Source organism: Chrysemys picta, chromosome 12 (genome assembly GCF_011386835.1).
Source record: "Chrysemys picta bellii isolate R12L10 chromosome 12, ASM1138683v2, whole genome shotgun sequence".
NCBI classification, from domain to species: domain Eukaryota; kingdom Metazoa; phylum Chordata; order Testudines; family Emydidae; genus Chrysemys; species Chrysemys picta.
Window position 1 is genome coordinate 42,162,497 of NC_088802.1, and position 107,507 is coordinate 42,270,003.

Genomic DNA, 107,507 nt, shown 5'->3' on the forward strand with positions numbered 1-107,507 from the left:
GGGGCCATGGGGCTCCAGGTGCTACCTCCACCCCAAGCACTGGCTCCGCACTCCCATTGGCCCAGAACTGCAGCCAAGGGGAGCTGGGGTGGGGGCAGTGCCTGCAGGCAAGTGCAGTGCACAGAGCCTCTTGCCTAGGAGCCAGACCTACTGGCTGCGTCCGGGGTGCAGTGTAGTGCCAGGATAGGCAGGGATCCTGCCTTAGCCCTGCTGCTCAGGAGCTGCCCGAGATAAGCCCACGCTCCAACCTGAGCCCCTGTCCTGAGCTCACCCCCCAAAAAACCCTTCCTGCATCCCAAACCCCTCATCCCCAGCCCCACCCCAGAGCCTACAACCCCAGCCGGAGCTCTCAAACCCCCCCCCCCCCCGGCATCCCACTCCCCCAGCCCAGAGTCCCCTCCCACACCCTGAACCCCTTATCCCCGGTTCCACCCTAGAGCCTGTACCCCCTGCCCAGAGCCTGCACCCCCTGCTCCAACCCAACCCCCTGCCCCAGACCATGGGAAGGAGGGAGGGAGAATGTAGTGAGTGGGGTGTGGGGTCTCGGGGACTGGGCAAAGCTAGGGCTAGGGTGTTCGGTTTTGTGCGATTAGAAAGTTGGCAACCCTAGTTATTAGTCCTAGGAGCGGGGGCAATTCCCAGCCTGAGCATGCTTGAACCTTGCAGCACTAGGGACTCCCAATACTCATTGCTGGCCCTAGGCAGCCGGAGACTCTGCAGTTAGGTGCTTCTCTCTCTTCCAGGCCATGGCTTTAAGTACCTGAGAGGCCCACCCCCTGCAGCAGGGACCCCCAGTTCCCATGCACCTCTCAGCTAGCACGTATTCGCGGAGAAGGTGCAGCCTGGATGATTTCGGAGGCTGGGCAGCAGCTCACCGCGCCGCCCACCGGGACTGGGGTCTCATCAGCCCGGACAGCTTCTCTACTCCCTCCCCCTCCCTTTCCTGTTGATAGCCACCAAGGGAATGCTGGGAGATGTAGTTCCTTTCCTGCTCCAGAGCCGGCTCTCCAAGAAAGAAACTGGCTAAGGAACTACAACTCCCGGAGTCCCTTGGGATCTCGGCTCCCGGTGTCCGGGCAGGATCCCTGCGGCCAGAGGGTGAGAGCTGGAGTGTGTTGCCTGTCTCCGGGCGCTGGGGGGTGTGGCGGTCTGCCCGCCCCCGGGGGTGGGGGGTGTTCTCGGGCTGGAGGCTGGGCGCTATGGTAACCAGGGTGCTCCCCCGCCGCGCTTCGGGCGCTATCCGGGGCGGGCCGGTGCCCGGCCATGGAGCCTGAGCCGCGGGGGTGCAGGGAAGCGGGGCAGAGACCCCCTGCTAGCCAGGGGCAGGGCTGGGGGCGCTCTAACGCCATCAGCTCAGCTGCTTGGGGGCGTCACTTTCTGTACCAGCCCCTGGCTAGTCGGTCGGTGTCTGAGCCCCTTGAAACCAACCAGCCCGTCCTGCTGTTGGAAAGGGCTTTTCCCTCTGTTCCTCTCCTCCCACCTGCTGCTCTTCCCTCTCCATCCCCCAGCGCCTCTTCCTCTGCTGCTGCTCAGAGCTTTCCCCAGGAGCAGCAGAGTGAGTGACCCCCATGCCAGTGATCCCAGCTTCATTGCTGCCCAGGGGGTTCTGAAAAGCCCGGGTGGAAATGGAGGCGACTGGAACATGGACGGCCCTGAGCAGTAACTGGGGCAATGGAACTGTCTGTCTGCAGACTCAGGAAGAGATCACTGATCTGGCGGCTAGAAACGCTCCTGAAAGTTTGCACAAGCTGCTAAACCAGATTCCTCCATTCGTGAGAGAAAGTTGCTACTTGCCACTGGCAAGTGGACAGTGGGTTTTAACTCCTGTAGGAGGCACTTGCCTCCAATCAGGATGGCAGCGATAATGATTTGAATGAAGTGTGATCTAAATGCTGTCTGCAGGGCCTGTGTTTACTAAAGAGGACACAGGTCACAGACAAGACCAAGTCCAAGGCCCACCCTGAGCCAAGCTGTATGTGGACATATCAGGTCCCAACATGCAGTGCTCCATCTTGATCCAAGCAGTAGATGCATGTTGTGCTTGGGAACTTGAAGCCCACATCCCTGCTTCAGGGTTACATGAAGCAAGATGGAGCTGAGCAGGGCCTGCTGTTGCTGCAGGCTGTATTCTGTGTGTTAAAGGGCTGCTTGGCTCGAGGAGCATTACATGCTGGGACCTGCAGTCTTTTCAGTCCACATCTGTGTATTACTAGACCGATCAGATCAAGAAGCAGCATTGCATGCTGGGATCTGGAGTTTCTGTGGGCTATACCTCTTTAAATCAAATCAAGGATGATTATAATCTGCTCCATTTTATACAAATTGAATGTGACCTTCCCGATCCTGGCAAGGTGCCCATGGGGCTCACAGCTGAGTGAAGTTTGGGTATGTCTACTTTATAGGCAATCAAAAAAATGCTTAATTTAGTGTGAGAGGAAGGATACTCTGGGGTTTGGGGCACAGCAGACGATGTGGATTATATTCCTAGCCCTGCCCCTGGTTTGCCATTTGACTGGATTTACTTAGCCCCCAAATATTAGTTTGGTGAGTATTTGACAAGCAATCCCGAAAGATAAGCAGACAGGCAAATCACTGACACACTCTCTGTGCCTAAATGTACATGTATGAAACAGGAATAATCACATTTACCCATCACACAGGAGTATTTCAAGGCTTAATTAACTTGTTAATGGCTTTGAAGCATTTTATGGTTTTCCTAAGGAAATCACTTTATTCTAATGAGTGAGTCTGAGAAAGCAGGGGGTCGAAAACTTGACGTCTCGACTGCAAAAGGAATTCCATTTCACAAAGCTCCTGTTGAACATGAAAGTGAATCAGGAAGTTTTAACTCTCCCTTTCCCTAGGTGAGGATCAAGTATATATGAGCGCTGTACTAAAGGATTCTACAGTATGTGAAGGTGAAGACTGAAGGGCTGTATAAACTGAATCACCGGTGAGGGAGAACTGTTAGAAGCCATGAGATGGTAAGGATAAAGTAAACACTATTGGATAGCAGTCTCATGTCCTCTAGAACAGAATCACTTTGATTTCATTCTGTGACATGTACTGGCTCAGGTGTGCTGGCAGGTTTTGATGGCAAATCCCGTTTGCTCAGAAGGAACTATGGTGGTTGCAGTCTCCTATAGTAATCTTTGTTCATTACCTGGTGCAGACTCCATTGAGGAGGATTTCTAGTGTTGCTTGGGGTTGCGTGGAGGAGTCTGACTTCCTAGATGGATGATCCAGAGTTCACTGTGGTGATCTACAAAAACAACAAGGAGTCTGGTGGCACCTTAAAGACTAACAGATTTATTTGGGCATAAGCTTTCGTGAGTAAAAACCTCACTTCTTCGGATGCATAGAGTGAAAGTTACAGATGCAGGCATTATATACTGACACATGGAGAGCAGGGAGTTACTTCACAAGTGGAGAACCAGTGTTGACAGGGCCAATTCAATCAGGGTGGATGTAGTCCACTCCCAATAATAGATGAGGAGGTGTCAATTCCAGGAGAGGAAAAGCTGCTTCTGTAGTGAGCCAGCCACTCCCAGTCCCTATTCAAGCCCATACTGTGGTGATCGTGACATGTCAGATGTGGGATGAATCTGGCCCATGAATTATCTGAACGGCAGTTCTGTGATGCAGAGAATTAACAGCTTGCATGAAAAGTCCAAGTTAGACGACAAGTCTTGCTTTCAGTGCTTTTATTCTTGTAACAAGGGAACTTTTCTTTTTCTGTTAGGCTGCAAAACCCAAGAAAGGTTTAAAAGGTATGTACACATGTGTGTTTCTCACTACACCACCCTTTGGGCTGTTTGAGAAGAGGTGGGGTAAAGGTACACCAACGCTGAGGGGTCACTGACACCCCCACAGGTACAAGGGGGAATCCTGGCTACTGGCTTCAGGTTCCTTGTCTCCAAGATATGAACATGCGAAGTGTTAGTATTGCTTGTATTAAGGCATTGCTGAATCAGGGGTGGAATTCAGCTGCCTCTTAAATCAGGCAACCTTGCACATAGGGGCATGTTTCCCTCCCATGGGGAATTATGCAGATCCAGTGGAGACTATACCTTGATCAACCTCAACTTGTTCTTCCCCCCATCAGCCTCAATTCCCTGTTGATATGACAGAGGCTGTCTCCCTCCATTATACGCTGCCACAGTACAGAACAGCTTCTGGCTTTCTAAGCCTTTGTGGGTCCTTCACATATTAGAACGAGAGCCTCATTAGATTACTTTAATCTCTACGTGTGCCCAGCGACTGAGTGATGGGGGGTGGGCATCTTGCAAATCTAATAAATAAAGAAATCCCCTACTTTGGCCAGGTGAGGGCAAACTTCTCTATCGAGAGCCCCATCTGGGCCACACTTTCTTATGTTCACAAGATATGGGCTGGAAACTTGGCCCCATTGAAGTCAGTGGAAGTTTTGCCGTCAACTTCAGTCGGGCCAGGATTTCATCCATCATCTTTAGGCTGACCAGGAGGAACCCCAGACCTTATGCTGATGATGCATATGTGCTTGAGATTGGAGGCTTTCGATTAGACCAAGTGCTCTCTGAATGTCTGAAAAACTGCTTTTATTCCACGTGTTGCCCAGCTCCCCTCATGGGATGACCTTGCTCTGTTTCATTCTAGGTTCCATCCAGGACATGCTCAGTGACCTCCTGGGAGATGATGGTAAATGCTCTTTCACTGACATTGAAAAGGTGCTTTCCTCCCTCCCCCCCCATGTGGATGTAGAGCTGGTGAGACGTGCTGGCTTGGCAACCTTGGAGAATGAAGCCTTCTATTTCTTCATAGAGCAGCTACAGCACTGGCTGTGGAAGCACAAACTTCCCCTGCCACGGTGCATCAACCCTGTCCTCTAGGGACCCCCCCTCGGTAAAAGGGATGTTTAATTTCCATGCAGTCCATTCAGTCCTTGGCTCCTCAGCTGACATCAGTGTGGGAGGGGGGTTAGTAGTGAAGGTGGTACTTGATATGCAGCTTTCGGAGCAAAGGTCTGGAGCAAGTTCCATATTCTCCATGATTTGTTTCTAGACGAAACCCCCATTAAATCCAACAAGCCTTCCCAGCACCTTGGGGGCAGTGGAAGGAGAACCAGGGACATCATCTCCAAAGCCAGCAAAAAGTGAGTACGTCTGAATCACGCTATTAAATAAGAGATCGAAGAGGGAGACTTATAGAATGTCAGGATTGGAAAGGACCTCAGGAGGTCATCTAGTCCAACCCCCTGCTCAAAGCAGGACCAATCCCCAGACAGATTTTTGCCCCAGATCCCTAAATGGCCCCCTCAAGGATTGAACTCACAACCCTGGGTTCAGCAGGCCAATGCTCAAACCACGCTGCTTGCTGGTGTCCCTGCACCCCATGAGCTCCTCATCCATGTCCTGTGTTTCACTTCTTGCTACTAGTCATTTATTTTGGGACTTGACAGTTGTTGCTTTGGGGGGAGATTTTTTCAAAGGCACAACGAGGAGTTTGGTGCCCAGATCCCACTGGCTCTCAAATCTCCATCCCTCTGACGGGTGTATTCTTCCCTCAGCTGCACCAGCCTACTGCAATAATAGGACCCCATTTAATAAAGTTATGCAGGTGACGCTGAGGGCAGTGTTTAGCTCTGTCTGAAGAAATAGCATCCTAGCACTAGCATAACTCCACCTACACTCCTCTTGTAAAGATCAGAATAACTCCTGCCCTGCAGGGACATCTCCCAGTCTTCTCTCCCTGTGAGTGAGACATGTCCCTCCTTCAGACTGCAGATGGCTTCTGCACAGGGCCGGCTCCAGGCACCAGCTTGGCAAGCAGGTGCTTGGGGCGGCCACTCCGGAGAGGGGCGGCAGGTCCAGCGATTCGGCGGCAATTCGGCGGACGATCCCTCACTCCCACTGGGAGCTAAGGACCTTCCGCCGAATTGCTGCCACAGATTGTGATCGTGGCTTTTTTTTTTTTTTTTGGCTGCTTGGGGCGGCCAAAACCCTGGAGCTGGCCCTGCTTCTGCAGTAACCTCCTGCCTGGCCTCCTTTCTTGGGATTGTGTGCTGCAAGTAGCAGGGCGGTTCCTAATCCTCCTGCATGTGTTGCAGGTCCATTTTGGAGGATGGTGTCTTCAGCAAGATGGCTGCGGAGGAAGGTGCAGGAGCAGAGGTGAACTAAGGCCTGGGGGGGGCTGGTAAGGAGGAGAGAGAGTTTGAGTGAGGGGAGGTTCCTAATGAACACACAGAACCAAATTCAGCCCTGCTGTAATGTCACTGAAGTCCGCCGAGTTCCCATAGGGATTCATTTAATTCTAGGAGTCCCATTGACTGCAGATCTTATTTGGATGTCCCTCTAGTTGTTGTAAAATGGGGATGGATGGTGGGAGAATGAAAAGCAAACATCCTAGTTGGTGCTGAGCCCTGGTGGATGACTTACATTGGAATACAGTTAATGCCCATCAGACAAAGTATCACAAAGCACTGTTTGGTGATAAGCAAAGCAAAAATCCAGGTTTTCTTCCTGGTGTAGTGTCACTTCCACCAATCACAGTCCGATTTCAGCAAGGAAACAAAGTTCCTTGGCTCAAGGGTTTCCCAAACACCCATGTTCTCCTAAGGAACTGAAAAATTCCCAAGCCTCAGAAGACACATAATGAAAGGATCTCAAAGCACTTTACAAACAGGACTGAAATAGGCCTTATAGTGCTCCTGGGAGTTGGGTGTGTATTATTACCCCTGTATTACACATGAGGAAAGCTGAGATGCAGAGAGTTGAAGTGACTTTCCCAGGATCACAGTGAATCAGTGGTAGAGCCAGGAACAGAACCCAGAAGTCGTGACTCCTAAGCTCCTTGTGTAACTGCTGTAGACACGCTACCTCCACTGTAACCTGGTCAGTCCGAGTCCCTGGTGCTTTATTTTAAACGCAGACAGGACAGCCTGTCTGATTTACTTCCTGGCTCATTTCCACTTTGGACTAGATATAGAATAGATGGCATTTAACATGGCATTTAACAACGAATGCAGAGCGTGCCAAGGCAAGTGAAAATACTTAAGCAAAATAAAAACATGCCTTTTGTGTGCATTGGGCTTTCTTGAGCCTCCTCTGGTGCTACATGTGTGTTAGTGTGATCTCATCTCTCCTGACTTTGCACTCAGGAATCCGACCTCTCAGATGTAGACCCACAAGCTTTGCTGGAGACCCTGAAGGTAAGTGAATAAAACATCACTAGTCTTCGAACTGCACTGACCGTGGCTGTGACATGCTAGAACTAACTTCTGACTTCTTCCTCTTGGGGTATGTCTATACTGCAGTCAGGGGATGACTGCAGCACATGTAGACGTACTCAGGCTACCTTTGATCTAGCTAGCTTGAATAATGATAGCAGTGAAGCCGCGGCAAGGCGGGCTAATGGCTTGAGTACATACACAGGAACCCAGGCAGGCTTGTACAATCCCTGTTGCCACCTGTGTCCCCTCTTCACTGCTGTTCTTACTCGATCTAGCTAGGTCAAAGCTAGCTTGGGTGTATCTGTCTATGTTGCAGCCACACCTCTCATTGCTGTATAGACATGCCCTTGGTCTGCAGCCCTGTTTCTCTTAATCAGTGTTTAATTGTAACCTCTTCCTCCAAGAGGTTTTCTTCATAGAGACCCATGTTGTGTCCTTGGTTTCTGGGACCTCTTTAGATCAGCGCTTTGAGACCTGGCAATGAACTTTATGTGTATGCAGAAGGCTCGCAGCATCAGGCCTCGGTTTATTTTTCCTCCTTAAATATTTCCCAGCCACATCCAGTTAAAAACCTCCCCACTGGTGAGTATTGAAAAATAGGGAGGCTAGTACATTTGCTGGCGTTGCCATGTGCTTTTTGTGGCACAGTCTTTGCCACACCCTGTGGCCACCCAAGGTGAAGAATGCAGGCTGGGCAGATCTGCTGCCCTTGCTTCTCTGGGGAGTGATTTGGACTAGAGCTGGACTGGGAACCAGGTTTGGGATGAAGGTCCACTGGCCACCCTGTGGATAAATCCTTCCAGAGCAGACACGATCCCTGGCCAGCAGATAAGAAAGGCGGCACATCCTGCAGCCCAGTTTTAGTTTAAATGTCCATATTCACTTGTTCAAGTATATCATGTCAAAACAAGGCGGTGTCCACATGCTCTACTACCTGAGCACCGGGGCATCAGCTCAGTTCTTCATGCTCCCATGTATGTTCTTTTTATTCCCAGGAGATGGATGACATGGAAGCTGATCTCCTAGGCATAAAGAAGTCTAGTTCTGGGGCTGGGAGGACAATGGCAAAGGGTTCCGAGAAACTTGAATCCTCAGGTGATCTGGCAAAAACTTCAGGGAAGCTAACGACTGTTGAGAAAGGTGAGTGCGATGAGCTGACCCTCTGCTAGCGCTTCCTTTATATCCGGCCTGGCTGATTGCAAAAGGGCTTTGAATGAAGCTGTTGCCCTCTGGGGCTTTGAATATTTGATTCTAGAATATCCTCCAGGACAGGGACTGTCCCATGACCAAAGCTGGATTTGATCTGTTTTACACCTGAACCACGGCCTAAAAATATGTTCAGTGGCTTGCATTTGTGAACATTAAAAACACAGAGTTTTGTGTGCATTTGTACAGCGCCTAGCACAATGGAGTCCTGGGTCATGTCTGGGGCTGCTCGGCACTACAATATTATAATAAAATAGTGACTGTTCCCTACTTAGAACCAGCCCTTGCTGCTCACTTACATGCAGTGATAAACCTAGGGGCACCCAGACTTTGCCCAGCCAAGGGCCACACAGGCTACTTTTCCAGAGTCTGTGGGTTGCACCTTATTCTCATAACATGAAGCAGACTATAGCTATCAGAGAGGTAGCCGTGTTAGTCTGAATCTGTAGAAAGCAACAGAGGGTCCTGTGGCACCTTTAAGACTAACAGAAGTATTGGGAGCATAAGCTTTCGTGGGTAAGAACCTCACTTCTTCAGATGCAAGACTATAGCTGTCATCCTCTTCAGACACAGGTGCTGCCCCAGGAATCTACAGGTCCCAGTGATCTCTGCCTGGATCCAATCAGACAGGCTGCCCAGACGGAGACGGATCATGGCTCACTGAGACCTGTAGACTGTGTGGCACTGCACACCTGCGTTAAAGATGAGTGTGGCTCTGGACCACATTGTAGCACTCTAGGTGGCATACGACCTGCCTGCATGCATTAGCTGTGCCTGGAAACACTTCTAATAAAGCTCCATGGACACTGATATCCAGCCTCTTAGGGTGGGGCTGCTCCCAAACAGATCGTGTTCGAGGGGGACTTGACATGGGTCCTTTTTGAGCAGTATGGCTGCAACCTACTGTAGAAGACAGTTGGAGGCACAGATTCTAGTGAGAGAGGAACCGGAGCTGCAGCGTTCAGACCCACAGCAGAACGTTACCCAAGTTGGCGGCCAGGTTTTTGGCCTCACTGGTTATAAAGGATCCATCTACAAACTAAGGATCAGGATCAGAACATTACCAGAGGGGAGATGGTTTTATAGATTCATAGATTCATAGATTATAGGACTGGAAGGGACCTCGAGAGGTCATCGAGTCCAGTCCCCTGCCCGCATGGCAGGACCAAATACTGTCTAGACCATCCCTGATAGACATTTATCTAACCTACTCTTAAATATCTCCAGAGACGGAGATTCCACATGAGGAGCCCTTGCACCAAAGATATTCCAACCCTTGAATCCCTCGGGGGAATTGTATCTTGTTGTATGCGTGCTCAGGTTACTGCAGAGAGTAAAATAAGCTCCTAGCTGGAAATGTTAACCCTGTATTTACTCTGAATAGCTTATTTCCATACGTGGGGGGGGAGCATGGACAGTGAAGAGGCTCTGCCTGTCTGTCTGCAAACCCCCCTATCTGATGGTTTTTGTAGGAGAGTCTGCCACTGGAATTGAAAAGAAACCCCTCTCCACTCCCACCACCCCCCAGAGGCAGTACAAGAAGTTTTCCTTTGAAGGTAGGATTTGGGCGGGTACAGTTGTGCTCTCGCAGCTTGACTCTCGCCTTTAATTTACTGGGAAACTAGTAGATCTTCATCTCCTTTAAGGATAAGTTTGCTGCAAGAGTCAATGGGTAACAGGGCACAGACAGAGTCTTTCTCCTCTAGGTCACCAGTTTAAACCTCCTCCAGCTCAAAGTACCACGAGGGTGACCAGTGGGAAATGAGTTGCTGATCTCCTACTGCGGTTCCCAATGTGTCCATAGCACACAAATCATCACTAGGATTGGTAGAGGCGCCAAGGACTACATGGGCCATGAACACCGAGTACCTTCTCATGCTCAACGGTGCCCTCTACAGGTCGGAGTTGAGGCAAACTGGGGTCATGGGGCAATGTGAGAATCCCATACAAGTTCTCTAGGCACCACTCTCAGCACTAAATTCACGTAAATCTCACTGCCAAATGTATATGAGGGGAACATAAGATAGGAAAAACTCTACAGCAGCTTGTCATGGTAACACGAGAAAACCATGCCATACAGATAAAGGAGTGTGGGGGTGTGAATTTGACTTCAGTTCATTACTCTGCCTTGCATCTTCTCTCTCCCATTTCTCTTTACTCAACAGACGACGAGGATGAGTCTAAAAATCAACCACGTAAGAGAACAGGGAACCTGGCTTAAAAACTATCCTATAGTGGGGTGTGTGGGTGAGCTCTGGTCTTTGGATGGGATTCCTGGGAGCACTGTATTTAGGGTTATATTGTCACATGTCTTTTGAAATGATGATCTATGTAACACACTGAGATCTTTGTATAGAACGTTTTGTAGAAGTATAATGCTTGACAAGCATTAATAGTTTAAATGCCCCCCACCCCTGTGAGCAAGGTAGGAATTATACCAGCTTTATAGATGGTGAAACTGAGGTGCAGCACCTGGAAATAGAATCCATGTCTCCTTATTTTTCCAGTCCTATGCTTTAACCAGGAGTCTATGCTACCTGTTCTAGGGCCTACTGAAATCAGTGGAAAGAATCCCAGTGACTTCACTGGGCTTTGGATCAGGCCAATAGACAGCTACCTCTGGGGCTAAGATAATGTGAGAACTGGCCTCGTGGCATTTCCATACCTGGACAGGGCAAGTGCAAAGAGAGGGCCTGATCTCAAGTGATTTCAGCCCCATAAATTATCCCTTAAGGGAAGACAATAGGGTAGAAAATCATGAACATACATAGAACTCTTGAGATACTGGAGGTCACCCAAATCCAGAGAGATTCAGGTCTACCGGGTTCCTTACAGAATCTGAATTCACAGCTGTGTTTTATCACCAGTGGAAGCTGCCATCCAAGGAATAGGCATTTTGAGACTGTCCAAATTCACATGACACCGACATTGAGGTCATAGGAGAGATCCAAGACTTTATGGCAAAAATAGGCTAAACTGTCTTTCCCAATGACAATATAGCTCAGCCTGCAACTCCAGGTACCCCTAGGAGGAGTTCGCTCCCAAGCGCTAATACAAACACAAGGACCCATTGAATTTTGCCAGTGACGCCCAACAGGAGCAAGTTCTGGCTCGTGCAGAATCCCCAGTTATAGATGGTGGTCTTGATATTTAGCTCTTTGCAGATAGTCCAGCTCCAAGAAGACAGTTTCCAAATGCCAGTTGTTTTTTCCCCTTTTATTCCCATGGGCTGATTGCTAGATTTAGACAATCCTTTGGCAGGGCTTTTATCGGATGAGGAGGACGATGCTGCTAAGAAGTTACCTCCAACAGGCACCAAAAGCAGCCCTGAAAGACGTACTGGCCCAGCCAAAGGTATGGAGTCGTGCTAGAATTAGTCCGCAGAACTAGTTTGGGCTGCTCCGTAATTTGCTTCAGTAGCATGAACACCCTGCTTTTCCCACCTTTTAAATCATCAACGTGTCCATTTTACGGGGACTCCCTGGGTATCGGACATTCTCACTATCAACAAGTGGGACAGTAGATTAATGAACTGACCTTTCACCTCTGTGGACTGGGGTTCAAATCCTAGCTTTAGTCTCACCCCAATGGATTTTTAATCAAGGCATATTTGGTATCTCTGGGGTGGCCCAGGATTGGGATAGTGAGGGCACTGCGGGTCAAGCTCGGGTTCTGGTGGTAGAGCGGCTGGGAAAGAGGGGAACATCCAGGACTAGTATAGCGGGAGGTGCTGGGAGTGTGGAAGTAAAGTCTGGAATAGCCGGGGCTGCCATAGGTCTGAGATGCGTTGGTAGGGCTGGGGGCAGACTGTGATAGCAGGAATCCTACAAAGCAGGATTGAGAGCCTGTAACATCCCCAGGGCTGGCAAGTGCTAAATAACGTCTCCTTGTTAATGGTCACCAAATTCATCCAAAGATGCATTTTACAAAAGAGCGAGAGAGTGTGCAGCAAAGCAGCGCACTAATGCTCTGTCGCTTCCCAGTGATTTGTTCTTTGGCTGCAAAAGAACCATTTACGGGCGACGGCGTCAAAGATCCCAACAATGGGACGAGCGTCGTGCGTGATTTCAGCTAGTGCTGTAAACCCAGCAGCCTCTGCTAAGAAAGATCTTCCTTCCGTTTAACAGGGATGTCTCTCTCCTTGGCTCCTGGCCACGCTGTTGCTCCCGTGCGGAGGAGGGAGGAGCTGACATTTGAAGATGATGGGGATGACCTGATGGATGCGCTGGGGTTTGGCAAGAGTCCGACGGGAGAGCTGAAGCAGGAGAGGAAAGGAGAAGAGTAAGGAGTTGCCAGGAAATCAAGTACAGAGTGACTCATGAGCTAGTCACACTGAGTTTCAGTCATTAAGTGCCTGGGATTGAAAAAGAGCAGAAGAATATCACAAGTACTTTGTTACCCCAGAGCTACGTGGGCATGTATCACCTACGCCGAATCACTGCTATGACTATTCTGTATCGCTGGAGTGGGTCGAAGGGCAGGTCTGCACTTAAAAATTAGATCAACCTAGCGACGTCCCTCAGGGCTATGAAAAATTCTGCCCCCGAGCACCATAGTTAGATTGACCTAACCCCTACTGTAGGCCCGGCTAGCTCGCCAAAAGACCTAGCTACTGCCTCTCCGAGAGCTGGATTAGCTACATTGACGGAAAACCCCTTCCCTCAATGTAGGAAGTGTCTGTGCTACAACAGCTTCATTGCAGCACTACAGCTGTGCCGTTGTAGCGCTTGTCGTGCAGACAGGACCGAAGCCATGGACACAGGGGGAAGGGAGAAGGAGGGGCATGGTACTGAAGTTCTGATCACATATCCAGCTCTACTGTGGGATTATCGACTGAAATGAGCAACGATGAAATAGTTAACTTTGTTCCCATTTAAACGATTGTGATTATTAATTATTTGTATTGCAGTCGCATCTAGGAACCTCACTCATGGTGGTCCAGGACCCCATTGTGTCAGGCGCTGTACAAACACAGCACAAAAGGACAGTGCCTTCCCCAAAGAACTTCCAGTCTAAGTAACACCCTGTTGAGATGAACAAGAGCAAATCTCACCCTTCAGAGCTATTGTTTCAGGCTAGCTGGCTGCAGACTCATTCAGGCTGTCCTGCAGTGGGTCAGCATTGGAAATATTTCCTTGCAACTAGAAGGGCTAAAAATTTAATTTCATAGATATATAGGTATTAAAAAAATAAAACGAACCAGAAGCAGCTCAGACTGAGAGAGACATGCTAGAAGGTTATGCCAGCCGCTACCACGTCAGCTCCTGAGCGCAGCCTCGTTTGAGGGAGACAGACAGTGCTTCAATGATTTCCACCCCTGCCTAGACACTTGTAACTCTTTTTGCTCTCCGGCAGGGAAGAGCCCCGCCCTGCCCGCTCCAAGCTGGAGGAGTTGTTGGGAAGTGGGACCGCAGCCAAACTCCTGGAGCGACCGATCACAGGAGAACGCAAGGAGTTCAAACTGGATACAAAATACCAACAGCAACCTGGTGAGTAAGACCAGAAACCTGCTGGTTTAGCAACACTGTGAAGGGTGGCAGTTTTTTTGCGACGTTGCTATACTGGTAATAGCCCTAGTGTAGACACAGTTATAGCAGCATGAAAGTACTTTTGCTGACATAGCGTCAGGGCCGGCTCCAGGCACCAGCTTACCAAGCAAGTGCTTGGGGCGGCCACTCCGGAGAGGGGCGGCACGTCCAGCTGTTCAGCGGCAATTCGGCGGACGGTCCCTCACTCCTGCTCGGAGCGAAGGACCTCCCGCTGAATTGCCACCGCAGATCGCAGCTTTTTTTGTTTTGTTTTTGTTTGGCTGCTTGGGGCGGCCAAAACCCTGGAGCCCGCCCTGCATAGCGTATTTTGCTCGGGGAACCAGTATAAGCTATATCAGCAAAAGCACTTTCGTGACTGTATGTCTCCATTCACACTGGGAGGGTGTGACACCTACCAGGGTATAATCGACACTAATGAATAGCTGTGTCACCCCTGCTCTCTTACCTGGCGTGCCCTTCACATTGCTTTGCTGCTGTCGCCTCCAGTCTGGGGTGCTCCCAAACAGCTGCTGGCATGTAGGTTACTCCCAGCTGCGTCTGTCCGTGAGCTGCAGCCAAACAGCCACACGTGGGCTCATACCAGCCTGGGGTATAGTACAGGGTGACCCCAACTCACTCCCAGTCTTTGATTTTTCCCTAGAAATGTATGTCCCATACTGCCCAGCACGCTCCTGGACAATACATGTGTGTTAAGTCCTTTAATATGATGATATGCCAGCTTATTTCAAATAGGATATCTCCATTAAAAAAAACTATCTCCTAGAACTGGAAGGGACCTTGAAAGGTCATTGAGTCCAGCCCCCTGCCTTCACTAGCAGGACCAAGTACTGATTTTGCCCCAGATCCCTAAGTGGCCCCCTCAAGGATTGAACTCACAACCCTGGGTTTAGCAGGCCAATGCTCAAACCACTGAGCTATCCCTCCCCCTTGTTCTTCAGACACTTCTATTTAAACACACTGGATTAGATAAAACAGTAAAACAAATGTATTAACTACAAAGAGATTTTCAGTGAATAAAGTAATGAGGCATAGAAGCCAGAAATGGTTACATGAAAAGTAAAGATAAAACGCAACTAGTGCCTAACCGAACAACCTGTGTTAAATTCAAAGCAAAGTTTTTCTCGCCACATGCGCTCAATAGTCTTACTGGCTAAACTTAGTAGGCCAGGACCCCTTCTTCCGTTTAATGGCTGCTTACTTTGTCCCTTCTTGTGCGGTGAATCGAAGAACAGAGAGGAGAGGGTACCTTGGGCGCTTATTCCTCCTTTTTATAGTGTCAATCCCCCTTTTGGAAAACATTTCCTGCTGAGATTCAGGAGACAGAGTGTCTATATGTAAGGATATTTCCTGCTGGTTTTCCCCACCTGTTTGAACTCCCTTTGTCTTTCTTCCTGCTTGATGACTCTATTTATTGCTTAAATGCAAATTAAGCAGAGCACACATTCCTTTGTTTGAGACAAACCTGTTTGCTAACCTCAGTTGGAACATGTGTTAATAACAGCTTACAGGATGTCAAGTATCAGGGGGTAGCCGTATTAGTCTGTATCTACAAAAACAACAAGGAGTCTGGTGGCACCTTAAAGATTAACAGATTTATTTGGGCATAAGCTTTCGTGGGTAAAAACCTCACTTTGTTGCATCTGAAGAAGTGAGGTTTTTACCCACGAAAGCTTATGCCCAAATAAATCTGTTAATCTTTAAGTTTACAGGGAAATCTGATAACTTCACATACAATGTTGCCACGCATATTTTATCAAGACAGTATTGACCAGCAAATTATGAGCCTTCAAATGATACTTTATAGGACATACCTTGTACAGAGATAGTTGCGGTAGGGTGTGGGCATAGGGTATGTTCTGTACTGGTTTGCCAGCATAGCAATACCAGTATAGCTAGACCAGCCAACTTTTCTAGTGTAGTCAGGGCCTAAGCGAATTACAGTGAAACTCCCAAACAACAGACAAAAGCGAGAGCATGTGAGTGTGTGGTGATGCAGCCTGCTTGCCTCCTGGGGAATGTCTTTAGTGTCCACTTCTCTAAACAGATAAGGAAACCATTTGGGGCAATGAGGATTTCACCTTCGGGGCCTACCAGCCCACCGTGGCCTCCACACCCGAGGGCCTGCAGTCAAGACGACAATCTGTCAGGTATGTGTTTATATATGATGCTTGCCTGTGTCTGCCACACTAATCACTGGGCCATGCTGCCTCCCAGCAGGGAGCTGCCGAAGTCCTAACACTCTCAGCTTTGTGTGTCTGTCTCTCGCTCCCGTTGCAGGTTTTCAGCAGAGAATATCAATGAACTGAAAATGGACCAAAGGTCCAAACCAACCACGCCATCCACCACGAGCCCCATGCGAGGCAGTAAGACTGGCGCTGACTGGCTGGGCTTGAAAGATGAGGACTTTATCGAGTTGGACCCTCCATCTCCAGCCAAGGACGCCGCCAAAGGTAGTCCCGCGGCAGCCCCTTTGAACACGCCATCCAGCACCTCAGCCACCAAGCAGCCCAGCCCAGCCAGCCAGTTCCTTCCTGGGACAAAGTCAGCTGCAGAGGAAGCAGCAGCTAAACCCAGACCACTTGAGGAGGAGGAGGATAGCTGGCTGAATGACGCCTTGTCTCGAAAGAAATCCCAGTTGCAGGGGAAGGTCAAGGAGAAAAGGTCTGGGCCCTCGGGCTTCCTGAGACAGGACGACAAGGTGGACACCATTACTGTTACCAGGTAAAGAGATGCCAGTGGGCTGCTTTTCAGAGGTGTAGAACTCCTGCAGCTCCCACTGGCTTCACTGGGGGTCGCTAGGGTTCAGCACCTCTAAAAATCAGGCCATTTTTAAGGGCCTAACTTTAGGCACCCAAATGTGACTATTTTTGCCTACAGAAATAGAAGTGGGATAAGAGCGTCGGACTTCCTAGTTTCCAGGTCAATGCGGAGTCCAGACCATGCTGCCTTTCATTGCAGCTGCAAGGGACATTATGCAGGCTGCCATTGTAACTGTGTAAAGGCTACAGTGATTTACTCCGGGAAGCCTGGGTCAATGGTCCAGAAACCACCAAAAATTCAAACCAGTTCTGTTTTCTCTTCTGCCTTTTTCTGATTCAATAACTCTTGGCCTTTGCTTGTAACTTACAAGCAAAGTCCCTCCACCCTTTTTCAGTTATATGAGTGTAGTCGCTATGGTAATATAAATAATAAGATTAACAACAAGCATGAAAACATTATAAGAAAACTAAGGAAATTCCCAGGCAAAATCTTCGTGAACGTAGAGTTACGGCTGAGAACAAATTGGCTACGGCTTGTGCTGCCCAAAGCAGGATTGATGGCTATAATTAGGAAGAGCCTGTCGGACAAAAGTGAAGTATCTTGGTAGTGTATAGTCACAGTTTACTGTTGTGTGCATTTGCTCCTTCAGTCTTTGCAATTAAGGACAAGTCTACACTGCAAAATTAAGTTGATTTAATCGACGTCGACGCAGAGCCACCGCAGTAATTAAATCGTTTTTGTACGTCCACACTAGCTCCTTCTGTCGGTGGTGCGTGTCCTCACCAGGAGCGCTTGCTCCGGCTGTCAGTGTGGGGCACAGACAGCCAGAGCCCCGGTGCCCGTGGCTGACAGCCGGAACAGTCTGATGTAAGCAACACAGTGTCTACATTGACACTGCATCGACCTAACTACGTCGACCTAAGCACTACTACTCTCGCGGAGGTGGAGTTATTAAATTGGTGTAGTGGGCAACTGACATCGGCGGGAGCAACATTGTAGTGTAGTGTAATGTTCACCCACGAAAGCTTATGCTCCAATACATTTTTTAGTCTATAAGGTGCCGGAGGACTCTTTTGTTGCTTTTTACAGATCCAGACTAACACGGCTACCCCTCTGATACCTAACTCTGTAGTGTAGATCAGGCCGAAATGTTTCAAACCAAGTGAATGCTGAATACTTCCATAGCTCTGTTGGGAGGAGGAGATTGCTTTTGATGGAAGAGAGACCTTCATTGTCTTTGAGGTTGCAAGATAGAGTTGTAGCTGACACTGGAGGATTGTGGCCCCCCTCACTGTCCATTTATATTAATATTCTTTGCTCTTTCATATAAGTGACTTTTGTTTTCAGCCAACCAGTTCCCTCTGTGAGAGAACCTCAGTGGTCTGCTGTCCCAGAAGATAAGTCCACCAGGATGGAAGACTCAGGGTATGACTTCACTCTAGCTATACCTGCTAATCTGCCTTTTCAACAGGAACTGCTGAAATGAATTAAAATGGTGTCAGACATGAGAGTGTTGGGGGTTGAAATGGGGTAAATAAAAAACAATGATTTAAAAAAAAAATTAGTTTTTTTTTTAAATTTAAATCGGATTTTTAAACTTAAATCAGATGTTTTTGATTTACGTTAAATGCATATTTATTTTTTAAAATAAATCTATTTAAAATTAAATGTGAAACTGATCATTTATGTTAGTGCCTAAACTACTTATAATTTATTAAAATAATTTACATTAACTACAAACATAATTAAGCAGTACATGTTTGTTGTCAAATTTTAAAGAAAGACCACTGAACTGGTGGAAGTCACTGGCTAAGCGTAGGGAACCGGAGTTTGTTGAAATGCTAAACCAGCTCTTGACAGCAGTGTAGCCCAGAGAGAATATTTTCTTCTTTTCAGATTATTCAACTAGTTTAGTTCAATGACTAATTCATTCAAAGTTAATAAACTTTCAACTTTTGGGAGTTGAAAAAACAGAAAACTTGTTTTCCTCTTTTCAATCTAGGAATAAAAGCTAGGTGTTGAGACAATGAGATCTACCAGTTCTAAAATCTTGCAGGACATGGTGACCAGAAACAACCAATTGAATTCACTAAATACAGATAATACTTGCTTTGTTCAATACATTAGTTAGTTTGAAATGCAAAATATGTTGTGATTAAAAAAAAAAAAATTTCTTATGTATCCAGCACATTTAAGGTCATTTTATTAAATTAAAACCAATTAAAATTCTGGTTTTGTACATTTTTAATTAAATTTACATTTCCATCCAAACAGAGCTCGATACAAATCACAAGTAAAAAAATTAATCATCAGCTAATAAATAAGTAATGCATCATTCACCATTTTCTAACATCATAAAGAAATGTAGAAATGAAGACTCTCTGAATAAATGTAAGTTTAAGCTATATAATTGCTTAACTACATGTGTACAGATATAGGGCATCCTCCTGTGTGGCAAAAAGAAGCACCAAATTTAGAGTGAAGCCTATGCAATTCAATATGTTTGAATGGTTACCAACCAAAGAGAATCAGCTTTTCTTTAGGAAAATAACGAAGAAATACAAATGTAAAACTTTGAATTAAAATTAATTAATTAATTCTAAGTTTCCTGATATAAATGGATGATTTTAAATGCTTTGATTTCCTGGTTACTTATCTAAATCATTTTTATTTAAGTCAGTCCACTCTGCATGAGGGTAGGCAGGAAGAGAACTTTGTGGTGGCTTTTGATTGTTATAAATCTGCGATGTGCGTGAACAGTGAGATCGGGTGCATTATGTTTTAAAGAAAAATCACCTTGGATTGACACCTCCAACTTTTGACCTTTGAACACCACCCCTTTGTGACTCCACGTGCAGGAATCCGTAGGCCTGGTGCTGTACAAAACTGCTGATCGGATGTTTTGTGAAACTCTCTTCTTACAAAAGCGATGCATGTTAACTGGAAAATACACCTTTAATCTCTCTTTCACATGCCCTGCTGTGGGGATATAATGGCATTCCTAGTTACTTATCTACTCTATGCATCCCACAGGTATCCCATTCCATTGCTAACCACTCAGAAACAAGCCTCATCTCTTACATCTGAGTCCAGGAAAGGGGCACCTCTGGGAGACGCCAGTAACGCCGGTATGTTTCACATCCCAAATCAGCCCAGCTATTGGGGAGGCAACACACACTGCTGACACACCTAACTGAGTGATCAGGAGCCATAGAGAGACATTATGTAACCTAGAGGATTCCCAAATTCTACTCTCTCTCTCTGGATGGGGAATACAAAGTTGTATCTTTTAAAGTGAAATGATCGTTGCATCATTGCCCTTGAAGGTGAGATGAAAATGAGGAAAAGATGGGCCTAGCAAGGCTTCCGGGTCGTGTATCCAAAAGGTCTCATTACGAAATCCAAATAGCCCTAACATATTTGCTGTGATGTCTGTAGGGACCTTTGAGGCTTGTCCCACAAATGAATGGTAGATGGATGTGTGGCTGATCACATGTTCGTATTCTCTCTCTGTCTCAGTGGGAAGGGGTCAGATCCTGACAGGTCTCCGCCCCCTGACACCCCCACACGCTCTGAGTGTGGACAGAGTCCTCTCCAATTACAGCCCATGGGTGCTAGTTTAGTGTCTGGCATAGGTTCTTTCCATGGCTTCTCTGGTGTTGAGGAAGGGCCAGACCTGTGCAGCCATGCTTTCCTTGACACGCTAGCAGTACGATAACTAGTCCTCAGTCTCCTCTGCTCTTCATCCTCCACTTCCACAGTCCCCTCACCTCCTTGGATTACCCCACCTAAACATTCAACCTCATCCCTTCGCCGCTTTGCATCCTGGTGTTAGCCCCTTCGGGTATGTCTACATAGCAAAGAAAAACCCACGGCGGCCCTGTGCCAGCCGACTCAGGCTCGCAGGGCTTGGGCTGCAGGGCTGTGTCAATGCTGTGTAGACATCTGGGCTCTGGCTGGAGTTCAGGCTCTAGGATCCTGCAATGAAACAGCCACACAGCTTGAGCCAAGGTGGCTGGCACGGGCCAGCCACGGGTGTCTAGGTGCTGTGAAGACATACCCTCATTGTCCTACCCACCCCCTGTCACACAGCATGCAGTGCAAGGACGCGGGGACATGGGTAACCGTCAGCCATCTGCAGCCACGCCGTTATTCCCATCTCCTTGCCAGCTGTTACAGAGCACTGCCCCCTGTTGGCTCATATGTGTAACTTTTCTCCATGAAATCTACAGTAGAACCTCAGAGTTACAAACTCCTCAGGAATGGAGGTTGTTCGTACTCTTGAAATGTTTGTAATTATGAACAAAACATTATGGTTCTTTCAAAAGTTTACAGCTGAGCATTGACTTAACACAGCCTTTAAACTTTACTATGCAGAAGAAAAATGCTGCTTTTAACCATCTTAATTTAAATGAAATAAGCACAAGAAACAGATTCCTTACCTTGTCAAATCTTTTTTTTTTTACTTTCCCTTTATTTTTTTAGTAGTTTACATTTAACACAGTACTGTGCTGTATTTGTGTTTTGTTTTTTTTGTCTCTGCTGCTGCCCAATTATGTACTTCCTATTCCAAATGAAGTGTGTGGTTGACTGGTCAGTTGATAACTCTGGTGTTCATAACGCTGAGTTACTACTGTATTAAAAGAGGTTGGACATTACGCAGTCGGGAAGTAGCAGACAGTGGCCTCAGTTGTGTGTCAAAGGGATGACATCAAAGCCAATGGGGGTGGGAGGTATTTCCCATTTAGGTGGCCAGGTGATGCTGGGTTGGAGCCTGGAAGGAGCACATAACGTGAAGGGTTCAAACCAAATGCGTGTGGTCAGTTGTGTGACTTAAGGGCAGCAGTGCAGGCTGTGGGAGCCAGATGCCCCTTTCTCTCGGTACTGGCGGAGGGCTGGCATGTCACAGAGGAAACGCACTGGGCTTCCGCGTGGTGGGTGATGACAGCTGGTTCAATCTCGCATGAGGTCAATAATCTGCCTCCTGTCTGGAGGGTGAGCACTATGATGAGGTTGGCCAAGCAGGAAGGAGTTCTGGGGGAGGGGGTGGGTGCAGAAATGGTGGCCCTTGGGTCGGAAGGGGAGAGCTTGCTGACCCTGCCAGGACCTGCACTGCTTGCCTGGGTCCTTGGACGCAAGTAGTACAATATAGCCTGATTTCCTAGAGGTGCTGAGCACTTGCGGGTCCTAGTGATTTGGGGGGGTGTGGATGAAAATCAGGCCAGTGCTGCACATCGAGCACCTGCCATGTGTCAGTCCATCCATATGTATGGAGTAGAAATCTGCCCCAGTCAGCTTCTTGGCAGGGATGTAGCAAGGCAGGTGAAGGGACGAATGTGCATAAAGCATTCAAGGAGGCACTTGTGGGGTCCAAGGGTTTCATTAAAGATGCATCTTTCTTTAGTGCCTAGAGGACCTTCCAGCCCCTCCTGGCTCCACTCTGCCCAAGTAGTCTGGAGTATCTGCCCCCCACTGCTTCAGTGGCTGGAGCTCTTATGACATTAGCGTGTCCTCCTCATGCCGAAGCAGCACACGTATGGTTAGATGTGGAAGGGCTTTATGTATTTCTGCCAGGCTTCCAATGCTACTGTCTCACCGCTCTTTACACTGAAAATGCCTAAATCCACTGCCATGTCTGAGTGTTAAATGTGTTGAATTTTCACCACTTGCAGCTTCTCTCCAAGGACATCCAGAGGGTCTGGGGTTCCCCACACTAACTCAGGTAGGTGTGAGATGCTACAACACTGATCACGGAGTATTGGGGATAATACACCCCTACCTGTACAGTCATTTTTCAGTGGCTAAAATGCAGGAGTAGAAGTGGGAATCGGGAGTCTGGGTTCTGCTCCCTGCTGTCTCACTGATTGGCTATGTAATGTCACCTCGGGCAAGTCACTTATATTCTCCATGCCTCCATTTCTTCAGCAGTAGAAGGGGTGAAATAACACACCCTTCCTTCCTTCCTTCCTTCCCAGGAGTCCTGTGAGGTTTTAATTAGTGTTTACAAAATGCTTTGAGGCCCTTGACTGGAAGTGCTCAGAATACACGTGTGAGTGTAGTAATTAATAATGAGACTTGGATTCTAGCTAATTATTGGGTTTTACATTGCCAGGTTTTCTTAGTTGTTGAGGTGAAAGGTGTGTGTGTGTGTGTGTGTGTGTGTGTTTAAAATTTATTTATTTTTTAGCAATTTAAGAGGGGAAATTATGAAAGTTATTAAAAATGAGTGTGTCCCGCAATCCTTACTTAGCTTTTAAGCCTCACTGAGAAGCAAGCTAGCCCTTCTGGGTCCTTTTCATTTCCTGCCCTCCATTGTGGGGGGGTGTGTTTTAATCAAAAGGAATTTATCCTATTACTCCTGAGCCCATCTCAAGCAATAAGACCAAACTAAACACCGAGTCTGTTCCATTGCCTGCTCTGGGGCAGGTTGGAAGTCTCCTGTCCTGTCCATGCTGCCTTCTGGGACAGGACCCTTTGGAGGTTTCATACAGAGGTGTTCTTCTGGGAGAAAGGATCCAGATTTGCAGCGGGGTAAGATCAGAGAAGGATTGGCAAGCCTAGAGGAGGGGCGCAAAGTAGGACCAGAATTAATGGCAGCCATTGTAGGGGTTAAGATGTTCCCCACAGGGGTGGAGGCCTTTAAGAGGAGAAGGTGGCTGAGCTTTTCCTTGTTTCATTGCAGGTTGCCGTGTCTGGGGCTCCTCTCCAGCAGGTTCTACTGCCGCAGCAGGTGAGGACAGGGCGTGGCTTCTGCAGAGGACGACACTGCATCCTGCTGGGCTGACAGGGTGCTTCTGCCACTCTTCATTCTAAAAGGGCTTGGTTTTGTCTCCCCACCCCTCGGTGCTCTCCCCTTGCAGCTCCTGGAGGCCGAGCCCCTGGCCCTGAGCTTGCTGAATGCCAGTGAGTACGAGAAGAGGCTGGTAGCTTTGAGGGCACAGCTGAGGGAGAATGCGGCAGGGCACCAGGCGGAGCTGCTGAGTGCCCAGACTCGCCTCACCGAGCTGGAGAGCCAGGTGAGGGACCCAGCCTGCTGGGCTGAGGACAGAGACAGGACTGGTCTCTCTGTATTCGCACCAGTCTTCCCACTGGGGCCAAGCTAGGAGTGATCATACTGGGCTGTGATAGGAACAGTTAGGAAGGAAATACCTGCGCTCCAAAGGGCAGCAGGATTAGGGGTGCCAGAGACATGGTTCATCCCTGCCCAGAGAGAGGAACTGAGTAGGTAACAGAGGGTCTGTCTGCTGAGGGCCACAGGGAGCGCTCACAGAGATGTTCTAGCCTCACCCCTCGTAGTAAAGCCTCAAGATTCCTGCTTTCTGTGCACACTTGCTGGCTGCCGGCCCGTGAGCTACCCCTGCACTAAGGGTGAATGCTGACATCCTCCATGTGCACTGGTTTGCTCTGCGGGGGCCTGACTGCAAGCCGGCTGACATCCCCGAGGGTACAGTCTGGACTGTTGAACCACTGGGTCCCTTTAACTCTCCAGTCCAGGGTGCCTTTTACGCTGCTTTGCTAGTGACAAGCAGCCGCTCCAGGCTCTGCTCACACGCAGCCATTAGCAGGAATGCTCTCCCAGCCACTCACGAACTACACACAGAGCAAATTCCCCAGCCTTGTGCCCCAGGAATGTGCGTCTGGCACTGCTCAGGACCTCCCACCCCCAAACAGTGCAAGCTCGTGAAAAGTCTGTTATTCCATCAACGGGAATGATTATGCACCAGCCTTTGTTAACCTGAGTAGAGATTCCCCAAACACTTCAATCAAAACACGCTGGTTTAGGTAATAAAATAAATAAAACAAGTGTATTAACTAAAGAGAGAGAGAGATTTTAAGTGAGTATAAGCGGTAAAGGCATAAAAGTCAGAACTGGTTACAAAAGAAATAAAAGAGAAATACACAAGCTATTTCCTGACCTAAATGTTAACAAGTTAAATAAGATTTGAAAGCAAAAGGATTTCTCTGACCCAAAACTTTCAGCAGTCCAGGCTGACTGGGAAGCCTTCTAGTTTGGACCACTCCCCCCAGTTCAGTGATGGTTCTTTGTCTTTCAAATGATCTTGCTACCATGAGTAGAGATGGGGGAGGAGAGGTGGCCAGATGCCTTCCCCCCCCTTCTTATATCCTGACCCTTTTCACTGGAAAAGTCCTTGAGGGTGTAACCCCTGTCGTCGGCGGGCGGGATCGAACCTGGGACCTCTGGAGCTTAGTGCACGAGCCTCTACCGCATGAGCTAAAAGCCAACTGGCTATTATCTAAGGCTCTAGAGCAGACTCATTTTCTCTCCCTCTCTCTCTAAGTGGTCTCGGTGTCACTAGATGGGACAGAACACCACACCCAGGAGGTGTGTGGGTTACACTGGGACATGGAGCCATGCAGTTCTATTGCATATGTGCCCTGCCAGCTGTCCTTCAGACGAACTGTAAAAACTTTGTTTATAACTCCCCTGCTGGTGAATTTCTAATTGAACAAGTAATGGCCCTTTAGCACCTACCTGGCGTGCCAGTGTGCCTTTGTCTTTGAGAAAATGGTCTGTTTAATGAAAGTGATGGTCTCAAGAAGGAACTGTTCCCATTATGTGGCATTAATTCATATGGCATCAAGAACTACAGTACCCAGTTACCCAGAACTACAGTATATTTCAGTAACAATCCTAAGTAAAATCTCATAGCTCCATGTACAATGCTGATACACATATTTTAACGTGACAATGATGTGCAGTAGATTATGCATTTTCAGATGATACCTCACAAGGCCTACTTTGTACAAACTATATCATCATCCTATAGAAGTGGTGAGCATGGGCTCCAGGGTGACCCATGGGGTACAGTGTCTCACCCCAGCCACGCAGGGTTTTCTTTAGCCCATCGTGGTGACTTTCCACATCAGGTGCGGAAGCTGGAGCTGGAGAGGAATCAACAGAAGCTGCTCCTGGAGAGTCTACAGCAGCGTCATCAGGAAGACTTGGAGCTCATTGAAAATGCACACAGGTATCGGGGGCCTACACCCCAGGTACATGCACACCAGTGACATGGACCTTTGCCCCCGCACTCAGGGTCCTGCCTGATGCACAGCATACCTGGGGTGTGTATTGCCCCACTTACAGCACTTGGCCCAGCGTATAGTTGGAGCAGGGGACCGGGCATCAGGGTGCTACTTCCAGATCTCCTGCTGACATGCCATGTGACTGAGCACGACACTTCACAGCTCCGTGCCTCAGTTTCCCAATCTGTAAAAGGGGATTTGATCCCCTTTGTGAAGTGCTTTGAGATCTAGCGATGAAAAGCGCTACATACTATATATACAAAAATATAAAGAGCTGGGTATTATTATTTATTTACTATTCAATCAGCAGCAGGCACCTAAACTGGCACTTAAATTAGGGTCCTGCATTTGAAAATTGGCCCCTAAGCGTCATAGTTCAGATCAGAACCACCCATTAGTGCCCCAGCCCAGCGGGCACCGTGCAAACAGCTCCTCCAGCCTGCGTGTCTCTCCTCAGGAGCCGTGTGAAGGTGATGGAGGAATCTTCCCGTCAGCGCGAGGCGAGGCTGCGGCAGGAGAACGAGGAACTGGCGGCGCAGTCCCTGTCCCACTGCCAAAGCGCAGAGCGGGCCAAGTCGGAGCTGCTGGCACAGCAGCAGCGTAGGCTGGCAGAGCTGGAGCAGGAGAAGGTCCAGGAGGTGGAGAGGCTACGGGAGCTGCAGCGGTAAGGAGGGCTAGGGGAGGGGACAGCCAGCCTGGTGGGAGGCATCTGGGGTCCAACGTTATTCACCTCCCGAAGGGGCTGAAGCTCTTGGAAAGATATTGAATCCGTGTCTGAGCAGACTGGAAAATGGGCCCAGCTGAGATCGTGGTGTCAGGAAAAGTCAGGCTACTGCAACGGTGTGAACTAACCCCAGCCCTGGTGGGAAGTGATTAAAGGTTTGTCCCGATCTCCTGAGTTATGCAGCTTAGCCACGAGCATTTGCATCTGCTTGTGGCAGGCAGCAGGCCTCTGAGCACGGGCTCCACCTGGCCGGTACGCGTGGGACTGTCGCTGTAGGGCACAGGGACTTGCACCTGTGTAGGGTCCTTTGGGGTTCACGGCCATTATTCTCCCCCATCCACCCCTCTGCTCATGCCTGGGCAGGAATCAGCAAATTTCCTCTAGGAATGAGTTGTCTCCACGAGCTTATCCGGTGACCCTCCACCATCGCCCACAGCCAGGGGCCGAGATCAGCCGGCTGCTCCCATTCAGCTCTCGCTGTGTGTTTCTCTGGGCTCTTGCTGTGGCAACGAGGGCCATGTGTCTGAGCGCTGACTGCGGCATAGGCTGCAGGGAATGTAAATAACTAGACCTGGTTAACGGGCTCCTCCCCTCTGGGTCCTACAGAGCGTCCATTCTGGAGATGCGCAAAGACCACGAAGAGCAGCTACAGAGGTTGAAACGACTGAAAGATCAGGAGATTGACGCGGTAACCAGTGCTACCTCCCATACCAGGTACCGGCTGCCACCCAGCACAGCCTCCTTGCCTTCGTCCTTCAGCTCCCCACCCACCCCACGTAGACGGTGATGGAGGTTGGGTTCCTCTTCCGGTTCTGAAGCAGAAGCACAAGCAACTGAGTAGGTTGCTTCTTCCCTTCAGGGCTCGGAGAGTCTCTGAAAAACAGAGCTCGGATGCTCTCTCACAGCAAGCACCATAAACCTGACAGCCCTCCATGGGATGGCTGGGGAATAATCACACGCACCCAGACTAGATGGTCACAGTGGTCCCTTCTGGCCTCGGAATCTATGGGCACAGTCCCCAAGCAGAGAGCTGTCTGCAGGGGAAGGCAGGGCTGGGGTGTTGGGTGGATCCCAACCAAAGGGAGAACACCTAAATTGGTGATGTGTTTGCACAGAAGCCACTGGCTCAGCAAGTAGATTGCCCTCACCACCTCTCAAGCTCTGTCAGTCAATAAATGAGCTTTGTTTACCCCTGAGAAAAAGCAGCTCCTGTCCTTTGCTGCTACCGAGGGGAGGGGTTAACTGAGCAGGAGAGGTTCAGGACAAAGCGATCGTACCCACTCAAGCAAGGCGGTGCATATTTATTGCCCAGGGAACCTGCTGCGGAAGCCACAGGTTGGGCTCAGAATCTAAGGTTTTGTTTTAAAGTAAATCTTTCTAGCCCCTCGTCACATGAGGATAACGTTGAAAACATGAACTCAGTGTGAACCGATGCAGCTACCACGTAACTGTGGCCCCACCCCTTCCTCTTGCAGGTCTCTGAATGGCGTCATTGAGCAGATGGAGAAGTTTTCCAGTAACCTGAGTGACCTCTCTTATAAGGTGGAGGCTACTCACCACAACACGTCGCAGGAGCTCGAGATTGGAGCCCGTCAGCGGGACGAACAGCTCAGGGGTACCTGCTTTTTATTTTTTCTAGCAATCACGGTCATGGTTATTTATTACAGTAGCAGTTAGGGGCCCAACCTCAATCAGAGCTCTATTGTATGCACACACACAGTCACTGCCCCAAAGAATTTACAGTCCAAAAGGAGATGTGTATTGTGGAAGCATCTATGAGCCCTAATCATGGACCAGGCCCCATTGTGCCAGGTGCTGTACAAACAGAGAGCAAGATGATCCCTGTCCCATTTACACAAAGGGAACTGAGGCACAGAGAGAGATTAAGTGACTTGCCTAAAAGCACATATGGAGTCTATGGCAGAGAATTGGACCCAGATCGCTGTTCAGTGTCTTAATCACAAGATCATCCGTCCACTCTAGCAGATGTTCCCATCTGTGGCTCTCCTACGCACTTACCTTTCTGAAAAGAACATTGCCTTGTCCAGGGCTGTACCTGAGCAAGACAACAGCGCCAAAGATCCTCTGTGCTGAAAGCGGCTCCCTGGGAATGTCCTGTAGCCAGACAGCACTCCCAGCGAGAAGCCATCCCAGGTGGCTGGGACTGAGGGTCAGTTCCCAGCTGTTGTAAACCAGCACAGCACCATTGGAGTGACACTGGTTTAAACCAGCTGAGGATCCGGCCTTGCAACTTTTTTGCAAGACGGACACAATGGTGGCTTGCGCTGGACTGTGGGATTAGCCTGTGAATGGCTGCAGTTTGCTGCACGGTGGTTTTTCTCCCCTCAGTGCTGCAGGACAGACTGACGCGACAGCAGAGGGACATGGAGGAGGAGCGGAGCCGGCTGCAGGAGGTCATCGCTAAAATGGAGGCCAGGCTGAGTGAGCAAACTCGTCTCCTGGAGCAGGTGAGGCAAGGCCAACAACCTGGGTCTTCAGCCTCTGTTAACGGCTCTGACGGGGGGGAGAGGGGGCCTGCATGTTCTGTATCCACTATGGGAACTCTCCTCAACCTGCGGAGAGCCATGGTGAGAGGCCAATTTTTTTCCACAGGTGAAAAACTGTCTTCCTGCTTGGTGGGGGAAAACTCAGGGCAGGGCCTGAACCTCCAAGGCTCAGGCCCTGCCCTGAAGTCAAAGAAAACGGAGGTGGTGGTGGAAAAATATCTGCGTTAAATATTCAATTTAAGGCATGATTGTACCATAGGCTCACGTAACCCAGGCATTGCTCTCCCCCATCTGCTGTCGTCTCCGCGCTCTAGGAACGCTGGAGGGTGACAGCAGAACAATCCAAAGTGGAATCTCTACAGCGCTCGCTAGAGGAACAGCGGAGGGTGATGACCCAGCAGCTGACCATGGAGAGGGAAGAGCTGGAGCGGGCAAAGGTCCGGTGTTGTCATGATGTTTAATGAACGTGATGGTCTCAAGGAGGAAGTGTTCCCATTATGTAGCATTCATTCAGATGGCATCAAGGCCAGGAGAAAAATCCTTTTGCTGGAGGACAAAGGGCAGGATGGAAATAAATCGACGTAGAATTCAGCATAGCTCAAGGATATTAACCTAATAGGAGTAGATTTGGGGGCGGGAAGCAGTTCCACTCAGAGATTAACCACTTGGGACTTCAGTGAGGCATCACAATACCCTACGCTTCACTTGGCAATATCTTGCCCTCCTGCTCAATCAGAACCATAAGCCAGCATGTGACTTGACCTATCAGACTTCACTTGTCACTCTTGGGCAAGGCGCACGTGCTCCTGGAGCGCTTCGTGTTTGCTGGGGTAGCACCTGTCTGCTCTTCCCAGAGATGTGGCACAGTGATCGACAGCGTGAGTGACAGAGGCGGCGTTGGGATGGCACTAGTCAGCAGGAAGGTGGTAGGCTTGTCCGGGTTTGGCAGACATTGGTTGTTGTACAGAGTAACAATGACACACACTAGGTCACGTGAGCGAGAAAACCCACCGATTGTGGCTGAAGGCAGGAAAATAATGTCAAGTGGAGGGTGCTAGTCACTCGGTACTTTTAAAACCCATTGCTGTAACGCTCCCCTCCTGAAAAGCACTCCTGTTTCAACCACAGGGTGGTGAGATCTGCTGTCACTGCCTCTGCTTCATTGCCGTGTTGTGGGAACAGTGCAAAACCCCTGCCCCCATAGTACAGAAAGGGGGTTCTGCTGTCTGGGTATGAGAATGATACCCAGTTCCCAGGAGCAGCAGTGGAAATCTTAGTAGCAGGAATCCTTTTCAGTCTGAAGGCAGCATAAGGAGCTCCTTTTCCATTCTTCCTGGTGGAAGGGGTACTCTCTGTGACCTCAAGTCAACCTTCCCTACATCTCTCTGGTTTGGAGGACTTGGTTGCATCTCTCATGCTTTGCTCCCACAGAACGTCTTGCTGGAGGAGCAGAAGTCAGTCATGCAGAAGTGCGCGGAGGAGCGTCGAAAACTCGCCATGGAGTGGTCGGAGTTCCACACCCAGCAGAAGCTGAGCAAGGAGCGGATGGAGCGTGACGTCGACCGTGCCCTGCAGATAGACTCCCAGAGGGAAGGGGCCATCATGACCCTGGCAAAGGTACAGCAGTCTCAGTGCAGCACTTTGCCTGTAGCATGTGTTCCTGCCGTAGGAAGGAGTCTTCTATAGGGGGACATGGAGCCCTGAATAACGTAGGTGAAGGGAAACCTTCCAACCCTTCCTCTGACTGGCCCAGATTCCTGAGCCAGCTGTTCTGTCTGGGCAGGGCGAAGGAAACAACCTGAACGCTAATGCTTGGGGACCTTCCCTGCACAACAAAGCCAGCGCTCTAGTAAATGTACAGCAGGGAACAATCCTCCAGTGGGCCAGGGGTTTGGGGGGGGCTCTTCTATCACGGATCTCTCTGAGCACTTGGGTTGAGTGCTCGGGAGAGGAGCCGATAGAGAGCCACCATTGATGCTCTCTTCCTAGGAACAAGCGGATCTGAAAATCAAGGCCAGTGAGCTGAGGGCTAAGGAGGAGCAGCTGGCTAGAGAAAGGGAATCTGTGGAGCAAGAGAGGCAGGAGCTGAGACTCGAGAAGGAAAGGGTTAATGCGGCCGCTTTGCACGTCAAACAGAGGGCAGAGGAGATTGACGGCATGAGCAAGGTAGGAAGGACGACTCCTCCTCTCTTAACCCCTTGCAGTCAATGCACCCACAGTCCTTCCCCATTAGAATCCAGGAAAGGCCATACAGGAAGTGGAGGCAGCAGTGGTGTAGGGGCTTGAGAATGGGACTTCAGTTCCCCGCTCGTCCAGTGACATCCTGCGGGTGACCTTGGGCACCTCAATTCTCTCTCTCTGCCTTGGTTCTCCATCTGTAAGGGGGGAGAGTGATATTTCCCCCCCCCCTTGATAAAACACATGGGGATCTCTGGCTGAAGAGCTATAGAAGTCAACAGCCAGGAGCGATGGTTCTTTACATGAATGTTTGTTAGTGATTTAGCACTTGAAAATAAAAAAGGGATACAGAGACCTGCGTCGTAATACAAGGATCTGTGTGTCTGATCCATAGTGGGGGAGGGGGAGGAGAGTACCCAGATGGCTCAGGAGGTAGGAGATGGGATACAGAGCCCTCCACCTCTGACACAGATTCAAATCCCAGGCCAAGTCCCTGGCAACCAAGAGCCATTCCTATCGGGTGGCTGTTGGGTGGCCTGCATGAAATGAACTTGGTCTCACTTGAGTTCCCAGTGGACGAGCCTTGGCAGAGAAACCATGGAGATGGAGCAACCCACTCGATCCTTGAGAGATCCCCCAGGTCCTGGTTGAGACCCATGAATGGGGTGGCCTAGGGGAAGCTTGCCCTGCTGCGGCACCTGCCTTACTAGTGTGGTGGGTAAGCAGAGGATGGGAGTGTCCAGGATGTCGTGGTCTACACAAAATGAGCCGGGGTTTCCAGAGACACTTACATGGGTCTTTCTCCTCCCCGCTGGGCGCCGTCACGCCCTTGCTCCCCCGCCCCCCACTCACGCTCTGTGTTGCTGTGTCCCCCAGCTGTCCTCGCAGAAGTACGAGGAGGGGGAGAGAGCCCTGCTAGAGGCGAAGAAGGTGGAGTCAGAACATCAGACGAGGCTGGGTACCGTGCAGCAGCGGCTGGAACGGCTGAGGCAGCAGGAGCAGCACCTGCACCAGGCAATCAGATCCTCGCGCTTCCCCTCTCGTTTTTTTTCTATGTACCGCAACATGCCAGACCCTAGTAAACCAGCCTTTCTCCCTCTCTCCCCTCGGGCCGGGTAGGAGCGCCAGAACCTGGCTCATCAAAGGAGACAGCTTGAACAGCTGCGAGAGGAGCTTCCGAACAGCCCGGTGCAGTTCCTGACCAAGCCCCGGGGGCCACACCCAGGTGCTCAAACCAAGAGCCTCTCCAGCACGCACTGTAAGCTGCTCCTTCACACCTGCCCACAGAACAGCTCTTGAGTGGTTGTTCTCAGTGATTGCTCTGTAAATATATCAGGGGGGAAGCCCAGAAAGGAAGAAGAGCTATTTAACCTAAAGGACAACGTTGGCTCTGGAATAAACTGGCCATGAGGAAAGTTAGGTTGGAAATTTAGAAGCAGGTTTCTAACCACCAGAGGAGAGGGGTTGGGGTACAGTCTCCAATAGGAGGAGTGGAGGCAAGAAACCAAACTGGTTTTCAGGTGGAGTTTGATAAATGTATGACCAGGACAACGTGCCGGGGTTGCCTGTGATAGCAGGCGACTGGACTCAATGACCCAAGAGGCCTCTCCAGTCCCGTGTTCCTGTGAGCAAGGAAATGAGAGGAAAGGCATGTCTACACTACACCTGCTACAGTGGCACAGCTACGGCACTGCAGCTGTGACACTGTAGTGTAGACGCTTCCTATATCGACGGAAAGGGGTTTTCCATCAGCGGAGTTAATCCATCTCTCTAAAAGCGAGTCGCTAAGTCAACAGAAAAATTCTTCTGTCAGCCTAGCCGGGTCTACATCAGGGGTCAGGTCAACCTAACTACAGTGCTCGGGGCACGACATTTTTTGCAGCCCTGAGCGACTTGATCTAATTTTAAGTGTGGACCAGGCCGAAGGGACAGCACCTCCTGTATCTTTGTGTCACAGAGCGGGTGGGGCATCTCTGTGGTTCAGCTCTCTGGCTTTCAAAGGATAAAGACCTGAGTCGAGTTCTGAAGTCACCTCTTCGCAAGAGGGAGCTGGGCTCGTGGTCGGAGCAAGGGATTGGAGTCAGGAGTCCTGGTTTCCATTCCTGCCTCCGCCACTGACTTGCTGCATTGGACAGGGAAAATTGGTTAACTTCTCTCTTTCCCTTCTGTAAAATGGGACTAATGAGTTGCCTACTCCAGAGGGTTAATTAAATGTTTGTAAAGTGCTCTAGGATCCTTGCGTGAAAGAGGCTATAGAAGTGCCACATAATCATTATAATTAATCCCCACAATTTCCTCAGGTCCCAGGAAGAGGGACTGCCATACTCCCCCAGGACATGAAAACACGGGCACAGCAATAATACTAGGAAAGCTTAGTGGGTCCAACTTCCCTGCCTCCTTCTGAGTGTCTCTGTAGAGAATACACGGATGTCCCACGTTGCTCTAACCCTGTGTGTATTCTGCACTATTGTGCTTTCTTTGCAGATTTCCCCCCTCCTGTTATAGACTTACCTTGGCACAACTCTGGCAGGACGGGGGGCACCCAGGGCACAGCAGGAGCGGGACCCGCTGAGTTGTATGCCAGACTAGTGCTGCTGAAGCACACAGCCGAGCGGGTAAGATGAGGTTCTGTAGCATTTGCTCCGATGTAAAAGGGACCCAACATCAGGTCTGCTACTGAGCTGGGCTTTGGCTTTGGCACCATTCGGACTCTCCCAGGAAGAGGGAAAGAGAGGGCTCAGTGCCACCTGCCAATGGGTGGATTTTTCTCTGAAGGTTGTTGCTGGGCAGTAAAGCTGTTTGTTCCGTGATGTGCTGCAAAAGGGTCATTTTAGAGAACAGACACCCTGGTGTTTCCCTGATACACTTAAAGCAGAAGTGGATGAACAACAGAAGCAATGACAGCCATAAATTCTTGGACAACCACATCGTCAAAGCTCCTAGTTGGCTTGCCCCACTTGGGCTGCGAGTTAACAGCCTTATTCACCACTGGAGTGGGGTGTATGTACTGCTCCAGACCCAGTTTTCTGAGATCCTCAGATGGAAGGTGTCTTATCAAGGTGGTTAATCCCTGTTCTTCTGGTGCTTTGACGTTCCCACTCCCTCCAGATTCTCCAGTCACTCGCCTGCTCTTCCCCCAACACCCCTGCAAAATTGGGATTCTGCTTTGATCCCTTAGAATCCTCATGTTCCTATCTAGGAAAGAAAGGTTATTCAAGTTGGCTGTATGGATCCCATTCAAGGTGCACATGTGCCTCATGCATCCTTAACTGGGATCCACACAGACAAGACATTTTGGAGAACCACAGTTACAACAAAGTAAGTAACTGTACTTGCTGGTGCACTCACCTCCCAAAGCCTAGGCTTCGACTGCTTCTGATACTTCCCTTATATGTCAGTTCCTAAGACAGTGATTATCTACCAGGCATGTGGGCATCTGTACTCTACCTTCAGGGAGTCCAGCCACAACCAGTGATGGCCCTTCCCATCTTTCTCTGCAGGACCGGGATTTCTTGGAAGACGAGCAGTTCTTTCTAGAGACCCTGAAGAAAGCTTCCTACAACATGTCGACAGCATGAGTCCAGCCCCATGTGCAGCGCTGGTTGAGCTGGCGTTTTCTACGAAGACGACGGGGGATTTTGTAATTTATAATCTTTTTTAAAAATCCAAAAATGAATGGCTGGAAAAATATAAATTGTCAGATACATTCAGTCAGGCAGCAGCTAGTTTAAAAAACTAAACAAAAAAATGACCCCTTCGCGTGTGAATTTTTAACTATGTCCGACTGAGAGCCCTATAGCCTAAAGTCTTCCATTACTTCAGCTGTGAGCCCTTCAGAGCCTGGACGGTCTTTTCATTATGCCCATCTCTCTCTCTCTCTGGTTTATGCTGTCACCTATCACCATAGTGTTGAAGCACCTTCCGTGTACAACAGCCTGGCAATAGCGAAGTCCTTAGGGATCTCCATGGAGTCACTGGCCCATGTGAGAGCACCTAGCGATCTGTACACACACCACCAAGAACAGGTACACCATGGGCTGAACCAGTGCAAACTTTCCATGTATTGCCCTGCTGGAATGCCTCAGTCATGACCAGCAGGGACTACCTCCTCGGCCTGAGCAGGTAGTTCAGTCGCCGTGGCCCATTTATAATTTATCCTGTCTCTTGGCACCTTTGTTGAAAGCCTCAAGTGTGGTAGGGGGTTATGGTGATGTGCACACTTGTGCACTGGGACATGGCCTAAGACCCACCACACTCATTTCACATTAGCCAGCCAAAGGACGGCTCATCTGCTGTTAGGGTTGCCAACTTTCTAATTGCACAAAACCGAACACCATTCGCTTTTATGGGCCCCTTAATCAGCCAAGCCCCGCCCCCTACACAGGGCTCGGCGTCCTTCCCAGCACCCAGCCCCTGCCGGCCCCTACAAACAAACACACAAGAACACACAAGGACAGATGCAAATACAGGTACCTTCTCCTCCAATGAGAACTCTCTCTCAAACTCCCCTGTTTGCTGCCGCTGCTCGCAGCTGTACCGCTGCCTGGCTGGGCGGCCGCTTTTATGGGCCCCTTAATCAGCCAAGCCCCGCCCCCTACACAGGGCTCGGCGTCCTTCCCAGCACCCAGCCACTTCTTCCCCAAGGCCCTGCCCCTTGCCCTGCCCCCACTTACTCCAGCCACTCTCCCTCTGTCGCTTGCTTGCCCCCACCCTCACTCACTTTCACCGGCAATCCTATCCGCTGTACCATGGCTGTGTCCAAGGCTGGATGTTGAGTGATAAGGGAAGAGTGAAGGAAACAAGAAGGAACCAAGTTTTTGTGATTTAGGAATAGTTCACTTCACTTCCACTGCATCTCAGTGTCTTTAATGCTCTGCTATCTTCCCTCTTCCCTTTCATAGGCTGGGTTAGAGCCTTGCAACCTAACCTGACCTGAACCCAACAATACCTGACTTCAAGAGCTAGTGTGACACTGCCTGAGGGTACCCAGGGGTGTGAGGCACCTTGCTACCCCCTGCCCTTAGCATGAGGAAGCCTGATCTGTGCCAGAGGGTCAGCTCGCCAACCCTGGCCATGGGCAACAAAAACACTTCCCTCCAGGCCTATGCAGGCCCCACTCTCTCTACAGGCTACTGCTAGGCACATTCCAACCCTCACATAACCAGCCCCTGTTCCACTGGGCACTTGCAGAATTCACAGGCATGCTGCTTCCACAGAAAAGTCCTGCCCAGTTACCCATGTCCCTTCAGATCGCTGCTCCGTTTAACACAGCACTGAGATATTTTTGTAGTGAAAATAAGTAACAGTTTATTTAGTGAAATATAGTCATGTAGTAACAAGTAGAAGTTTTGGAAGCAAACGGTTATCTGTAAAACAGGGCTGTCGATTAATCGCAGTTAACTGATGCGATTTACTCACAATTTTTTTTAGTTAAAAAATTAATCGCAGTTTTAATCCACTGTTAAACAATAGAATACCAACTGAAATTTATTCAATATTTTGGATGTTTTTCTACATTTTCAATTATTTGATTTCAATTTATAATACAGAATACAAAGTGTGCGCGGTCACTTTATATTATTTTTATTACAAATATTTGCACTGTAAAAATGATAAACAAAAGATATAGTATTTTCAATTTACCTCATCCAAGAACTTTAGTGCAATCTCTATCGTGAAATTGATGTAATTGAAATCGATATATTTGAAAATGTAGAAAACATCCAAAATATTTAAATAAATGGTACTCTGTTATTGTTTAACAGAGCGATTCATCGCAATTCATTGTTTTAATCGATTGACAGCCCTAATGTCAAATAAAATCATAACCGCATTCTAGAGCCTAGACCGCCATGGCTAGTTACTGTCCTGTCTTATAGCCAACGTTTCTCAGCCAGGTAGGCTGTGTGCCCGTTTTCCTCAAACAAGTCACATGTTCAGCTTGTCTCCTCCGTGAAGGGTGTCTTTCTGCACCCTAAGTTACAGCACCTACAATCTATTGCAGTGGTTCCCAAACTTGGTTCATGGCTCTTTCAGGGACACTTTGTTTACCTGAGCGTCCACAGGTATGGCTGCTCGCAGCTCCCAGTAGCCACGGTTTTACCATTCCCGGCCAATGGGAGCTGTGGGACGCGGTGGCCCGGCCCGTTTCTGATCTATTGGCTTTACTTGTAAACAGGATCCTCCCTGCTGTTTTTCCTGTGTGCTCCTTTCTTGTCGACTTTACAGTCTCTTCAGTAGCATCAACTCAATCAAGCAAATAGACTTACAGTGTTAGACATGCAATACACAATGACCAGCCAGAAAGACAAACATTTACTCCCCTCTGCCGGTCCAAAATCTATTTCTCACCTTCTGGTGACCTGTTTTAACTTACATACCTTAAGAATATAGCTTTCAGTACAAATACCTCTTAACTAGCCTCCGTACGTGCATTTGCAATGATTATGGTTCCCTGTGGGCTACTGGCACTCAGTAGAGACCTTACATGCCATCCTTTGGCAAACAGTTATGCATGTACCTCATGCCGGGGATCCCTGTAAAACTGTAAGTATCCCTTACGCGCTCTGCCAGTTGTCATCAAGAGGTCAGGTTTGGGTTGAGTCTGGAACACAACCCAACACTCTTGGGCTTGGGTCAGGGCGTCTCTGATCTCCTCCTGCCCGTGGGGTCAGTGCACCAGTGGCTATATGACCCGCTGCTGCTGGCCACCACCACCTGGCTGTGGTATGCCTGCAGTGGAGTGTGTTGATGAGTCCCAGCACAGCGAGGTGGCGGTAGCCAGCAGGCATGGCACATACAGCCGCTGCTCCGTTCCCTTCCCCGACAGGAGGCAGTTGGAAACAGATCACTGGCCCCAGGTGTGGGGAGTAGGAAGCCCCACCAGGCTGAGCCCCAAGGGCGAGGCAGCAGCAGTGCTGACGGAAGTTCGAGGGAAGGGTTGGGTTCGAATGACTCAGGGTTGGGTCAGGTTTGGGTGACTGGTCTAGTCTGGTTCATGTCCGGCTTTAGGCCTGAGCAGGCTAGCAGAGATGCTGTGGGGCGCTGGCAGGTTCCGTACCTTTGGAGAAGAAGCTAGTTTGATTGGGAAGGGGAATTACATTCTTGGGGTTGGTAAAGGCGCATAGAGCCTTCCAATGCTGGGTCACTGGTTAAAATCCAGCCTAGGACCCTACTGTCTGCAGAATGTTGTGGATTCTCTCTCGGCCATGCTGGTTCCGCTTAGCCTTGCTCGCTGGCTGCTGATGCAGCGTGGGAGGTTTGTGTCTTTGTTGCTGTTGTGAGTGATTTAGTCAAAGAGCCGTGGTGCAGCTCCCACATTAATACCAGAGCCGTTCTCCCACTCTGCTGTAAGAACACAACGACCTTGGATAAAGAACACGAGCCTCTCAGCTGCTGACGGAGGGGAAGAGTGCTAGCAGTGCCAAATGTTTTCTGCTAGTCTTAAGACAAGCTTCAATTTTCATTACTCTCAAATGCAGCATGTACCCAAAGGGAGAACTGGTCTCTCTGCATCTGCTCCACACCACCCCCAGCATTTGCTTTTATATTTTAAATAATATAGTAAAATCTTGAACGCCTTGTAAGAGGAACAAAAGCCCTCGCCCCTGAACAGAATCTAGCGAAAGAGCAGCACCGTTTCTTTTTCTTGGCTGCCCTATGGAGTAATTTACAGAGGGCTGTGCATTTAACCACCCTTGTCATGCTCCATTATCAGCCATTTGCCAACCCATCAAGGAGAGAAACGCTGTTTATTTGGGCTGCCATTTATGTGGTGAGAGTAGGGTGACCAGAAGTCCCGATTTTATAGGGACAGTCCCAAGTTTTGGGTCTTTTTCTTATATAGGCTCCTATTACCCTCCACCCCCATCCCAATTTTTCACGTTTGCTGTCTGGTCAATCTAGCTGAGAGATTGGAAGGAAAGAGAATCTGAAGATAATGGGGACGGACAGCGTCAAATACCACAGATTGGATTCTTATCTCGTTACACTGGGTAAATCTGGAGTAACTCAAATTGACTTCAGCAGGGTAACTCCAGGTTTACATTGGAGTCCGCTCAGAATCTAGCCCTGTGCTTCTGTCGGGGAGTGAATTAAAGTGCAGCAGGGGACTAATGGGGCTTGGACAGCGCCATGATCCGCTTCTGTGCCTGTGTGTTATTGATCCCAGTCTTCAAGCACGGCGGGGGCGCTGCCATTGTTCTGTTGGAGACAAAGAAGGAGACCTTGGGGGAGAGGAGGAGGACGATTGACCTTTTTGGAGACAAAGCTGGTTTAATTCAGGGTCTAAATTGTTTCTGCGCCTGCTCCTGTAATTGAGCTATTTGTGGCCTTTGTTGCAGAGATGAGCCAGAGAGGATGTCAGGTGCAGCGCTTGGTGACGTCTGCAATGCCACTGAAGACTGGGAGAGGTGGGTGGAGTCCGTGGTGGAGCTGAGAAAAGAACCCAACGGGCTCATCTAAACCCATGTGCACCAACATATTAAAAATTAATCCAGATGCTACTTTTCGCATTCCGCCCCCCGCCCCTTGTGCTCGGGAGCTGCATCTTGCCCACTACTGCATGCTCACAGCTGAAGGAGGATGTGTTGCCTAGGGGTTACAGTACTGGACAGTGAGGGAGGCAGCACTCCTGGGTTCTAGTCCCAGCCCTGCTACTGATTCACAATGTGACTTGGCTCCCCTTACATGCAAGAGAGTCCCAGTCAGGTCAAAGACCCCCCCCAAACCAATGGCACATCGGGCTGATGCGGTTAAGGCACATCAGTTTCAAAGCCACTGCTGCCCAAGGAAGTGATGTGGTCAGCGTCATGCCCGCCCACCTTCGACTGCCCTAACTCAATGAGCTGAGTACCCGTTTTGCAAATGGGTGAACTGGAGGTGGTCTTGCAGCGTGAGCTCAAGTGAGACTCAAACCCATGACCTATAGGCTTTCGGTGAGGCCTAACCCACTCAGTGTTACCTGAGCTTAGATGTGGGTTTTTCTCATTATGTTTCTGCTCTTTACACAGAGCTGAGCTGGCTGTGGGAAAACCCTAATCCCCCGCTCTAGCCCTTCCACGGAAGGAGCTGATCTGATCCCCAGTAACCCCCTATGGGCTATTACATTGAGAATCAATGGCACCTCCTCAAAGCAGACCGCAGGCTGGCCTGAATTCCCCTCCTATTGCTGCCAGGAGACACAACAGCCATCTGAAGCGGTTAGATAGGCTAATGTAATCATACGCCCGCCCAACTGTAAAACAAGAAGGAAACGGGTGCAAAGAAGACACAAGCATCTCAGCTGTTTCAGTGTGTAGCTCTGTATGAAGAACTACGCTGTACCTTGACATTCTAGCCTTAGGAAGATGGGTGTTGACCATGCTGGATACATCTTTCCAATCCTGCTGGCTGGACTGGCCTCGCTTTCTCTTCCCTCACCCAGTGCAGCCTCCCCGGGTTCAGTGCTCATTTTAAAGTGCTGGGGATCCCACCTCTTCCCACGGGAAACTAATCCACCCTCTCGCTGGTAGGCACGACTTGCTGATGGGCCCCCTAGATTTACCCATCACGTTACAAACAATCCATTTTCATAAATTCAAGGGGAAGGTGGCTGGTTTCACCCAATTCCCCCTGTCCAGTGAAGCAACTGTACTTCTGTCTTTTATTAGAAGGTTGGAACGGATAATTAGGGTGGAGTGGAGAACGGCTATAACATAGGTCTCGGACTATAAATGCCGTAGCGTGTCTTCTCGCTCAGTCCTTTGGAATGTTCTGTCTGTCTAATCTATACCTCTCGCTGTTACTGTACTGAGCCTGACCTCCTTTGCAAAGCACTTTGAGATTTACTGATGAAAAGTGCTAGTTCAAAAGCCTTTTCTTCTCTGTGATTCCAGTTTCTCAGCTACCAAAGTTGTGGTTCCATTCCTGCTGTTGCACTGACCTCTGGTGGCTTGGGAAGAATTGGAAAGGACAGCTAGCCCGTGTCCCTTCTTTCAAAATATTCCTCAACTCTGTCTGATTCACACATCAGCTTCTGCCCAGTTCAGGAGCCAGGCTGTGATGATTCCTCTCTGCACCTTGCAGAGATTGATGTTCTTGTGTGAGAGGAAGCTCGCCAGCAGTGGATGTCGTTTTACTAATTCTGGCCCCGATCCATGGGTGTGGACCGCAGCATAGAGCTCCACTATATAATCAAAGGGGCTCTCTGCAGGTGCAATCTGCATGGGTCCCATTTCAGGAGCCTTAGTGCACGGTAGAACTACAAATATAACCACACAGCAGCTAAACTTTGATGCATGGAGAGGACCTGTGCCCCCCTTATTTATTTCTGTAATGGGCCTCAAGGGAGATGGTTTTGCTCTGAGTAGTTCCTCATGCTGCTCCCTTCGTTTCAATTGACCAACTCTTCATTTAATTGCATCCCTTCCTAGCTCTTTTTATTTCTAATTAAGACAATTTGTCAGGTAATTACAATCATGTTTGTCTTTGAAGCACTCATGACCTGGACCCAGGGCATCCAAAAGATCAGAAAGCTCCAGGATTAAGACCATGGTTGTCAATGGCACTCCTCTGGCTCAATGGTTGCACTCACTTCACATTTTCAAGTTTTTCTTTTGAAAAAAAATTACAAGGACTAGAAACTTACTTTTAAAAAAAAATCTCACGTGATCACCTGACTCCAGCAGTTAGAGCTTTACAAAATATATAAAAAATGGTGGGATTGGCGATACAACCATAAGAGCCAGCAATGCTGGAAAAGGCACCATCATCTCTACCAAGCATACTACAGGCAGCAGCTAGTAGCCCTGCTTGTATGTAAGATTGCCCACAGTTCCCTTTATAATATAGCAATGCGAATGGCTCCAGGATCCTGGCGTGGACACCACCAGCAAACTCCTCCTGTGAGTGACACACCAGATGCAGCTGTTAGTCAGGACCCCGTTTTGTAGCTGGCAATCATATTTGCCTTGGTAAAATAAATACATGGCAGCTCTCTGCCTGGGGTTGGCGTCTCTAGTCCTTCACCCCATGATGAGGATGTACCTCTTTTTAGGTATATTTTGTAATATTTTCATTCAGGCACTAGCTAGGACAGCCCTTCCAGGCCCGTCTGGTAAACGCAATGCGGGACATACTGTGCTGTGGGGTGGGGGCTTCCAGTGATTCCTGTCGCAGCGCTGGCAAAATGGCGGCGCCCATACTGAGCGCGGCGCTGTACGGAATACGGACCGGGCGGGCGTTCGGTACCGCTGGTGAGTGACCGCTCTTACCCCCGGAGCCACTCGGCGCTCGGGTCCCTGGGACTGACTCGCCGGGCGGAGCGGGAGCACGGGGGCTGGTGCGCCCGGGGTTGAGCTCTCGGATGCCTGGGTTCCCTGCCTGGGTTCCCAGATACCGGGGGGGGCAGCCGTCTGTCCTGGGATTCCGGGGTGGGTGGGCTCTCGGACACCTGGGTTCCCTTCTCCCTCGCTGTGTGGGACAGCCTTGTGTCCCAGGGTGTCAGAGAGGGGCAGCGTCTCGGACGCCTGGGTTCCCTTCCCAGTTGTCACTCGCTATACAGGGCAACCATCTGTCCCAGGGTTTCAGAGAAAGGGCAGCTTGCTGTGTGGGGCAGTTGCCTATCGTGAGCTGCCCCAGTCCCTACTAATGACAGACATGCAGCTTGCTGGGTGTTCTGGGGCCTGTAACCCCCTTTAGGGCCATGGTGGCATCAGAGTGCTAGTCCAATGTGGTGGTGACATCTCTCTGCCTGCTGCGGTGACTGCAAGTGACAGCAGTTGTGCAGTGGGATGGGGAATAGATGCAGCATCTCAACACATGGTCACCCTGTTGCTGTGCTGGCCGTTGGGGACTCCCTTCCTTCCTTACCTATTTGTAAAACATGCATAACGAACACCGGCCTGTGCTGCTATCAGTAGCGTTCCCACTTGCCCTGAATTTGGGGGATAATACCAAACTTACTGCACTGATCCCCTGGTGTGCTGGATCACCCTAGAACTTACTAGGGGCTGAGAATAAGCAACATTGTATTTTGGTCTTAACATAAATTCAAAGCCCTCCACAGAACTGACTCAGGTTACTGGAGAAACAATCCCTTTCTGTGTGGCCATGACTATCCTCAATAGTTATGTAATGGAAGGGTTCATTTGTAAGCATGAGGAGCGGCACATTCTCAGCTGCTGGCCCGGCATGGTGGAATTCGGTCCTGGACCCATCGGAGTGTTCATATATTTCACTACCTTGAAAACAATTTTTTAAAAGTGTAAAAGGGAAGAGGGGTAATTTAAAAACACACCAAGGAGAAAAACTTAACCTACTCTTCCCCCAAAATTAAACTGCCCAGGTACCATGGTGATGAGCAGAGTATAAAAACCTCAGCAGAGTGTGTTGGAAATGGTAAAAATTTGTCCTTGATATCAAACAGTTTGCTTTTATTAGCACCTTTTCTTTGAGGACGTTAAAGTACTGTACAAAGATTAATGGATTGAGCCTCACATGCACTGCTGTATATCATCATCTTCATCTTATGGATAGGGAAGCTGAGAGAACAGAAGTTAAGTTGCTGGCCTGAGGCTACAGCAGGCTGGGGGTGCAGCTGGGAATAGAACCCAGGTCTCCTAACCTCCAGGCCTATGCTGTAGTCACAAAACCAACCTTATGCTCTTCGTCCAGTCTAAGCCCCCTCTGATCTTGTCTCTCTAGCATGTGATTATCAGTGTCTTTGTAAAATGAAAACCTCCTGTGTTTTCAGCTGCTCTCTGCAAGCGGGCAGCCCCTCTAGGGCCAATGCCTAATGAAGACCTAGATGTCAGCAACTTGGAGGCATTGGAGAAATACCGCAGCTTCACTCGCTATTTCAAAGTGGCTGAAAAGGAGAGTAAGAAGACTCCCTGGTGGCAAACATACAGGAAGCTTGTCACACCAGAGCAAGGTACCCAAGGGGAGGGAGATGAGTTACTTTTAACTTCTGTTGCTGTAGGGAAGGGGGAGCTATTTGTAGGCCAGTAGTTATGCATGTAGCACCAAAATGTGCTCCACAAGGGATTGATCAAATACGTGTGTGGGTAGTAGACCCCTTGCTGCTGTAGAAATTTGCTCCCTTCAGGGAAACTGACTAGAATCTTCCTCTTAAAGGAAAGGGCTTGCCAGATGCAACTAAATCTTTGGCTTCCTTTCACTCAAAGATTAGGGATGAGAGTAAGGAAGCTATTTCCTGGGGCTCCTGTAATACAAAGGAAAATAAACCATAAGGTCTCCAAACTCTCCTTTTGAAGTATGCAGGGTTTTAGTTTCTAATGATGTATTATGTTTATTTTCATTCATAAAATGGCTAGTGAGCACCTACCCTATACTCACAGGCCTAGATCCTCAAAGATAGGAGCCAAAATGCCCTTGGGTCTGAGCGCCTTTCCACCACTTAGTTTTCAGTTAACCAAGCCAGATGAGCTGTGTTTCACACCTAAAAGTAAATAACTACCTACAAGCATTGTAAACTCAAAATTCCCTTCTTGTAAAAGGCATAACAGCTCATAACCTCTCCAACCCATCCCACTCCATCCCTTCCCAAATGCTATAGAGCAAAGTCATCTCAAAAGAGCATCTGGCTTATTATTCTCATTTATCTAAGAATGAAACAAGAACCCCAACAGACAAAGATTGAGGGACCTGGTTTTATATAACGCCATAGTGAGGTGAAAGACACATCCAGCTGTCCTTTGTAAGGAGGCAATATTATAAGCCAGATATTGTTTGAGTGCTGTCTGTGTGCTTGGCATTGTATAAACATAAGGAAGATACAATCCCAAAATTTAGTCTAAATTAGACCCACGATACAGCTTAGGTGATTGTAAAGCAGGGAGTGGAAATCCATGGGTGTATCTGTGGACCTGTTTAACAGGCTTAATACTCAAGCAAAACTCAGCCTCGAATGAGCTTCAGCGAGAGTGTGAAGTACTTTTTATCCTTAGATGTCTCCAAATCTTTTACAAAGCATTGTTAGATACCGGGGTTGTAATGGCTGCATAGACAGAATAGCCAACGTGCATGCACTAGCTCCCCTATAGACTAGAACATCAGAATCAGTTGTACTGAGAAGTTGTGGCTAACGTTCCACTTGAGTTATTCCCTATGCGCTTTCTGGGAAAGTGCCTTGGGATTTTTAACTTGTACGAGAAACTGGCAGAAGGGACTGTGTTCCATGTCCCTCTTGAAGGAGGGCACCTGTAACAGGATTGTGCTGTAGTAGTACCACTGACAACACTAAATGTTTCAGTGGTATCAGAGTCTCTCACTTGCCGGGCAGCTAGATTATATGGTGTGGACAAAATACTGTCCCAGTCTTGTTATGAGTTCCATGCGGGCACAGGGGTCTGTCTGCACCGAGCTCATTGCAGGATCAGGGCTTATGCCTGTAATTCATCTGATTGTTTGTATCCCTCATGCATTTTTGGTTTGTCTGTCACAGTTCCTCATGACTGCTGGACAGAAAGAACAGAATGGGGCTTATTTTAGGTTTCTCACTTACATGTTTTTGACCTTAGATGAAGAGGCAAAGATAGACATTGGCTTGCCTTACTACAGACCACCACGGGCAAAGCAACTGAAGGAGAGAAAAGAGATATTGAAACAGAACCACCAGAGCATGGAAATGGAAAGAGCATCCCGCCTCAGGACGTGTATGTACCCTGCAGTCTTGGTTTCCTCTTCTTCTGTCTCTGTGGTGGCTTAGACAACCCCTCCACGTGTCTCACAACTCCTTCTTTGCAATTGCAGTGGTGATTCCACTTGACGAAGTCAAGGCAGAGTGGGAGAAAACCAATGGCCCGTTGCATAAGCAGCTTGTCGCCGAGCACTACGGGATATACCACGATATGTTTGATGAAGCCACGTTCGTCCCCAGAGTGGTTCTGCGGGTAGAATACAACCTAGATGATGAGCATGTCATGCCAGTATATCATGGGAACTTTGTGACACCCACCGAGGTATCTTATAATTGATCACTAGGAAGAATATTAAAGTGTGCCCAAGTTAATCAGAAGCAACACAAGGTTTAACTGGCCTGACAGCACAGACACTTACTGTAAGAGGAATGTTCTTTTTAAATGGAAAATCATATGCTTTGGAGATGCTTCTAGTTAAGATAAGGAAACAGCATTACAATGAATTCATTTTTAAATGAAATGGTGAACTTGCTTTTGATAAAATACCCCTGCCTTTCCTGATGGTTCGCTCTGTGGCAAAGCCAGATTTGATTTGTTCTGTTGGGGCTGTTTTTATTATACAGCCAGGTTATGTCTGAGTAACTAACTCAGTTTCTCAAAAAATACATCATTTTAATGCAAACAATCCTTGGGAGCTTTTACCGGAGATTCTTACATTCACGACTGTCTCTTTACATTGCGTATTTAGGCATCCAGTCCCCCAGAAGTGATATATGAGGCAGATGAAGGCTCCCTGTGGACTCTGCTGCTCACTAATCTGGGTGTGTATCAAGACTTTCAAGAGCTTCCTTAAACTGGCTATTTCTGCCCTCTTTTGTTTTGAAAATCGTATTACCTTGGGCTGTGTAACCTGATGCAGCGGGGTGGTCATTCCGTAGGGATTGTTCAGCCACGCCTGCAGAATCACTCCAGAAACTGTGCATAGAAGGGCTAGAATGGAAAGATCTGCTTGGCAGAAGGTGGTGGAGCTGAAGGAAGGAATAGCAATACTCTGCTCCCCTGGCCCACCTTTAATCAGAGGGATTAGTCATTTTGCAAAATGCAACGTGAATGCTAAATAGTGTCACAATATTCTTTACATACATTGAAGAGTTCAGCCTTGCAAAATTTCTCTGAGGGTAGCAGTACTATGCTCATTTTGCAGGCAGAGAAATAGAGTGGTGAAATTATTTGCCTAGTGTCTGACACACTGGAAGGGAAGCCAGGAAAAGAGAGCTGGTTTCCTGACTCCCAATCTTGTGCATAACCACAAGACTGTCCTTCTCTGCGCATCTCATACACAAAGCTTTATATTTCCAAAGTATTATTACAAACGTTAACTGATTTCCACAACATCCTTGTGAAGTAGGTAGGTCAGTATCTCTGTCCCCGTTTTGTAGATTAGGGAATCGAGGTGCAGCAAAGTTAAGTGACTCACCCAAGGTCACACAGTGAGTTGGTGTCAACACAGAGGTTGGAACTCGGGGGTTGCTGGCTCACAGCCTTGAACTCCATCCTCTTGGGACTTGTTCCAGTTGTTTTTCTGACACAATAATGAGTTGGTAGAGAGCAGCTGAGAGGTCTGGAGGCATCATCCCCTTTTCCTGTTGGACCTAGGGAATTCTGGCTTTGGAGTAGATGCTATCAATAAGGCAGCAGGCAAACGCATAGTACTTGTCATTAAGATGTGTTTTTCTCTGTGTGTGCACAGATGGACACCTGCGAGATGCTGATTCTGAGTACATCCACTGGCTGGTGTGAGTATTGCAAACCAATACATCTGTGTAATGGATGTGCGTTAGGGACGGCAGCCCCGGCCTCCCAAGCCCTGTGAGAGGAAATATGGTCAAAGAAATGGGGAAAGAGCTTCCCAACAGAGGTTTGAAATGTAGTTGCTACAAAGACAAAATCTGGCAAACATTGACTTGGCTTTTCCCTGATCATCTGGCCTGCGTAGTGCTGGTCAGACATCAGTCCTGGAGCACTGATATCGCTAAAGCTAGAGTAGTTCCAGGAATTGTTACTGTTTTCTGTTTAGCTCTATGGATGTGATTTGCTGCTTCCCCTGACTAGGTCTGTCTCTAGTAGCTGCATGCTTGCTATGGCAGGGAATAGCCCACAGCTACACAAGGGGAAAGCATGCCACAGATCTTCCCCCCCACACAACTTCAATGCTATGATTTTGATCAGAGATGTCAAAAAGAAAATAAAACCAGCCACTTGGATAATGACTGAAAAATGTCTTGCACTTCACAGGACCAACATTCCAGGCAACAACATAGATTCGGGAAAAGAGATTTGCCATTACTTCCCCCCATTCCCTGCCAAGGGAACTGGCTACCACCGCTTTGTCTTCCTCCTCTTCAAGCAGGACCGACCAATCGATTTCACTGAAGATGTTCGGCCGACCCCATGGTAACTTTGAATCTTGAGTCCCTGCCAGGTTCTTGTGCCCTGTATGATCAGAGCGGACAAAGCTGATCTCTCAACTGAAAAAATCCCGCTGCTCTCTGAAAACATTTTACCCACTGAGATTACTTGTAACAATAACTGACCGTAATTGAAAGGTGATTTTTCCCCTGTTGTTTCAGCTTGTTTCCTTTGCACTTTGGACGGCGCTGGGGGCATAGTCACGTTTGCTGTTTCTCTTGCTTATTTGTTTCCACTAACAAAACAAATCCTCTGGAGGTTGTATGCGCGGCTGGTCTGTGAAGACACATGCTGGTATTACTGCTACCACAGCCTGCCCCATTTGTTTCACCCACCTGTTATACCTTTTCTTAAGTGAAGGCCCCAGTCCTGCAATGGGAACAGTATGGAAGACGCTTGCACCTCCATGGCATCTCATTGACTTCGCCAGTAGAACAGGATGTTAAAAGAATGACTTGCCGGATTGACATGACAAGGCCAATTTATGTATGGCTGGCATGCTTCCACCTCAGGCTGCCTAGGGAGTTTGACTTTAAATAGCCATGTAGGTTTCTCTCCTGGGGTCTTTCTTCTCCATCTCTGCAGGATTGTTAGTGGTGGAGGGATAGCTCAGTGGTTTGAGCATTGGCCTGCTAAACCCCAGGGTTGTGAGTTCAATCCTTGAGGGCGCCACATAGGGATCTGGGGCAAAATCAGTACTTGGTCCTGCTAGTGAAGGCAGGGGGCTGGACTCAATGACCTTTTAGGGTCCCTTCCAGTTCTGTTAGATAGGTGTATGTATGTGTATATGTATACATATATTAATTAAAAGAGAGACCTGTCCTTTTATTTCTGTCTTGTTTTCAGCCACAGTCTCAAGATGAGAACCTTCAAGACGTTTGACTTCTACAAGAAGCACCAGAACGATATGACGCCAGCCGGGCTGGCATTTTTCCAGTGCCAATGGGATGATTCTGTTACTCATATCTTTCACAACCATCTCAGTAAGAAACTCACTTTATAGGGGTATGGGGCAGTGGCTGTTGCATGAGGCGGGGGGGTCCCTTTCTCCTCCGACCCCACCATCCAGCAGTCAAGCATAACTAAATGTATCCTGGAGGAGACGAAGTCATTTGGTAGGGCCTGGGTTGGGAAAGGACAAGGGGTTGAAAGCTGTTTGCTCAGATGTCAGACACACCTGACTTAAATCAACTGTGGCCATGCGAGCTCTCTGTGATGGAGCAATGAGGGTTCCTGGAGGCATGGACGTGTCTGAGTGCGGGGTGAATGCAATGGCCGGTTCTGAATGTCCCCCTTTGGGACAGTTGCTCTAACTGGTTCCTAGATAGCTGCATATCACTAGCACATTAGTCTGACACTGGGAACATTTACAGTTGAGAATTAGAAGCAGTCGCCTTCTCTTTTAAAGGCTTCAGTGTGTCCATGGCAGTCTAAGGGAACAGCCTTACTCTGGTGGGCTTTGAATCCCATTTCGCGTGGACGCTTTAAAATAACAATGGGAGAGTACGTGGTGGAGAGAACTACATGTGTGTTCTTGATCTATCATTAATCTCCCATTCTGCCCGAGGAGGGAGACATGGTACCTTTGGAACGACGGAGAGTGGGCGGGGCCTGGTGGGTTGGTGTGCAGGGTTAGGTTTTGAGCTGTCTCGTCTAACGTTCACCATTGTCCCTTTGCAGACATGAAGGAGCCAGTGTTTGACTTTGTGCGGCCTCCTGTGTATCACCCCCCTCAGAAGAAGTTTCCACACCTGCAGCCTCTGAGGTACCTGGATAGGTACAGGGACAGCCACGAGCCCACGTATGGCATTTACTGAGGAGTTTGCCACCTCCCCAGGAGCTCCAGGCCATTGGGGCAGGAATACTCTACCTTCTCGAGATGCGTCACATGACTGCGCTGTCTGGGATGCTCCATGTCTCTGGGAGAAGGGGAGTGTGGACTTTCGGAATCACAGCATGATTTGATCCAAGCTCGGTTTCATTGACAACACCGGAAAGGGTGGAACTGAGGTTAGCAGATATTTCTGCTATTGGCAGTTACCTGGTCAAAAGCCTTGTTCATAGAGGGTATTTATGGCCATGAGAGTGTATCCATCTCCGCTCTGAAGGAGCCAGATGCTAGTGGTAGCTGAATGGCCCAGTGTCCTCCAAAGGCACCATGTCTCACTTCACTGCAGGAGCCAGGGCTCTAATTATAGGTGGGCCAAGGCTGACTTGGTCTGGTTAGCCAGTTCAGATCATGTATCTGTGCAGTGACAGAAAAATACCCTCATCTAAATCCAACCCAGTGATCTGTGCAGCCTGGCAGAGGCAGAACTGTCGGTCCGGTGCGTCGTCTCCTTCCCCTGCCATGAACTTCCCAGTGCTGGGATCCTGAGCGGCATCCTTCATATTTTTGTACAGATAGCTCAAAAATCTGAATAAACATTTTCCAAGCGAAGCTGGTGACTTGATTGGGTGTGAGTCGCTGAGAGCTTTGGGGAACCCACGGGGATCCTGCCAGCAGCTAATGCAGCCGTTCGAAATGTATCGGGCTCTTTGTGCATTTCAGGACTGATGGGATCAATGCTTACCGCTGAAGGGCAGCCTCCTGCTGCTCCCTCACGCCCCCACCCCTGCTGCGCACTGCCATGTGGGTGGAAACGCTGGCACAGCAGGGGTTTGAAATAGAGGTCACGTTAGGCTGACCAGGCTGCCTCGAGTTTGTGAAGGGGTTGGGTCCTACCCCAAAATTAAGAGAACACAAACTCCAGGTATGGTCCAAACTCACCTCCTTCCCCGTAGGCCATGGACAAGGTCTTTAGGTTGTTAGTAGATGTGGGTCAAAACCAGAACTGAAACCTGCCTGGGTCTGGGCTGAGACACATCGGCACGCCAACGTGTGGGATAGTTAAAACACAGGCAGCAGTGCATCTGTGTAGATACACGGTGCCTTCCAATCACCAATGCTCTGACTCTGCACCTATCCCCAGCCTTAAATTAACCCCCACATAATAGCAATACCCCTGCTCCAACTCTCCAGGACTCCGGCTGTGTATTCCCTGCAATAGCTCCTGTTTACAGGGGCTGCCTGTCACTGTATCTGAGGCATCCCTCTTGTTAAAGGAGTAAGTACCAACAGAAGACATTTAGTGGCTGAGTATCCGCCCTTCTATTTGCACCAACTGCCGGGATTTCTTCTTTCTGCCGCCTCAGGCAGCCTACAAAGCTCTGCTCAGAGTGCAATACCTCTCTGAGGGTGGGACACCTCTGCTGAGGGAGCACAGGGAGTTTATTGGCCACTCTCTGTAATGGGATAACATTGGCCTGATTTTTCCTCTAAATCAAACCACAGACCACCTGGTGCTGCAGGGAGAGTACAGGCAGCAACTTACTTGATATGTAGGGAGTCTGTGTAGCCTGGAGTCTTGCAGAAATAAGAGCCTTAGAGGGAGTTCTTTAGGGGGAAGAGTGGGGAGCAGGGACATAGAGGGGGTAGGTGCGAAGGGAAGCAGCCCCCTAGAGTGTGCAGTGGTGGTGGTGGAATCAGGGTCTGTTTATAACAAACTCTGGGTTTTTCAGCTCAACCTCTGTAAATACTGACCCTGGAAGGAGAAGGACTGGGGGTCTCTGTCTACGGCCCTGCCACTGGTTTTGCAAGTAGCAGAATTCTGGCTGGGGCTGGAGCCAGTCACCCTAGATGTCACTCTCCAGCCCAGTTGTGCATTTGAGACTTCGGATTGGCTACCTGTCCCCATTGCCCAACCTGGAGCTGAGCAGCCAATCAGAGCGGCTGCAGGCAGAGATCTTTCCCCCTCCTCCAGCAACCCAAACACCGGCAGGTTGGGTCCCCCCTTCCCCTCCTTTGAGCAATGGGGACAGCTCCTCTGGTACCTCCCACTACCAGCCAGCCTAGGGCAAAGGGAGGTGACGAGCCCCTGGATATGCCCCATCCTAGCTGCAACCACCCCAGGACCGGGAGGGAGGAGTGAAGAACCTCAGGAGGAGCAGAGATGAGGCTGGGGACACGTGTGAACTGATAGGGACCGAATTAATTGCTGGGCAGGAGGTGGGTTAGATGAGCAGGAGGAACCCCATACATTTGGGAGAGTGGGCGGCACTAATTGTGCACACACACACGGGGGCCGGGCAGGGGGAGTTCAACAGTCAAAAGATGGGGCAAAAAATTCACAATACTGTAGAATCCTTTTCTTAAACCAATCTCATGTTTTTTGATGTCCTGAGGTTGGTGTAAGGAGCCCTGGATTTTTCAGCTCAGCCTCTGCAAATATTGACTGTAGAAGGAGAAACACCCTGGGTGTGTCTATGTGTGGGGAGGGGGGCAGTGATTCCCAGCCACAGCTTGGGCGGGAATCTGGGGGTGAAGTGTGGGGGCGGGGTTCTGATGGGGATGGAGTGTGAACTCCTGGAAAGGGGATGGGGGGACAAGTTAATGATTACTTGGAGGGTAAAGGACAAAGCAGCTAGCCTCTGAGTACCATAGGGAGGCAACTGGCTTTTTATTATTTCCAGAGCACTGTGTGCAAATATGAGGATTTTATAACAGCAAGTAAAGCTCTCCCCCGGCGAGACAGCGTGACTACTGCTGCAGCCGCGCTGTAATGTAGGCAGTATAGTCACACCCTAATAAACCAAGCGGAGCCCTCGCTGAAAGAGCTTGCAGCCTGAAGGCACTTGGGAGCAGAACAAGAAAGTACAGCTGCTGGCATCTGTGATGGCCTTAATCTCATGGCGGGAGGGGGAAGCGCCTTGCATCATGCACCAGCAGCCCCCTCTGACCCACCCACCCCCTGGAGACAACTAAAGTGGTAACAGCAGAAAGATCATTGGGTCCCAGTAGGGGTGGGTGGGACCCTGCTCGATCTCCCATGATGGGGTCACAAAAGGGCAAGAAATGGACAAAACCTTAAAGAAACCTTAGGTGATGATTTGATTCCACAGATGAGCTTTGAACTCCCAGGACTCCAGCCTCAGACTGCAGCCCTGGGATCCAAATATTGGCGGTTTCGTTCTCAACTGTGAATCTACATCCTTCATTGGGTGTTTAACGTGTTACCGTACTGCCCCTCCCCTGGTAGGTTCTCCTGGAGAATACAGGCTGTTTTGTTACCTAGGATCAGTAATTCCACTTGTTAGTGAATTTGGGCCTACGCTCAGTCGTGGCAGTGGCCTCCGGGTTAGTGACCTGCACGGCCGGGCTTTGTTATTATGGGGGGTGTTGCCCCTGAGGTTAGGCTTTGCAATGACCTCCCAACTGCATGGCGCAACCTTTTGCAGGAGCTCTGCCTTCCCATACTGATGGAACACGGGGAAAATGCAACATTCTGTTATGAAGCTGCATTGAAACATGTTACATTTCAGCTTTGCTAGCAATCCCTCCCCAGGGATCAAGACACCTGACCAGTGCTAGGGTTATGTATGACTAGAGCTGCTCTGTGCAGGAAATGGTTTTGCCAGGCTCAGCTCTCACACCAGCAGGCGGCAGGAGTGCTGCATCAAAAGACCATGGAGAGTGTCCTCTCCAGTTTGCCAAGGGCTCTGGCCGGGGTATTCCATCCCAGATTGTGGTCCCTGTAACAGAAAAGTGGGTGGTGAGGGGATGCAGGACTCTGCCTGGTTTGTAAAGGTCATCCCTGCCCCTGGAGAAAATAGACATTCAAGTTGAAAGCTGAGAATCCCATCAAGGGCTAAACAGAAAACAAGTGACTCCAAAAAAGCAGCCGGCAGCACGATGCTGAGTGAAGGCAGTTTTTTAAGACACCCAGGCAGCCGGCAGACTGAGGGGCTGTGGAGTTAGGGGAGATGAAAACCACAAAACCCCCTTGAGAGAGCTGAGAACATGCGTTGATTAAACCATAATGCAGCCGGTCTGCATGTCCCTTTAAGAGCTTGGTTGGCTCTGTGCCATCTCTGTGCCCGTCCTTCCTCTCTGCGATACGTAGCTCTGTCCTAGTCTCGCACGCTGCTGTTTGTGATTTCCTTCTCTGTCTCAGCTGCTCCTGTCCCAGGCAGGATGGCCTCTCAAGGCCCCCGGAAGCTGGAGGAGAAGCTAGTCTGCTCCATCTGCCTGGAGATGTTTGGGACAGCGGTGACCATGCCCTGTGGACACAACTTCTGCATGAAGTGTATCAACAACCACTGGAACAAGGAAGAGAAGGAGGCTCCTCCAGGTGAGAAGGACTACACCTGCCCCGATTGCAGGAAACGCTTCGAGAAGCGGCTGGAACTCAGGAAGAACGTCGCCCTTTGCAGCGTGGTGGAGCTGGTCAGATCTGGGGAAGTGCAGGCCTCCAGTGCCGAAAGGAAAACCCCCGCAAACGGAAGAAGGTGCTCCAGGCATGGGCGGCCCCTGGAGCTATACTGCCAAGAGGACAAGATGTGCATCTGCTGCGTGTGCACGGTGCAGGAGTGCCGGGACCACCACAGGGTCCTGTTCGAGGAGGAGCGCAAGAGAAAGGAGGTAGGTCTGGGCTGTGTCTCCCCTGTGATCTGCTCCCAATCTGCAGGGCCATGGCGAGAGAGATCAGCTCTCCTGCCTGGCTCTGGGTCAGTCCTGCAGGTGGGTGGGTGGGTGAGTGTGCTCTCCTCGTTGAGGCAGAAGTTTGGCACCCGGGTTGCTATTCCTGACCCTGGCTTGCTGTGTGGCCTGGCTAAGTCGTTTACCCTCTGCATGCCTCAGGTTCCCTGTCTGTGAAAGAGGCAGCGCGTCCATGCCCCTCTCTGGTGACCCTTGGACGAAAGGAGGAATACAAGTACAAGGTATTCACATGTTTAACTAGACCAAGGCTCAGCAGAACTGGCAGATGTTGCAGCGTATTTGAACACTAAATAGTTAATAGTGTCATACTGCTGTCTGGTAACCAGCTCCTGGAGTTCCTCCCAGCCTTCCTGTGTGCGCGCGCAGCCAGTCCTGAGCCGCACAGGGAGACCCAACAAACCTTAGAACATATGCAACACCTGCTCCCCCACGGCGGCATGAGGGGCAAAAGGCGACAAACGTCCTTCCTCTGATGAGGTAGCTGAGAAGGTTTGTTAGTCTCTAAGGTGCCACAAGTACTCCTGTTCTTCTTTTTGCGGATACAGACTAACACGGCTGCTACTCTGAAACCTGAGAAGGTTTGACTATGATGGGGTGTGAAGTCCTGCCCAAAGGAATGAGTTTTATTTAGGGATCAGAGTCCTCTGCTGGTTGGCTGCACCTGCTGCCCGGGATGTCAGGGGAGAGACCCAACCTTGCAGAGGTGGAAGGACTGCGTCCAAATTCCTATTGCCTGGTGCTGCCTTTTAGCAGCCCAGTGCTGTAGCCGGCACGCAGCGTCCAAGCTGAGCGGTTTCCTCTGAGTGTGTGTGTAAGGTGGAGCTAAGAGGATTTGCAGAAGGGAAATAAAAGGGCTTCCAGGTCAGGTAGCCCTCTCCAGAGACCTGCATTCTGTTCCCATGTGACCCAGGACAATGCCCATCCCCTTCCGTGCCTCAGTTTCCCCTGCTGTAAAAGTAGGATGCTGATACTTACCTTCCTTTGTGAGATGCTTTGGGACCTGTGCACCCAAAGTGCCATATAAGAGCTAAATATCCGCATTGCTCAGGAGGGTGGAATAAAGGAGGATGTGAAAGGCTGTGGGAGCTTTTGCTGGGGAGTGGGGTTTGCTGGGGGATCTGTGCAGGGTATATGGATATTCGCAAAGGAGATAAATGTTGTCTAAGTGCTGAGGGTGCCCAGGGTGGCAGGGACATGTATTACTCTGTGCACACTGATGGATAGTAATGGTTGGTTATTGGAAATGAGCTGGTCAGTGAGGTAAATTTACTGTACTGCTGTGGTGGTTTATTAGAAAGTCCTGTTTGAATGTATCAGTGTAACTTAATGGGGAGCTGTGGGCAGGGCACACAGGAAAGACACACAACAGAGCCTGTGAACAGCCCCGGGCACACTCTTGGAAGACACCATGGCAAACTGTCAGCTTCATGGATCCTGTCCATGGGTGGCAGGTGAACCGCGGGCTTGAGGAGGCTAGGAGTGCCGGAGTGCCAGGCAGGCAGCACGCCCCCCACCCCCAACTAGGGTTGCCAGGTGTCCGGTTTTCGACCGGGACACCCAGTCAAAAAGGGACCCTGGTAGCTCAGGTGAGCACCGCTGACTGGCCCATTAAAAGTCTGGCTGGCGGCACAGTAGACTCGCTACCTGGCTCCGCGTGGCTCCCTGGAAGTGGTGACATGTCCCTCGGCTCCTAGGCAGAGGCGCTGCCCCCATCCCAAGTGCCAGCACTAAAGCTCCCTTTGGCTGGGAACTGCGGCCAATGGAAGCTGTGGGGGTGGTGCCTGCAGGTGAAGGCAGTGCGCAGAGCCGCCTGGCCGTGCCTCCGCCTCGGAGCCGAGGGATTTGTCGCTGCTTCCAGGGAGCCACCTGAGGTAAGCACTGTCCGAAGCCCGCTCCCTGCACCCCCTACCACACCCTGAACCCCTCATTTCTGGCCACACCCCGGAGCCCGCACCCTGAGCCCAGAGCTGGTAACCCCTGCCACACCCCAAACCCCTGCCCCAGCCTGGAGCCCCCTCCCACACCCTGAATCCCTCATTTTTGGCCCCCTCCTGGAGCCCACACCCACTCCCGTGCCACAAACCCCTGTCCCAGCCCTGAGCTCCCTCCTGCACCCAAACTCCCTCCGGAGCCCGCATCCCCTATTGCACCCCACTAGCACCAGCACAGGCCCCGGCCACGGGAGAAGGAAGACCTGCAGCAGAGAGTGGCAGGAAGCGGGAAGGGTCTGGGGGTGAAGGGCCTGGTCTGAGAGTGGGAGAATCGCGTGATTCCAGGTGACGGGCACGCAGAAAGACCAGAGGGGCAGTTTGCCCTGTACCTGTGACACTGAATATTGTCTCACATTACACTTTGGGATCTGTCCTCTTTCGCAGGTCCTTTTAGAAGAGTCTCTGGCGAAAACCCAGGAGGAGACAGTAAAGACCGAGGAGGAGATCCACAAACTGGAGGAACAAACTGGCACCATAAAGGTAGTAAGGCAAAGGCAGTCACCCCTCCCCACAGCTGGGATGCAGGGGGCTGGCTCCAAGCCCTCTGGATAGGGCTCGGGGAGGAAGCCACCCAACTGCTGTCACGTCAATTCTTTGTCTTGTCATTTCCATTGATTTTTTTTTTCTACCCAGGATTCTTCAGAGAGGCTGAAATCGGGGATTTTGCAGAAGTTTGCCCACCTGATGAAAGAGCTGGAGGAGTGCCAGAGGGGGGCCGTGGACAAGATAGAGCAAGAGCAGGCCACTGCCCTAGGGCAAGTGGAGGAGAACTGGAGCCAGCTGCAGGATCATCTGACAATGCTCACCCAGCACCGGCAAAAGGCCCAGGAGCTGCTGATCTGTGTGGATGACATGAAATTCCTAGAGGTATTGGTGCCTGCCCAGCCATGAGTGGGGGAGCTGCAAATACCCTGTGGCCATTGGCCTGGCCACATGTACTCCAAAGGCAATTACACTCTCTGTATAATGCCCTGTCCACACAGGCAGCTGAACCAGTCTCTAAGAGGGTGCATAACATCTGCTCGGGAAGAGAGCCTCAGGTGTATGGAGGACAGGTCCATCAATGGCTATTAGCCAAGATGGGCAGGGATGCAACCCCATGCTCTGGATGTCCCTAGCCTCTGACTTCCAGAAGCTGAGAGTGGACGACAGGAGATGGATCACTCATTGATTGCCTGTTCTGTTCATTCCCTCTGAGCACCTGGCATTGGCCACTGTCAGAAGACAGGATAGTGGGCTAGGTGGACCATTCATTTGACCCCCAGTGTGGCTGTTCTTGTGTTCATAGACCCTCTACACTATGTCCAGCCAGAACCATGTTAGAAATGACCCCCCACACCCATCTCTCCCTTCCCTGCACGCGCACAGTGGAAACTGAGTCTAAGTCTATAAAGTGGCTGGCTGGCAATTTTAATATTGTAGAGTATGGACTAGAGATGGGCCTAATCAAATTCCTGACCAATATGCTCCCAATACTTCTGTTAGTCTTAAAGGTGCCACAGGACCCTCTGTTGCTTTATTATCTCTAGCAATTGCGTGGAGGGAGAGAGCTAAACAGATCTCTCTTCAGGTAAACAATTACAGCATTTATACCTTTTGTTACATACAATAATGAGCAACAGTTGCATTTTGTTTATACATAGGTCATCCTGATATCTTATTTTTCTCACCTCTATTTAGACTATAGTCTACATTCCATACTTATCTAACACAAGGTCGCAACAACTTCTCACACAGTTCTTTCCCACTCGTCTCACACAATCCTCGCTTCTACAAATCTCGCGTTATTAGAGTTACAGCTAGCCTGACTCTTGCTCACAGAGAGGATTATTTGCATTGAAATCCCTTTCAAATCCCTGTCAGTTCTTTCTCTACTTCCACACTATCAAGCATGCTCGGTGCCTCTTCAGCTTTGCTGCAGTTATTACTGGGAAACACCACCTTTCAGGAAGATGGTGCACGTGAAGCTCCCCCTAGAGGACTGCATGAGGCATGCAAATTATGTATCTAATTCTATCGAATGCCATGTTACAAGGTGACAACGTATCCTTGCTTGGGGCGTTGTGTTCAGTTTGGCTCCTTCCCTTTCCAGACAATACAGGAAGATCCAGATGAGGGCAATGGAAATAGTTAGAGGCCTGTGGGGGAAGGAAGAGGATTCATTTTAGGGTTGCCAATTTTCTAACTGCTGAAAACTGCACACCTTGCCTCACCCCTGCCCCGCCTCTTCCCCAGGCCCCGCCCCTGCTCACTCCTCCCCCTTGTTGCTCACTCCTCCACCTGTTCTGGGACTCACTTGCTGCTTGCAGAGCTGGGCTGGGAGGAGCTGACATGGAGCCTTCCCGCCTGCCCAACTGGGAAGTCGGTCCCCAGAGCAAGGGGCCGGGGTGGGGAAATCGGGGCAGACAAGATTACACACACTCACACGCACTAACCTCTGCCAGAGAGGCTGGAGCTAGCCGAGAGCAGCCAGCCACTTCTGTCCATGAGCAGCTTCGCCTGGCTCCAGCTGCAACTGCTGTGCATCCCGCCCTGTGGAGGCGGAGGCTGGTTACTGCGGGTAACAGGACTTTTAGTGTCCGGTCAGCACTGCTGACTGGACACTGCCAGGTTCCCTTTCCGACCGGATTTTCCAGTTGAAAACCGGACACTTGGCAGCCCTAATTAGACTGTTCTACCCTGATGCTACTCCGTAAAGGCCCCTGTACAGAGGAACATCACCCATTCTGACAGTGATAGGAGCAGTGGGTGCAGCTGAACACAGCTGAGCTACAGGCATAGGCCAGGACAAGCCGTTCAGCACCATGAAGTAGCAGAGTTACTGCGAGTCCCCGGAGCAGATGAATTGGGGAAGTAGATGCAGATGCCAGGGGACATGATGACTGTGCCTTCCCCTTTCCATAGGGAAGGGGGTTTCTGAGCTGTTGTGCCACTGAGTCTCCGATCTGAATGCTGTATGTGCTGCATTTCCTCTCCTCTTCCTGTCCCGTGCAGGAATTCCTGCTGCTCCCTTCTCCGGCCAGCCTGGGAGTTTTGCCAGCTGTTGAATTCAATGTGGCCAGCACGGTGGAGTCCACTGCTAAGATCCTCACCGCGGTTTCTAGACTTTTGCTGGAGGATTTGCCCAATTCCCTGAACCCAAAGGCGGCTGATGCTGAAACCAAAGGTAAGCTCTTCCCTTGAGGACCTTCCCCCCACTGCCCAGCTGGACACCAAGTCACCGTCCCACCCCTGCCTGTATAAATCACCTGTCTGCAGTGGAACTGATGTAGATATGCTGGGCTAACGTGTGTGTGGGGGGGTGGGGACGTCTCACCATTCACATCACAAGAATCCTCCCCCTATCCCCACATGTGGCACTAGAGGGGCCGCTTGCTGGCTTAGGCCAGGTTTTTGTTACCAGATCTACTGCAGTAGCCTGAAGGTTGGGCCCCATTGTGCTAGGTGCTGTATGAGCAAATAGCAGATGACAGTCTGAAAGACATAACAGGCAGATTAGATGAGCAAGTCAGTGTCCAGTGCTTAGCGCCCGTTACTTTAGCATCTGAGCACCTCACACCCGCTAATGGATTTAGCATCACGGCACCCCTGTGAGGTGTCACCCCCATGGTACAGAGGCTGAACTGAGGCCCAGAGTAGATTAAGTGACGTGCCCAATGTCACAGAGGGAGCGTGTAGCAGAGCAGGGAACTGACCCAGGTCTCCCAAGTCCCAGGCTGGCATCCAGCCCACTGGGCCATCCTTCCTCTCGGACAAGCAGGCTGGGTGGGGTGGGGCCAGGAGATGTAATGGGATGTGCCAGTTCTTAGGGGGTCAGGAGATTGATTCCAGTTCCCCAGTCTAGCTCTGATCAGGGCGTGCTTTACAGCATTCCCTTAGGGCTCTTGCATATAGACATGGGCTCCCCGGCAGGCCTAGCTGGACCCACTCCCTCAGCTGTAACATCAGAGTGACCGAGCTGGAGTTTTTGTTAAACCCTCGTTTCCTTCCTTCCACTCCAGAGACACACAGACGGGCAGCTGCAACTGAGTGGTCAGAGCTGGGCTGTGCTTCTGAAATCCCACCCAGATACCTCTGTCTGCGGGAACAGTTCCCTCCTTGTTTCTAGAGCTTTTCCTTTCTCTTTTGCTCTGCAGAGTCAACCAAGCCAAAGGCGCTTACTGTGATGAAGGCAAGACCAGCCCTTCCCGAGTGTGAATTAAGAGTGGAGCTTCTGAAGGGTGAGGCAGTTCTGGGTCTGAGTGCAGCTCAGAATAACACGCGCTGGGAGCCAGCCATGCGGGTGGGTGGGAAGAGTAGGAAAGTGTGTCTATAACCTATGAAGGGGACTGGGGTTTCCTTCTTGGACTGGTAACAACATAGCAATTTAGCAAGCCAAGGCTGTGCCTCGGGGGGATCTGAGTTACCATTTTCGAGGCAAATCTGCACTCCCTAGGCAGGATGGCTTTGGGCTTACTACACTTGCGAGTTACAGCGCAATAAAGGAGCCCCGGGCGCCCTACCTCTCTCCCCGTCCACACTGACAAGGCACGTAGAGCGCTCTGACTCCGCGACTACAGCGCTCCTGGTACTCCACCTCGGTGAGAGGAATAACGTTTGCTGCGCCTTGGCTACAACGCCCGGGCGTCAGTGTGAATGAGGTGTTGCATTACTGCGCTCTGATCGGCCTCTGGAAAAGTCCCAGAATCCCCTTAAGTCAAGTGGCCACTCTTGTCATTGTTTTGAACTCCTGTAGGAATGCAGAAATGCCCTTTCAAAGCTCCGTTTCTGACAGCCGGTAGGCAAGCCGTTACTGTGGAATGCTGTGTGAGAGAGAGAGAGGCGGGGGGAGGGGGGAAGGGAAGGGTCTGCTGCTGTCTGAACTTACAAGACAGCATGCTGACATGCTCTCAGCCCCCCAAAAACCCACTCTCTCTCCCCCCACATACACACAACCATAGGTGCTGACTCTGTGGGTGCTCCGGGGCTGGAGCACCCACAGGGAAAAATTGGTGGGTGCTCAGCACCCACCGGCAGCTCCCCACCTCCCCACCCAGCTCACCTCTGCCTCTGCCCTGCCTCTGCCTCCTCCTCTGAGCGCACCGCATGCGCGTTTTTTCCCCCTAGCTTCCAGTGCTTGTGCCGCAAAACAGCTGTTTCGCATGGCTGGGAGGGAGGGGAGTGGAGGGGGAACACGGCGTGCTGGGGAAAAGGCCGGGCCAGGGCAGGGATTTGGGGAAGGTGTCCAATAAGGGCAGGGAGGGGCGGAGTTGGGGCAGGGACTTTGGGGAAGGGGTTGGAATAGGGGCGGGGCCAGAGGCAGGGGGGCACGAGCACCCACCGGCACCGGGGAAAGTTGGCGCCTATGCACACATCACACTCCCTGTCACACTCCACCCCACCCCTCCCGTTTGAAAAGCACGTTGCAGTCACTTGCATGCTGGGATAGCTACCCATAATGCACCACTCCCAATGCCACTGCAAGTGCCGCAAATGTGGCCACTCCCATGCGCTTGAAGCTGTCAGTGTGGACAGACTGCAGCACTTTCCCTACTGTGCTCTACAAAGGCTGGTTTAACTCAAAGTGCTCTACATCTGCAAGTGTAGCCATGCCCTGAGTGTGGCTAAAGTGATCTGGATTTTCTCCCTGCTTCTGACACGGGCTTCCTGGGTGACTTTGAGCACGGCTGTCTCTCAGCTGCCCTAACAATAGGGGATCAGAATACTCCGTTGCCTCACAAGGGAGCGTGGGACTTCAGTCATCCATGTGTGCAAAGGGCTTTGAGATCTTCAGATAGAAGTTAACATTGTTAGTAGCTTACAAGGCACAAATACCTCAGCTACCATTACTTAGGCTGGGTCTACACTACACACTTACATCAGTATAACTACATCACTAGGGGTGTGAAAAGTCCATGCCCCTGAGCGACATAGTTATATCGACCTTAACGCCCCTGTGTAGACAGTGCTCTGTCGCGGGAAAGCTTCTCCTCTCGACATAACTACTGCCTCTCGGGGAGGTGGATTAACTACGCAGACAGGAGCAGCTCTCTTGTTGGCGTAGTAGCATCTACACTAAAGCACCACAGTGGCACAGCTGCACCGGTGGACGTGGAGACAAGCCTTTAGTGGACCTTTAGTTACAAGGGACCTAATTCTCCCGCTGCAATCAGCAGGAATTCCTCGTCCCCCAGGGTGGGAGAATGGGGGCCAGGGTAAGTTGTAGAAGCACAGTAATTCCAGAATACCACCTGTGGGTGGGAGTCCCTCTCTTTTATACACACACACAATCTCTCCCTCCCTCTCGGACTTTTCTCCTCGGCAAGCGTCACGTGCCTGCTCCCGCCCAGCCATATTTAGGCACAGAACTTTCCATGGGGAATGCTGAGAAGCTTAATCACTGCAAGCAGCTGCCAGGCTCCTGGCACAGAGCAGGGATTCATCTTGGCTGGTCACATCTGAACTGCACGTCTCGTGGCACAGCGTAGAATTGAAGTGACGGGGCAGTCAGTCCAGAGAGCTGCTCCACTCATAGGGGAAAGGGATAGCACCCTCCCAGTACATTTGACCCTCCCCAACCCACCCTGCTCCAAATCTTAATTGATCCGGGCAGTCTCCTGGACTCTGCTCCCTTGTTTTAAGAACTTGGTGTCTCCCTGGATGTTATCGCTTTACATCTTTTCCCATTTCTACCTCTCTGAGCAATCACCCTGCTGAGTCTATCAGACAGTCTCCAGTTTGGCTTGGTTAGCTCCTGCTTTCAAAAAAACCCAGCCCTTTGAGAAAGGGGCAAAGCCTAGGGGTCTGAGCAAGGGGCTGAGAGCCAGGAACTTCTGGCTTCTATTCTCAGCTCTGATGCCAATTCCTAGAATGCCCCTTTAACCCTCTCCAGCCCGGCTTCCCCATCTGCAAAACAGGGATGTTAGTATTTACTACACACGTTTCTAATATACCCATCACCACAGTGCCTGGAAGATCAATCATTAATACTTACAGTGCAGAGCTGATACAGGGGTTGGTTAATGTCTGTAAAGAGATGTATTCATAAGCAGTGCCATAGAATGTTTAAAACGTTATTAATTGTAATAATGTTATTTATTATTAATGAACAAAGGTCCATAGGAGCTAACTGAGCAAGGTTATCTCCGGGCGGGACTCCATTGACCGGGGAGCAGAAGCACCCCAACAGAGGTCAATGCATCTACTGGGAAATGCTGTGGATAGGGGATAGTGGGAAATTGTTCTTAGAACCAGAACAAAGACGGTGCTGGCAGAAGGCCATTGGCATCCTCCTCCTCCTCCTCCTCCTCCTTTCAGAGGATCTCAAAGCACTTTGCAAGAACTTATTAATTTAACCTCCTGATACTCCCATGAGTATCTCTATTCCCATTTTACTGCTGGGGAAACTGAGGCATGGGGCGGGGACATGACCTGCCCGAAGTCACACAACGTGCCCGTGCAAGAGCCAGGAACACAACCTAGAGTTCCTGACTCCCAGTCCTGTGCCTTACCCTCAAAATCACCCCGTCACCCAAACATGCTTTGCGTTTTCCATCTTCAGAGAATTTTACATAGCTGAGTGATGCCTGGGCTGGATTCCTGACATAGGCAGGGGGTGGGGGTTGAGGCGGAGGAAGGTTAAAGGAAAATTCAATTGTTCTTGCCCCCGTGGTTTACACTGTGGATGTCCATGTTGCCCACAGATTATCGAAATTTGACCTTCGACCCAGACACAGCCAATAAGTACCTGCAGCTGTCCAATCAGAACCAAAAGGCCAAGCACACCCCTTCTCCTGATGGCCTTTGTCAGGATCGTGCCGACAGGTTTGAGCTGTGGCAGGTTCTGTGCAGCCAAAGCTATAGCCAAGACCGCCACTACTGGGAAGTCAGGATCTCCGGCCACTCCGTCATCCTAGGAGTAACCTACAAGAAAATCCAGAGGAAGAAGCGAGCGGGTCGCTCCTTCAGCATCGGCCTGGACGGATTGTCCTGGGGGCTGCAGGTCCGGGAGGACTGCTACTTGGCCTGGCACGAGGGCCAGTCGCATAAGATCAGGGCGCCCTTGTACAAATGCCTCGGAGTCAGCCTGAACTATGGCACAGGCGTCCTGTCGTTCTATGGCATCGGGGACGAGATGAAGCTCCTCCACTCTTTCCACTGTGTCTTCACCGAGCCCCTCTACCCAGTCTTCTGGCTCTGCGAAGGCCGAGCCGTCACCCTTTGCCAACAGAACTGAGCCAGCAGCTGGGATGCAGAAGCCAAGCCACACCCAGCGGGGCGTATCCCATCTTGCAGCCAGCTGCCTGGCTTTAGTCGGTGGGCAGCCTACTAAAGCCGTAGCCAGGACTGGAGGGGTCCCAATGCAGCTGGTTCGACAGGGCCGAGGCGATGGGGTTGCAATGAATTAAACATGGGCAGATGGATTGTAATAATCCTGAAAAGCAAAGAAACGTGGCTGGAATGAAAATTGCCCAAGTAGTTCAGCCCTCTGTAAATTAGAGTTAGGTGGCAGGAGACCTGTCACAAGGATCCCCTGCTGGAAGAGCTGAAGCTAGTGGGATTCAGAAGGCACCTGGCCTCAGTCTTGTTGCGTGTGGAACGTCCTTGCCCGTCTCCAGCTCATGTGACATTAACATGGAGGAATTAGGATCCTGTGGTGGCACCAGTGAAAGGGCTGCTGTTTGGGAGGCTCTGATGGGATGGTGGCAGGAGAGGAGATAGCACAGCTTGATGTCCCAACCCTCATTTTCTCTGCCTCCCAGAACCTTGGACAGTCACCTCCTGCTTTTTGTTCTGCAGAGCAGTTGCTAGCAGAGAGGTGTCCTTGCATAGGTGCCGACTCCATGGTGCTCCAGCCCCGGAGCACCCATGGAAAAAAAATTGTGGGTGCTCAGCACCCACTGGCAGTCTCACGGATCAGTTCTGTCTCCTCCCCCTCCCTCCCAGCACCTCCCGCCTGCCTTGATCAGCTGTTCAGCGGTGTGCAGGAGGCACTGGGGAGGAGCGGGGGCAGGAAGAGGCGGGAGAGGGGGCAGAACGGGGTGGCAAGTGGGAATATGCAGGGTGGGAGAGAGGTTTGGGGGAAGGAGTGGAGTGGGGGTCCAGCACCCCCAGAGAAATCACAAAGTCAGTGCTTCTGTGTCCTTGCTAAGACACTCTTAGCTTATTGGAGGAGATGCCGGTGGGACAGGCCCTTCACCGACGTGCTGTAGAGGGCTGAGGATGTGGTTACTCTGGTATTGCAAACTCTTAACCACTTTCCCCAAACCACCCATGTTCCGGGATGGTTCCAAGAAGAGATTCCAGTCTGGCCCCTTTCTAACATGCCGGGCTGTTCTCGCGCCAGGCCTCAGAACATTCAGAGCACAGTTGGGGTGGGGGGATGAGAGGGGAGCGGACTTTTTCCTCTGCTCTGCGGACAGTCAATTCCCATGGTTGGGTTCTACTTGTTCCCCTCTGGAATAAAGCTCTGTTTTCTTATGCTGTGAGAGTTTGCCTGGGAGCTCAGGTCTGGTGAAAGGTGCTGGATTGACAGGAGGCAGACTGGAAGAAATTCTAGCTATCCACAAAACAGACCCAGTGTGGGCAGCAGTAGGCGAGCTTCCCATACCCTTGGCCTGGCCATGTGCCTCCCCAGGAGTCCCGTCCCATCCCTTCTGTGTGTGTCCTTGTCTTGTCTGATTCAGTCCCCTAGGGAGATGAATGTTTCAGCCAACGTGGTTTGGAAATGTAAGAGTTTAAAAAAAAAGGAAACTTCTACCCCACAAACCAACTACCCTCTCCAGCAGCCCCTGCACCGGGCAGCATGGGGCTGTTCCTTTAACTGGCCAGGACTTTGCTCTTCCCCATCACTCGAACTAGTCTGTGCTGAAGGGTGAAGCTGTGCCTTGCTGGGTGGCAGGGGAGTGTCGTGTAGCGCTGGTGCTGTTATCCTGCTTTGACAGGCCACAGAGCGGTTGGAAGCAATGGCCGACCATGCCCAGCGGTCCTTAGCTGTGAGCCTGCCTGCCGCTCAGCCCAGTCTGCCAAGCGTTGCTCTGTGCCTGCCCCTCATCCCCATCCTCCACAGCTTCACCTCCCAGCCACGTGGTTGAAGTGACCGCTAGGGGGCATTGTCTCGGTACCTTTCCCAGGATAAAGATTTGTTGCTCTCCTGCTACTAGAGGGTGTCTGGTACCACGGCCCTCGGTGATGCTCAACAGAGAGGCTCATGGAAGTATTGATGCACTAAATCTCCAGGGAGGTCCCCTGGTCCATATCCACTTTACACCAGGAGTGGATTTGGCCCAATGACTCTGTTGTCGCTGCTGGACTCCCACAGGTAATTTGCCTCTTCAGCTGCCCTGTTTGAAATGAGTTTGACCTTGATCCAGTTCCCTGCGGACAGGTATCCACAGCCACATCCCAAAATACTACCACCGCAGCTGGCGTGACTTGGTGCCTGTGTTGGCAGCCTCACTGGAGATGGTGAAGGCCTGAAGCCTGAACACTGTCTCCCCCCTACTCCCTACCTCACAGTGGACAGAGGCCATGAGTGAGGAAACGTGCCTTGCCGCTCCCTGAGCCATGCCATGTCTGTGCATAAATACAAGGCAGCTACGCCCTGTCTCCTAGCTCCCAAACAGTCCATTATAACCCCCCCTCTGTCCATATTCCCTACACACCTGTCCCAAACCCATCCCCCGTGGCTCTGGGGCCACTGATCACCCCCTCACCCAGCCCGCTTGGCAAACGTGTCCTGCTCAGGAAAGATGCTTCCTGGGCCACAAGCTCGTCCCAGACCGTGCCACTCTGAGCCCTGGCACTACCCCCTGGGCTGCTGCCTGCCCGGGGAAGATGTTGCTCTGCCTCAGGGCAACTCCTCGAACAGCCCCATGGCTTGGGCCAGTGAGGTGGGTTTGCAGACAAAGCTGAGACTGAATTCAGATTCCCCTCCTTGCCTCAGCTTCCTTCTCTGACCAGCCTGTTTCTCCCACCTGTTTCCCTCTTGGGTTAGTGCTCCTTTCTCCCCCCCACTCCTCCATCCAATTGTGGAGATTGGGGCATCCCACTGGATCGGCATGGGAGGAAGGGAGTCGGCAGGAAAAGGGTGAGCTCTGTCTCTGGCTTTTTGGCCGCCCCAAGCAAAAACAAATAAAAAAAAATGGGGCGGCCAGAATGACAAAGCAAAACAAACAAACAAAAAGAAAAAACCTGTGGTGCGGCCGGAGCGCGGGTGCAGGGGGACCGGCTGGGTGGGGCGGGGGAGGGAGGAAGCGGGCGGGAGAGAGAGAGAAGGGGGCGGCCAGGGCTACAGCAGGGGTGCTGCCACACGGCCCCACCCGCTACGCCGCTTCCTGCCACGAGGGCTCCGCTCCGGTCGGCGGGGAGGGAAGGAAGAGGAGTGCCCTGCAGGGCGCTCTGGTTCTCCACGTCGCCGCCTCCTGCAGGGCGGCCGGAGCGGAACAACAACAAAAAAAGCGGCCGTGCCACCCTAGGATTGGGCAGAATGCCGCCTCAAACAATCTGCCGCCCCAAGCACCAGCTTGCTCAGCTGGTGCCTGGAGCCGGCCCTGGTCACTAGGCCCCTACTGCCCCATCCGTGCCCACTTCAAGCAGCCCCTGCTGCAAACCCTTTCCTCTCCAGCTTTCCATCCACGGTCATGCTTCCATGTCAATATCTGATCACTCCCTCGCAGAGGTGGGCCCCAGGGTTGGGCGGGCAGGGCTTGGCAGAGCAGAAGGGAGAGTAGCAGGGACTGTCCCATGGAGAGCTGGTTGCTGCTGGCCAACTGCCAAGAGAGGCACAGCTGCCTGACTTGGAAGGAAGCTCAAAGACTCGGGTGGGAGGAAAATGGGTCAGCTAGGGTAAAGGCTGGGAGGGAGGCTCTGTCCTGCAGGGAGAGCTGGGCTGCAAGGGGTGGAGGAGTGGCAGAATTTCAGGAACCCAGGTCTCCATATAGCTTTTATTTTTCCCTGTTCAGGAGGACGAAAGTTAGGCAGCAAATCACCCAGCTCCTTAGCCTGGGTACTGCCCCATAGCTCTGGCTCTCCACAAAGCCCCTACCCAACTCCCTTCACCTGGGCAGCATCTGGAGCAGCCATGGAAGGGGGCACCCTTCCTCATACTGGCTGGCCATTTGCCTCCTGCCCCCTGTTGATGCTGCACTGTCCCCTGTCAGCCTGGCTCCCATGCTCTGAAGAACGTGAATAGCAGACGGCCATATTCAACACTGGCGGCCTAGCGGCTTCAACGGAGCAGCACCCGCCTCTGGCAGCAGTGATTTTGGCCTGGGGTATGCGAGCCGGCAGGCCAGGGGGGCTGACTGAGAGAAGGAGGGAAGGAATCTGTCTCATCTAGTGGCCAGAGCATGCCCCCAGCAGGAAGGGTTTGGGGCAACACGAGAAGGAAAAAGCCTGTGTCTCATTACTCTGCTTGCTTCGAAGCCAACCAGGGGCATGGCGTTTTCAAACCTTAAAAGCAAACACACATAAAACTGACTGTCCAGCAAAAGATATTTATACAACTGACCTGATCCTAGAGAAATAAAAATGGCCTGATAACGATGGCTGGCCTAGTCACTGGAATCCAGCACATAGAAATTACAGAGACTGGCACCGTGTAACTACCCTGGGCTGGGATCCAACCTCGCAAACTCTTACGCACATGAGCAACTGGAGGCATGTGAGGAATCCCATGGGAGACGCGGTGCATTGCTCCCGGGGCTGTAGGTAGGTTGATGCAGATTTTATTTTAATGGGCTGAAAATGGTGGATTCTGAGCAAGCAGTTGTGAGCAGATGTGTCCAAAACCCCATACACAACCCCGAATTCTACTAACAGTGATGGCCAAGCCAAATCCTCCAGGTGCATATAGTTCCATTAACTCCAGAGGGACTGCTCACAATGTGTTTTTGCAGGGGCATGGCCTCTCTGATCACCATGACACTTGCTGCTATTATTTGTATTAAGGCAGCACCTAGGAGCCCAGTCATGGCTCACAGCCCCACTGTGCTAGGAGCTGTACACGCACGGAACAGAAAAACAGCCTCTGTCCATGACAATGGGCCTGTAAAGCCAATGTGTCCCAGATTGCTCTGAAACCCTCCTCTCTAGGGGAAGGAGAGTCACTCGTCTTTGGTGATGGAGAGAGGGTTTGGTGGGGAGGAAACTTGCTCTGATTTTTTTTTTTTTTTTGAATTCATAGACTTTAAGGTCAGAAGGAACCATTATGATCATCTAGTCTGACCTCCTGCACAACGCAGGCCACAGAATCTCACCCACCCACTGCTGTAACAAACCCATGACCTGTGTCTGAGCTCCTGAAGTCCTCATCTTGTGGTTTAAAGACTTCAAGGTGCAGAGAATCCTCCAGCAAGTGACCCCATGCCCCACGCTGCAGAGGAAGGCGAAACCCCTCCAAGGCCTCTGCCAATCTGCCCTGGAGGAAAATTCCTTCCTGACCCCAAATAGGGTGATCAGCTAAACCCTGAGCATGTGAGCAAGACTCACCAGCCAGACACCCAGGAAAGAATTCTCTGTTCTGACACTTAAATAAAAGATTAGTTTAATCCTCCCCCCCAAAAAAATGTTGTCAGTGAGTGCACTGTGGGGGGGATCCCTGCTGGAGGGGGCTGTGCCACAGGTCACTTTCTCCTGGGGATCCCTGCTGTGGGGTGGGGAGGTATCAACATGTCACTTACTCTGGAAGATCCCTAATGGAGGGGGCTATTGCTATTCCCCATGTCACTTTCTGTTGGGGGATCCCTGCTTCAGGGGGCACCCCCATGTCACAGTCCCTGGGGGATCCCCGCTGCAGGGGCCTGCCCCCCACAACCGTTTCTCTTGGGGATTCTACCCACCCCCCGGAGTAGGGTGACCAGATGGCCTGATTTTATAGGGACAGTCCCGATTTTGGGGTCTTTTTCTTATATAGCCTCCTGTTACCCCCCACCCCCTATCGGGATTTTTCACACTTGCTGTCTGGTCACGCTACCCCGGAGCCGGCCCCAGGGCTACCGCTCTGACACCAGTTCCTGTTGGGCGGAGCTGGCCGCCCTGCTCCCGGCTGGCGAGTCCCCCAGTCCCTCGCACTCGCAGGGAGCAGCTCGCCCGAGCAGCATGGAGAACGGCTCGGCCGGCGGCAGCCTGCCCAGCCCGCAGGACTCCCCCTTCGGCTGCCCCATCTGCCTGGACACCCTGAAGGACCCGGTCACCATCCCCTGCGGCCACAACTTCTGTCTGGGCTGCCTGGGGGCGCACAGACACCGCCCGGGGGCCGGGGCGGGCGGCGGGCAGGGCGCCCCCCGCTGCCCGCTGTGTCAGGAGCCCTTCCCGGCCGACCTCCAGCTCCGCAAGAACCACACGCTGTGCGAGCTACTCCAGCTACGCCAGCCGCCGCCCAGCGCCCGCAGCCCCATGGCCCCGCCGGCGCCCCCGGAGGAGGAGGCCCCCGGCCCGTCGGAGCCCGGCGGCGCCCCTCAGCGACAGGAGCCGGAGGCGGCGCAGGAGGAGGGGGTGCTGTGCGATGTCTGCCCCGAGGGCGAGCGGGCCACGGCGGCCCAGTCCTGCCTGGTGTGCCTGGCCTCCTTCTGCCCGCCCCACCTGCAGCCCCACCTGCGGAGCCCGGCCTTCCAGGGCCACCGCCTGGTGCCCCCGCTGCGCCGCATCGAGGACAGCCTATGCAAGCTGCACCTCCGGCCGCTGGAGAGCTTCTGCCGCACCGACCAGGCCTGCATCTGCCAGCTGTGCCAGGGCCAGGAGCACCGGAGCCACGAGGTGGTGGCGGTGGAGGTGGAGCGGGAGCACAAGGAGGTAAGGTGGGGGCACAGAAGGGGCTAGGGGAGGATCTTTCTACCTCTCTGAACAGCCCTCGCCACGCTGGGTGCCCAGACCCTTGTGGGGTTTGCTCCCCAGGGCCAGGACAGCAGGGAGTGTTGCATTGAGGGCATCAGGGCTGGGATAGCAGGGGGCTGTGGGTCAGGATTGAGGGGCATCGGTAGGGCTGGGTGGGGGGAGCCTAGGTCTGGGTCAGGATTGAGGAGCATTGGCAGAGCTGGGGGGGAGCGCAGGGCTGGGATAGCAGGATGCTGTGCATCGGGGGCATCGGTAGAGCTGCAGGTTTGAATAGCAGAGAGGCTGTGGGTCAGGATTGAGGGGCATCAGCAGATCCGTTTAGTTGATACCAGCATTGAGAGGCAGGGTCAGGAATGAAGGATATCACCGAGCTTTTTTGGAGAGGCACCCCAGGACTGGAATATCAGTGATGCTGCAGGGCAGGATTAAAGGGCATTGGTAGATCTGTCTGCAGGGAGCCCAGGACTGAAATATAAATTGAGTGATGGGCTAAAGCTTGGGTTGGGGAGGGGGTTGTCTGTTTTCCAAGCTGGGAACACGGTTTGGCCCCGTGCACACATGTAGGACCAAAGTCCCCCACCCTGTTAAATCACAGTGCTATGGCATAGTCCGTTTCATAGTATAGTGCTTAACAGTCAAGGTAGGATTTTGCCAGTGGAGGGAGAAGGAAGGGAAAAAAGGTGTCAAGATCCCAGAACACTCTGTGCTTGTTAACTTGAAAATGGTGCTCTGTTCTCTGCAATTCCCTGGAGCTGCAGCCAGGCGGGGGGAAAGCCGCATTGGAAAATCCACTGACAAGATGTTTTTATGTAAAAATAACAGTTTAACGGACTGCTACAAAGGGTTCCGTCTGGGCTGCCAGATTACACACATGCAAGAGATCTGGTAATGTAACTGATTATGTGTGGGTTTGGGGAGGAGGCAGAAACAAAAGTCTGGGCATATGCAGGTTCCTTTGGGACGTACTGGGCCAAATCCATCCCTGGCCTCACTCCATGGCCTTCACTTGAATTAAACCCCGGGAGCAATTTGTCCACTTGTGTCTCTTTCCCACAGTATCTTAAATCAGGTCCTTTATTTCTTTTGGCTCCATTCCCAGATTCCATTCCTTGCTCCATTCGTCTTTTGTGTTCTGTCGGCAGGGATTTTTCCATCACTCCCGTTCCCAGATGGGCCTGACTCATCTACCAAATTCTCACCCACAAGGTTTCCTTGAGCTGTCAGTTTCATTCTAGCTCATCTGCAGTAGTTGGGAGAAGTTCCCAAAGCGAGAGAGGAGGCATTGCCATGACCTGGCTAATGGCCACTGCCCTCTACTGACTAGAATCAGAGTTGCTGAAGTGTCTGTGTTATGGCTCTTATACCGCTAACACTTAATGGGGAGTCTCCTTCAGCTCAAGTGGCAGGGGCTCTGTGCTATTGCAGCAGATGGATCGGAGTCTGATTCCCGTTGGTGCTAGGAAGCTCTGAGTGGGCATAGCTGGTAGAGGCAAACCTAGGTGATCACAGACCTGATTTATAGTGGGGAGTACCGGCCTGGAATTAACACATGCTATTTCATCTGGTTCTTGAGGCCACTGTCCTGCTGCAGAGAAATCCTCTTGCCTTTATTATTGAGTGCCGTCGGTGTGATCTGCACTGTGGAGAACACACAGGAAGGCAGGATCTCCAAGGAGCTGCCAGCCTTAGGCAAACAGTACACTGCCCACCGGATCTAGCATGTTTAAGGCAGATCATATTGGAGGCACAACCTACTGGACAGTGTTGGCTCATTAATATTAATATAACTACTCACAATGGATTGGCTTGAGGGATGGGAAAGGGGGCCTGGTAATGCTAGGGGTCATGCTTCACCACCACCCAGGCATCAGGAAGGTTAGTCCAAGATGGTATCTGGCAATGGAGGAGGGTGGGGTCAGCTTCTGGGGAAGAGGTATCGGGCAGCCACATTGGGATCTGAAGTTGCCGTAAACAGCCTGGACTGTGTCAATGTCAATTTCGTTGACCCTCCTCGCTCCCTCCCATGGGGTTCTGCAGCTTCCAGGGTAAGATCTCTCCTATGCGCTGGTCTCCTTATGCTCTCAGCCACTGGCGTGTGCCGTGCTGTTGGTATGGTTTGGCGTGCGGCTGGCTTTTTCCCTTTATCAGGCGACAGCACAGTGTGCCTTGCTCTCAATGCGCCTCTCCCAGGCCGATGTCTATCCAAACACCACGAACGTTGCTCATGTGCATCTGTGGCTGCAGCCACGTACTGTGCCCCTCGCAACCTTCATGAAGGGGAGAGCCTTCTTCCCAGAATTCAAACCTCAGACACCCAGGAAATGTGGAGTCAAGGTCCCGCCCCCTCATGCCTTTTACAAGTTCATTTTGGCCTGAGGACACAACACACTCTGCAACCATTAGAACACCAGGCAATGCAGAGTTAAGGTGATGCTTCCAACACATCCAGCACAGCTGCACATGTTCTAATGTGTGTTGTGGTGAAGCTGACACTCTTGTAAGGGGTGTGCAGGGGCCTTTACACAGCATTCCTTGGTTATCCAACCTTTGAGGTTCGGGAACAGTCCTCTCCCCTTTGGAAGGATGCTGAGGAATGTCACGTCCCTGCTCTGGAAGGGGATGGGGAGCTCACTACACTGCTGTGAGGCTGCAGCCGTTGCTCCATGTTTAACAAAGTTTTTTGCATTTGAATTTCTGTTGTTAAAGTGGGAGGTAGCAAAGGACGGGGGTGGGGTCTAAGGGAGATGGGGCCAATAGGACACTTGGAACAGAGTGACTCCCCTGCCTGGTGAGTCCTTGCAGGTCTGTTGGGGCAGTGCTAGTGCTCTCTTGATTTCTCCTGCTCCTTCGGCACCCACCTGCCCCCAACCCTCTTTCCCTCATACGCCACCATAGCCCTGCTCACCCTGGGGGGCATTAATAGGAGGCCCAATAAGAGTCTTAGATGTGCAGGACATGGGTCAGTTGGGTGGGGGGAAGCAGGAAGAGATTGCTGTTGGGGGAGCCATCTCTGCCCTTCCATCCACACACCCCCACTCCAGAAATGCCCCCTCTTCAGCTCCAGTAAATATCCTCATGCCCTAGCTGCCAGTCCCGGTCTGACTCACCAGTTCAAATGTGGGAGTGGGGGATCTGTGCAGTGGGACCTGGTTGGGATGGGGCAGAGATGGTTCCCTGTCTCCCTAACTACAGTACCCCTTACCTCCTGCATGCCCCTTTCGCTCTACCCATCCACACAGCCTCCCTGACCCCCCCCCACATCAATGCCAATGAGCATGATGTCCCATCCCTGCCTCTGCCAATAGGTGTGGCCCTCCCCTCCATGCCCCATGTTAAGCTATTAAGCCAATGAGCACAGAAGTAGAGTGGAACACCCTGCGTGGTGAGTTACCCACCCTGCAAGGTGCTGAAGATGCACATAGTGTTCTGAGCGGTGGGTAATGGGGGGATGAAGGTGTGACTGGCGTAACGGGTGTCCATTGGGTCCGTGAAATGCCCCATCCAGTTGGGCGAGCCGTGTGATCTTGGAAGCTTGCAGTGTTGGACATGAAAGCCAATAGGGTTGGCACAAGTTTGAATCCTGCTTGCAGCGAGCGGCTCATTTAAACAGGTTGGACAAACACCTGTCACGGCTGTTCCTACCTCAGTGCACAATGCTGACCTCTCAAAGTCCCTTCCAGCCCCACAGTTCTGGGATTTTGTCAGTCTAGAAAAGAACTCCAAATCTCTCCCGTGTCTCCCTGGCCGCCCGAACCTCAAGGGAAGGCAGAGTCCATTGATGTCTGCGTCTCCGCTGCAATTTGAGGACTAAGGAAGGACTAAGCATTTGCAAACTGACCGCCTGCTTGATTTTGGGGGCCCATAATTCTGGAATCCCCTGTTTGATTTGCCTGAAATTTGGTAGAAAAGTTCTGCCTTGGCCTCAGAGGCATCCTCCCGATTTTCAGCTCAGTTGGTTTTTATTTACAGAATTTAGAGGGGTGGATGTGAAAAATAAGGGTTATCATGAAAAAGGGTTTGTAACATTAGCTATGGAGCGAGTGCTGTGGCTCCCTGCAGGTGATGTGTATAAGACGCACCCATTTGGAAGGCTCAGGTTCTGAACGCAACCCGGGTATGGCAGCTAATGCACCTTTCAGCAGGGCTGTTTTCATCCTTTTTGTTTTCAAGGCCCAGCGACCCAAAATCCTGAGCTGCGTGGAGAACCAGCTGGACGAGCTGGGAGTCACCGTCGCGCAGACCAGAAAGACCGTGGAGCTCATCAAAGTAAGATGACCTTGTCCTCACCTTGCCCAGGGCTTGAGCTGAGCTTGGAGCATTTCCTGCTCCCTTCCACCTTCCCTCTGAACTGCGGCCTCTAACAAATGCCCCGGCGAGCCCCCCTAGAACCGAGAGCAACTTCGGAGAGACTTCTGCTAGAGGCAGCTCTTCCCAGTTCGGGAGTGCTCACATGCTTTGGGAAAGTATGGCGGCCGTCTGACCCGATACATGGCCCCCAATCTGGAATGTTGTCAGGATAGGAAATACTGCCCCTGAGGAAACCGTTTCTGGGACTGAGGTTGCTCCCCTGGAGGAACTCAGCTGGGGAGGTATTTCCTTTAGCCCTGTCAGTCCCCATGGCAGCCACATTCCTAAGCTTTCAGCAGGCTGATTATACTCCAGGGTTGCGTGTCTGTCACCCATTCGCCTCTACGGTTCATCTAGCTTTCTGCTCCCATCTGGGGAGGTGTCCTGCCTGCTCCACATTTCAGACCGTGGATTTGGCATGAACTGCATCTCTTCATGGGACAGCAAAGCGCAGCCTGAGGGAAGGTGCTGAACTGCCACTTCCTGTGGAGAGAGGTGATCAAAGTGAAACATGTTGGACAAGTGCAGCCATGCTCCATGGAAACGCAAAGGGGCACAGTGCGATCTGTTGGGTTCTACACCTGCCTCCCTGTCTGACCTTGGTTCACGTCACCTCTCTGTGCCTCCGTTTCTCCCTGTATAAAATGGGGGCAGTAACAACCGCCAACCTCAGAGGGGTGGGGTGTGGCATAGGCCTTGTCTACACTGCTTGGAGTGCATTTTTTGGCACCACTTCAGCTGCACCGTGCAGACCCTTCATGTAAGCACGGTGCCCTAGTACAAGCGGTGGTTTGCGCCGGTGCAGCTGCATTAGTGCCAAAAACCCCAGTACAGGCAAGATCTTAATGAACTGCTGCTGTTTGTAAAGAGCTCTGAGATCCTTCCCTGAACTGAGCTATAGAAAGGGGAAAGCTGATTACTAATAATGCAGATGCCCATCTTTGTGTGCGTAGAGCGCCGCCCTGAAGGAGAAGGAAAAGGTCAGCAGGCTCTTTGATGAAGCATCCAGAGCTCTGGTGACCTTCCAGAAAGAGGTGACTGGCTTCATCGAGGATGGCGAGCGATCCATGCTGCTTGAGGCTGAAGCAGATCTCCGGCAGAAGGAGGAGAAGCGTGCCAAGCTGGCTCAGTGCAGGCAGAACCTGGAGAGGGTTCCGAGCACGGATACCATTTACTTCCTACAGGTGCGCAGGGACTGGCGCCAGGAGCGGAGCAAGCGCTGGGGCAGGGTTAAAAATCACAAATGACCGGAGGTACTGATCTCCGCTAGCGCTTCCTGTGGACCTGGGGAGCTGGAACCAGGGCCGGCTCCAGGCACCAGCGCAGCAAGCAGGTGCTTGGGGCAGCCAACAGAAAGGGGTCGCACGTACGGCTCTTCGGTGGCAATTCGGTGGCGGGTCCCTCAGTCCCTCTCAGAGGGAAGGACCTGCCGCTGAATTGCCACCGAAGAATGAAGCGGCGGCGGTAGAGCTGCCGCCGAAGTGCTGCCGATCGCAGCTTCCCCCCCCCCACCCCCCCCGCCGCTTGGGGTGGCAAAAACGTTGGAGCCGGCCATGGCTGGAACATGACACTTCCAAGCCCCTCTCCCTCCAAACTGCAGTGCAGCTCTTGGCTAATCCATTATTCAATCAGGATCTGACCCAAAGCCCACTGAAAGCAACAGGTGTTTTTCCATTGCCTTCAGTGGGCTTTGGGTCAGGCTGCTAGTGAGCAACTTGCCCACGCTCATGTTGCAAATGGAAGACAGACGGACACAGGGAGCAGATGGAGCAGAGGTTCACTGTCAGCAGCGGGAGCTGGGAGCGCCTGGGTGCTGGGAGCAGTGAGACGCTGGGAGTGCATGTTGACCTGCACCAAGTACATAGCTAAATACTTACCAAATTATTGTTAACACTGAACCTTCATTATAACTGAGGGCTTGACTCTGTGAAGAACAAGGGCCCAGGAGCTGGCAAAGGTTAGAATATGTCAGTGATCCCTACTGGTATGTGACAGCGCATGTGTAACCCACACACCTCCTGGGCGTGGTGCTCTGTCCCATGTAGTAGTATCGAGACCCCTTAGAGATTAATGAGTCTGCTCTACAGCCTTAGCGAACAGCCAGGTGGCTTTTAGCTCATGCAGTAGAGAGAGGCTCATGCACTGAGCTCCAGAGGTCCCAGGTCCGGTTGTGCCTGCTGACAATCAGGGTCTGTTGGTGTTACACATGCATAATAGCAGGTTCAGATCTGCAATGCAGCAGTGTGGGGACAAAGCCTGTAGACTTGTGACTCCTAAGGGCATGTTAATCAGGTAGCAGGTGAATGGAAATAGGAGGTGAAGAGGGGGAGTTGTTGGGAAAAAAAATAATGCAAATGACGCCCTCGGCTCAGGCCTGTAATTAAAGGTCACTACAGTGAGTTTGATACTGGGTTGTATGTGAACTAACTCGCCTCTTGCCACTCACTGGAAAGTTAAAGGGGGGAAAAATAATGGGCAGCTATTGTGGGCATGCACAAAGCAGCCCCTAGCATGGGGGCAATCTCTGCAGAGCGAGCGATCCTCAAGCACCTCAGCTGTGGAAATGGAGATATCCTATCCTATCTCCTAGAACTGAAAGGGACCTTGAAAGGTCATCGAGTCCAGCCCCCTGCCTTCACTAGCAGGACCAAGTACTGATTTTGCCCCAGATCCCTAAGTGGCCCCCTCAAGGATTGAACGCACAGCCTGGGTTTAACAGGCCAATGCTCAAACCACTGAGCTATCCCTCCCCCCTAAATAGCAGAGGCTGGTTTTGATTCATCAACCTCTGGGTTATGGGCCCAGCACGCTTCCACTGCGCCACAATGGTCCTTGGTGGGAGGAGATACTGTTGTATGTGATATTCTTGAGTCAGATTTGAAACTGACTAAGGAACACATGGCCAGAGAAGTCGTTCCCTCCCTGTTGCATGTCTGTCTTCATGCTGGGTCCTGGGAACAATCACTGCACTAGTGTTTTGGGAAGGGGTGTGGTGGTGGAACAAGACGCAGCCCAAGATTCTTGCAGGCTCTTGATCCCTGTATCCTTGGCTCAGGAGTTCCAGACCTTAAAAATAGCAGCTGAGGAAAAGAGTTCCCTATGTCCAAGCTTCCAGAAGGAACTGAGCTTCACCAAGTCCAGCCAGGCTGTGTGTGCCGTGAAGGAGCTGCTGGTGACTGCATGCAAGAACCAGTGGGACCAATTGCTGGGGAAGGGGTATGAAGAGTCTGGTTTCCATGGGATGCAAGAAGGTGTGTATTTAGCCACCGGGGGCTAGCCCCTGGGTGTGTGGGCCGAGGTTTATATTGCTCCCCAGTGTGCACAAGGAGCACTGAGGCTCTTGAGAGTCCCTGTTTAACTTTTATAACTAGCAAATGAATGTGAGAAGCCAGCACCCCCAGGGCACAGCCGTGAAGCGCTCCCTACCCGTCCTGACAGCCTTGGAAACTGTGCAATTGCATAATCAGCCTCTGCCGTCTGGGCTCACGTCTCGCTCGGGGGGGGGTTTATGAAGTTTCCACAGCGACTAGAAAATCAGAAGGCAACAAACAGGCTTGGAGCTAGGTGTGGCCGGGCGGTTTGGGGAACTCCCCCCAAGAGGCGTCCCATGAAAGGGAGACTTGTCTCCTCTGAACACAGACCTACCACTTCATTCCCGGACTCTCTGTCCTGGCAGGGGAGGGGGAAGCTGAAGCTGCTGGTTGAGTTTCAGACAGACTCGGGCAGCTCCATTTTAGCTTTTAATGACTAGTTCAACTCCCCGTTGTTTGTAATTCTCCTGGAGACCCATCAAAATCATTCCCTTCCCAGCCACGCCCGTCTCCTCCTGCGGAACACATGTGGCCATTGCCTGCCATTAAGCCCAGTCCAACAGGGATCTGCCTTGTATTGTGTATACTGTGTACTGGCCTCAGCCTAGGAACATGGGGTTGGGTTGTTAGTGCCCCCTGTTGGCTGGCTGGCAGTGCAGCAGCAGGACCATCTGTCGTAGGACCCTGCATGAATGTTGTAGAATCCCAGGGGCGTTCCTTTTTTGCTCTTGGTTTTATATTTTTAAATGCAGGAGCAGCACGATGTACCCTGAGGTGTGAGGGCCAGGGCTTTGCACCTCCCTCTGAGATTCACACAGCATCCGTTCACGGGGGCTTTGTTGGCTTTGCTGTTGATATAGCTCGATGGTGACGCCTTTTATTCCTCTCCTTCCAGCAGTCGCTGAGCCCCAACCTTCGGACAAATCAAACAATCCAGCCTGCTTGGAGACAAGAGACTATTTCCTGAAATGTAAGACCCTGACCTTTGTTTTGGCTTCTGTTGCTAAGGCCAGTTGCTGCATTTCCCTTTTCTGCTCAAAACACTGATGACATGTAAACTTTCTGTACTGGCAGCTGCATTTGTATGTCTGCTCCCTGGCAGGGTCCGGTCCATGTTGTCGGGATAAATACCATACAGCTAATAAAGGGAGTCCATTTGCCTTCCAGCTAAAGTCTTAAAAACTCAGCCTATGTGTAGCTCTGCCAAACCAGTCATGGGGGACCTAGCCAAGACGCTGTTGCACGTAAAGCCCTTTCCACTTAATTCAGTCACAGATGAATTTGATCCTCTGTTTAATTAGCTTGGAACCTCTGGAGTCAAATAACTTGTAATCAAAATAACCCTAATTCCACGCTCTGTTTTGAACCAGTTTGATGGCTTCAGGCAGGTGGCTAATTCGGTTGCTGAATAGATAAAGTTGTTAAAGCCGGACAAAATTCTGTCTCAAAAGAGCCCAAGGAGGAGCCAGGCTAACTGAAGAGGTTACAATGAAAAGTTGCCTGATTCAGACAGTGTGATTGATATTCAAAGCACTGTGCGGGGCTTGGCAAGCTGCCACACAAAGACCAGCTGTAGAACCGAAAGAGGCTCGATCTGACAGACTGTGCTCCACCATGCGCTGCTGGAGCACAAGCTCGCAGAGAGGGGAGAGAGATTGAGCTTGCATCCCTCCCAGTGAGCCATCTCTCCCCTGTACACTACCATGGGTCTCTGCTTTCTTCCCCTGGCTTTATTTTCTGCTCCTCGCCTGTTCACGCAGACATGCGTTTACTCACAAATCCAAGGACGATTTTCTAGTGCCTGTCAACAGTCTTCTTGGAGACAGGTTTCAGAGTGGTAGCCTGTATCAGCTGTTAGTCTGTATCAGTGTTAGTCTGTATCAGCAAAAAGAATGAGGAGTACTTGTGGCACCTTAGAGACTAACACATTTATTTGGGCATAAACTTTCGTGGGTTTTAGCCCACGAAAGCTTATGCCCAAATAAATGTGTTAGTCTCTAAAGTGCCACAGGTACTCCTCAGTCTTCTTGGGGGAGCTGCTGCTGGTCATGCTCCCCAACGGAAGTTGGGCCTGTGCAGATATGGATCCAATCCATGAATGCCTCATTCAGCTGGAAATTCAAGGACCTTCTGTTCCCCCTGTCTCCTCTGCATCTGACTTGCAAGCTGGATCTCCTGGGCTTCGTGGATCTACACTGTGCCTTATTCCTGTGCGTGGGAGGGTGGCCAGTACTCTGTCCCAACTGAACTCCTGTTTTATAAATACCCATCAACAAGGCCCCAGGCCATAACCCTCTTCTGACCAGACAGAAATTCCTTGGGATTAGATAGTATCCTTCCGGGGCCAATTACTACAGTATTCAGTGGTAGGAGGCCCATTGCCTCCATGTCCCTCCAGCCCCCTGCTGCCCTAGAGAACAATACCAGCCATAAAAATCTGTTGCTTCTTTCAAAGTCAGTATCCATGGTGGGTACCTGCTCAGCTGCTCAGTGCAAGGGCATGTGGTCAATTTATTTGGGGGTAGGGCTGAGTCTGTGCAATTCACTGCAGCATTAAGAAACTCTTAATGGATAAAACTGCTGCGGGGTAAATTCAGAATACGCCTCTTAACCGCTCTGCTAGACAGAAAGAGCCAGTCTTTCATGTTGTTTCTGGCCCTGCTAATAATCTGCTGCCTTAGTCTGTGGCTAATCACCCTAACACGCACCATCAGATCAGACACTGTATTTTAGCTGCAATCAGCAGGAATGCTTTTGATTCTGTATGCAGGGTTGAATTCCTAGAGGGGTGGGGGTGGCAGGAAGTTCTCGGGGGCAGGGCTCTCTGCTCTGGAATTCTCCTGATGATCAGACAAAGGCCAGATCCATACAGCAGCCAGTAGGACACAGTACTAAGGGCATGTCTCCGCTGCAAGTGAAGGTGTGATTGTAGCATGCGCGTGCATACCCGCACTGGCTTTACTCCAGCTCGTACAGCGGCATGGGCTAGCAACCAGGCTCCCCAGCAGGCTCCTGCTTTAGTAGCTAGCCTGTGTTGAAGCCTGGGCCATCACATCTACGCCACTACGGTTACCTGTGCTAGCTAGAGTAAAGCTAGTGCGGGTATCCCCCTCCCGCATGCTACAGTCATACCTTTGCTTGTAGTGTAGACATACCCCAAGGCGCATCTCTTTAGCTTTGCTGATTTCAATCAACAGCTGAGTGGGTGTTCATTGCCATTGGGCCAGGGGTGGGAAAGGCCTCTGCCCAGATATTGGAGAGCGATAGTACAGAAACAGACCTGTTAACGTTAGCCACTGAAACTCACCACTTGGGGCTAAAGGGGAAAGGGATGCTCTGTGCTAAATTCGATTCTGATTCTCTCTTTTGTGTTTGCTTGTCCCCTCCTGCACAGTTGCCTTCATCATCGATTTGGACAGTGATACCGCGGACAAGTTCCTCCAGATGTTTGGAACCAAAGGGGCCAAACGAGTATTGACCCCCATCGGCTACCCCGAGAGCCCAACCAGGTTCATCAACTGCGAGCAGGTGCTGGGCGAGAACCTGATGAACCGAGGCAACTACTACTGGGAGGTGGAAATCATCGACGGCTGGGTGAGCATCGGCGTCATTGCCGAGGGCTTCAACCCGCGGGAGTCCTACGACAGAGGCCGCCTGGGGAGGAATGAGAAATCCTGCTGCCTGCAGTGGAATGGACAGAACTACGTGGCCTGGTTTGGTGGCTTCGAATCCGTTATCCAGCAGCCCTTCTTTCACACGATCGGGGTGTACCTGGAGTATTCAGAAAAGGCACTGACCTTCTACGGGGTCAGGGACACCAAGATGACGTGTCTCCAACAGCTCAAGGTTGCTCGCTTCAAAAAAGGCCAATTTGACCCCTTCCAGAATAAGATCAACCACCAGTTCCCATCGCTGTTTGCTTATAACCTCAAACCAGCTTTTTTCCTTGAAAGCGTAGATGCCCATATGCAGATTGGGCCGTTGAAGAAAGATTGTGTTTCAGTGTTAAAGCGGAGGTAACTTGCAGAGAAGACCCAGGAGTCTCTCTTGTAATTGTTTACCAGCACCGTGGCTTATATAGTTTTCTCTCTGGAATAGCCCTGCCAACCCACTCTAGCCCTGTGCTGTTTGTAACCCAGGAGTTAACAAACAGAAGTCGCCTCTTAGCGGATAGGGCCCTGGACTGGGACTCAGGAGACCTGGGTTCTGTTTCTGGCTCTGCCATTGGGTGACCGTGGGTAAGTCACGTCACCGCTCTGTGCCTCATTTTTCCCGTCTGTAAAATGGGAGTAATTATACTAACCTGCTTTGTAAAGTGCTTTGAGATCTACTGAGGAAAAGCAATAGATAAGAGCTAGCTATTATTATTATCTTTAAAAACCGGGCATTTTATGATGGCCTATCCCTGCCAGCCCTCCGTTCCTAACCAAGGGGATATAATCTTAGTGACCGCTCCGACCATATGATCCCACAGTTACTCTGCTCTGTGCCTTATTCCACACTGTAAATGCGGGATGGTCGTTTAATACGTGTTAGCCCCCCGACGCCTTCAAAATCTGCTTTCTGGGCGAACGCCTCCTAGACAATGCTTTAAAAACAGCAGGTACCACCTGGGCTGTACAAATACAATGCTCTACACAGCAGCAGTACACTGAACCACCAGCGTACCTCAACCTTATTCTGGAGGGACCAGATCTAAGAGTGAGAGCGCCCCCCCAAGCCATACGGATGCTGTGCATAAAGACACCTCATGTCCCAAAGCAGGGAAGTGATAGACCAGCACCAATGAGATCACACCTAGAATGCTCAACTGAGTCCAGCACACCTCCACACCAGAAAGAGGGAGACAGGAATTCAGGGAAAACCAGCAAGAATGACTACGGGTGTGGGAGGGATGGCTTGGTTGAGGAAAGATTAAAAGAAGCCCTGGATTGGCTGCAGGATGACGATGGGACATGACGCCGATGCACAAGGATGTAACCGCATTTTAGTCAGAATTGTTAGGGGTGGTAAGTAGGGCTATAACTAGGAGGAATGGGATGAAATTAAGGAGGATGAAAGTTGAATATCAGGGAAACTTCTTAATGGCGAGATCTATTCTTTTGTGGAATAGTCTCCCAAGGGAAATGGTGGAAGACCCCTGTGATGGGTTGGATCACAGAAACCCCCTGGGGCTGCCAACTGATGTGCCAAGACTACTTCTGCCCCTGCTGGAACTCCAGCAGCCTGTCTTGTTGAGCCAGACGCGCTAGGCTGCTCCAACACAGGCCCAGGGTCTGAACCACGTGCCCCAAAGCTGCAGATTTAACTGAAAGCAGCTTAAAAAGTGTTCCTGTCTTTAACACTCAGATGCCCAACTCCCAGGGGGGTCCAAACCCCAAATAAATCCATTTTACCCTGTATAAAGCTTTTACAGGGTAAACTCCTAAATTGTTCATCCTTTATAACACTGATAGAGAGATATGCACAGCTGTTTGCCCCCACCCCGGTATTAATACATACTCTGGGTTAAATAATGAGTAAAAAGTGATTTTATTAAATACAGAAAGTAGGATTTAAATGGTTCCAAGTAGTAACAGACAGAACAAAGTGAATTACCAAACAAAATAAAATAAAACCCGCAAGTCTATGCCTAATACAGTAAGAAAACTGAATACAGATAAAATCTCACCCTCAGAGATGCTTCAATAAGTTTCTTTCACAGACTGGACGCCTTCCTAGTCTGGACACAATCCTTTCCCCTGGTACAGCCCTTGTTCCAGCTCAGGTGGTAGCTAGGGGATTTCTCATGATGCCCGCCCCCTTATTCTGTTCCACCCACTTATATATCTTTTGCATAAGGTGGGAATCCTTTGTCCCTCTGGGTTCCCAGCCCTCCTTCTCAATGGAAAAACACCAGGTTAAAGATGGATTCCAGTTCAGGTGACATGATCACATGTCACTGTAAGACCCCAAGCCTTCATTCCTCCCAGCCTGACTCATAGGAAGGCCTGCCTGCAAACAGAGCCATCCACAGTCAATTGTCCTGGTTGATGGGAGCCATCAAGAGTCCAAACCACCATTAATGGCCCACACTTTGCATAATTACAGTCGGCCCTCAGAGTTATATTTAATATTTCTAGTTTCAGATACTAGAATGATACATTCATACAAATAGGATGAACACACTCAGTAGATTATAAGCTTTGTAATGATACCTTACAAGAGACCTTTTGCATGAAGCATATTCCAGTTACATTATATTCACTCTCATTAGCATATTTTCATAAAATCATATAGGGTGCAATGTCACAACCCCATCAGCTGAATTATTTAAAAGTGGTTTGGATAAAGGACTAAAAAATATACTGTGCAGAACAATCTCGCGTTAGCCAGGAGATGGAGTAGATGAACGAATGCTGTAGAACTTTTCCGTCTCTAGCTTCTGTGAGAGGTTCATTCAGTTCTTGGCTTCTTCGGTGAGACTGCTAACTAGCCCACCCCCGTTGTCATGTCACCTGTCCACTAAAACTGGTCTGGGACCACCAAGTTCATTTTCACATAGTCCACCAAATAACCATCCAGATGGTAGCAGCTTTCAATATGGGATGGGTTTGAACTGGCGACACAGAGATGAAATGCCCCAAATCCCATTGCCAATCCCCTGAACAAAGTGACGGTACATGTAAAAGGAACATGTAAACCATTTATATATGCATCATGAGCATCATCTTCTGCAGATACTTTGAATGTTGGTCTGTTGCATTTGGGAAAGCAAAATATTCCTGTGGGCATTATGAGGGCAGTCCTGAACCCTTTACTTAGGCTAAATTCCAATTGACTTCCGCTGAAGCCGCTCTGGGCCCGCAATCTGCTTCCCAGTACTATAAAATATCCCAGCCAGTGGGATGAAATAGCTGCTAGTGAGAGACTCCAGTACCATTCAGTGGCTGGAGATCCTGAAATAGCAATAGCGGTATTTATTAAAATTCACTTTTAATAGATAGTTTCTTATCCGGGAACTGTTAATTTAGTTAATTAAGGCATCACTGCAGGTTTCCTTTTCTGTTATAATCACATCCCTACTTTCCTGGGAACTTTAGTAGCATTAAAATCCCAAACTCCTAAAAGACTCCAGTTAGTGCAGTTCCTTTTTAGTTATTAATGTACCCCAGTGTAGTTTATAAAGGGTTTTAAATGATTAATAGATGTTCTAAGTTGTAACAGATGTAAACAGTATGTGTTATAGAAGATGGTTATAAGCACATCAGTAGAAGCTGTTCTAGATGGTTGTAAGCCCTGGTTATAAACAACCTATTGGATTCTGACAATCTGTAATCTTTCATTAACTATGTATTAAAACATCTGTTAATTATGTATTAACCATTTATAAATGTATCCTGAATATAAAGGATGGTGGCGAATCCCTTCTAAAAAAAGGTGGAAAGGAAAAGAGAACTTTCAAGAGCACATTTCTCAAGCCACCTTCTCAAGTATGCCCTGGAGATATACAATAGCTGGAATGAATTACTGTCACATCTATGCACTGCAGTAGCTTCATCTCCTACCTGTCTCAGTCTTATATACTTTGCTATGAGTTAATTTTCTCTGATATTAGTTTATCACCTACCTCCTAGAGCTTGCATTATATATAAAAAAAGAGACCTAGTGTACTGTATTTATGTAAAGAGAAAATAATTGGGTCAAATTCACCACTGATGTAACCCACTTCCAGTAGGGATGAATTTGGCTAAGATGGAGTTAAGGCTGTAAATACATAGAAATATATTCATGGAAAAAAACCTTAATAAAATGCTGTAATTAAAAAAGCAGTCCAAAGGCCAGGAAATTCACAGTTAAAATTACAGGTACATCTCCCAACATGGAGGCCTGGTGAAATGCACCCACTCGCCTTCTGAAAATAGTCAAAGGCTCCAGTCCTCTGAAGGCCACCAGCTTCAGGAGATCTGGGTTCTGTTCCCAACTCTACCAGAAGCCTGCTGGATGACATTGGGCAAGTCACTTCCCAGGTCTGTGCTGCAGCTTCCCATTCTGTAAAATGGGCATAATGATCCTTACCTCCTTTGTAAAATACTTTTGAGATCTACTGATGAAAAGTGCTAGATATAGATAGATAGATAAGAGCTAGGAATTATTATTATATGGTGATTTTTGAAATATTATGAGCTATTAAAAAAAAAGATTAGCAAATTCTTCAAGAAGTGTAAACACCTTGGATGAAATCTTGACCCTGTTTAAGTCTATGGGTATTTTGCGATTGATTTCAATGGGGACCAGTGTTCACTTCTTATGTTTTTAACTCTTATTTCTGAAACACTCTGTCTTTTCTGTGTCTGACTTTGCATAAAATCTCTAATGTGGCGTGAGACAATATCTGTGCCGTTTCATGTGGATTGCTTTAGTTTTGGCGAAGCTAGAGGTGATTAGGATTGGAAATGGCTATATAAGCAAAAAAGCTAGATTCAACCTTCACAACAGAGAAGCTATCCATAATGTAGTGAGAGGGAAAAATAAGATATTAATCTCTGTACTTCTGCTTAATATGTGCGGTAAGGGCTCTAGGACACTTGCTTAAGTCTTTATCGGCTAATGTAGCTTTCTCTCATGGGCCAAATTCTGACTGTGTTACTCGAGCAAAGCTCCCATCAGCTTCAACGGGAGTTTTGCCTGAGTGTCGGCTGCAGGAGTGGGCCCCTGGTTCCATTTGTGTATCAAAGAAGATGACTTAATTCCTTATTAGAATGAATGTGTCTTTGGCAGAGGGTTCGTTATGCAAAGGTGGGCATTCCCCATTCTCCCAGTTGCCCATAGCAAAGGTGTATGTCACACGTCCTGTCTGTGATACACATTCAGGAGATTAATCAATTAGGCTGATCCTAAACTTTTGTCTTTCCCCTGTGTATCTGCATAACTTTTCCCCCATCCTGGGCTTCAGCAGTGAAGGCAGCGGCAGTACTCAGGAGGCAATGATGTCTAGCAGTTAGAGCAGGGAATTATGAGTTGGGAGAATTGGATTCTGTTCCTAGTTCTTCCACTGACTTGCTGTTTGACACTGGATGAATTACTTAACCATTCCAAGCCTCTTTTTCCCAGTCTGTGAAATGGGGATACTAATACCCGGCTTTAGAAAGGGCTTTGAGAACCACTGTTGAAAGGTGCTATAAAAAAGGGAAGCATTATTATATTATCCTCCCTATGGATGGAAGAAAACACTGAGATAAGACTTCAGAACCACTCCATAAGCAGTCACAAGGGTAGTGCAGAAATGCAGTGCATGGCAGGAAGCTATTGACATGGGCCCTTCTCAGCCCTGTGATAAGCAGTTGCAACTTCTGTTATAGCTGGTATACCTGCTTACCTCCATGCCTGAACTTGGCCTATTCTTGCCAGTCTCTGGCAGGTTGGAGAGGATGAGTTCCAAGGTCAACCATGAAACCAGTGCCCTGCCCTAACCCTAACCCTATCCACTAGGCCCCAGAAGTAATTGTATGTCCATTAAATGAAACAACAGGATTTTTACAGAGAACCTGCTATAAATGATCTTCCACATTTGCCTGTAATAACTTGTGAAAGTAGCTTTAATAAAAGGCAACAGTTGAGCTGATTCACTTTATCACAGCTATACAATTTGCTTCATTTTAAGATGAATATCCCCTGCCTGTTCTTTCAGTCCATTCGGAAGTAAGATAAACTCTCATGCTTCAGGGCACAAACCAAACTCTAACTATCAGGGATAGGAAGAAAGTTATGTCAGCAGTTTATTCAATAACTTCCCTCTTCGAGATTCCTCTGGTGCATCTGATAGTATTTGGAAACAGGGTACTGAATTAGATGGAGCACTGGCCTGGATTGAAATCCCTATGTTCCTAACATGCATGGGGTGTAAACTGGAATGATCAGGAAATTCACACTGAACCAACCCTGGATCTATCCTCTGCTTTTCCATAAGCAACAGGATAAATCCAATAAGCCGCTGTTTAAACAGCATTGTGCAATTTCGAGTGTCTGTTTTTTCTTGAGCAATTTTCGCCTCACATAGTGATCATCTTTTTACTTAGGATTTTTTTAGGTATACAATTACTGTATTAAAGTGTGTGAGGAAACTGTAACAATAATATAATGCTATTAAAGAATGTTAACTACCATTAAACAGTACAAACATCATACTGGATTGTCTTTCCTTACAAAACAAAACGACTGAATTATCTGGCCATCTTGTCATTGATTGTTCAATGTTTTTTTAATGCTGGATAAGACAATGGAGATTTGTTTCCAAGTGATGATGGTTATCAGCAATCATCTTGCAGCAATAGGGACTGACCACCATTTTATCCATAGTGCAAACAGGAGCTTTCTCAGCCTGCTCCACCAGTAATCTGAATTCTGATCCAGGCACCAACTAGGAATCAGAAATAGCTCTGTCTCCATTTTATCTCAGCCCTGCGCTGCTCTCTGGTAGATCCTGCCAACAACACCAAATATCACTGGTGGTTTTGCACTGTGATGTACAAACAGTTCTCACTTATGGGATTGTAAACTGGATGTGAGCCCAGAAAATATGAGTGTTTTTGCCACTACTGAGCCAGCTAGGAAATTTCCTTAGAAAAACCATGGCGTGAACCACAGCAAAATACATTGGTTCAAAAATAACTTGTAACTCACATCGTGCCAAAGCGTAAACGCTCACCCGTGAAGTGCAGCTGCTCAGCAGGGCACAAGCAACACCGCAAATCATTTTAAGCAAGGAAGAGTTCTGTGTCCAAGTGAACCATTTCTTGCCAGTTCAAGGCAGCTCCAAATCTGGTCAGAAGCAAATGTTAGGAGAAGATATTTATGTTTCCAAACACTTTTAAGAACTGTCCCCAAAAAGATGAGAATAAATCTTTGGATTATACCTACTACTATAGTATAGAAAAATATAGACCCAATGGGGTTTAATAGAAGAGAGAAAATCTGACCTGCCTTTTTAGCTCAGTTCTCTGTTGAGGCTAGTGATGGTTTAAAACGGGTCGGCAACCTTTCACAAGTGGTGTGCCAAGTCTTCATTTATTCACTCTAATTTAAGGTTTCGCGTGCCAGTAATACATTTTAACGTTTTTAGAAGGTCTCTTTCTATAAATCTATAATATATAACTAAACTATTGTTATATGTAAAGTACATAAGATTTTTTAAATGTTTAAGAAGCTTCACTTAAAATTAAATTAAAATGCAGAGCCCCCCAGACCGGTGGCCAGGACCTGGGCAATGTGAGTGCCACTGAAAATCAGCTCGCGTGCCCCCTTCGGCCCACGTGCCATAGGTTGCCTACCCCTGGTTTAAAAGCTAACAATTTGCCTCTTGTTCCCAAATTCATCCTTTGGAGAATTTGTGGTATATAATATACCCAGCTCCAGGGCCGGCTTTAGCTTTTTTGCTGTCCTAGGAAAGAAAAAAAAAAAAAAGGCGGCCAGACTGCCGAAGCAAAAAAAAACTCCAGCAGCCGCAGGGAGCACGTGGAGGGCGGTCAAGGCGGCTTGCAGGGGGGTGAAGGGCGGCACCCGCCCGCTCCCTCCGCCCATGGGCAGCCCTCTGGCCTTGGGGTGCCTCTCCCGGCCGGGCAGGAGAGCCCCCGGGGGCTGCAGGAGGTGCTGGCTCAGCCGCTCCTTTAAAGGCGGCTCGGCCGGGCTCAGAGCGGCGTGGGAGGCGGAGGCTGGTGCAGGCGGCAGGGAGTGGTGAGTCCCGGGGAGCCCGGCAGCACGGTGAGCGGCGAGGATCGCTAGTTCATGCCCCTGCAGCGCTCGGCTGACCGCCCCAAAATTGGCCAGAATGCCGCCTCTTACAATGTGCTGCCCCAGGCATGTGCTTTCTCGTCTGGCGCCTGGAGCCGGCCCTGCCCAGCTCTAACCAGTCCTCTGCTCCTTAGTTCCACAAAACAGTCTCTCAAGCACACTGAGGCTGAGCATCTGAAAGAGGAATTTGGAAATTAATTTCTTGTTCATTTAAAAAATATGTTATGCTCCAGCAATTCTATTTGTTCCTCCACTGCTCTGAGTGGAGGAACTTACTTGTTGCTGGGGAGAGCAGCAAGCAAAAGAGCAAGACCCACAAAACAGATTGAATCCAACCCTACCAAGCAACTAACTTCTCCTTTATATTTAATACTATTTCTGAGTTGTTCATTGGCTGTTTTCTTTCCTCCCAGTTCCTTCTTCGTTGGTGACACTTGTTTTTAGTAAAAGTAGTAACAATTTATTTAGTCTAGGATAGGGTGACCAGATGTCCTGATTTTATAGGGACAGTCCCGATTTTGGGGTCTTTTTCTTATACAGGCTCCTATTATCCCCCATCCCCTGTCCCGATTTTTCACATTTGCTGTCTGGTCACCCTAGTCTAGGACCATAGCCCCCTACAGGACTTTTCGAGCTGCAATGCTCCTAGTGTGATGCAAATTCGACTATCTCAGTGTTGTGTTGGTGCAGCCTTGCAGAGTCCTGCACACCCAGGGTCAGGCATTGATTTAATTAGATGAACCTGAATATTTGGATGCTAATTTCTAAAGTATATTGTTAAATTTATTCACCTAAATTTTGGTTATTGCTGATTATGTATGATATGTATCTTATGACTTTTAAAACAAACTTTGTATTTGTGGATAATCTAAGCACTATACCCAGATGTACAGATACTCTTTTCTTAATCTGTGTGTGTATATATATATACAAGCTTATATATATAAGCTTTAATAATATTTTAAGGGACAAGCATGGTGTCATGATGGAGATGTTTGTGGCCAGCGAGTTGTTTGCACCAGTCTGCAGGGTGATGTCGGCGCATCACAAGACGCTGACTCCTCCATGTGGGGTCCTTCTGTGTAATGTGATGGAGCAATGTGTTGACTTTTTGTGGGTCCATGACCTGAGATGTTTTTGGGGCCAATGAGCGGTGGGTGTGAGATATGGGGTCATAAGCCTGCCAGAGGAGGGGATCCCAGCTCATTTGGATGGACAAGACTCCTACAAACTACAGGGCACTCTGACAGGCCCATACCACCTTCCCCCTATGAGTGCAAGACCCCATGCAGCCCCACCCCATCGACAGCCTTGGGGAATGTAGCAGGCCCACTATGCAGATGGGGAAGCAGAAGGCCGACCTAATGCCACCTGCTACAGACCAGCATGCCATGCTCCATGTCCCTTAGAGCAGACCATGGAGACTACATGCAACAGCCCATCTCTGAGAGTATACACCTCCCAGCATGCAACACTCTACCGCTAAGAGGCTCATGGGAACTACAGATCCCAGCATGCAACACTCCATCTCTAAGGGACCTCTGGGAACTAAACGTCCCAGCATGCCACGCTCCCGCCTTCGTGCCGTGCCGCTTTGCATGCTGGGCGATTCGGTCTCCGCGCACATCCCACTCCAGTGCTCTGTCGGTGCGCAGGCGCAGTGTCTCATCCCTTGGCCCGTGTCCGGCCGCAGCGGGAGGCCCGGGAGTGTGCCGCGGAGGCCATGGCGCTGAACAGGAACCACTCGGAGGGCGGCGGCGTGATTGTCAATAACAGCGAGAGGTGAGAGCCCCCCCTTTTTTTCCTGGGGGGCCGTTACCAGTGGGCAGCTCGAAGGGGGTGGGGTTTGGGTCACGTGGTCCTCCCCCCCCCCCCCTGCGTGGCTGGGTGAGACCAGGGCCCCCACCCTGGGAGCAAGCGCCGCGTGGCTCACCAGCCCCCCCCCCCCCACTGCTGGCATCCCCCCTCCCCCTGGCAGCTCCATTGCCCCCCCCCCCCCAATGGCAGCCTGGCCCCCGCTAACCCGCTGCCACGGGCCCTACGGGTGTCACCTGTCCGCCATTTCCCGCGAGATAGCTGCCCGGTGCGCGCTGCCAGCTGCCCAGGATTGGGGCTCAGGCTCATCCCTCTTGCCCCGTTCCTTGTGCCGCAGAGGTGGCCACCCTCCTTTGGGAGCTCACGGGCTGCCATGGTGACCTCTGGCAGCACCAGGAATGGAGGTGACACCGGTGAGCCCCAGCTCTACTCTCGCTCCTTGCCTTGCAGAGCCTGCTCCTTCCCATCGTACTGTGCTGCTGGCTCTGGCTGGGCAGATTTGCCTGTCTGCTTGTGCTGGTGCTGCTGGGAGCTATGTTCTTTCCTGGGTAGATCATCTAGTGCCAATGGCATGGACCCCAGGCGGCACCCCTCCTCTCCCCGCCCTTCCACCTGGTCAAACTGTGAGACCTCAGACTCTAGTGGCCATTAGATCTGTGTATCCCTCTCTGCCATTCAACAATCTTCTGCCCTTAGAAAGTTGCTCTTTCCTTCTGTTTTTGTTATTTTGTTAGTGAATGTTGTCCCTCATTAACATAGAGAGCACCCTGTTCTGCCACAGCAGGGTAGTTCACTCTTCATGGCTCCTGTCTTCTGGGGCCTGTCCAATACTCAAGTTTTTGTACAATTTTTCTGCTGAGGCCTGTTCTACACATCGATTTCACTACTTCAATTAGGAGTGGGATCTCACACCAGTATGGTTTAATCCAGGTAACCCCCTGCTGTCATGGATGCAGTTATACCTGTATAAAGGATGTATAACTGCATCCACTCTAGGAGTTGCACTGATTTAACTTAGTAGTTTCTAAATCAAAATAGCTAAATCTGGGAGCTGCGGGGGCAGTATGTGGAGCCCCCTGGCTGCCCCTACGCATAGAAGTTGGAGGTGGGAACGTGCCACTACTTCTGGGAGCTGCGCGGAGTGGGATAAGTCCCGGATCCCGGAGGGACAGATTAAAACACCTGGAGGGCCGGATGTGGTCCCCGGGCCGTAGTTTGCCCACCCCTGATACAGGCCATCAAATTTACACAAACTGCTACACTGGATCAAGTCCTAATAATGGGCCTCTTCTTTCCTTTGCTTGTTTGTAGCATTTTGATGACCTATGACCACATAGAAATTGCATTCAGTGATATGGAAAACATGCCAGATGCCTTCAAAGGGACCAAGAAAGGAAGTGTCTTCTTGACTCCATTTAGAGTAAGTAGTTTTCATAATAGGATCAGACACTTTAAATAGAGAGTGACAGAGAAACCTTCCTGGTTCCTGAAAGTATGGTTATCTAGCAGCCTTTGAAAATGGATGATCTTTGGACCTCAGCAGCATTATGAGTGCATTGAAAATCCTTTGTCAAAAGACATAAATACTGATTAGTTCCTGCAAGCAGCTATGTAGCCTGCCAAGGATCCTCAGGAGCTGAAAAGCAAATGCTTAATGCATCAGTTAAACTAATAATCGTAACCATCTGGAGAGCAGCAAGCTGACTAGAAATCAGGAGGAGAGAGATCATAGCTAGTGGATGCTTCTAGAAGGCACTTCACATTGTTGCCTCAGCTCTCAGGCTGTTCTGGAGATCTTGTGACCTGCAGGGCTGATTTAAAGCTCCAGGCGTGGGAAGCAGTTTCAGCACATTGAGCTCCATTTTCTTACAGTAAATTGTCTCTATGCTTCATGCTTGTTTCAAATGTCGCTTACTGTGAGTTTGCTCCTTTCCCCTGCAGGTTATCTTTGTGTCCAAGGGAAAGGATCCTATGCAGTCTTTCATGATGCCCTTTTATTTGATAAAAGATTGTGAGATTAAACAGCCTGTCTTTGGAGCAAATTATATCAAGGGGACAGTGAAAGCAGAGACAGGAGGTATGTAATTTTTGGTTACAGTAATGCTAGGGTAGTTACATAGCATCAGATTCAGAGAAATATCAAGTTTAGTCATTGAGCTAAACTGGGTGTTATCCAAATGGCTTAGTATTCAATACTATTAAAATGTATTTCTTTAAAAACTGTAACAAAAAATGTCTCTCCCTTCCCTTTCTCCCTGTCCAGTTGCAATGAATTGGTCTGTTCCAGAAACTGATCTAATTTCCGCTCTCTGTTCTGAATGTTAAAGTTCAATTGGCCAAATGATCTCATTGACGAAACATCCTTAAGTGGCTCATAACAGAGAGAAGGTCATGCCAACAGAATTCTAAGGGATGTCGATAAGCTATGGCCTGTTGAGAAAACCCGTTCAATCCCTGTCCAGATGATTCTTTGCTAAACTTCTCTGCTTCTTCCTAAATCCACGTTCACTTTCAGACAAGTAACCAGAAACAGTTGTCCATCACAAATCTCTTGTGTAGCTCAAGGAAAGGTTGTGTTATTGCCACAAAACGCCTTAGTAGTAAAAACCATCTCAAGTCACTTTATTTTAACAGGAACTGAATAAATGGGCATTACATGTTCTATTTCAGGCTTGAAAGGGAAGAAGCAGTCTTGAAATTGGGGAGGCTGGTTTTAAAGGGGAACTTACATACTCGAGTGAACCTGGAGAGAGGGGGGGAAAGACTTGTACAAATACGTATTTACCCAGTACTTCTTGTGTTCCTCCTTTCACTGTTACTGGAAACCTGTAATTTGATAACCTCTCTCTCACCCCCAGCTCGATTTCTTTTGCTTACTCTGGCACTGAAGTCATAATCCCGTGCTTAGGACACCACAGTCTGTGATTCTGGAAATCAGCATTATAGCTTCTGTGCAGGATCAAATAGGACAAATCAGCCTGTGAGGGGGGTGCACACAGTGAGAACAAACTCTGAAAACCATGTAAAAGGCAAAAGGATTTGCCTAAAATTGTGTGAGCCTTTCCCAGAGGAGTTCCCCTTTAATAGGAATGTCGCTATAACACACACAAGCATCTTGGGTTTAGTTCACAAAGTAATTTAATTTTCCTGTTCTGACACGGACACTGATTCATCTCTGGTGTGGAGCTGGGACGTTTGGGCTGCTCTTGTTTGTTTATTTAAGCCTGAAACCTTGGATGTCACTCATATTTTTTTATCCTATCCTAGAACATCTTTCATACCATTTATGCTCTTTGCTTCATTGGGTACTCGACACCCCTGTCTAATTTATAGCTAATGATTGACTAGCTGTAAAGGCTTTTTAGCGAACTGGAATAACACAATCCCTATTTTTTGCTCTAATCCTGTACCGAGCCAGAGCAAATCTCATGCTGCTGGTGTCATTGCCAACCACTGACAGACTATGACAATAGGCACACAACTTCAGCAACCTCTGATTGATGCTCCAACTTCAGGTACCCCTTGACCTGAAACTCCCATGGCCAATGTGTATTTTTCTAATCAGAGCATAATTATGATGATCCTATCCTTTTACCTGCAGGCTTTTAAGGTATTTGGGACAAAGCTAAAGTATTTTAGTGTTGCATGTGAGGGATCTATATAGATAGACCACAACAATTGCCTCATAGCAGGGAGACTAAATAACATTGAAAAAGATTCTCCTCTTTCAACTGATTTTTCTCCTCTGCAGGTGGCTGGGAAGGATCTGTAACGTTCAAAATGACTTTTTCAGCTGGGGGCGCTATTGAGTTTGGACAGCGTATGCTGCAAGCGGCATCTCAAGGTACTGAAGTTTCAGTTTTAACAACAAGGCTAAATCGGGTAATGGTAGAGGGGGAGCTGGCTCTTTTGTGTGGGCTTGTTACGAGCATAAGGTGCATGTGTCCTTCTTAGAATAAGGTATGGCAGGATGGATTAAAATATTTTTGAATTTCAGCCAGTAACTGGATTTCACTTGTTTTTTTTTTTTTAAATCATTAATTTTACTCATCTGGTCAGCTGTAGATCTGCTTAGCCTATTGCACTCGTCTCCGAGTTTGTCTGATCTACTGCTGTGAAGAGGTCGGATCTGTCCTGACCTTGATTCAGTCCTTGTGGATCTGGTAGAATCAACTTGCTTTTGTTTTCATAGCCTCTAGAGGGGAAGCTCCCAATGGAGCCTATGGTTATTCCTACATGCCGAATGGAGCTTACGCCTTTGCGCCACCTGCAGCCAATGGGGTGTACGGTCCCCCTCCGCCAGGATACCCCTACCCACCACCACCTCCTGGTGAGTCTGCGAACTCAATAAGGAAATCTTTCCAGTGACCAAATTTAAAAGCAGGTTAAGGAAGAGGGGAAGGTGGATGTATGTTTGGAGGTAACGTCTGGCTTGTTTTCAGGTTTGGTTCAGCACCTTATGCAATTTAAGTACCTGAGCTTATTTAATTGTATTTAGTTTTCAGACTTGTTTTGGCTGTATATGGTCCATGGCTGACCCAAAGGAGCTGTTCCTACAATATTTTCATTTTCTTTCTTTCCAAGCAGAGTTTTACCCTGGTCCCCCCATGATGGATGGAGCCATGGGTTACATGCAACCTCCACCACCTCCTTACCCTGGGCCCATGGAGCCTCCAGTCAGTGGCCCAGACCTTCCTTCCACTCCTGCAGGTGAGAAGTGTGTCCAGTGGATTAGATCAGACCTCTGCAATGTTAGTAACATCAGTCACTGAGAACGAGTTGATCTACTACATTCCAGTATCATTTCTCTTCTCTCTACGATGGCCATGTAGAAGTATGCATCTAATAGTTGTCTATAGAGCATAATGAATATGAGCAAAAGCATTAAAATGTGATTCTCCTTTGAAAAGTAACATTTAAAATTGGTTTCAGAATAGCAGCCGTGTTAGTCTGTATCCGCAAAAAGAAGAACAGGAGGACTTGTGGCACCTTAGAGACTAAAGCTTATGCTCTAATAAATTTGTTAGTCTCTAAGGTGCCACAAGTCCTCCTGTTCTTCTTTTTATTTAAAATTGGCATTATCAAGGTTTCATGTACATCATCTCTTGGTGCTTTCAGAAACAACCTGCTCCATTTACAAGTTAAAATATAGTTTTTCCCTAACTGCCAGTCTTGCAAACTCAGTTCAGTCTGACAGCCAACCTGGAGTCTTTCCAACAAGTTCATCATCAACAAATATTCTGCAGTTGGATCAATTCTGTTTCTGTGTGAGCCGGAAGAGAATCCAGCTTGTTTTCCAGTAGTGATGATCATTCTGCAGGGCTACCAGGAATAAAAAAACAAAACAAAACAGCAGTGTAAAAGTTTGTATTAGTCAGCAGATCTGACTCTGATATATGTAGGAGTAGATTTGATGAGTAAGAAGGTCTCGGTAAGAACAGAACGCTTTTCAGAATAGAAATGCTCTTATAAAGAAGGGCTTTCAGCGGCAGCAGGTCAATAGGAATCAGTCTGACTGTCACTCAGTGAAATGGAACAATGAGTGAAGCATGGTAGAAATCCATAGAGTTAAGCAGCATTTGTTTGGCACAGCTCTACCATTGTTTGCAGCATCCCATCAGAAAGCCAGAGGACAAACCGTGTTAATCTTAGCTGCCCAGCTTTCGTCTGACCTGCCCCATACTTCCCTAATCGATGAAATTGGATGGGAGGCATATAATAGAAATGGGACTGAAGTTGGTCACAAAACTCAGACTTGTTGTTTCATTTAAATGAGGTTTCTCAAAGTGATTTGGGACATTTTCTCAAGTTCTTGCATGTGAAATCGCTACAATCATGCAGAACAAACACTAAAATCACATGAAGCAAATGCTAAATAAGTGAGATTTTTAATACGGCTGGATCTCTGGTCTTCAAAGGAATTGGGGGTGGGGGAAGGAGCAGGTGTAGCACACCTCTTGAGTCTGAATCCATAGCTGTTCAGCTCAGGACTGGCACTTGGAAAAGGTGGTGGGTCCATGGGGCTGAACGCAAGACTTCAGAGTCAGGGGCAGCCGCACGATCCGGGCTGCTCTTGTGGATTAGCCTTTCCTAAGGAGTGAGTTCCCCACAGCTGCTATTAAAGCTTCATTTTTCTATTGTAAAAAGTCTTTGGATCATTGCCTTCGGGGAGCATTGCCTGTGATCGGCTGGTCTTCAAAAGCAGCTGTTAGCATTTGTTCCATAGACAGAGCAAAACCCCGACGGCAACTGCAAGCTGATGTGGCAGGATATTATAGCTCCTTCAGTGCTGAGTCCCACAGGACCTGCTGATCTCCCTGGTTTCTTACCGGGCAATACTATAGTGACTTGATTCCTCACCCTCTGCCGTTTGAAGGGGTCCCACTAACTATGTAGCTTTGTGTTGTTGTTGCCACTTTGTAGAGCAGGTGGGTACAGAACTGAGGGTTGGCCTAATACCTGGTAAGCAGAAACATGCTGGGCTGCAGTGTCACCTAATCTTTAACCTGTGTTTGCTTGCAATAGCTGAAGCGAAGGCTGCAGAAGCTGCTGCCAGTGCTTATTACAGTCCAGTCAACCCTCATAATGTCTACATGCCCACAGTAAGTTTCACGCATTGTTCTATATGTAATAAACAACTGTATGTTGACTGTGGAAAGGGGGGCAGAGTCACTCTAGAGGGCATAGTAAATGTCACAGGAAATTAGATTAAATGTCCGTAATCTGGATAGTGATCATGTACAGATAGTAGAGGGTTAAAAGCAGCAATATTGATTGTGTTAACAGCCATTGTTCCTGTTGGAGAAACAGGGTTTGTTTGAACTAATTGATTTCCTAGCTGTGGATATATGTTCCTTACATATTTTTCCCCTCTTCTATTTTAGGACCAGCCTCCCCCTCCTCCTTACTTCCCACCAGAGGACAAGAAGACCCAATAAGCTGAAAAGGAACCTCTCTATGATGCATTGCTTCCTTATTTTCCATCTAGCTGAATCTTGGGGTGGGGTGTACAGCTTTAAGGAGTCATAGTCTTCCCTCGAGGCAGGTAGATAGAGACACACACACACACACACACAGAGTGAAGGAAGAGATTTAAAATGTTCTGGACTATCACTTACAACCCTGAGGGTTTGTTACTCCCTGCTGTCAAATTCCTGCTTTCCCTGTGCCCAGTGATAGCTAGAATATCCGTGACAGTTTCTCTTGCATCCCCTCTCCACCAGTACACTTAATATAGTCCTCCTTTGAATGAGGTGACTGTTCCAATTTTAAAGCTAACAGATCCCTAACACTGAAACAAGACTTGTCTTAACTCTAAAGAATTCCCTTCAGCCTAGCGCATCTCATCTAGCTTTCATCTGCTCCATAATTGCATGGGGGAGGCTGCGGAGGCTGCTTTGGGCTTCAGAAGGAAACTGATACCTATTGCACTTCAGTGCTTAGGAAACTTCCCTCAGCAGGGACACCTGAAATATTGCTGTACCCCCACAAAGTGCACTGTTGCGTCCTATCTTGGTGCAGTCAAGTTTGATCTTTTGAGGAAATGTTTGACTCTCCTTACAAGGCTGTGTAGTGGCACCTACCTATACCTTGGGTCTATTGGGGCATTAGAATGTCCTGCTGTCTCTTTCCCAGTAAGATGTGGGTCTTAGATCAGTAATCCTGGCCATTCCTTTTCTAGTCATTAATGCACCTTGGGTTTTTTTTCTTTCCAATAACGCAAGCTGCGCTTTCTGACCAGTGACGCGTCTTACTGCTGTGATTAGACTGTTCAGTTGAGGTGGGTGTGGCAATAGTTGTGTAAACTCCACCCTGGAAGGATTTGGGAATTGTGTTTGTCGTTCTGACTTGGATGGGAGAGCATTTTTCCCCTGACGGGGTGGAGCTGAAACATCATCATACTCTGCTTTCCTGATGCTTCCACCCACCCCTGCAAAATGGTTCCCAGATGCATCCTCTTCTGCTAGTATAACCGGGAGCATGTGGAAAAGACTCGCAGACTGATGACTCTGTTCTATATTTCATTCCCTTTGTGAGACTGAAGAAGGTCTTGTTGCACCCTGGAAAGACTGAGGGCCTGATTCTTCTCTCATGTTGGTTTTAACTTCATTGTAATGTCATCAAATTCGTTACTGCTCATTTTTTCAGGAGGGAGATCAGAATCTGACCCCGAGAGGGCTGCGTGTCCTAGATTTCCTTCAACAGAAGGAAACACAAGTGCTGAGATTCCTGGTCTCTGGAGTGCCGAGTTACCAAGCCAGCGTCTCTCTAGTCGCTGACAGGAGGCCCTCCTCCAACACTTCAGAACAGATTTGATTCCTGAACGTCCTGGCTTGTTTGGCGTTCTCAAGCTGAGTTGAGCTCCGTGATGAAAGTTGCAGTTGCAAATCACCTCCCACCGCTATAGCAATGGCACTCCAAGCAGAAGTATGTAGAACAATGTGTTCACTTGCAGTTGGATTGAATTTTTGGAACTAGCCCTTCGGTGCTGGTTATCCAGGAGAAAGCAATGTAGCACAGCTTAAGAACATTCCTTTTTTTCATCACTGTTCCCAGACCAGCTATTAATTTAATTATAAATAACACTAATCTTGCGCTTTCACATGGGCTTTTCAGCTCCATTAGGGATTCAAGCATGCTTGTTCCATAATGTCATTTTTTTATATTGATTTCAGTAGCAGTCACTGCAGTACTTGGAACCTCTGTGGGACTGATCAGTAACCAGCTGTGGGAGAATCCTGCAGACTTACATATGAATCAGATTTGTAGATTTCCTTTGGGAGAGCAGTGCACAGCTCTTCCAAGCAAGTGTGCTGAAAGATGTGCTAAGGAAGCTTGCTGAAGTTTACTGCATGCAACGTGCACGAAAAACAAGGCCCACCTCCTGTTTCCTTTTAGTTTGATCTCCTGAAAGCTTTCTAGCTGACTGCTCACATTGCTGCTCTGTGCACTGACTTTTCTAGACTTGCTGTTGAAATTGCAGTGATGTAAAGAAATGGGTATTTTAAAAAAAGTATTTATTTTGAAGTTGAATTAATATATAAATGTTTAAAAAAGTTCTGAATGCAGATTTTGTTTTGCTGAGACTGTGAAGTAAAGATAAATTCGCTTGATGCTCTTTGTGCCTGTGCGTTTGTGTGTCACGCTGGCCTCGCCACAGGCAGTGGGCTGGAAGGATTGTCTTGCATTTAAAGCACAGGGCTGGCAGTCAGGAGGCCTGGATCCTATTCCTGGCTCTACCACACATTTCCTGTGTGACCTTGGGTGAGTCACTTAATCTGTCTTCAGCTTCCCTGTTTCTAAAATGGAGATGATGGGTAACATTTTCCAGAGCGCCTGAGTCATTTAGGAGCCTATGTCCCATTCCCCTATGTTGTTTAGGTGCTATTGGCCTTTCCTGGGCCAAATTCATTCATTAAAGTGCTCTGTGGTCCTTGGATGGAAAGTGTTGTAGAGTGACAAAGTATTCCAGTGAAGTGTTAGCATAGGGTCTCCTCAGGCTTTGGGGACCCTGAATTCTTGGGATGACCGTTTTCACCCCTGTGTTCTCTAGGATGCAGTGATTTACAGTCAGCTCCAGCTTGGAGAACCAGTGTGCTCACTTAGGGCCAAATGCTGTGAGATGGTGAACACCTTCAGTTCCCACTGACGTGAGTGGGAGTTGAGGGCATTCAGGGTCTGGTCCATAGCAGGAAACCAGGAGCCTCAGCCCTACTCCTCTTCCTTCCTTCCATGAGCTGTAACAAGCCACTTTAACCCACCTGATATTCACCCACTCACTGACATAACCATCTTCCAACCCCAAGTTTCTAGCTACTGCACACTCAGCTCTGGCAACCTGCCAGGCTATGTTATTTATGTAACTTGAACCAGAGGCTTGCTTAGCTGCTGGGTTTTTCCCTAATGAGATGAAGATGGGGAGAGGTGTGAGACAAGACGAAATGGAATCTTATAGCACAGCAAGATCCTGGTAAATCCTGTTTTATGGATTACATTTGTTATGAGTCTAATTTCAGATAGTTTCTGCTAGCTTCCCAGAGTGTAGCCTTGGAGATGCCTTAAAACACTTCCCAGGGCTCTAGCAGAGTGCTTTGTACAGCAGGGATCCTACACTTGGTTTTTATGCCCTTCTGTGATTTCCTTTTGCCCAAGCACAGAAAATCCCAGGGAATTTATGGTTGGGTACAGTGCTGCCTGTGCTGCCCCCTGGGCCTTTCCCTGCAGCTGTGGTATGTACTGTGTGACTCCACAGCCCCGATTAATCCTGCCTCTGCTGGATGTGCCCCAGAGAAGAAACACGGACACGGGGCTCTGCTGACAACTGGACCCGGTGCTGAAAGTGAGTGTCTTCCCTTGAGTTCTTTGCTAGCTTACTAAAGGCACTCGCCTCTGAAAACTGAGCGGGGAAGGTGTCTCCTCCCAAGTCCAGTCCAGTGGAGATTCTGAGATAAGCAGGTAGAGAGTCATGTCTGCTAACAACTGGATATGCTCCAGGGGGATGGAGCTAGTTGGGCCCGGACAAATGTTTTCCATCTGAAGAATTGAAATCGATTGGCTAAATCAGCAGTCTCTAACCCTTTTCGTTGCAGTTCCTCTTGCCATAGGTTGGAGAACAAGTATGCTTCACACTCACCGTGCCCTGGCATAGTTGTGAATCTGATGGAGGGGGCAATAGGGTGTGAGTGAAAGGATTTATCGAACGGGGAGGGGGGTGGATCACGGTCATAGCTGAGAAGATTTTTGCAGCAGTTTTGAATAGATTGGGGAGCTGTGAAGCAAGTGTGAGGAAGGCCCAAGATGTAGAGGATGCAATAGATGAGCCGTGAGATGATCAAGGCTTGGGCCAGGATATTCAATTCAATGGAGCTGTCTGGGTTTAACTGGGGTCAGATTTAATCAGAATCCATCAGGTTCCGCAGTGAAATCAACATAGAAATGGAGCCTTGTCTCTACACACTAGGAGTAGAACAAATAGAGAACACTGTACAGACGCAGTAATAGCAGCCATTTTAGAGGAAAAGGTTTGACTAACTCAACAGACTGATAAATCTCCTGCTTCTCCCCCCCCCCCCCCAAGTGGCCACCAAATCTACAAACCCTGTTGAGCTACTGAGAAGCCATGTTGAGTATTTTGGCACAAGAAGAACACCTTCAGCTGCCTGCGGGAGACAGGGTGGCCTAGTGGATAGATCTCTAAACTGGGAGTCAGGAGACCTGGATTTTCTATTCCTGATTCTGCCACTGAGCTATTGCATGACCTTGAGCGAGATACTTCATCTCTGTGTTTCAGTTACCCCATCTGGAAAGGGGGGGGTAATGGTCTTTCCTTTGGAAAGCACTTTGGTATCTGCAGATTAAAAAGCTCTAGGGAGACGTTACGTCTTACTGTTAAGAAACCTGATGCAGAGGTAAGTGGCATGGACGCACTGCCTCCGCTTGGAAGTGGGAGCAGAGGGCAGGAAATGGCATAAATTAATATGTCTCCAGATCTAGTTTCGGCATGTTGGGTCTTTAATTAGTTCTAAACCAGCGCTAAGTCAATATCATGTGATCCTAAAATCATACCATTGCAATGTGTCATTTGGACAGTCTTCTATTTTATGTGGTGTTTTTGTCCCTACTGAACCAATAAAAAGGTTTTTAAAAACCCCCACAGATTTTAGGAGCTTATTAGATCCTGAAGTCTGTAAGTGCTGATGGGAAGATAGCAATAACAGAGGCATCAGTGGTTATAGCACAGGACCTGGAGTCAGTAGTTCTTCACCTGTCTCTATTGCTTATTCTCTATTTGAGATTGGGTAAATCACTTAATCTCCTTGCCTCCGTTTCCCCATCTTTAATATGGGGATATTTTCCCTGCCTCACTGGGGTGTAGTGAAGCTTAATGAATGTTTCTACAATGCTTTGAAATCCTCTGATGAAAACGGCTACTACAAAAATTCCAGGTATTGTTGATTAATTCTCTCCCAACACCTTTGAAATATACAACTTTCTACAACTCTGCTGCTGCGTTTTGCCTGCTGCTCTTGTTCTAATTCTGTGGACATCGGAACCAATCTGTGGTATCTCTAATGAGCCCATCCCCGTAGTACTTGTTAGCCGACTAGACGAACCTTCCAGTTATCGAGAATGGGGAAACTAATTGGCTGAACTTCTGTTCTGACTTGCTATTTGAATGGTTCTGGTAAGTGCGGATGCTTTTACTTTAGGCTCCATTCCAACTCTGCCAGATGCCCGCAGGAGTTGGTTCAGGCCCTCAGTTTGAAATGCTGGCATTTGTTTTTGTTCGGAAAGCAGAACACTGGAAGCAAGGCAGACCAGTCCCAGCATGCGCGTAGTCCTGCTGAGATCATAACAAATGCACTGTTGTTATCCTACTGAGCAGAACTCCTAGTAATAAAATCTGTGTTTTGCATTAATTTACTTCCAGACGGAGCAGCTGAGTCATGTAACTCTGTCTCTGGGATTGCAGTGGAACAAGTCTGGCTAGCCAGCTACCCCATTCATATCCTGCATGTAGTTTTCCTTCCAGTGCCTGCAGGGTTGCTGCCTGCCTTCCTATAATCAGTAAGTAATGGAAAAAAGCAATTGATTATGTCTCTGGTGATCGAGGTGGTCTGACCTATAGGCAGTCACAGCCTGGGAAGCAGGCTCTCATAGCAAATGCAAATGGGGACAGCAAGGGGCAAAGTTCAGCCTGAAATATTTAAGTGGCAGGCATTGCAGGGAGTGTCCCTGTGAGTGAATCTCTCCTGATCCCCTCAGGTAATTGGGTTTGGTTGGTTTGGCTGCGTGTTTGAGTTTCCTGAGAGAGAGCAGCTGGAAAAAGGTTTGTGTCATGCACATACCTGTGTGGGATTGAGACAATGGGCGGGCGTCGGTGTGTTTGCTAAAATTGACTGCGACTGAGGGCTAGTTCCCAGGCTTGGATTGAATCTGTGGAAGGAGGCTGATATGCTGGGGGTGGGTTTGAAATGGCTAGATGCACACGAGCTTGGAAAAGAGGGGATGTGAAACCTTGGGGCGGGGGCTTTGTGAATTCTCATCCTGCTTGCAGTCCAGGGGCAAAAAATTGTGTCAGCATATAGAACATTGTATGTGATTATATTATATCCTTTAAAGTTGGGGGGTGCAAATAGTGGAGCATATAGACCCATGAACGGCCTGGAGGGGGGGCAAATAACACTCCTGTTGCTGTCATGCTGGGCAATGCTCACAGCTTCATTCACTAGAGTGAATCCGTCATGTTACATTGGGCTGATCATGGGATTAAACTCAGAGTTGGTATTAGAGTCCTGCTTGCTCTGATGCTATCTGTTTGCTGCTGTGGCAGGTCATATGGTTAAATACTTCTGCTGCTGCTGATAATAGGTGGATGTGGAAAAGGGCTGGATAATTGTATGAGCAATAATGTACATTTATGCCAGCCAATGGGGTGATCAAATCTCATGCTTTAGGGTGTAACCAATCATTGGGGGAGGGGGGTCAGGAAGGAACTCCACCCTACCCACCCCCATCTCCATGGGCAGCATTGAGAAATTGGCCACTTGTGCAATAGGATGCTTTCACTGAAGCAGCAGCAGGAATTGCCACTCTGGAGCAACAGGTATTGGCCCTTTCCTGGCTATGATCTGGTATGGAAAACCCCACCTTTCTAAAACTTCCCTTTACGCCGTTCAAAGGTAACTTTCAACTCTCTGCTGTAGGTCAGTGCAGTTAGCCCTGTAGGGCCTGGGTGCTGGCTGGCTGAGGGTATGTCTACACTGCGATAAAAAAACTGGGGCACCAAGTCTCAGAGCCTGTCTCAGTTGAGTCAGGCTCATGGGCTGCGGAGCTAAAAATGGCAGTGTAGATGTCTGGGCTCAGGCGGGAGCCTGGACTGTGGGACCCCTAGACAGCCTGAGTCTAGGTGTCTGCACTGCAGTTTTATAACCCCACAGCCCAAGCCACGCAAGCCCAACTTATCTGACCTGAGCCAGCCATGGGTGTTTTATTGCAGCGTAGACGTACCCTCTGTGTCTTGATCCGTATATCCAGGGACTGCTGACAGGGCCGGCCTTAGGGGAAATGGTGCCCTGGCCACCCCTCCATTACTCCTAGCATCTGCTGCCTCCCTGGGCTCTCCACCCATTGCCCCCGGTCCCACTGCCTCTCCCCCTCCCGCATTGACCTGAGCTCCCTTCCATGGCTTTGCACCCCAGGCCTGCCCTGCTCCTCGCCTCTTGACCACATCACCCTGGGTGGTCGCCCACAGCGCCCACCCGTAAGGTCTCAGTACGGGGCTCTCGGCTCTGAAATGTGTTTCCTCCACTGGCCCAAGTCTGCTGCTCTTCAGGGCCCGTTTCTTTTCTCAGGCTCTCACCTGTGTGGGGAAGAGATGATTGTGGGGTGAGTATTTAGTTTGTGGGTGGGAGTCTCTCAATATTGAAACTGGTCAATAATCTCATGTATGGTCCTTGGGCACATATAGTAGGCATGTTGGGTAAATTAATACATAAAATATCTGGTTGCCCAGGCAACATGCTGAGTCTGGATCCCAGATGTGAGTTCAAACCACTTGACATTGCCTTTCTCAGAAGCATCTGACTTGGTCTCAAGGGGACGCTGATGTGTGTTAGCGTCTAAAGGCTCTAGA

At 49.6% G+C, this 107,507-nt stretch overlaps 5 protein-coding genes across 14 annotated transcripts; all 5 read left to right on the forward strand.

Annotated features, from left to right (window-relative positions):
- The first annotated feature begins 960 nt into the window (after positions 1 to 960).
- On the forward strand, positions 961 to 34,886 carry FBF1 (Fas binding factor 1). Of its 8 annotated transcripts, none has more exons than XM_024101676.3 (32): positions 961 to 1,098; positions 2,865 to 2,984; positions 3,743 to 3,770; positions 4,636 to 4,677; positions 5,041 to 5,131; positions 6,086 to 6,146; positions 7,136 to 7,186; positions 8,203 to 8,347; positions 9,886 to 9,969; positions 10,579 to 10,608; positions 11,654 to 11,767; positions 12,541 to 12,694; positions 13,769 to 13,902; positions 16,007 to 16,109; positions 16,240 to 16,683; positions 18,070 to 18,147; positions 19,756 to 19,850; positions 22,395 to 22,444; positions 23,405 to 23,452; positions 23,583 to 23,738; positions 25,612 to 25,712; positions 26,225 to 26,431; positions 27,098 to 27,205; positions 27,967 to 28,106; positions 28,841 to 28,959; positions 29,313 to 29,435; positions 30,430 to 30,615; positions 30,988 to 31,164; positions 32,053 to 32,190; positions 32,296 to 32,434; positions 33,661 to 33,791; positions 34,677 to 34,886. In XM_024101676.3, exons 2-32 carry the CDS (start codon positions 2,982 to 2,984, stop codon positions 34,752 to 34,754), a joined length of 3,558 nt encoding a protein of 1,185 aa, XP_023957444.1. In that variant the 5' UTR covers positions 961 to 1,098; positions 2,865 to 2,981; the 3' UTR covers positions 34,755 to 34,886. The 8 variants fall into 8 exon arrangements, with proteins under 8 accessions (XP_023957444.1, XP_042697070.1, XP_023957447.1 ...); XM_042841136.2 differs by having other exon boundaries at positions 11,675 to 11,767; XM_024101679.3 differs by having other exon boundaries at positions 32,296 to 32,401; positions 34,677 to 34,864.
- A 7,273-nt stretch (positions 34,887 to 42,159) lies between these two features.
- MRPL38 (mitochondrial ribosomal protein L38) lies at positions 42,160 to 50,727 on the forward strand. The gene is made up of 9 exons (XM_008163889.4): positions 42,160 to 42,410; positions 43,910 to 44,089; positions 45,699 to 45,833; positions 45,931 to 46,139; positions 46,567 to 46,639; positions 47,569 to 47,614; positions 48,114 to 48,272; positions 49,134 to 49,270; positions 49,968 to 50,727. Exons 1-9 carry the CDS (start codon positions 42,281 to 42,283, stop codon positions 50,102 to 50,104), a joined length of 1,206 nt encoding a protein of 401 aa, XP_008162111.3. The 5' UTR covers positions 42,160 to 42,280; the 3' UTR covers positions 50,105 to 50,727.
- Positions 50,728 to 54,206: 3,479 nt separating this feature from the next.
- Positions 54,207 to 66,275, forward strand: TRIM65 (tripartite motif containing 65). Its single transcript, XM_024101735.3, has 6 exons — positions 54,207 to 54,747; positions 57,201 to 57,296; positions 57,450 to 57,683; positions 59,811 to 59,982; positions 60,953 to 61,036; positions 64,499 to 66,275. The coding sequence occupies exons 1-6, from the start codon at positions 54,301 to 54,303 to the stop codon at positions 65,029 to 65,031; spliced, it is 1,566 nt and encodes a 521-aa protein (XP_023957503.2). The 5' UTR covers positions 54,207 to 54,300; the 3' UTR covers positions 65,032 to 66,275.
- Positions 66,276 to 70,809: 4,534 nt separating this feature from the next.
- On the forward strand, positions 70,810 to 86,647 carry TRIM47 (tripartite motif containing 47). Of its 2 annotated transcripts, none has more exons than XM_024101709.3 (6): positions 70,810 to 71,588; positions 75,801 to 75,896; positions 76,931 to 77,161; positions 79,033 to 79,228; positions 80,187 to 80,258; positions 82,683 to 86,647. In XM_024101709.3, the coding sequence occupies exons 1-6, from the start codon at positions 70,896 to 70,898 to the stop codon at positions 83,306 to 83,308; spliced, it is 1,914 nt and encodes a 637-aa protein (XP_023957477.2). In that variant the 5' UTR covers positions 70,810 to 70,895; the 3' UTR covers positions 83,309 to 86,647. The 2 variants fall into 2 exon arrangements, with proteins under 2 accessions (XP_023957477.2, XP_023957476.2); XM_024101708.3 differs by having other exon boundaries at positions 70,811 to 71,588; positions 80,184 to 80,258.
- A 5,936-nt stretch (positions 86,648 to 92,583) lies between these two features.
- WBP2 (WW domain binding protein 2) lies at positions 92,584 to 101,985 on the forward strand. 2 transcript variants are annotated; one of them, XM_065562747.1, is made up of 8 exons: positions 92,584 to 92,839; positions 94,184 to 94,292; positions 94,814 to 94,949; positions 96,624 to 96,716; positions 97,065 to 97,202; positions 97,460 to 97,582; positions 99,398 to 99,474; positions 99,757 to 101,985. In XM_065562747.1, the coding sequence occupies exons 1-8, from the start codon at positions 92,781 to 92,783 to the stop codon at positions 99,808 to 99,810; spliced, it is 789 nt and encodes a 262-aa protein (XP_065418819.1). In that variant the 5' UTR covers positions 92,584 to 92,780; the 3' UTR covers positions 99,811 to 101,985. The 2 variants fall into 2 exon arrangements, with proteins under 2 accessions (XP_065418819.1, XP_065418820.1); XM_065562748.1 differs by lacking the exon at positions 97,065 to 97,202 and having other exon boundaries at positions 92,630 to 92,839.
- Positions 101,986 to 107,507: the final 5,522 nt, after the last annotated feature.

Coding starts and splice junctions, on each gene's coding strand:
- TRIM65 (XM_024101735.3), top strand. CDS start 54,301: ATGGCCTCTCAAGGCCCCCGGAAGCTGGAGGAGAAGCTAGTCTGCTCC. Junction 57,684..59,810: donor ATGACATGAAATTCCTAGAG/GTATTGGTGCCT, acceptor TGTCCCGTGCAG/GAATTCCTGCTGCTCCCTTC. Junction 59,983..60,952: donor GGCTGATGCTGAAACCAAAG/GTAAGCTCTTCC, acceptor TTTGCTCTGCAG/AGTCAACCAAGCCAAAGGCG.
- FBF1 (XM_024101676.3), top strand. Junction 19,851..22,394: donor GGGAGACGCCAGTAACGCCG/GTATGTTTCACA, acceptor CACCACTTGCAG/CTTCTCTCCAAGGACATCCA. Junction 33,792..34,676: donor TGAAGCACACAGCCGAGCGG/GTAAGATGAGGT, acceptor CTTTCTCTGCAG/GACCGGGATTTCTTGGAAGA.
- WBP2 (XM_065562747.1), top strand. CDS start 92,781: ATGGCGCTGAACAGGAACCACTCGGAGGGCGGCGGCGTGATTGTCAAT. Junction 94,293..94,813: donor TCTTCTTGACTCCATTTAGA/GTAAGTAGTTTT, acceptor TTTCCCCTGCAG/GTTATCTTTGTGTCCAAGGG. Junction 97,203..97,459: donor CTACCCACCACCACCTCCTG/GTGAGTCTGCGA, acceptor CTTTCCAAGCAG/AGTTTTACCCTGGTCCCCCC.
- TRIM47 (XM_024101708.3), top strand. CDS start 70,896: ATGGAGAACGGCTCGGCCGGCGGCAGCCTGCCCAGCCCGCAGGACTCC. Junction 71,589..75,800: donor TGGAGCGGGAGCACAAGGAG/GTAAGGTGGGGG, acceptor TTTGTTTTCAAG/GCCCAGCGACCCAAAATCCT. Junction 79,229..80,183: donor TTTCCATGGGATGCAAGAAG/GTGTGTATTTAG, acceptor CTCTCCTTCCAG/CAGTCGCTGAGCCCCAACCT.
- MRPL38 (XM_008163889.4), top strand. CDS start 42,281: ATGCGGGACATACTGTGCTGTGGGGTGGGGGCTTCCAGTGATTCCTGT. Junction 42,411..43,909: donor GCGGGCGTTCGGTACCGCTG/GTGAGTGACCGC, acceptor CTGTGTTTTCAG/CTGCTCTCTGCAAGCGGGCA. Junction 46,140..46,566: donor ACTTTGTGACACCCACCGAG/GTATCTTATAAT, acceptor TTGCGTATTTAG/GCATCCAGTCCCCCAGAAGT.